This window comes from Megalobrama amblycephala, linkage group LG10 (assembly GCF_018812025.1).
Source record: "Megalobrama amblycephala isolate DHTTF-2021 linkage group LG10, ASM1881202v1, whole genome shotgun sequence".
In the NCBI taxonomy this organism is placed as follows: domain Eukaryota; kingdom Metazoa; phylum Chordata; class Actinopteri; order Cypriniformes; family Xenocyprididae; genus Megalobrama; species Megalobrama amblycephala.
In genome coordinates this window covers 20,464,458-20,608,636 of record NC_063053.1, presented here as the reverse complement: position 1 = coordinate 20,608,636, position 144,179 = coordinate 20,464,458, and the positions used below count along the sequence as shown (strand labels likewise).

Below are 144,179 nucleotides of genomic sequence, written 5' to 3'. Positions count from 1 at the left end.
TTTACAAAAGTTGGCAGAAAAAAAATGAACTAACTGAACAAATTTGCTCTCAAACATAAGTTACTCAGTGTTAACTGTTGTAAGTAATACTTGAGGCAGAATCACATCTACTAATACTCAATACAACAGAACTGTTGCAATGAATGTCAGAGAAGATGCTTCGAATTCATTTAGTGATTTATGACTTGCTTTATGAAACCTCAAAAGGCTGAGAAACTAAAGTCTAGTCTGTATAACTGCTGAAAGCAGCTGTTTCCTCTTCGTCATTGTTTGGTAACCAAGGTAACAGCATGTGCAGATGCCCTCATTGTTTTTGTCTGGCAGAGCTTCAAGTGCTCAAAAGTAGAATGAATATGATCCTCTCTCCTTCCTGTAAACAATTCAACTTTCTTGAAGTTGACTGAAGTTTGAATACTAGTTTCATTCGTCACGTGCAAAAAAAGAACTGTGTGAGTGCTGGAACTAATGTAGCAATGTGTTTACTGGTCAAACGTGTGTCCTCTGGCATAATTCAGCACAAATCAACCAGTCAATTGGTAATGCTTCAAGATAAGCTCAACCACCACTTATTATTTCTTTGATTTATGCAGTGTTTTATTATGGTTACAGTATATGCCATAGTTGGCTGCTGCCGCTCCTTTCGTTTTGTTGTTTGTTTATTTTACGATTAAAGTTAGGCTTAACGTCAGACACCTTCCCTGAACTTGAACTTTGTTTCAGTTATGTTTGATCACTTAAATTCATATTTATATTTTAATTTGAATGAAATGGCTGCAAGTGCTGAATTACTAGCCTACTCATACAGGTCATACATGACAAATTAAAATTTTGGGATAACGCAGCTCTGTTTTACTTGGTCAGAAAAATCATACTAAAAACACATTTGAGTGTGTTGAAAGTTATAACGTTACTCTGTGCGTTCGCTCGGTGGCTGGTATGAGACACTTTGTTGCACACTGCAGTATGCTAGAACGATATTAGAATATCATATTAAAGGGCACCTATTATGCAAAATTCACTTTTACATGGTGTTTGACCATAAATGTGTGTTGGCAGTGTGTGAGCAAAACCACCCTAGAATGAGAAAAATCCACCCAGTGGTTTTTTTACAATCTCAATAATTCATAAGCACTGTCTCAGAACGCCCTGTTCTAAGATTGCTCTCACTGTGACGTAGAATTGCGCTAAGCCCCACCCACGTGGTTTGATTGACAATCTGGTTTTGGCATAGACCCCGCCCTCGGTGATCGGTCAACCATCCTCCATTGTTTCAACGACAGCCGGTAATGTCTCCTAAGAAACATAAGTGTTCTGTTGTGGGATGTAATAATGAACATAGTAGTTTTCACTTACTTCCGACATCAGAGCCACTGAAAACGCAGTGGATGGATTTTATTTACGAAGGAAAGGCGCCACTCAAAATTCCAAAATACGTTTATGTTTGCGCGAATCATTTTTTGATAGACTGTTTTGAGAACGAGGGTCAATTCAAAGCAGGTCTTTCTTCAAAGTTAATCCTCAAGTGTGGATCGTTGCCTTCTGTTCGCGATCCAACGTCACCTCCAGAAGAAGTAAGTGTATTTAATGTTTTTTGAGCAAATAGTCATTTCAGTCGATGTCAGCCAGTTCAATAACAAATGCGTCTAAAGTTGTTGTTGTCGTCGTAGAATGTCTGTGTATATAATTTAAACCTTGTTTGTATAGTGTGTATCCACACGTATATATATATTTTTTTACAGATATTGTATTAAAAACTGTGTATGTTTTCCAGGATGGTCTACCATACATGATGGAGTGACTTGAAGTTGTTTCATCCATCTTGTAACCTTTGATACAACAAATAGCGTCAGACAGTTTTATGTCACGTATTATTTTTTGCAACAATTACAAATGTAAATAAATTAATACCTGTTCTATCTCCCTGCAGCATATATTTTCTGGTTCTGTAGCCATCTTCTCACATTTGCCACATAAGCACCTGTACGACAAGTAATGTCAACATGACGCAACCGTTCCCTCGCATAAATATAATTTTGTTTGTACTTAGCAAACGTTATCACAGTATTTGTGTTTGTAGTTTCAAAAAATTGCGCGAACGTTATCACAGTGTGTGTGTGTGTGTGTGTGTGTGTATGTTGCACATCCATAATTGCAAAGGGGATGCGATTAAAACTCTATAAGTACATAAATGTATCAAATAACCATACAAAACAGCGGGTCTCTCACTCTCAGCCATTCTGCTTCCACCAACTGTTTATTGCCATAGGTATGCAAGTTACGCCCTCATCCAAAGGCAGGGCGGGGATATGCAGCTCATTTATATTTAAGGTGGTACACACCAAAACAGCTCTTTTTAAAACAGGCCCCAAAAATGACATTTTCAAATGGTTATAATAAATTAACTGTGGGGTATTTTGTGCTGAAACTTCACATATACATTCTGGGGACACCCAAGACCAATATTACATCTTGTAAAAAGGGGCATAATAGGTGCCCTTTAATAAAAGCTGGATGACTTGTTTTGCTAAATGGCATAAACATTTAAAACATTGTATGGTGGAAAAAATGCTACTGTATAACGCTCTTTTTGATTATACTATGTTTGCCACTTGACAAAATTGTTTTGTCTGAATTACTTTTTGGATACAAACATGTTACTCGTGGTAAATCATAAAAAAAAATGGATTCAATCAATAAGACTAACCATGTTGAGCTATATAACAATGATTAATTTTCTGTCAATAAAGCTATCCAAGCAGTTGACACAACAAGTGTCTTTGATGTTTCCATGGTTTCTATGGACGTAAAGCCGGAAATCGAGGGTAACGTGGATATGATGTCGCTGACAGGCGACGCAATGACATGGGCCTTCACACTGATTAAAATTGCTGATTTTATTGAAAACATTTTGGATAATGTTACATGAACAAAAAGCCACAAATTTACAATTCTTTCAGATCAGGAAAACTTCTTCTACAGTTTAATTCTGCTTTAGTCAAAGTTTTGTCTTTGTTCTGTCCTCTTCCTTCCCTTTTCCCTTTCCTTTATTCACTTCCTTTCAAAAAGCAAATTCATGTATATTCTCTGTATGAGCTATCAACTGTGACTTAATCGATTTTTCATGCACATCAAAGGACAGTTGGGTCGAGCTGCTAATGTACTCTATGGACACAGTGCGACATTCACAAACCCAACTGGTATTCTGGCAAGTGTTGGAGTACAAAGCTTATCAATCAATTTAGGTTCCTATTCTCAGGTGTCAAATATACGGATCCACCTGTCACCTAAAAGCAGATCCAGATTAAAGCTTGTCAGATGTAAAAAAAAAAAAAAAACTATAAATCTGTAGATATTTAATCTGTATCAAAAATAACACACACAAAAAAAAGGTCTACTTAGAGAAAGCTATCTTTTAGAATTCTCATTCATATCTTTCCTGAAAGCAAAGTTATGTGTAAAAACAAAGACTATAGAATAACACAAGACATGTCACTCGTATTGTTTTGAATGGGAGAAAGTGTAACGCGCAATATGGCGGAATAAGTCCCGCCTTCAAAATAAGAGCCAATCGCCGACTGGTAAAGTCATCGCGTCACTGCAGCGGCCGTTAGAAGCACCGGTTTCTATAGAAACAGTCAGACGCGCGCCTCCGAAATGAGGCACAAGAGACACGCATTTAGGTCTGCGCATGCGCATTAGCTTGATCCAGCCCAAAAAGTACACTTTTTTTTGTCATGATTCGAGCGTTTGGAAAAAAAAATTATGAGACAGTTGTCAGAATTCATTGGTAATTTCAAATATGAAATTTAATCGAAAGCTTGGCAAACAGCTTTGGAGAATTTGATGTTTCCCCATTCAAAGAGATAGGAGCTGCATGGGTGCCCAGGATGCCCGAGAGGCGTTTCAAAGATGGCCGCCGAGTGAAATGACTTGTCTTAAAGGGACTTTGGTAAAAATGTAAGTGCACCATGCAACTAAACAGAGTTTTATCCTTGCTTCCACAGTTTATCAATATTTGCATGGAAAGGCAAATAATAGTGTCCTCACAATTTCTTCCATGGTAGAAAATCTCAGAAGTTGGGGTAACATAAGGGTGAGTAAATGACAGAATTGTCATGTTTTGGTGAACTACTTTACTACTGAGTAATTTATCTGCTTGTTTGGAAATGAGCATTACTCTGTTGTAAAATAATATATGGCATTTTATAATGTTATGCGTGTATGCTTTAACTGAGCATTTAATGTAATTTCCCTGGGGGATGAGATGACATGTAGTTATTTAAGACACATTTATGGCCTGTCTTTGAAGGTCATTTTCATGGTTGGGGGACATATTGGGGGAATGGTGAAGTGACAACACTACTTCACCTGTTAATGGTGTAATTTATTATGCTTTTGGCAAAATTAAGACATTTAAGCTGTAATAGGCTAAGGGCGAGGGGCGGGTTAGGACACTATGTTCCTGAGTTAGATAAATCGATAGATGGATCAAGAGTAGTGCTGGAATTTTTAGCAAAAGGGCACAGCAATCCTCATCTGTCTTTTATAATCACTGTCATCTCACAGCAAAAATGTCTATTCCATCCGTATCCAGGATGCCTCAGGCTTAAGTTGTATGTCATAGTACCAGGGTCCAGTGGCACAACCATAGCCACTATGTTAAATCTGTGTCTTAGGAACTAATTTTACCAACTAGCAGTTAGCCAAGACTTGAAGAGAAAAAAGAGATGACTAACTTTTAAGACTAGTCTAAGCATTTTATGCAACTGGCCACAGCACTCTAAACGTACATGTTAAAATGGTTTATTATTTTCTTTCATACAAAAGATTCAGAAGTTGTTCAGGGGAGATTGAGTTATTCATTAGATAGCTGAGTGGTTTAGACAGCTGCCGGGTTCCTCTCCCTTCTCAAGTATACCTTTAGTATATACAGAGCTCTTCTGCCCTTACTGATGCCTCATGGGGCTTCAAGCATCCTCAAAAGAACAGTGGGCTGTTTGAGGGATGTCTTATCTTTGCTTATCTTTCCGGTGCTTTGGATTCACTCAAATGGCCATTAATTGGCCATTAAAGGGGAAAATGCTGCATCTCATCAGTCAGCTTTGGCTTTACTAGCAGACATCAACAAATTATGATGCACTTTTAATGTACCAATTTCTCCTCTCTAAGTGTATTGTGAGGAAACTATTTCCATGTTTGTACTGCATAATTGTTTTACAACCATGTTGATTTTTGGAAAGGAGTGAATTATACCACCAGTCATCTTTTTCCCCCCTTCAATCAGCATTGAAAATAATGTAGAGCAAGGTGCTGATAAATGAAGCATTGACCTCTATAGGGTTCCTGTTAGAGAACTGATGAGTCATGCATGTGATGTTGAACTTTTAATGACTGCTCATCAGAGGGCTAGTGGACAATTGCAGGATTTGCATTACATTTACATTTAGTCATTTAGGAGAACCTTGTTGGGTGACTTACAAATGAAGAACATCATGAGCAATTCATCATACAAGAGCAAACAATATTTGCAGTATATTTAAAGGGTTAGTTCACTCAAAAATGAAAATAATGTCATTTATTACTTACCTTCATGTCTTAAGACCTTCGTTCATCTTCAGAACACAAATTAAGATGTTTTTGATGAAATCCGATGGCTCAGTGAGGCCTCTATTAATTGCCGGCAATGTCACTGACCCTCTCAAGATCCAGAAAGGTACTAAAGACATATTTAAAACAGTTCATGTGAGTACAGTGGTTCTACCTTAATATTATCAAGCGACGAGAATACTTTTTGTGCGCCAAAAAGTAAGGACTTTTCAACATTATCTAGTGAAGGGTGATTTCAAAACACTGCTTCGAAGCTTTACGAATCTTTTATTTCGAATCAATGGTTCAGAGCCCCAAAGTCACATGATTTCAGTAAACGAGGCTTCGTTTATGCAATCCGAACCACTGATACGAAACAAAAGATTCGTAAAGCTTCGAAGCAGTGTTTTGAAATCGGCTGTAGGGCTGTCAAAATGTCTGAAAAGCTAAATTCGAAATTCTTTCTGAAATATTTGCAAAATTCGAATTATATTCGAATTCGAAAGGCAATACTAAATGTTAGAAGAAAAAAGTACTTTATTGTCTGCTATGCCCACAAGAGAGTGCAAGCAAGCTCAATAAGCAAATATACACCAAATCAAGCATCGCATCTTTTATTGTAATGAAATGACATTCACTTTTTTTTCAAACAACTGTTTTTAAACAAAAGATGTCATTAAAGGGATAGTTCACCCAAAAATGAAAATTTGATGTTTATCTGCTTACCCCCAGCGCATCCAAGATGTAGGTGTCTTTGTTTCTTCAGTAGAACACAAGTAATGATTTTTAACTGCAACCGCTGACGTCTGTCAGTGGTATAATGCAAGTCAGCGGGAACTTGGACTATAAGAGTAAATAAAACACGACAGACGAATCCAAATTAAACCCTGCGGCTCGTGACGACACATTGATGTCTTAAGACACGAAACGATCGGTTTGTGTGAGAAACCGAACAGTATTTATATCATTTTTTACCTCTAATACACCACTATGTCCAACGGCATTCATCACTCGATTCGTTTGGTCTGATCGCGCTCTGACAGCGGCAGTGATGTCTCGCGCATATACTTCAATGAGAGCGAGACATCATTGCCGTTGTCAGAGCGCGATCAGACCTCACGAATCGAGTGATGAATGCCGTTGGACATAGTGGTGTATTAGAGGTAAAAAATGATATAAATACTGTTCGGTTTCTCACACAAACCGATCGTTTCGTGTCTTAGGACATCAATGTGTCATCACGAGCCGCAGGGTTTAATTTGGACTTGTCTATGCAAGTTTTATTTACTCTTATTGTAGAAGTTCCCATCCACTAGCATTGTTTGACTGACAGACAGCAATAGTTGCAGTTAAAAATCATCATTTGTGTTCTACTGAAGAAACAAAGTGACCTATATCTTGGATGCCCTGGGGGTAAGCAGATAAACATCAAATTTTCATTTTTGGGTGAACTATCCCTTTAATGTGCATGAAAGGTAAAAAAAAAATGTGCATAAATGTAAGTACATCACTAACCTGAGAAAACAAGCTTCAACAGACAGCGTAATGTTTGTACTACATGAACACAAAATAGCGACCTGCCATTCAGAAACAATCCGCTCACTACACATAATGCTCGTCAAAACACGAGTAAGTGTTTTGTTTTTTGACAATGTTTCCAGCTGATGAAAACACCCGCTCAGCTCTGGGGTGTGTTTCCCGAAAGCATCGTTAGTCAACTATGGCACTCTCTTGGTAACGACGGAACTTGCGACCATAGTTCGCTTTGGGAAACGCACCCCTGAATGATGTGGCAGGCATGGTCAAGTATGTCTTTGCCAGCTGCGCAATATGTGGAAACAAACATACCGCACGGTTTTTGCCACCAACTGAGAGGGTTTTCGTCAGCGGGTAGCGTAGCTTCTCTTTCATACATATCCATCTGCTCCAAAGGCCTGATGCCTTCTTCAGCACTGCTTAGGGTCTGACTGCATACACCGTCGAACTAGTTGGCCATAGCAGACAGCGCAGTCTTTTTTTTTCATGCGTCAATATCAGCGCGCTCACTTTTTGACTCCATTATATTTATCACATTAATGCACCCTGCACTGTGCTACTGGATAACATAACAAACAAGCCACGTCAGTTACGTCATCATGGCTTGCGCTCCTCTTGACACTGCAAAAATTCGAATGTACGGGTTTTACATTCGAATGTGCCTTTTTTTTTTTTTTTTTTTTTTTTTAATTCGACGAACATTCGAAATTCGAATTTTTATTTGACAGCCTTAATCGGCTGTCACTAGATATTGTTGAAAAGTGTTTTTTTTTTTTTTTTTTTTTGGTGCACAAAAAGTATTCTTTCTCGTCGCTTTACAATATCAAGGTAGAACCACTGTACTCACATGAACTGTTTTAAATATGGCTGTTTCTCAATTCCAAGAATGCAGAGAACAGACTTGCGTTCTCGTGGAGTCCGGTCTTGCCAGGCGACCTTGAAAGAACAAACTCGGAAGGACGCGAGGACACAGAACGCATCCTTGTGAGAATTGAGATGTGCTACGATTTTGACCGTTACAGCATAGCGGCTAACGCACAACAAATGCAACAAAACATCACAAACAAATATAATATCTTATTAAAAGACTTACATCATATTATTATAGACATTGTTTTCATAAAATGTTATATATTTTTATTTTACCATGTGTATTTATGAAAGTGAGTAGCCTTTGTGCTACACCTGCTTTGTCAATGTTAAGATTATTTTTAATGCCACAAAATGCCAATAAAAATATTGCAGGCTTTCTTCAGATTATTACTTTATTAAAATTAAGCAAAACAAACAGAGAAATGTTTACATTCATGAGCCGTCACGTATTTGCGAGCTTGTAGCGGGAATCTCATACGTTTTTTGAAGAATGCGGAAAGCGGAAGCACGTGCAAGGCGATAATTTGTGTTTATAAAGCATATACAGTTGTATTTTTTTTTGAAAATGACTGATTGTTTCACTAGATAAGACACTTATTCCTCGTCTGGTATCATTTAAAGCCCTTTGAAGCTGCAATGAAACTGTAATTTTGACCTTCAACCGTATGGAGGCCATTGAAGTCCACTATATGGAGAATAATCCTGGAATGTTTTCATCAAAAACCTTAATTTCTTTTCAACTGATCAAAGAAAGACATGAACATCTTGGATGACATGGGGGTTAGTAAATTATCAGGAAAATTTGATTTGAAAGTGGACTAATCCTTTAAAGCTTGCAGGCTTCTGTACGTCAACCGCCCGCAGTGTCTTCTGGGATTTTTAACGGTTTGATTCTCTCAAGTCTGCATTCGATGCATCCTCGATATCAAGAACACATCTGGGTACTTTCATGTGTCCTCTGTTCTTGAGTATTGGAATTGAACTTTGATGGTTGATGATGACGTAGAGCGAGAACACAAGGACGCAAGATCGCTTAAGAACGCATATTGAGAAACAGCCTATGTCTTTAGTACCTTTCTGGATCTTGAGAGGTTCAGTGGCTTTGCTGGCAATGGAGGCCTCTCTGAGCCATCGGATTTCATCAAAAATATCTTAATTTGTGTTCCGAAGATGAATGAAGATCTTATGGGTGTAGAACGACATGAGGGTGAGTAATAAATGACATAAGTTTCATTTTTGGGTCAACTAACCCTTTAAAAAGTAAACTAGACTGATTTTAATGCAGGAGGCAACAGCTGACTGAAACTAAATTTTTACAAAACAGGTGCAAAAATATGCAGTCAAACAGAAAATACATGAACACTTAAAAATACATGCCTATATATATATATATATATATATATATATATATATATATATATATATATATATATATAAAACAACAACAAAAACGTTTAATAGGCTATGTCACAATATAGATATTTGTTATGATAACGATATTTCAGGTATGGTAATGACCTAGACTAGAGAAAGAGAGAGAGAGAGAGGAAAGGAGGGAGATGCCCGTGAAAGAGTGATGAGTTGATACATCCTTGCAGATCTCAGCAAAAAGTCACTGAGGTGGTCGATCTCTAAAAATAATGGCAGTGCATTATTCATGTGGAAACCTGCACGATCATCAAAACGCACGCACTGTGTTGACTGTATCCTATATAAATATAACAGTAAGGGTCCCCTGCTCTCTTATCTCCTCTCCCATCTCCTCTCCTATCCCTATATGAGACGATGTAAAGATGATCGACTGCTGTTAATTTCCTCGCGCAGATCACGCGCAACGGCTCGCAGTAAATCTACACACATGCGGCGGGAAAATAACAGCTCGTGTGCCATATCCGCTGTTAGTTCCGACTCAAACTCAATCAGCAAACGACGGTCACTGTCACGACTCCATCGACCTCCCCGCTGAAACGAGTCCCCGCTTGTCGCATCCGTTTAGCGCACTTAGACAGCACTTACAATGCAGTTTGTCTGAAGTGTCGCGGCGTATTTCATCATATTAATGACATAAAGGACCTCTTCCCCCTGCTCGCGCTATAAACTCTTATTTATGTCTCAAGAAAAGCTAATGCAGCGCTGCTCACTGGCAGGCGGTTCGGATCCAATCATTCCCGTCACGTTCAAGATCTGGATTGAAAGGTGATGCTAAAACTCTCAAATTTACATCCAAACGATGTTTCATGCAAAGATAGTTTCATGGTGTTGTAATTATGTTGAGTTATAGAGGGGTTGTTTATTTTATAGAACTGCAATTCTCTAGTTAAGTTACAGTGGGCAGTGAACTTTGAGACATTTATTTTAGATGGCAACATTTGAAAATAATCAGGTTATCACTAGATCAGAATGTTTTTTTTAAGTTGTTTAGGCTACTACTTCAGATTTATTTTTATTTATTGAATTATATTTTTACTATATTTTTATAGAAATAAAAAAAGTAAATCCTCATTCTGAAGGCCTGTTATAGGCCTATATAAGATGTTACATAGCCTACATGTAAATGTGTGTGTGACTTCTCAATTTCTTCACCACAGAAAGAATTAACACAGCATCTGATGAATGAAAGAGCAGATCTATCACTCAACCAGACTTATCTCAACCTCCTCCCACAGTACAAACCTCTCACTCGCAACTGACTTTTTAAAAAGACAGTTGCAACCCAAAGTCATATTTCTCTCTGTTTGCTTGTGTGTGTTGAAGTGTAAAAGGATAAATGCAGTATAGCTGAACTGACTAATGGTACGCCTACTCTTGATATACCGGCAAGGTAAGCAACATATTTCTCTCTCACATTCTCTCTCTTCATGTGCTTGCAAGGCACAAGTAGTACATACACATATATTTATTATATAGTATATCATGTGTATTTCAGAAATGACTGCCACCTTTATAAGAAGATTACTAATATTAGGAGTCTCATTCTTTTCCAAGCACACCTCAAAGCTGAGAAACTAACATCAAAATAACTTGTAGGCGATAGTTCTTACTTAATCATTGAAATTATTGTGTCTCTGTGACAGCTCAAAAAGAGCAGCCCACAATTTCATCATAAACACCCTCTACCTGTCAGTCATTTTGCCTTTTAAGGCTTGCTGACAATGGATTGTCTGACTTGTTAAAGGGTTAGTTCACTCAAAAATGACATTGGAAAAAGAAATTGTTGAATAAGTAGTTATTTATTTTTATTTTTTTGTGCACAAAAGTATTCTCGTCGCTTCATAACATTACGTTTTAACCACTGTAGTCACTTGGACTATTTTAACCATGTCTTTACTACCTGGGCTACTAGTGGTCATTGTGTTGCACAGATTTCATCAAAAATATCTTAATTTGTGTTCCAAAGATGAGTGAAGGTCTTACTGGTTTGGAGCAACATGAGGGTGAGTAATTAATAACAGAATTTTAGGAAACCACAAGCAAAAAGGCCATGTGAACTACTAGTGACCCTTTGTGTCACGAAATGAAATTATGCTATAAAATCACTCTCAAAGACTATCTTCATAATAGTGATGCTGAACAGTCATTTTTCTGTGTTAATGTTGAAGAATATATGAATGTCCAACCTACTCTAGGGCAATAGATTGCTAATTAAGATAAAAGAGGATTCCCCTGAGTGTATGTGTGTGATTATGCCATGATGGTATATTAAAATGGAAATTTAATTTTACACCAGAGGGCATCTTGGACAGTGACACAGAGAATGAGGATATGGTCATATTAAAGGTGTGTTGGATGGGTTAATGCATTTTTGCCTTTATTGATCAGAGTGTCCTTGACCTTCACAGCCCACAGAGTAATTGCTTAAGAGACTATGGTATATGAGTTTGCAGGAGACAGGTTAATGCACAGTACTACAGCACCCTAAAGATGACTATTGCCCCTCTACTGCACTCTATGATCACCTGTCAAGTAAGAGTGTTTCGATTTGAGGGTGATTTGAGTACTGCCTTCATGGCCAATATAATGGCTGTCATTATAGTGTTCTTGGAAGATATCTTTCAATAAGGACTGGACTGTGTGAGTGCAGAAGTGTAAACAAATCACTCTTTAATTAGTAAATGTAGTTATTGTAATTCCCATAAAGGGTTAACGCATTGACAAAAAAGAACTTCCAATAGTGGTGTGCATATGCATATGCTAATCAGATATGTTAAAAGAAACCCAATTCCAGTTGTTGCTGAAAGCACAATAGTCCTACACTAGGTTTTAAGAACTGAGAAATGATTCTTATTCAGAACTGATTCCATTTAAAATACAAAAACCAGACTGAATGATGATTGTTTCATAAATGTCCTCAGATGTGCATTTTTCAACTGATGCATACTAAAATTCAAAATTTCCTGCAATATATAATGACAGTGCAACACTGATATTAAATCTATAGATTCCTGTTTGATTCATAAACAAATGATTTGCGGAAGCTGATTTTTTTCAGCAATTTAAATACATGAAACCAGTACAGTCTGATTCCTGAACTAATGATTTTTATTAATCGATTCTTTCACCAAATCAAAAACATGCAGTGCAACCAGTGCAGTGAAATTCCTGAGATAATTACTTTTATGAACCGGTTCTTTCAGCGAATCAAAACATGCAGCACAACCAGTGCAGTCTGAGATTCTGAACAAATGACTTTTTTTTTTTTTTTCAGCGAATCAGAAACATGCTCCGCAACCATTGCAGTCTTATTCCTGAGCGAATAAACTTTATGAGCCAGTTCTGTTCACTGAATCGAAAACATTCAAACACGTAAAAACATCCTATTCTAACAATGTTATTGGTAATGTCAATCACAGTGCTGATACTTTAATATATGTTATGTTTTTTTAGTATTGTTTACTGTTTACTATGGCCAATTATTGCATTTATGAAACAATTTATGAAAGAATGTAATCGGAACGGGAACTAGAATCATTAAATTCTTTCAATCCCCATTAATGTCCACCTTTTCTCTTTTTTTGTCTTCTTCTTCAGGCTAAACTTAATCTCATTCAGTAAATGTGAACCATCATAGGTAACCTGAAAGCTTTGCATTATGGGTGACTTTACTTTCAGAGCAGAGCCCTCAGGATCTCAGCTGAAGGAAGGGACAGTGGTGAATGGTGCTGTAGGAGATGAATGAAAAGAGAGAAATCGAGAAAGATGGTGCTAAAAAGAAGTAGGAGGAGGTGTGTGTAGTAGAACTGTATGAAGATGTATAAGTGAACACATCTGCAGACTAGAGCACATGCACAGCATGGATTAAAGGGGTGGAAAGAGTAGTATCTTTCTCTTTCTCCATCAATTTCTCTTATGCTGAAAAACAAATAGCAGCTCACAAGATGAACACACACACTGAATATCTGGAAAAGGCTGCTGTGTCTCAGTGTATCTATAATGTAATCATTAAATTGCATTTAATTATGCTAAACAGCATTGTTGGTCTCCTATAGATGCATATTTGCCTCCAAGTTTAACATATTCATGCTGTATGAGCCCTGGAGTTACTTTAAAGGGATGAGTTGATCTCTGGTGTGTGTTCTCATTCAGAAAAGATTTATAGACATGCTGAGTCTACACTTCATGCTGTAGTGCAGGTGACTGACTCCGAATGCCTTTAGAGAGCTGTTAAACATACTAACCCCCAGAAAAAAAGGTTACAGCAGTGGAGAGAGGAGAGGAAGAGAAAGGAAAGTAGATTGAAAACTGATATTAGTGACTGATTCAATCCCAGAGAGAAAGTGAAGAAGAGAAGAAAACTGGCGAGAAGAGTAGAAAGGAGGCAAGAGGGGAAAAAAGCACTTTCAAGTGTAAGAAAATTATAGAATCCTAAAGTGCGTGTATGTGTTTACTTGGCTATATAATATATATATAATTTATTAATCTGTGCCTTGCCACAATTCTGTCTCTGAGCTCTTCAGGCAGTTCCTTTGACCTCATGATTCTCATTTGCTCTGACATGCACTGTGAGCTGTAAGGTCTTATATAGACAGGTGTGTGGCTTTCCTAATCAAGTCCAATCAGTATAATCAAACACAGATGGACTCAAATGAAGGTGTAGAACCATCTCAAGGATGATCAGAAGAAATGGACAGCACCTGAGTTAAATATATGAGTGTCACAGCAAAGGGTCTGAATACTTAGGACCATGTGATATTTCAGTTTTTCTTTTTTAATAAATCTGCAAAAATGTCAACAATTCTGTGTTTTTCTGTCAATATGGGGTGCTGTGTGTACATTAATGAGGAAAAAAAATGAACTTAAATGATTTTAGCAAATGGCTGCAATATAACAAAGAGTGAAAAATTTAAGGGGGTCTGAATACTTTTTTTACTGAATACTTTATATATACATATATATATATCATATATTAATTATCTACAGTATATATTGGGTAGTCTTAATATATAAAATTTATTTAAAATTGCATGTATGTGTTTAATATATGTAGATTAAATATTACATTAGATTAAATATTAAATAATTTACATATAATAAATGAGTTATAATGACAGGAAAAAAAAAACTCAGCCCTATATATAGTCCTCAGTGCACACGCACACACCTTTTCCTAGCAAAATGTGGACGTAGTACCATAGACTTATATTGGTTTCATATAGTGTATGTGTGTGTGTGTGTGTGTGTGTGTGTGTGTGTCCGTGTGTCCACTGAGGGCTGTGTTTTGTGTTTTTGCTGACAGTGTGATAAATCATTCAGAGAACTTCACACTCTGTTCTGGATGAATACTGCATTGTGCGATTGAGTCCAGATTTATGCTTAAAATTGTTCATCAGTTAATTTTCCGGCTTCATTAACATTGAATCTCATGTGGCTGCAGGTCTGAATTCTCATAAGCAGTAAATGTCACAGATGGTAATAGTTTATTATAACTTAACTGAATCATCAATCTCGAGGGTGTTCCCTCTGTCCTTCTGTCTTGCTCTGTAGAGGTTATGTTATGATAAATAGTATAAAAACATTTCAAATCAATTGCATTCTTAAAACTAAAATCTTTGATATGATTTATTAATGTCTATATGATCTATTTATGTCAAGAACAGTGAGGCCCTTGTCCAATTTTTTTTATTATTATTATTTTTTTTATATATATAATGACAATGACAATTTTTTATATAATGACAAATAATGACACTGCTTTATCAGAAGCTTTATCTTTCAGTGCCCTGCACAGTGGCAAGGAGTACTGCATGAACTCAAGCCCCCCAAATGCAGAATTAATTGAAAATGTTTCATTCATCCTGCATTAGGAATCACTGTTTCTAGACCAAAAATGGGTGGGCATTATGCCACATTGAGATTAATAATGCTGAGTGCTTGTCATGGCAGGGGAAGGCATTGTCTCTGCTCCTATAAGTGGTGGTGAGTGGTGTGCTTACTCAGGAAAGGCAGAAGACTTTGCTAGTAGCAAAACAAGCAATACTGAGGTACATGATCATCAAAACAATTAAACTATTTAAATGGAAGCATTTGTGTAATGCACTGAGCAAAAATGTCACCTTTCCATCTTTTCTGTATTTCAGAGCAAAAGTGGAATTACGTCATGTAACCAGAGCCGGAAAGATGTTCCTCCCACAAAGAGATGAAAACTCCTTAGATGAAACCTGAGCAATATGCTAAAGGTAAGATAATATTTGGTCAGTCTGTCAAACGCATCAACAACATCCTCTTGTCCAGGAACACCTCACATTCTGTTACTTCTGTCATGAGCGTCCACTAGATGTCAGTACAGTGCTGTGAAACACAGACAGACTGCAGGAGTGCTGTCAAATAAAGAACAGAGACACGCCAAAAGCTTCCTAGACCTCCATCTATTAGAAATTAATGTACTGCTGCAAACTCTTAATTTCTCATTGTCTCTTTCTTTTTGCCTTTCCTGATTTTGTTGTTACCTACAAGATCTTTCTGCCCTGCAGGAATTGAGAGAGGAAGTAAATGTGCAGAATTATTACCATTTATAAAAGCCACCACTTCATTTGAGGCTTTCATGGCACAATAACATTGTGTAAAGGTTTAAAACAAACTGAAGTCAGCGTGAACTGTAGCAGTAACCTACAGATAGTACGTTTAATTTAAATTTAATTGGCTATGATTATCTGTCAGTAGAATAAGTTTGATAAAAATGAAAAAAGAGGACGTAATCAATTGACTTACCTTGTAATACTGCAGACTATGCAATATATTTGAATAATAAATCATAAATATTCAATACATTTTATTTACTAAATATTTTAGAATTTTTTTAGATCCAATGCAATCACTTTTCATCAGCGCAATAATAAATACTGGCTTATTGTGAAATCATATACAGAAAATCACAAATCCTGCCTCATGAAGAGCAGGAAATATCTTTATTTATTTATTTATTTATTGTTTTATGCTTTTTCTGAGACTATGTGTGTGTATACGTTCATATTTAAGTATTTGTGTGAGTGCTTATATGTCCAGGACTACGTGTTAGTGCAGAGATGCACATGTGTGTGTACTTGTGTCCATAGTTGAATATTTATGTGCAGGCTTGAATTAGACTGTGTTATACAGTAAAGGGAAGAGCTATTTATCTGCATATGTTTGGAGTTTAAATGTTTGGCAGTAGAAGAGTGTAACAACTGATGGTCCAGATTTTATGCTTATGAAAACAGAAAATAAATCAGACACGGAAAGGGAGAGAGAACGATGCTGATAGACGGCCAGTTGTGGTGTGAAGCCATTTTTCAGAGCAATAAAATTGTACAACACACACTGCATTTTACTGACAGGACACTGCTCAAAAACCAATAAATGTGTCACTGACATTGGCATGAATGGTAGTGCTGTTGCAACATTGCAAGAAGAACAACACATGCTTCGCTAGTACGAGCCTCAGACTAATAGACCATGTCTCAAAGGGTGTTTGCAGGTTTATTGTGTTTAATTATATGTAAGTGTGGTTGTCTGTGTTTTATGCTCAGATTTGCAGGTGCACTGGTCCAAATCCAGGTCATTAGACTAACATGTTCTTTTACAGCCACTTTAATGCTAATACTATTGGCCTGGAGCCCATCCCAACCTGTTAGAAGAGACAGAAACCATGTTTACCCTGGTCTAGGACCAGTTCCTCTTGCTGAAATCTGAGTATTTACCCTGACATCAAACTGTTGTCAGACCAGCAGACATGCCACTGCAGCTCAACTAACATTCAAGAGTCATTCTGTTCTTTATTAGACCACATATTTACTCAACAAGATGCCAAAGCCCTTTTTGGGGTCTTGTTCTTGTTCATGTCATAAACAAATAATCAGAATTCTCTGGCACGTCCATGAGTGATGATTTCATGGAAAAAATGAGGTGTTTCTTTCCATCTGCACGATCTGATTTTCATTCCTTAGGCAGAACAGAGGTTGTTCGTATAATCCCTCAAGGTCTGGTTAAAAGGTAAGATGTGCTCTGTTGTGTGTGTGAACAGGATTAACTGCGTTAATAAGTCTATTCTCAGTCTTTATTTTTTTTTGACATAAGTAGACCCAGATGGAATCGGACTTTTTTTTCCCCTCTGTGATGATTTTATAGGGAAATTCTGTGTAATAAATTTCAACATAGTAAATTGTGTTAAATGGACCTAGTATAAATGGTTGTGATTAGACCCATTTTTATATATATATAATATATATAATATATATATACTGTAGACAAGCTCATGTTTAAATGTGGGATTCTACACATCTCTTAATTGTTGAATTGCTTTTAGCCTCTTTTATTCAGTTTTTTGATGAAAGAAAAAATTCTAGATTTTTAAAAATCTAGCTTCATTTGAAGGAATTATAAAACACGTTTTAAAATTTTTCTATCCAAATATACTGTAATGTAAATCTAAAGTATATTTCTTATGAAATATTTCTTTCATATTACTCATAAATGAATGGATCTATATGTAGTAAACATGATTCATTTACACCCATGCTAAATCATTAATCTTTTATTTTGAATTCTTGTTTGTTTTTTGTCACTTGCAACTCTGCGTTTTCCTTTTATTTTACCTGAAGGGGGAGCCACAAGCCCAGATTTGTGCAGAAGAGCTGTGTGTGTGTGTGTGTATGTACAGTAAATGTCCTCAAAAATCCAATCGACTTCAGCTGCTTCTTCCAGCTTCTACTGCAATCATGATGTCACGCTGCTCGCAAAGAGGTCGGGTCATCAGGTGTTCTGGTTCGAGGAGGGCAAAGGTCAGAGCCGCAGGTGGGAGGTCAGCCTGCTGCCCGGCACTGTGCCCACCCTCTGCTCCGTAAACTGAAAACATCTGCAGGAATCAACAGAGAAGTGTTACAGGGAGGAGAGGGGGAAAAAACGATATAAATCTTTAAAGATAAGCAAAACGAGAAGAGAGGCTCCAGTCATCACCATGCTTCTCCACTCGTTTTGTAAGTGGATGGTTAGTGACCTCATTTACTTTGGCTGCAACCGGATCCAGTGTGTTTTTAGAGGAAAGGTGCTTGTCTTGAACTGAGGTATCTGTGATTTAGGATACACAGCTGTCAATAAGAGTGATTTGGAGGATTAAATGTGGTGATTGCGGGTTAAAAATTGCTGTAAATTTTGATTACCAGTTATTTATCCATTCTGATCTTGACAAACTATGCCAATAAATTAACCTTGTTCTGTAGGTAGATTCTGCACTGAAAACTGAATCATATTCTCAAGATAATCAAGGTTTGATGCAGTTGAGATTTAGTCAGCCTTTAATTGGTGTGGATTTCTGTTTCTGGTCATGTTTTTTTTTTTATCACTTTGTTTGTGTAAAAATATTCAGTGAATCATGGATTTTGCAAGCTAGGAGTGTTTAAGAGTAAAGTTAGCCTTTTACACCCTGTAGCCGAGGGTTTATTAGCCATTCGTTTATGTTTCCACAGCGAAACCACAATGCGCGACTCTCAGACTTAGCCATATATCGTTGTATATGGACCGTGAGTAACAAACACATTTCAGCTCAGTTTGGCGAGACTGAAATCGTTGAGGTTTGAAGGTCTCCTGAAAAGCTCTGTGAAAACCTTTTTCAAACCCCAGTAAGTGCAGCAACAGTCCAGCAGACACAACCTGACATTTTTTATTAATTTTTTATGATTTTTTATTAAATTATTATTTTTTTCTGTAATTTATAATAAATCGTGCCACATTCTCAGAACATTCTGTTTGGGTAAAATTCTCACAAGGTTCCCTTAAAGTTATGAACAAACTTTTTTCCAGTAAAATTGATATCTGGTCTTTAAAAACATTCTCAAACTTTTCTCAAAATTTTTCTAAAAAACGTTTTAGTGACCAACTTTTAGTGACTACTTGATTCCGAACATTCAGGGAACATTCAAACTTTCGTTTGTCTTCGGAACACAAATGAAGATATTTTTGATGAAATCTGAGAGCTTTCTGCCCCTCCTTAGACAGCTACACTTCAAAAAGTTCATAAAGAGATTGTAAAACTAATCCATATGATTTGAGTGGTTTAGTCCAGATTTTCTGAAGAGACTTGATTGCTTTGATGAACAGATTTGATTTAGGCTTGTATTCACATAAACATTGATCAGCGAATATAAACAGAAGCTCAACTGAACATGATTGATCCGCGAGAACAAACCTCTTCCGAATAAATTTGGAATAAACTGCTCAATTAATATGGATTAGTTTTACGATCTCTTTATAAACTTTTTGAAGTGTCAAAGTGTCAGTTGTGTAGCTGTCAATGGAGGGACAGAAAGCTTTCAGATTTCATCAAAAAGATCTTAATTTGTGTTCCGAAGATGAACGAAAGTCTTACAGGTGTGGAACGACATGAGAGTGAGTAATTAATGACAGAATTTTCATTTTTGGGTGAACTATCCCTTTAAAGGATTAGTCCACTTTTAAATAAACTTTTGCTGATAATTTACTCACCCCCATGTCATCCAAGATGTTCATGTCTTTCTTTCTTCAGTCAAAAAGAAATTAAGGTTTTTGGTGAAAACATTCCAGCATTATTCTCCTTATAGTGGACTTCAATGGGCACCAAACGGTTCAAGGTCCAAATGACAGTTTCAGTGCAGCTTCAAAGGGCTTTAAACGATACCAGACGAGGAATAAGGGTCTTATCTAGCGAAACGATCGGTCATTTAAAAAAAAAAAAGTTTAAGTTTTATAAGCACAAATGCTCCCCTTGCTCTGTTCGTACCTCAAGCATACATCAAGCGTGATCTTTTCAACGTAATTGCGTATTACGTGACATCACGAAAGTTCTAAATGCATTTGTAGCCTATTGTTGTAAGTATCAGATGTGGAGCACGTCAGAAACAGAACGGGCATCAATTTACTGTCGTTTTTTTTTTTTGCACGCCACATTATCTTGTCGCGCAATACACGTTGTAATGCTCTCAGTCAAAATTTTGAGCTTTTTTTAATAGTGTAGGGCAGTGGTTCCCGAACCTGTCCTGGAGTTCCCTCACTGCACATTTTGTATGTCTCCTTTACCGGACACACCCATTTCAGGTCTTGTGGCAGCGATTGTCTTATTATAGGGAGATGAGAGGGTCTGTATCTCTTACCATTGGAGAAAGCATAACAGCTAACTTGGATCACATGCGGTACCGCTCAGCCTATCGTGTAATGTCAGTGACAACAGTGCCTGCCGTTCAAAGTTTTATGACATTCAGTTATAGTTTACGTTAATCAGTTTCTTGCGGATTAGCGCGCTGGTCTTGAGAATAAATGTTCTATATTTGGTGTTATATATTAGTAAACACAGTAGGACTGCATTGTTTGTGGAATGTGCGAAAAAAGAGCGCGAATACTTCTATTCTCTGCAAAGTTCACTGCAGGGCGCATTAAACCACACTTACAACTTAACTGTAAATTAATACATATTTAAGTAATTAATTATAGTTTTACACAGCAGAGTCATAAATGATTACAACACACGACTAACCTGACAGTGATAGAAAGAAATTATTTTATTTTGCCTTCTCTTATAAAATAACATGTTTTCATAGTAAAAATTTATATATTGTTCCCAACAAACATATTTTTTTAGCGTAAAACATGTTGAAGATCGGCAGACAGGCAGTCGATTCATTAAATAAGCTATTTCCTCGCAAAAGGGGTTTATTATATTAAAAATACAGCCTCTGGTGTCCTTTCCTGCATACTGGCCACAGCGTTATCATTAGCCGTTACGCTTTTTTGGCTAATGGTTGCAGACTTGTCATCTAGTGGCTTTGCTTGTGGTCTCTACTAATGAACTAATGAGTTGAATCAGGTGTGTTTGATGAGGAAGAAATACAGAATGTGCAGTTTTGGGGGTCCTCCAGGACACGTATGGGAAACATTGGTGTAGGGTCTTCAACATGCGGCCTAATCTAATGTAGCCTATAGTGACATTCAGACATTTTAAAGTCTAGTCAGCTTCATTTTGTTACAACCCTGCATGGCTTCATTTTTCTGCTAAACACAAAATAAGATATTCTAAAGATTGTTGGTAACCAAAAAGTTTTAAATTTGGACATGGACAAATGGACAAAAAAAAAAAAAAAAAAGAAAAGAGAGAGAGAGAAAAAAACATTTCTCAAAATATCATCTTTTATGTTTCACAGAAGAAAGAAATTCATATAGGTTTGAATGGCATGATTACAAGATGAGATGGGTAAATGATGACAGAATTTTCATTTTTGGATGAACTATGCTTTTAAGTGTGACTTAAGTGTCCAAATACATTTGGGGCTACAATGCTGCGTATTTAGAAATCTGGGCGTTTAAAAGTCAAATGTAAACCAAAACTACGGAGAAAGCACCAACAGATGTTAGTTAAACATTTAAAGAGAGCACTCCTCCCTCCTCGCTCATCTGTCTTCTGTGATGTATGGAGCTCTGGCTCTTCTGTGCATTGTTCTGGGGACAGAGATACTAAACAGGCTGCTGTGGTTGAGTGAAGTCAGCCCCCCTGACAGACTGAATCTAACTGTGACTAATAATAAATACAGTTCAGTGATGCTCAGTGTGACAGAGAGGATGAAGTTTGAGTGTTATTAATAAATAAGCAGTGAGTGCGGCTCAGTTTGATACAGTGAGACCTGCAGCTAACAGCTGTGTCCTGCTCCCTAAGGGGCAAAACAACCAGTTTATCCTGTGGATTTAGTGTACAAAGACACTGACAGACTCATACTGCAGTGTTCCACTGCTTGAAGCTGCTGATGTCAGGGATCAAAGACTCCCTCGTCCCTCGTCAAACACACACACATTCTCCCATACGGCTGTTCTCAGATCCCATCATAAGTGACTCTGATGGCATCTGGTCTGTTGTTCTGTTCCCAGAGGCTCTCTGCGTTTTCTGCTTTCTGTTTCCTCGTGCTGATTAATTCCAGTGATCTGCGAATGAGACTTGGTCTTTCCTCTGTTCTTCTTTTGAACATTAGCCCTGCTTCAGTGTATCAGGATGGTGAGGAGACCTTTCAGCAGACAGACGAAGATTAATGTGTGTGTGTTTCTGGAGAGTGCAAAAGAGAGAGCATAATAAATGTGTAAGTGTGTTTCAGGATAAATGCAAGGAGTGACAGAAAAAAGGTGAGATGGAATAGAAAATGGAATAGATAAGGAAAAACGATTTTCATATTCTGTATTATTATTATTATTTTTTAAATTAGAAAATAAAGCACTTCTGTTAATGTTAAGTGATTTTTGGCATCACATTCACAACATACAGTATGAAAAATGTTATTAAATTATTAGTGTTTTTAAAGATTAACTTTAAAGGGGACATCGTGAAAATCTGACTTTTTCCATATTTAAAGGTGCAATATGTAAGAATTTTGCTGTAAAATTTCCAAAAACCACTAGACCAGTGTTATATGTTTTGTTCACTTGAGTACTTACAATTGCCCAAATGTTTACATCTATTTGTAAATCATGAGAAAATTGCAATTTTAACCAAGGCTCGGTTTCCGGTTTTATTTTGTAGAAACCATGGAAACACCAAAGATGCTTTAATATAATACACATTTTAATAGGAAAGGGAAACAACTGTTTTTATTTGTAGACAGAAAACGAATTATTGTTATATAGCTCAACATGTTTATTGTTTAAATCCATGCTTTACCATGCCTCAGAGAAAAACACTGTTTTGTCAAGTAGCTAACATAGCATAATCAGATGCAGCTTTATTTTTAGTAACAGTAATACAGAATTTTCTCCATCATACAATATGTTTTAAAATTAATTGCATGCCATTTATCAACACAAGCCATCCAGCATTTAATATGATATTTTATATGTGCAACATATGGAAGAGGATTAGGGCCAAGCAATAATAAAAAAATAAAACCATCTCGAGATTAAAGTTGTTAAATTTCGAGAAAAAACTCGTTAAATTTCGAGAAAAAAGTCTAAATAAAATGTTGAGAATAAACTCATTAAATTACGAGAAAAAAATCGTTAAATTTCGAGAAAAAAGACGAGATAAAATGTTGAGAATAAAGTCATTAAATTACGAGAAAAAAGTCGTTAAATTATGAGAACAAATTTGTAATTTAACGAATTTGTTCTCGTAATTTAACGACTTTTTTCTCATAATTTAATGACTTTATTCTCAACATTATCTCGACTTTTTTCTTGAAATTTAACAAGTTTTTCTCGTAATTTAATGAGTTTATTCTCAACATTTTATCTCGACTTTTTTTTTCGAAATTTAACAAGTTTTTCTCGTAATTTAATGAGTTTATTCTCAACATTTTATTTAGACTTTTTTCTCGAAATTTAATACGTTTTTTCTCAAAATTTAACAACTTTAATCTCGAGATGGTTTTATTTTTTATTATTGCTTGGCCCTAATCCTCTTCCGTAGCAACAAGTGTCTCACAGCAGCCACCGAGCGAATGCACAGAGTAACGTTATAACATAATTTTTAACACACTCAAATGTATCTAATATGATAAACAGAGCTGTGTTACCTCATACGCTTAACTGGAAAAAATGGAAGCAGCGCCGGCGACTGTGTCATAATGAAAGTTACGCTGCTCGCGGCGTGTGTTGCTCAATCGCTCCAGCGGCCTCGTTCAGCTCCAACAACACTCGGCCCTGCTCTGTTTCATACTACAGTAACGTTAATAATTGCATCCATGAACATGATTTCTGCCCGAGTCCTATCCCAATTGTTTTCCACCGCCTGTGAGGAGAAGACCACATGTCCCAAGATTCCGCGCTCAAACTTGGCGTCATCAAGCTACACCTTTGTTTCGAATAGGCCTCTAGTGACATCTAGCAGACAGAAAATATACATATTGCACCTTTAAGTGCTATAATCGGGTCCTTGGTGCATCTACCAACCCAGAAAATGCGAAAAAGGATAACCCAGTAACTTTGTGTTAGCAAGCCTTTCTCTGCAAGCATGTTAAAACTCTGCCCTCTTTTGGAAAGAGGGCAGGGAGCAGCAGCTCATTTGCATTTAAAGGGACACACAAAAATGGAATGTTTTTCTCACACCCATATAGGAGCAAATTTGACAAGCTATAATAAATGATCTGTGGGGTATTTTTTTTTGCTGAAACTTCACAGAGACATTCTGGGGACACCAGAGATTTATATTATATCTTGTAAAATGGGCATTATAGGTCCCCTTTAACAGAGTTGGGAATAGGATGACAGAAAAGGTTGTCGAAAGAGAGAAAATGAGCATGAACAAATTAATAATTTATATATATTTGTCAATAATCAATATATAATGCTGATATATTCTGCATAGCTAATTTTAATATGTGATTGTTTTGCATCTTATAATGTCCTGTCGCAAATGGAACCCTAAGCCCTCACAATCTTCCTCTGAGCCCACATTTTCATAGACGTATTGCCGCTTTGACTGACAGGTAGAAGTCTGCTATGGGTTTGCGGGCTCGGCAGAAGTGTGCATCGAGGGCGCATATTGGCTACAAAGTTGGCGCTTTCGAGCACCCTTCTGAAACCTAAAATGACAAATGGGTCACCCTATGGTTTTGTGGACTTAACGGACACGTGCACGCAGCGGCTATTTCTGCATGCTGTGCCATTTGGAACAGGGCCTAATTACCTCCCCAGTCAGCCAGAACTTAAACCCATATTGAATTCTGGTCAAGAACCGCACACAGAAAACGACTGTTTGACTGACATGTAAAGTGACCAATCACAGTTTGTTTTTGTTTCCAAATACAGTAAAATTCTAATAATGTTAGAAACTAGTCAATGGGGGATGAGATCTGTTTGGTTACTGACATTCTTCCAAAAATCTTCCTTTGTGTTCAGCAGAACAAAGACATTTATATAGGTTTGTAACAACCTGAGGGTGAATAAACGATGACAGAATTTTCATTTTTGGGTGAACTATCCCTTTAAGCCTTGTCTCTGAAACTGGAAGATAACAATTCAGTAAAAACAAGCAAAAATAAATGAACAAAAACACACCTAATGCGCATTCTTATTTCAACATTTTGTAGAAGTGTGTTTTTTGTTGAAAGAGTTGAACTAAGTGAGTTGATCATCTTAATTAGGACTTCCCAGATCATAAATATGAACTTTTAAAGTAAAAAAAGTAAGACTGTAAGACTTCTTTCAAAGCTTTCAATCATTTAATCATTCGGTTCAGTCAAGTGTGTCAAATATAGTTGACTGAAAAATAAAGCACTTTAACACGCAGTTCACTTTTCTGTGGCATGCGTTTGATTTCTCTGGGATGTTTGTGGTTGTGTGCATCTTATCTGTGTGAATGAGAATTGGGGAGTTTGTGTGCGTTTATGCTTGTGTCCGCGTTCATCTGTAGGATGTGGAGTACTCCTCAGAGCTGATCTGAGCTTTAGCACTCCTATCACTCAGCGAGAGGCCCACTTTAACCCTCTCCTTTATTAATGGCCACCCAACACCGAGCTGCAGTAAGGACATGAGAAACGGCAGAGAGGGGTAATTTGTCGTGAACACGGCCAAAGGTCGAGAAGTTCAGACAAGAGAATCTTCTGGGCGCTCCAGAGAGAGATGGTGGACAAGAGGACGACATGGGGCCAAACTAAACATACTCGGCTGTCTGTCTTTCTTTTGCGCTTCTCGAGGTGGATCTGGCTTAAGGCCAGGACACATTAAGAGAGATGATGACAGACAGAGATAAATAACCAGAACATTAATCATAGAAAGAGAGAGAGGCCAAATGAGTCAGTAGAGAAATGAAAGTAAGAAAAGGTGTGAATGAGGCAGATGACAGATTCTTCCACAGAATAATGGAGATCTGCTCCAACCAAGACAACAGAAGCCGGAAACAACAACAAAATAGTTTTTTTAAAGGCAATCTCTGACAGATTTGAACAATAAACAGTTCACAATGCAATGCAAGGAATTTGAGGTAGAGCAGTGAAACTCAACAGAGAAACATAAGACCACCCACAGCTGGTGTTTGGGAGCATTTCCTTAAACCTGCTACCAATTTTGCTTCTAATCTGCAGCCCTGACCACCTCTGGCTTTTCTGCTGATGGTGTAATTCATGATTTCAGTGGAACGTGGATTCTGTCTGGCAGAACGCAGTGGCTCACAGTGTGATAACCGCACGGCACGCATTGAGCTGCTTTCAGATATTGCTTCTTTTTAGAGACACTGTGGTTTTCAGAGGAGCCTGTTGGTCTATGAGTCTATTTCATGAGTTATTTTGAGATACTGAACTGCTATATTGTGGTTCTAAACTCTTGTTCCACAAAAGGGGGAATCCTGGCCACAGTGGTGACTGTGAATCCACAAATCCTGCACAATAAGAAATAATTTGTAATTCAATTGCTGGGTTGGCTGCACCTTCTGCATTGTGTTGATGCAATTTAGAAGTAAAATACTAGGTACTTTATGTACCGCCACCACATCGGAAATGATGTATATGTTTTGGTGGAAATTCAATTTTTTACATTTTACTTTTTTTTTCTGTGTAGGGTACGTGGGACTCCTCTCAGGCCTGCTTTCATGTGGCGTGCTTTAAATCTTGCAATAAGCAGCATTCTTTTCATCACCATCTGTAATTATCCCATGTCAGACCTCATTCCCACAGCAGCTGCGGCCATGTCCAGGATCCCGCTTGGGTTTGAAGTGTCTCTGTTTTGTGTCCTATTGATAGACAGTTTGCATCGGCATGTTCAGGATGAGTAAAGTTCACTGCAGTCAGACCACATGCCTGCAGACGCATGTCATCTGCCACTTTGACCCAAAATGTCGCAGCCACTCGAACAGTGATGAGGTAGGGGCCTTCTTTTGTTTCAGTACCCTAAGGGATGATGGGAGAACTACAGGCAATTCATGTGAGCCAGTTATAATCATGGTGGGCCTTACAGCCAATCACATCTGTGATATTTAAAAAACCGCAGGCTTGTTGGAGTGATACTGCATTTATGAAACAATTCAGTAAACAATACTAAGTATCGTACATTTTAGACACAATATTGCCAGTATTTTTGCTGTGCCAATGGAAATAGTAGGCTACCATTGTTTATAAGCTACACACAGCGGTGTTTTGTTCCTGAATTAATCGGCATTTCCAAATTAATTAGTCGAGTGATTCACTCATAAATAGGCTTACAGTAATCACGCATTTTCTTACTGAATGAATCAGCGTTTTCAAACAAATCAGTTGAATTAACGATTCAATGACTCACTTTTTCATTCCTCAATCAGTGATTTTTAATTAATCAATTGGATCAATGATTAAATGACTCACTCATCTAGTTCCTGAATGAATCTGGGATTTTTGATCAAATTGGCTGAACAAATGAATCACTGACTATTTTTGCCACCTACTGGCGTAGCGATGTAACCTGCACAAAGAGTCATTGAAAAATACCCACCGCTGCTTATACAGATTTGAGAACTGAAACTATTTACAAAGTAAACATGCAACAAAAAGTTTAAATATTTAATTTTCAATGCACTAAATTGTAAGGTGACTTTAATTGCATTCATTTTATGATTTTACTGACTTGATTAACTTGACCTGTATGAATCCTGTATGGGCCACTCTATAGTGAATGTTGCCTTTGTTGTTGTCTCTTTCAAGACTCACCACTGCACAACCTTTTTCTCCCTTTAAATTTTTTGTATATTTACATTACATAAATTTGGTTTCGGCAGCCTTCCAATATGATGACCGGGCCACCCTGAAAAGTCTTGGGGCTCCCTACAATATGACTCTTCTCTTATCTGTACTATCATCATCCTGGTCATTCAATCAACCAAAACCACACAGAGAACCCGAAATTCATTCTTTCATTCTCATGGACTGCTTGAGCCATTCTCAGACTGAGATTTAAAACTTAAAGCGTGCTTGTTTTGGAGGCTTCGTATGTTTTTACTCTCACAAGCACTTGGACAGAAAACACCCCTCCTGCCTTCCACATTTCTATCTGCAGCAATATTCAGAATTTGTAAATCATGACAGAATGGAGCCCTAGAGTTCCCATTAATGGCTCGGGTCTGACTTTAGAGCACTTGATTGAGTGATATTAAGAGTTTCCTGTGAAATGATGTTTGGATCCTTGACTGTTTTTACCCACACGCTCGCAGCTCAGAGGTCTGCATCCATGATAGTTTATCTCTACTATACTGGATTATAATGATCTCCCATCTGTTCTGATGAGAGGTTTGGATGACGATAATCATTCATTTAGAATGTAAGAAAGGTGACAGGTCTCTCAGAGGTCATATATAATCTATGATTATCCATGATTTGCTACATTTTTTATTAGGTTGAGTTCAGACATCATGGACTCACATCACGTACACTGTCAGTGGTGACTTCCTTTTTATTTAATCTAGGATGTAGCAATTCTAAGGTTGGGTTTTATCAATCATATGCATGAAGAAGCAAAGTCGGAATCAGAACCCATAATTTAGCTCCTGATTTTCATTGTGACCTGTCAAGACAACAAATAATATATTAGCATGAATGACATCTCAATATATTATGCTGATGTCAAATGGATGACATTATTCAGGAGCTGCATTTTTATATAATAATTTCAGCTGCCCCCCTAAGGGAGCTTTTGAACATTGCATTGCTCTTTTGTCAAGAATCTTTTGGATTTACCAATCTGGTCAGCATGTAGATAAATCCACACTCAGGCCCCAGGAAACCATCCAAAATGCACTGCTAGTGCAATCTGTGAAATGTCTTGAGTTATCAGTTTAAGTTTGGCTTCAGGAAATCTACACATTTCCCATGAAAAGATTTACACCTCAGGAATCATTTCCATGTGTGAATAATGTGATCGAATAATGCTGAAAAATGCTGAAATGTTTTCCTTATCCTGCTACATACCAAAATATTTCTTCAAACCCAGGGAAAAACTCTTTTTGTTTTGAAGAGTGTGTCAAAACACAGGGCTCCACCTCAGGGGAAAGACTTTACCATACGTCTGTACACACAGAACCCATGGCCAGGTCACTGCTCCAGAAGACCAAGCAATCAATCAAATTACCTGGTAAAATAAAGAATAATAAATAATTTGAAAAGATGTTTTCGTTCACTGCTCACTCGGCTTCTGTGCCAGCAGATCTGTATTTGTTCCGTTGAAAGTGTTTTCTCTCAAACTTTGAAAGCTCAAGTGCAGTCAGCCGGAGGAACGGTTCAGGCTGGGCTGAAAACACAAAGGTCGCAGGTTTGATCTGAGGTAGGGGTGACCGAGAAAGTGGGGAATTACCAGAATCACAGGCTCTCAGGCAGGCAGGTTGTCATTTTGCTATTGTGTATCATTTAGCAAGGCACTTATTCTCATGTTCTGTTGTACTTGTGTCCACATTTTTTAGGACACCCATTTACTGTAATGCATGGAACTTTTAGGAGCCAAATGAGTTTACTTGACAAAAAGTTAATTTTTTTATTTAATATATATTATATATATATATATATATATATATATATATATTTTATAATGTGTTAATTATAGCTCCAGCATGTCACCTAAACATAGTTTCGCTTACAGTCGATTGTCTTACAGTGGGCCTTAAATGTTATGGATCTTACCAGTTATATTGTTGTTGTTGTTGTTGTTATTTATTTATTTTATTACAGTTTATTACAGTATTAATTTATACAACTCTGTTGTAAATATGTATATTTAATTATGCCTACAAGGTGACAAAAAGTTTTAAAAAGATCTTTTTAGGATGGTCTGTCTGTCTGCTGCAGTGGTCTAACAGAGCTTGTAAAAACGACTGGCCAATCAAATCAAAGAAGGCGTGGCCTGTAGCGTAACCGTCGCCAAAGTCCCTTTAAGACAAGTCATCACTCGGCGGCCATCTTTGAAACGCCTCTCGGGCATCCTGGGCATCATGCAATCTCTTTGAATGGGGAAACATCAAATTCTCCAAAACTGTTCGCCAACCTTATGATTAAATTTCATATTTGAAATCACCAATGAAATCTAACAACAACTGGCTCATAAATTTAGTTTCTAAATGCTCAAATCATGACAAAAAACTGTATTTTTCAGGCTGGATCAAGCTAATGCGCATGCGCAGACCTAAATGCACGTCTCTTCGGAGGCGCGCGTCTGATTCTAACGGCCGCTGAAGTGACGCGAAGACTTTACCAGTCGGCGATTGGCTCTTATTTAGAAGGCGGGACTTATTCCGCCATATTGCGCGTTACACTTTCTCCCATTCAAAACAATACGAGTGACACGTCTTGTGTTATTCTATAGTCTTTGCCGTCGCATAGTGCTAGATCTTTTGTGAACACTGAACATTGATAGGTAAGATCTAAACATTTCATATTTTAGAAATGTTTTACGATAAATATGTAATATCTGACAGTAATATCGAGTGATGCAAACTGCTAGACTTTCTTTGTCAAATTTCCCTGTTTTGAATTGAAAAGGCCTTTTAGTGGTTTGTGTAATTCATAACTGAATGTGACGAGACAAGAAACATAGACGCAGCCTTTTTCGACATATTAGCCATATAATGTGGGCATATTTTAAAATAAAATTATTTTCAAATTAATTATTTTACAATAAAGGTTTGTTCTTTTGCTGTTTCCCTTTCTTTTTCATTATTGCCTTAAATCCCTTTAAAAAAAACCCCTTTAATTATGTATTTCCTTTAAGGTTCCCTCGTCAGTAACGGCTCTGAGTGAGTCTTCAAACTGATAACTTTTTCGTGGTGGCTAACGTTAATTCGTATGAATTCGTACGAATGACCTAACCCTAACCCCGTCCCTAAACTTTAAACATTTGTAAACATTGCAACGTTTCCTGGTGGGCGGGGCTTAGCTGGAGGCAAAAAGAGACGCTGGACTCAATGTTGACAAGTGTAAGCTATCATGTTTTAGGAGGGATTTATTAAACATAGATGCAGAAGAAGGTTCAGAACTGTCCGAATATGTACAGTCACTGACTCTGCGGGACCGTGACAGCTAATTTTGTAAATTAACTTAAGTTTTGGATATTTCCTAGACAACATATAAATTACTTTCGGGTGGTTCGAGGAATTTTGTCAAGGCTTACTGTCTAATGTAACCTAACGTTGGGTTAACTATGATTATGGCTAGCAATGTGGATTATTTTAAGAGACCATTCAAAGGATGGCACACACATCTATCGCTGTATGTTTGTTTAACATTTAAGCTAGCTAGTGCGCTGAAGGTTGGCGACTTTTCACCTATAAAACAGAAACTTGCTGATTTGTACTAGATAAAACCAACACACCATTACATATGCATCGATTATTTACCTGATATGAAGTGTGCACTGCAAACACGAGTATTATTTATGATCGTCTCCGTCCAGTCTGTATGCCGTATTGCATTCAACCACAATTATCTTTTTGATTTCTGTGAAGGAATGTCTGCCGGGATCTGGTAAAACTTTAGTTTTGAACCAAAGTCCTGTTCCTTCTATTCTGGCAGCCAAAAACACAACAAGACGACATTTTAAAGTCAAAACCTCAAACTTTTAGCGCGCCTGCTATGAGTTTTTATTTATGTTTTGCCTCCAGCTAGAGCGGTGACGTCACAGTGACGTAGGCGATTAAGGGGTCTATAGGAAGAGATGATCGGTTCACGAGTCGCTTGAACTAAGGCGCTACAATGATCTGTCACGACACATTAAAGAGCCACAAAAAGTTTTTTATTGTTCGAATTTCTTAAAAAAATACTTTGTTTAATATCATAAGTAACCTGCTCTGTCTCGTCTTCGACGTGTTGTCAGTGTCCTCTTTGCTCCGCGATGTATATTTCACTCTGTGTGGTGCGAGAGCGCCACGGCTTGTAGGACAGAGCAACAGTAACTAAGGGGGGCGGGTCTTTGCGAAGGGTCAATTGTTAACCAAAACCAGACAACAAAAACCAAATGTTTTAATGAACATTCTTACTTGTAAATCTTTTTTTAACCCTAACTTTTTATAAAACAGACAAGCCAGTAAGCTACATCTTTATCATCTGAAATGGGTTACATTTTATTAAATAGTATACTTTATATTATAGATTAAGGCCAGTTTTCAATTCAGAAGTGCTTTGTGAAAAAGTGGAAGGTTGAAGAAATCAAATTACATGACTGTTTTGAATGTTTTAGACATTCTGGTGCCATCAACCTGGCAAAGCTTTCAGTTTCTCAACAATCACAAGGCTGGAAAGTCTCTTTACTGTGAAAAATAACGTGCATTCGTATCTCCCTTCCTTCCCCCATCACAGAAAACAAACACGCAGGATAATAAACGAGAGAGGAGTTTTGTGTTTAAGTTGGATGGGATGTCTAGCACAAATGGTGGGAAAGGATGCTGGCTGCAGGTTTGTACTCCGAGCAGAGCTGAGGTGAGCAGAGCAGCACAACCGGAGAAACGCTTTACCTAAAGCCAAACCACGAGATAAGATACAAGGGCTTTTCCATGAATTTCTATATACCTTTGGGTGCTTGTTGAGTGATATTTTGTCTTCTGGAGGAGGAAAAACAGGACGAAATAGAAAAAAATATGGAGGTGAAACAACTTAATGTGATTGTAATCAAAGCATCACTTTGTTTACCAGCTTGGCATTCTGTCGCTGATGTGGCACCGTTTCGAAACGCATCATTAAAGCCATTAACTTTAGTAATTTCCCCAATTTTCTTTATTTCAAATACAAACAGTCTCCAGGTTCTATGGCCAAGCACTCCGAGACCTCCTGTTTCACAGGGAGCTATCAGATGAATGCTGGGATATCTTAAGGGCTTTCTGGCTGATCGGAACATATTCTAAATGATCCTGAAAAAGCCCTAATGGCAAACACAGGTGGGAAAAGCATTACGAGCCCATCAGGGCTGCTACCATTCTCACAGAGACAGCTAACGCTAAGAGAAAACATTCAAGGCAATCATGATGAAGAGGGAGAGAGATGCAGTGTGAGAGGAGTGTGTACTTTCTTTGTGAAGGAAAGTAGTTGAATTGTACTGTAACAGCTCCTAGAACGGTTAATTAGACGGTAAGTGAACTCTGAAAGCAAAGCGGGCTATTGCTCTAATTCCAAAATTGTTCTGCTAATGAGCCTCGCAAAAACAACCATCAGACTACTTTTCAATTACATAAACCCGATTGAGCTGTAGTTAAAATCTGAGCTGTCATTTGTTCAGTGCAATATTTATTTATTAGACCAAGAAGGCTCCCCAAAGCATTTCCTTTTTTAAAGATAAAAAAAAAAACCATACTGAAAAAATTCCATGAAAAAACACCCAGAAGAATGTTTAACAGGAAAACAGTTTATAATTGGCAGTACCACACACAAACACACACACACACACACACACACACATATATATATTTACAGATTTATATATATATATATATATATTATATTTACAGAATTACAGTGTTTATTATAAAATATTTATCCATGCACCTCCCAACTTTTTTTAATTCAAATGCCCTTGTAATCTTTAATCAAAAACGTTAACCTCCCCTGCCCCTCGAAGCGATATCTGTTCTCTTCATGACATATGTGACTGTGGACCACAAAACCAGTCATATGGGTCACATTTTTGAAATTTTATTTATACATCATCTGAAAGCCGAATGAATATGCTTTTTTTTTTTTTTTTTTTTTTTACATATTTGCAGTGGGAAATTTACAAAATATCTTCATGGAACATGATCTTAATATCCTAATGATTTTTGGCATTAAAGAAAAATCGATAATTTTGTCCCATACAATGTATTGTTGGCTATTGCTACAAATATACCTGTGCGACTTATGACTGGTTTTATGGTCCAGGGTCACATATGTCTTAGCGGAGGGTGGGACTAAGTATCCTCCACAACTGACTGCAAACTGAAATTCAGATCTGTGTCCATTTAGTTTGCAACGCCCAAATTCCTATTATCCAATCAATAGCAGGTATGACTCATTGTTGTAGGCAAAAACCCGTAAAGGAGTTAGCATTTTAGCACTTCCGGTTCCATCGTTTTGGATAAATTACTTAAATAAGGTCTGTGGTTAACACAAGCTCAACATTCGTGATTTTTTTTTTAAGGCAGTTGCTAACAAGTGGCTTAATGGGACAACGGAGGCTGTTGGGCACATTAAACGTCATCATGGTGAAAAGGTAAGTTCTGTCTGCCTTTATAATTGTGCTCTTATGAACTATTCTAACTCAGACTTTCTAGGAAAACATTTTTCTTTTTAGATAAAAACTGAAATAGTTGTCAGAAGCTTAGTGGTGGTGACATGTGCCTTTAGCTTTTTACTTCTGGCAACTGCATTTAGGCTGCAAAATGTAGAAAAGTTATGTACATCTGTAAAAATGATCTTGATGGACAAAACATGTAAGTATCATAAACCTTTGTTGGTCACAGTGCTTATTTTTTGTGATAATCCAAAAGCCTATGTCAAGGGAAACCAGTGTGATGTTAACTGCCTGTTGGCCTACAAAGTGACGTCAGGATGAAATCACGTCCCGCCCAACATTTTTTCTTGTTTTTTGTTCCACTTCACTCAGATATACATCACAATAGGGAAGAAAAGACTGTTGGAACTTCTGTTTCATGGAGACTTTAAACTGTGAAAACATTAACTTGTAAGCTTTTTCTTTGTGATGATGCTCTAAGACAGATCACAGATCACAGATCATCGTGCCACAAAACAAAACATTTGTAATATTTTGAACACATATGAACACAGTGCATATTCAGAAGCCTTGCCTTGTTTAATGCATCTTTATTGAATACTGTAACTGAGAATGCCTGCCCAATGATCTTCTGTAAGAGATGTGCAAATGTTAATTATTTCACTTCTAACAGCAGAAAGATGTAACAATAGAGCAGGATTTAGGCACCATACTGAGATTAGAAATTTTCAGAACTATGTGCACAAAAACGAAGAAGGTTGCATCTAGTCTTAACCAACATGTGAGCATGTGTAGTTTTGAAATCTCTGAAACTGACTACCAGGATTTATTACTAATTCATCAAAGCATGAGAAATGGAACGTGGAACAGGATAACTGAAGATGAGATTAATTTAAAATATAAATATATAGTTAATTTAAAATATTTAAACACATTGTTAGTGTTGCAGCAGAACTAAAAATCTGTCAGTTGCAACTGTACAGTTAGCATTTCAAATGGACAAGTGAATATGAATGGCAAAAATAGCTCCCTCCTGTGGATGATAGCATGAGTACATTTTTTTTCCCCCGAGACAGTCTTTCCAAAATACTTGACTTGTAAGATTTATTTTCTGCCAGATTTGAAATAATAATGGACATGTGATTCAAATTCTCAAGTCTGTAAGATTCAGGTTGTGATGCCCACCATCACTTCACTGATGTCCCACAGTTTCTTGGCCACCTCCTCATCTGTGGCCTTAGCTAACAGCTGTTCCTCAAGACAGTTAGCAAAGCACTTCCCTTGAACGCCCTCCACATCTCCAGAGCAGGCCAGATAGATAGAAGTCTGCGCACCCTCCTCGGGGGACTTGAAGAAGGCCCGTGAAGCCAGGTTAAACAGAGGCTTCAAAAGCAGTGGGATGTGGACGTGCCTGCCCAGGTTAGTCCTCACAATCCCTGGGGTGAGAGCATTTACCGTCACTCCTGTCTCCTCGAGTCTGTGCGAGAGCTCCAGTGTGAAGAGTAGATTGGCTAGTTTACTCCGTGCATAAGCGAAAGCTTTATCGTAGCTCTGCTCGCTGTTCAGGTCATCAAAGTTTATTTCGCCATACTTGTAGAGTTTGGAGGACACCACAATGATGCGGCTAGGAGCGGAGCGTTTGAGGAGGTCCAACAGGAGGTTAGTGAGCAGGAAGTGACCTAGATGATTGACAGCAAACTGCATCTCGAACCCATCTTCTGATTTGGTGTAAGGACACTGGTAGATTCCAGCATTGTTGATCAGGATGTCAATCCTTGACTCTTCCTGTTGGAGATACAACAGATATGCCAAATTGTAAATGTATGCAGTATTCAGAGCACAAGAATAAGACGAAATAATCAGAACTGTAGGAATTCACGAAAACTTTATTATACACTAATTTAGATACCCTGCTCTCCTTTTATTGTCACATGATTTTCAAAAATGGACCACAGATAAAACAGAAGGAAAAGAAATAAACTGAAATAATTTGAACATAAACTCTGACATGGGTCATTAATCAGAGAAAGAACATTATTCTGATTTGGTTAAGTGGCAGTGGATGAATTTAGGCCCTGTGGATTGTGTACATGCTATAACAAATATATAGAGGAGATGGTCTAGTTAAAATGTGAGTTGTAACAAATGTGTTTTCTCTGGTAGTGATTTTGTACATTAGTTTCATACCCTATTGTCAAGCTGTCTTAAAGGGATAGTTCACCCAAAAATTTAAATTATCCCACAATTTACTCACCCTCAAGCCATCTTAGGTGTATATCGTAAACTTAAAAATATAAGGTTCTGATTTTTTATTTTTTTTTGTCAAAATTGAGTTATTCACATTACTGTGACAACTTATCTACATTGTATTTTTTTATGTTGTGTACATTTTGGGACTTTTTTTTTTTTTTTTTAGAAAAAAAGTTTCTATCTACAAAGGAGTATGGGATGCAAAAACTTCAAAGCTCAATATCTCAAAACTGTTCAGAATGCAGATAGAACCTTATAATTCCAAGGTGGCTTCTTTTTTTAGATAAACACAATAATAAAAAAGTTATAATAAAAAAATATCCTGGCTCTTCCAAGCTTTATAATGGTAGTGAATGGAGCTTGAGATTTTGAAGCCCAAAAAAGTGCATCCATACATCACATGGGTTGTATGATGGGTTTATGTAAGAAAAATATCCATATTTAAAACTTTATAAAAACTGGCTTCCGGCAACGGCTGTATGTGAGTCTAGATCTGGCGGAAGAGTGACCTCTGACCCGATGCATGATGTTTTGATGAAAGTTTTAAATATGGATATTTTTCTTACAAAAACCCATTGTTTTGCTTTTATTCATTTATTTATTTATTTATTTTTTATGATGGATGGCCGCACCTTTTTGGGCTTCAAAATCTCGAGCCGTATTCACCACCATTATAAAGCTTGGAAGAGCCAGGATATTATTTAATATAACTCTGATTGTGCTCATCTGAACAAAGATATATACACCTAGGATGGCTTGAGGGTGAGTAAATCATGGGATAATTTTCATTTTTGGGTGCACTATCCCTTTAAATTGAATTTAGTGAATTTTGTCTTTTAGGCTATATAAACCTATACTATATAAATATTACTATATTTTAAATTAAAAGTGTATTGTTTACAATATTCAATATTTGTTGGCCAAAGCAATTCATTGATAGTTTTGTGCAATACGTTTTTGCAGTTTCATAATTGTTTTACTGTTTAAATTTACTGAAAAGAGGATGTTCAGTTGTAGGTTCTAATGCTTCTGGGACACGCGGTCACAAAAATGTGTTCAGTGAACTGTCAAGAACAATACATATAAAGAAAATGACTTTTAAAAAATAACCCTACCGTAAGAAATTATTCACTATGCCAGGTCTCCACTATATAATTATGTTGATACACAATGTTGCAAAGGATTTTTTTTTAATCTTGACAATGGCATTAGCAATGCGTTTCATGCGCGCGCAGTCACGTGCACTTCCCAAACTTCTGGAGCGTGCTATCGTTCACATAAAAGCGCGTGGCTCTCGCTTACCTTTTGTCAACAAACAATTAAATCATACCACGTTATGCGTTTCCTATATGTATATTTACTACACACGAGTAACAAACACTGTGCTTGGTTTGGTACAGTAGCCTACCTTGATTATCTCTTCGCAAAATATACGGACAGATTTAAGCGACGCCAGGTCCAAGAGTTTGATTACTAGCTCCCCTTGCTCTGGTCCGGCCTCCTGCTGGATCTCCTGGGCTGCTTTCTCCGCCCGTTCTCGGTTTCTACATGCCATGATCACCCGGCCCTGACGCCGCAGAAGCTCCGCCGCCGTGGCTTTTCCAATGCCGCTGTTTGCCCCGGTCACGATAATAGTTTTGCCCCGCAGCATATCGACGCATTTATCAAAGTGTTTGTAATGGGGAAAATCTGCTTCTCTGCTGATCCTTCTGGGGCCATCAACAACGTCCAGTTCATGGACAGGTTTGTAGGCGTAAACAATCACGCATGTGGGAAGTAACTGGAATGTTATTGAACTACATTACCCAGAAGTCATAGCGGGTAAAAACGCATTTAATTTATTTATTTAAAAAAATAATAAAACTTGCCTTCGTACACAGATGAACATGACTTAAAGCTACGACAGATTATAATTAAAAAATAAAATAAAAATAAAAATGACTTTCCATTCAGCTCTATCAAACAACAAAACAAATAAATAATAAAAAAAATCTTAAAATAATTATTTCCAACATGTTTTCCTATGATTTTTCTGTAATCCTTAAAAAGAATTTGTACAATTATGTCAAGTTGAAATGTTTTTTATAATAATTTGAACTTTTATGGACTGTGATAGTGACCTTGTGTTTGCCATGTAAAGTAGCCCTGATGCTAAAGTGGCATTAAAAACTTAACCAAACAACCAACCAACCAACCAAAAAAAAAACACTTCGTACTACTAACATCTAAACCGTTTATATAAAACAGAGGTTCAGATTTTAAAACCATGGAATTATTACTTTTCATTAACTTTAATAGACCTGAAGGTACAGTATAGCCTTTATTATATACGTGTTATGTTCAAAGAGAGAATGACCACTAGTGGATATTTAAAAAAAAAAAAACCTTTGTTCAATTTGTCAAGTATGTAAACTCATATCTTTATTGGTAGTTTCTACACAGACTGTACTGTATATGTGTGTGTGTGTGTGTGTGTATATATATATATATATATATATATATATATAGGCCTACCTAGAAAGCCATGTTTCTAGTCAAATCCATGTTTTAGAACTACAAACTGAACAGCTCTATTTAGGCACAAAAATAAACCACAAACCAAATAAAATCACTCATTTAATTTATCCAGCATAAACCCAGCATTTATAACAGTGATCAACACATTTTTTGTTTGTTTTGTGGACAAATAAAATTAAATATACTTACATATACTTAAATATACAGACATTTACACCTTATGGTTAACACAGAGGGGTAATACATTCTAAATACAATATGTCAATTGTTTCTCCACATGCTTGTGTTCATTTCATCATTTACTTCATGTATTATTGTGTCAAGGTCTGTCAGGAACACTGGTGGTGGGCCACACACTGTTACTGAGGGAAACTGCCTGAGGATTGAGTTCAAGTATCGAAGTACAGCAGTAAAGCAGTGAAGTTAAAACAAAACATCTAAATGTAGATAAAAATCTGCTAAATTTACGATGAAGAATAAAATCTCACACTATAAATCAAATACAGACAGTTGCAATGTATGTTCCCTGAGGTAGAATAAAATATTCTAAATAAAAATCTTGATTAAACATCATATAAAATTGTAATGATCAAGGCATAATGGCTGGTAAACACATATAATTACACATTATTCTCTTTAAAAATAAAAAATAAAAAGAAAGGGCTGAAGTTTATCCTCAGAGTTTTGACAGATTAGTACAGTACATAATATACTATGTAGGTCATTTTGAGAACAGTAGCTTCTTTGTATTTATATTTCCAGCAATCCATTTAACTTAAACCATCTGTACAGATCAAGATTAAAAATTTTCTCAGAAGCAACCAAAAATAAATAAATAAAATTTATTTGAGGTACCTAAAGTATGGGACTCTGACATTTGCATTTGATAATGATCAAATCATTTCATTTTTTCCTCTGCATCATTCGTTTCTATCCGTTTCCCCTTATGATACTTCTGTCCAATTCCATAGGGCACATGAGCAGCGATTGTCCCGAGCTCCTGGGCACCCTCGATGTGAAACATTTGATCATCAAAGAAGATGTGAGGCCTGATCTTATGAAGGAGAGGCCCCTTAGGAGCCCCAGCCAAAAAGAGGGCCTCATCTACCTCCAAGCCCCAGCTCCGTAGGGTCTTCAGGACGCGGGCCCCAGCGCTGGCGGCACTTCGAGCTGTGACCAAGTAAGTGCGAATAGGGCAGTTGATTCGTTGGTTTTTTGCATAGAACTTGCGTTGGAGTTTCCCCAATGCTTCCAAGAAACATTTCAGGGGGCCCTAGGAGACAAATCAAGGAAGAAGAGGACTTTGCATTCACCAAATATGACAATATGGAGAAAATGTTAGTATCAGAATTAATAATGAACATTAGTATTTTTTTATGGCACCCTGTCTTAGTTTACCTGAGCAAGAGGCTTGTTCTCAAACTCTTTCTCATGCTTAAAAAAGGTGTCCAATCCGTGTTCCTTCACAATAATCTCAGACTCGTCGGAAAACAACACAGCATCTCCGTCGAAGGCTACACGTAGCTGCGTGTCACTGAGCTCGTTCTCACTGTCACAGGTGAACATTGTGGCAGCGGCTATTCCTGTGGAAATGGCCATTTAAAACAAATTTAGCTTCATGTTCCACTCATTTAAAGGTGCCCTCGAATGAAAAATTGAATTTATCTTGGCACAGTTAAATAACAAGAGTTCAGTACATGGAAATGACATACAGTGAGTCTCAAACTCCATTGTTTCCTCCTTCTTATAGAAATCTCATTTGTTTAAAAGACCTCCGAAGAACAGACGAATCTCAACATAACACCGACTGTTACATAACAGTCGGGGTGTACGCCCCCAATATTTGCATATGCCAGCCCATGTTTCCAACATTATAAAAGGCATTAGACAAGGGCAGCCAGTATTAACATCTGGATGTGCACAACCAAATCATCAGACTAGGTAAGCAAGCAAGAACAATAGCGAAAAATGGCAGATGGAGCAATAATAACTGACATGATCCATGATAACATGATATTTTTAGTGATATTTGTAAACTGTCTTTCTAAATGTTTCGTTAGCATGTTGCTAATGTACTGTTAAATGTGGTTAAAGTTACCATCAGTTATTACTGTATTCACGGAGACAAGAGCCGTCGCTATTTTCATTTTTAAACACTTGCAGTCTGTATAATGCATAAACACAACTTCATTCTTTATAAATCTCTCCAACAGTGTAGCATTACCCGTTAGCCACGGAGCACTATCAAACTCATTCAAAATCAGAAGTAAACAATATAACAGTATACAATACCCACATTATCCGACGAATGCATGCCGCATGCATGACGAACACTTTGTAAAGATCCATTTTGAGGGTTATATTAGCTGTGTAAACTTTAAGGCACTGTTTAAGGCAAACGTGAGCTCTGTAGGCGGAGAGCACGGGATTTAAAGGGGCCGCAGCATAAAATCGGCGCATAAAATGATGCCCCAAAATAGGCAGTTAAAAAAATTAATTAAAAAAAATCTATGGGGTATTTTGAGCTGAAACTTCACAGACACATTCAGGGGACACCTTAGACTTACATTTCATCTTTTAAAAACATAATCTAGGGCACCTTTAAAGCAATATAGTTTTTATTCTGTATTGAAATGAAAATGCTCTTTAGATCACAATGCATGCATTAAAAAATAAATAAAAATACCTTCTTCGATAGCTTCTTGAACCTTCGTTGAATCTTTGGACAGGTAAAGGTTGGTCATGTAGGCCTTTAGGTAACCAATCGGACTCTCTCCACCCGTCATGCAAAATCTTTCTATAGTTAGATCTGGAGAGAGCACAGGAGAGAGAATTCATGTAATTGTTGTTTGTATAGTATGCAGTAAATATGCTTTTATTTTTATCTGTCAGGTGTGCTGCAAACCTTAAAAAACATTATGTAAATCACTGAACAGTTTGTCCAGACAGATCTTTAGTCAAATTCTGGTCTGTGTGACATTTTTTATTTTTGTTCCTGTTGATTTAGTTTTGTGTAGAATAAATGTATTTTAAAGAATACTGATCATGATCAAAGGCTAAATTGTAGGCTAATAAATGTTGTTTGGCTGAATGGTAGCTTTAGGCAATCCTGTATAGGAATTCTGAGTTCTCCCAAGTCTCTATGTCACAGAATTCCATGTTTTCTTTCCATACCGTAGTAATTGATGCTGTTGATGAGACGAACTCCGACCTGGGCATGGTTATTAGTCATCAGCACAATATCAAACAGCTCCTCACTGTCTGGGTATAGTTCCCTCAAACGAGCATTTACATTCATTAGAGCCTGTTGATTAGAAAAACATAGTAACTATTAAAAGGCTTTGGATGCCTTAGGATATCCACGTTAATCAACACTACTGTGATTTAGGGTTGTTTAGTGTAATATTATGTGCTCTGTGTTTGAGACCTGCCCTGCAATAAAAAGGACTAAAGTCCCTCCATGAACAGAAGTGATGGCACACATGTGTTTTCCAGCATGCTGCTCTACAAATTTTCCATGTGATTTGCATCAGTGCTATTTTAATCTGTCCTGGAGATATAGTCATGTCTCATAAAAGTTGCAAAATGACCTGCGTCAGGTGTGTACTAGAGTACCTGTGCTAGGAGTTGTCACTTGTCAGTGTTGGCTAGGCCACATGTAATCTGGATTGCAATGGCAATTAAATATTGCTTTGCTGATTGTGCCATAATTTTTGCTGCCAGGGTCATTGCTAATAAAAATGTATAGACATATATAATGTGTATTCTGGTCAGTGATGTTTACTAGTTTACTAGGTTGCTAGTCTAATGCCGGGTTCAGACTACACAATATTTTTGTTGGTTACGATAGTCACTGTGTCAGATTATCCGATTTTGACTCCTAAAATGTCTGGTCGTGGACAAGAAACATGTCAGACTACACGTTGCTCCCCGACCATTCATTGCTTGCCGTCTTTAACGACATGCATGCTTTCATCGAGAAGGTGGAAATATTGACTGACAGAAGTGCAAAACAAACAACAACCGGCTACCGAACAGGGTGTTTTCTTGCTGTCTTGTCAGAAAAGCCAAAAAACAAGAAAGAAAACCTGACAATGGACATGTTCCTGGATTTTGCATGAAGAGGATAGTATGGACTGTCAATCCATCAAAGAGAACTTGAGGTAAAATATTTTTTATTTTACCTTTTTTCACTGTCACTGTAATCCCTCAAGGAAACATCATAAATGCACATCATAAATGCATCATAAATGTTCATTTCCTCCATTGTAAAATTCCACCTAGCACGACCAATGCCATTGTCTTTCTTTAGTTTCGGCATGTTTGAAAGCTGTGTATGGAAGAGCTTCTGTTCTCCTATTGGTCAGTGTCACAAATGTGATGGAACTCGACATGGAGGACTGAGAAAAAAATTAAACATGCTAGTCTTTCTGTCGTAAAGCACCGCAGACATGACATCGGTTGTTGTCTACTATGAAACGCTACATGGGATGAAACAATGGATTCTTGTGTCCCGACATCCATTGTCATTTATGAATCCCCACGACACCCTTCGTCAAACAGATCGTGCCGAAATTGTGCTAAAATCGTGTAATCTGAACCAGGCATAACTACTTTACTAATGTTTAAAGCTGCAGTACGTAAGTTTTGCCTCTTTGTTGCCATCTCTGTTTGAAACCTGCAATCACAGTTATTTGCGTAATTATCATCTTTACGTGGGTTGTGCATCGGCATGTCTCCTCCGTGAGGATGAATCTAAAGTTTTGAATGTGTGGCTGTCAGTCACTGCACCGGTGGATACTGTACAGGTACTTCGGAATCACAAATTGTAGTCTTGGAAGTATGACCAAAATAAGGATTTTCACCAGAAAATGTAATCTGAACAAGTAACAAATCTGCCAGATTTGTTCAGACCAACTGAGGAAAAAAAAGCATTCCAATAAATCGCGCTACCAATGGTGATTAAATCTAACGATTGCTTAGCTCTTATCACATCAAATTATTATTGTTATACTTTGTTCTTAAATTGTTAAATTTAACAACATCAGCATTGCGTGACTGCGTATTTAGTGTGTATTAGTACCACTCGAATTATAAAACATTATTCCAAGCTTACCGTTGTCAAGTCAAGTCAAGTCACCTTTATTTATATAGCGCTTTTTACAATGCAGATTGTGTCAAAGCAGCTTTACAGTGATAACTGGTATATAATTTTGGCTGCACAGCAGCTCTTAAAGAAAATGGTGTCAATGCAGGCAGATGCAAAGCACTGTTGAATATCAAATGTCAAGTGTCCCCAACTAAGCAAGCCAAAGGCGACAGCGGCAAGGAACCCAAACTCCAACAGGTGACATCAGGTGGCAAACATGTGGCAAATAGGTGTTAAAATGGAGAAAAAAAACCTTGGGAGAAACCAGGCTTAGTCGGGGGGCCAGTTCTCCTCTGGCGAACAGTGCTTTGTTACGATTCAGGTAGCTATCATAAGTCCGATAGGATCGCAACATTCAAAGTATTTATTCCAGTTCAATCCAGTTGAGGATCGTATTTATCACGTTGGTATGGACGGTTTGTTGAGGAACTATGAGGCCTTCACAATGGATGATCTAGTTGACTCAATCTCTGCTGATCTCCGGTTGTGAATCTGGCTAAGGTAAGGAGATAGCTTTGAACACTGGCTGGTTATGTACCTATTCAAAAATTAATTTTGGATCCTTTTTTTTTTTTTTTTTTTACCAAATAAAGTTATGGACTGCAGCTTTAATGCATGGAATGTTGAAAAGAAGCACATTGTGTGAAGCTCTTTGAGTTGTTTAGTAAAGTCCTTTAAGGTATATGGTCCTGTTTACTAATTTTTTATTTTTTGTTGTTGTTGAAATAAAGATGTTAGTTAAAAGGTAATCAGATTAGATTTAAATTACTTAAAAGGTGTTATCTACAGTTTTAGTAATGTCATTTGTAATCAGTACCAAATTACATTTCTGTAGTAATAGGTGTTGTGAACTGAGGTGTGTTGAGGTGTGTGCTGTTATAAAGTGCAGTTCAATTATTAATGGCACGGTGAGTGTTATGAATATGACAGTTTTGAAATCTAGTAGTGTCATGAGTATGCATTGTGTTCTGTTGTTACCTTAACGAAAGGAAACGAGGCACCTGGGTTAAAAGGCTGATCTTCGAGTTCCAGCTGGTGCGCGACGTACCTCTCCAGTCCCTCCTCTTCAAACACCTTCCTTTCCTTCACCATGTTAAACAGCGTGCGCGAGGACACCGCAATGGTTACTGCGTTGCTGGGTTTGGGCTGCAAATCAAAGGCAGACAATGGTTTACAACAGCTGTGGACGACAAACAACCTGCTCAATGTGGTCAGATGCGCAGCGCTGCTGTCACTGGCGTATTGACGCACCATCTACACTGCAAGCGAACTACGCGACGCACTAGAACGCGCTTGCTTTCAGTGTAGACAGCTTTCTTTGATTATAGTATACGTGTTTTCCAGTTTGTCGCGTCTCTATCATTGTATATTGGGTATCGGATGCGGGAGACGCTGCTGTCATACGCAGCTTGTATACACAAACAGTCGCTTACCGGACGGGGTTTCTTCGCTGTTTTCGCGTTGTCAAATAATGCTTTGACAGCTGCCCAGTCTTTTTCTTCACTGTTGTCGGAGTTGGCTTGTGCTCCTCTCTCAGCGCCTTCATGTTTGCTCATATTGTTGTTGTGTCAGGGGGACTGAATTGTTGCGTCCGGCGTCCTTTAGCTGCGGTAGTTGAGTTCCTCTCAGCATCAGCATGACGCAGTGACGTCACCAGTCCAGGGCAAGTGTCTCGCGCATAACGGTTTACATTTAATGTTTTTCAGTCAATTTCAGTCATAAAAACAAAATAAATAGTACAAATAAGAGTCTTTGTAAGTGCACTGCATACTAATTTATTTTTGTTACTATTTAAGCTTAGCACTTGTTTTGTTTCAGTTGTACTGGCATATAAAAAATATCAGTTACACTTTTTAGGTTCCTTTGTTACACTGTAATTATACATTTAACTACTGAGTAATATAAAGTAACTATATGTACTTACTATAGATTTAGGATTAGGGTTTGGTTTGGTTTAGTTTAGGGTTAGTTATGCATTATTTTTTAGTAATTACAATAGTAACAACATGTAACATATGTAACAATGACACTAAAATAAAGTGTTACCAAAATATCCTATATATAAAATAAGTTGTAGATTAGATGCTCATCCATCTGTAGCTATAATAGCATAGAAATTATATATATATATATATATATATATATATATATATATATATATATATATATATATATATATATATTGTTGTGAACAAATGTGATGCAAAAATGTGATGCAATTAAGATCTTATTTTCATCCATTATATTTGCCCCAATAAAACGAAACTTCTAGATAAAAGAATACCAGCGAACATTATCCTGAGAACAACGTTCAGTTTAGGTTACATGCTTAGGATAAAATATACCTTCATTACATAGCTAACACATATCTGAATTCATTCCAGTGTGGTTTTATTGTGTTTGTTAAATTGCTATTATCAAATGGCATGGTAGGGGTGTAACAATACCCTCATCATTTAGACAAATATGCTTGCACTCTGTCACTGACTAGATATATTTAAAATAATGTAGCCCACTTTTTACTGGTAACAAGACATTTGGCATTATCAGGACCCACAAATATTCCCAAATGCATTATTATACACTATATTCAACATTATATAATATAGTACTGACACTAAAACACTGTAAACTGAATTTTTTCTCACAGAGTAATTTTCATTTTGGGTGAACTATACACAATACATATTGTCACTATCCATGATACATATGTTGCATTTTTGTATTGCCATATATTGTGATACAATATATTGTTGCCATATATTGTGATCGATATATTATTGATATAGTTGTCACATCCCCAGCATATGGTTTCAGATTGGAGGACCATAATGGTAATGAAGAAGATGTTTTAAACCTTTTAAAAAACACTAATAAAATAGTAAGCATAATTGTATTTTTTTTACTTATTTACTGAGAAATTCTTGTGACAATAGCCTGCAGTCTCACCTTGAACACAGGCAGGTGTTATCTGGTTAAATCTGGAGGTATTAATATTATTTTTATTATGAATAGTAATTTTTTGTAAATAGTCTGGAAGTATTAGTAAGCATTTTATTTCCCCACATCATTGTACTTGAGGGCATCTACACATCTAATATACACTGTAAAAAAAAAACAAAAAAAAAACATAGTTTTTACAAAATAATTTTGGCAGCTGTGGTTGCCAGAATAATTTTGTAAAAAAAATACAGAAAAACTGTAAACACATTTACAGAACAAACTGTACATTTTACAGTATAATACTGTAATTTACAAACAAGAAAATTTTAATGTAAACCAATAAATTTAACAATGCACACTACTACTAAAATCGGTTTTGTACCTTTAAAATATACCGATGACAACCACCATAATGATGCAGGTGGTAAAAGAGAAAGCCACATGAAGAATCAGAGTTCATCACAAGTAGCTTTTCCACAAGCTGAAGTATACTAATATAAAGAAGGTGCAAAGAGTCATTCACGCAAACACAAAACACCATCATGGTAACCACAACACTTACATAATGCAATAAACATTCATTAAACAGAAGATGTAACATAAAACACTAATGTACATAACTGATAACAAAAACAAAATACTTTCAAATGTGGAGTGTCACACAGGGAATTGTGGGAATATCAGTTTACAGTTTTTGACTGTAAATTATACATTTATTTTGTCTTTTACTTATACAAATTGTAAAATTTACAGCATTTTTCTGTGAAAATTACATCAAATGTCTGGTAAGAGCTTTTACAGTTTTTCCCTGTATATAATACGGGAACTTAATGTTAACCTATTTACAATTTTTTTCTGTGGCTTTTTTTACAATATTTTACTGTAAAAATCACATTCATTTTTTACAGTGTAGCGATAAGTTTTATTGGTGGCATTCATCGATAGGTGGCATTGGTTTGACTCTGATGTGTTATTTGGTAAAATTTGGGATTTGGTTAAAAAGAGACATGCAGATAAAATTTGGTGTGTCTTCATGTTCTCTGTTTAATAATATCAAGACCTGACATTGTATTTATAAAACTTCTCAACAATGCTCTTAATAATGACTTAAGTGTCAAAAAAATTCTTAGTAATGAGAAGAACTTGTAAGAACTATTTAACTAAAAGCAACTTTCATCAAAGTCTAAGACTGACTCTTAAGTGTTGTGAACTGAGGACTACAATGATGTCAACCCAAAAATGGAAGGGTAGTTTCAGCAGCATGACAACAATTATTTAATGTAACTATAATACATTTTTTAGTTGGGACATTTATTTTAATATTTAAATTTGTTTAAAAATGTGCTATGCATTGTGCAAAATTATCACAAATGATCACAAATAACCCTATTGTAATTGCTCATTGCTCAGTCAATTCTTCTCTGAAATGAATCGCATGTTTGAGGGCCTGAATGTGCTCAAACTCATGAAAGTTTGCACATGCATCAGAAATGGAGAAAATTGATATCTGATATGGGTTTTCAAATTATGTGTGGCAGAATGGCTCGATAGCGCCACCTACAAAATTTCAATTAAGCGTCCTTCATGCTACATTTCACATACAAGTATGAAATTGGGTAGACAGATGTAACAGCCCAATACCTACAAAATCTGAAAACACAAAAGGAAGTCAGATATTTTGAATTTTCTCTGCAAAATTTTTGCAGTTTTTGCCATTTCCAGACGTTGTAATTTAACACACTCCTCCTAGAGCTTTAATCAGATCAACATCATATTTGGTCTGTCTAATCTTAAAGGTGGACTCAATATCATTTCAAATACACTGTTTGGAAATTAGTTGGGCCGATACCAACAACAAACATGTAACCAATCAGCATTAGGGGGCGTATGACGGTCAAGGAGAGAGAACAAGCAAGAGGGAGATTTGAAAATAATAATAAAAAAATAAAAAAAATTGAAGAACGAGATATGGGACAAAATACAAAAGAGCTCAAAAGAATATCACTGCAATGAAGGTTTATGATTGGGTAAACGCTTTAGGACCCGTGTTTATATTAGAAAAGTTTTCAGCGCTGGAGAGAGCTAAGCAGGAAGGCTTGAAAACAGATGCGGAGGCTGCTTTGATTCCTTATCATGTGAGTAACACTGGGTTTTGATCGTCTGGAGCTGCTGTTCTGTTGGCGATTAACAACAAACTCTTGTTTGTATTTACTCTTGTGTACTGTACGTTTATGTTTTTTGTGCTTCCTTGTTGTTCGTTCATCATCTGAGCTTTTATTTTTTCATGAAGCATTTTGTTGCATGTCAGCTGTGATAAACAGACATCCACTCGCGTTGCGTGTGTAATGGTGATAGTGAAAGTTTTGCAGTTAAACTACTGCACACTGACGACCGCTAGAGAATGCGGTGTTTAACGTCATTGATAGTGCACTTGCCTCGCATGCCAGCAGTGATTGGGCTGGGGTTCGAGACCGACTCGGAGCAGTGAAGAGAGGGATGGGTTTGTTTGGGTTAATTTCAAATATCAAGTGTTCAACGACGAATTTGTGAAATTGCATACAGCACCTTTAAGGCCTTAGTGATGTTAAATTTCGACGATTTTGAGTTTTCGTTGAAGGCCATGTCCATGGCGGTCTGACAAACTCTGATGTTTAGCCATGAAAGAGGAAGCTTTTGTAAGTCAGGTATACAGTGTCCGATCTGCCCCAAACTTCACATGTGTGATAAGAGTCCTGGCCTAAAGACATCTATATTCCAATATTCAGGAAATGGCATGCTTTATCCTGTAATTCACTCCCAGAAACACATTTCAATATGTCCCGAAGTACCAAACATGCTAGAAACACGTTAAATCATGCAACACTTGGCTAAGTGCTAATGTATGTGATTAACGGCATGAAACAGGAAGTTGTTGTAACCCAGCAAAGTCCGATCTACTCCAAACTTCACATGTTTGATAATAGTCCTAGCCTCATTCCACAGATTTCACCCCAAAATCAGCTTAGATGCAGAAAAAGCCAGCCTTATACATGGTCACAATCAGTGTTGGGGGTAACGCATTACAAGTAATGCTAGTTACATAATCAGATTACTTTTTATGCATTGCTTTTAAATTTACAACAAAATGTCTGAAATACATTTTCAAATAAGTAACGCAAATTACTCGGTCACTTTTCAGCCCTGCACAGACAGCATCACAACATTGTATTTAGTAGAATAACATGACATCTTATTTTATTTATACTGAAATTAGGTGCTTTAGAGTCTGCAGTAAGAGATAGTTCACAAAAAAGAACATTCTGTCATCATTTACTCAACTTCCAAATCCATACAACATCATTCCCATGTCACAATGTCATTCCAAATCCATACAACTTTTTTTTTTTTTCATCTATATTGGAGTGAGGCTGGTGATGTCCTCGATGGTGAATGCAGATCCACAGGATACCAGAACCCACTCCACAAAAGGTCCCTCCCCGGATAACTGTGCTTGTGTGGCGGTGTTAAGGCCGGCAAGCATCCGGGAAGGTGATCTGAGGTACAAGATCCAAAAAATCTGTTAAATATTCCTTGAGGGAGCGATCTCCCTGCTTAAGGCAGAGTAGCTTGACAGCAGGGAAGTCCATGATGATGGAAAAAACAAACAAAAGAGACTGAAAAGGGGTAAAAAGAAACACTAACAATAGTCTGCTTACTTTACTTTTGGTCGGGTCTTCTGTAAAGTGGTTGTGTGGAAATAACAATGAATAAGATGAAGCTTAACCGTCTTTAATAATCTAAAGAGTAATCCAAAAGCGGTAGCAACACAACTCACATGGGAACATACTGTACACCTGATGCCAACATATACAAGACCTGACAATGAACAGAGGAAAGACAGGAACTTAAATACCCAAATAATTAACTGAAATGACAAACAGCTGTGATGATTGAGATTAGTGTCCATGGTGACAGTTTGTGGCAGAAAACTAGAACAAAGGAAACATGTTATTAAGGAAAACAACTGAAAGTCCATGACAACTACAGCAAACTTGAATGTGATTGTGACAATAAGGGATTCGTATAGATTTTTATATCCTGTAACTGAAAGATATACCAGAACCTTTGCATATGGCAAATAAATTGTAAATTTACAAATTGCAGTTTGTACATAATTTATAAACAAGATCTGCAAATGATATGTAACACATTTACAAGTGATGAGTAGTTTAGATTAGGGGATGCAGAAAGTGTTATGAGTTGTATAGGCCTACATATACAAATAATTTGTAACAGGTAAGAAAGGCCTACAAATAATATGTAACACATTTACAAGTGATGAGTAGTTTACACTTTAGATTAGGGGATGCAGAAAGCTTTGTAAATGATTTTTTTTCATGTGTTTACACATCATCTATAACAGGTGTTGAACATTTTGTAGTGTGTACTGCAGTGCAAGTGCTGACTGGTGAGGGTATAGACAGTTGTCTTCTCTGACACAATTGGAGTCTTTAACTCTGTGCACCTGATGTGAGCTTCAGTGGAAGGTAAAACCGATTCAGAGGTTGACTTTGTCCCTAGATACCACACACTCCACACAGAACACAAGTCTGATGAGTGAAAGGATTTAACATAACCCACTGGAAGCCCCTGACTGTAAGGCATTTATAAATGTTTATCAATGTAAAATCAACGTAATATATTACATTGATTCAATGTAATATCAATGTAATATATTTTTGTTCAATATTTTTTATTTATTTTGTATTTTGAGAAAATGTTATTTTGCTAATTAATATTTATGCAATAATTATGTTTTTCCCATTGAAAATAATACAAACTTTTTTTCTACTTTTCTAAAAAAAAAAAAAAAAAATCAGTTAAAGCTGTATTTCATGTTAAAATAGAGACAAGGCCTTTAAAATCCATTTTTTTGAAGGCAGATTAGTATCATCTTGTCGAAGTAAAAAAAAGAACAGAAAAAAAACATCTGTAATGCCATTGTGTAACCACTAGATTCCTATATAGCTCTATATAAAGAGGTTTGTAAATATAAAGAGAATTGTTTTTATACATAAAAACACTTTTATTATGTTGTGGTTTTGGATATATATTTAGACATTCTCAAAGACTTTTTTTTGTCAATGTTTAATTTTTTTTTTTTTTTTTTATGTTGATTTGAAATATCAGTTTTTCTATTCATTTTACTATAGTCACACCTGAACATTGAGAAAGACATTTTGTAAAATTCTTTATCAGAGCTTAAACAATTTGGGTCTAATCTGTTTTCAACCTCTTATTTGAATCTTCTGGCTCAGTTTTGCCGTATTGCTACAGCCACACCAGTTCATCTGTGTATAATAGTGTGTTGTGTGTGTCTGTGAGTGTGCCTGTTTTGTACTCTTGATGACTGTAACCCCTTCCTTGCTGTGTTTTTTTTTTTTTTTTTTTTTTTTACTGCATTGTGGCTAAATTAATGATTTTATTTCACACATTTGCAAAAACGTGTTACAGTCACACCAATATATGTTTGGGGGTGTGGTTTGTGGGTGGAGCGTATCTATGTTTTATATTTAATTTACAGTGACATCGTGGCTGATTTGTAGATTGCACCCCCCTAAAATTGCTTTCTTTTTCATATTTACCATTAATTGCCTATGGGGATCATTTTTGACAACGATCAACACAATTGTATGTTTTTTAGATTTTTCAAATCAAGCCCGCATTTTATTTTTATTTTTTATTTTTATTTTTTTTGTGGACACATATCGACTGCCACAAAAGGCATTTTGTACCATTCCAATGAAGTAGTGATTTTTAAAAATTCTATTTTTTTTTTCTGTCTAAAATGACCGAACAACACCAGAGGGTTAACACGGAACCTTTATTAATTACACTTATTCTTAGGACTAGGAATACGATTAAAATGACATCATTCTTTGAATTTTGACACACTCAAGACTAAAATTTTGTTCTGAGTGGCTTAATATATTTGGCCCCAGAACAAAGAAATAGCCATTTAGTAATAATTTGTAATTATTTATTAAAATCAGCTTTTGCCTTAATTTCATTTACACTTTAAACCTTAAAAAACAAAATCATAAATAATCACCAAATTTAGCTGTCCTGACATTATAAATCACATTATAGAAGAAATTATTGTGCTACACCACCTGCAGGGCAGTGCATGTCACACCTTTAATCAAATCAGGTTTAATTCTCACTCATTGCTCACACCATAAGGTACATGAGCACCAATAACCCCATTTTGAAGGGCTCCATCAACGTGTGGGATCTGGTCGTCAAAGAAAATGTGAGGTCTGATTGCTTTCAGCACTGGCCCTTTATGGGCACCACTCAGAAAGAATGCCTCATTTATCTCCAGCTTTTCCTTCTGAAGAGTCTTCAGGGCTCTTATTCCAGGACTTGATGTGCCACGTGATGTTACCAAGTAGGTACGAATTGGACAATTTTTATTGAACTTCTGCTGGAAATGTACCAATGCTTGAAAAAAACTTACTTAGTGGGCCCTGCAAAATAATTCCACACAAACACATTATTAGCACTTTTTTAGAAAGACTTAATTAATTATTACATTAAATTGTAGTGTGTTGAATGAAAGAAATAAATGTTTCAACCTAATATCCATACATAGCATTTGTGGCTTGAACTCTCAACTGACATTATGTACATTGGAATTGCTTTCAATGTCAACAAACTTTCAGTAGAAAGTTCCTTTAAATATCATTTTAAATAACAAGGCTGTGTGATGTGTACCTTATGAATGTGAAGTATAACAAGGGTTAACTGAGCAATCTGAGATTCAGCAGCGCTAACATGTTTCGGACCAACATTCTTACCTGTTCCAAAGGTTCGTCCTCCTTATCACGTTCATTATCATAGAAACTTTGTAGTCCTTTCTCTTTGTAGACTCTCTCAGACTCATCTGAAAACAGGACTCCATCGCCATCAAAGGCCACACGTAACACTTCATCACTGGGCTCGTGGTAATCTCTCTGGAACATTGTGGCTGCTCCATATCCTGATAAACAATGCCACCGTCATTTAAAAGTTATAGAAGTAACACTTGTGTTGTGTTTTATACTAAGTACTACATGCATGCAAAAGCCTTCTTTCTCACTGTCGCACTGGATTTATGTAATAGTATTTCTCTCTTTTGCATCGTTCCACAGTTTTTCCCCCAAAATGAGCTTAGATGGGGTTAGCGCTTTACAAGTAATGCTAGTTATGTTATCAGATTACTTTTTATGCATTGCTTTTAAATTCACAAAAAAATATCTTCCTTTTTTTAAAAATAGTAACTTTCCCATTTATTAACTGACATATTGTAACTCATTACTTTTAACTTAACTTTAACTTTTAACTTTCCCCAACACTGGTTACAAGTTCTTGGAAAAAATGGCCAAGAAAAGTGAAGACAGTGGCCCTCATTTATAAAACAATCGTACGCCAGAAAACTGTGCAAAATTTGGCGTTGATCAATATGAGCGTGAGCAGTGGCTATGATCAAATCTCACGTCAGGTCTCAGCTCGTGTACGCACGTTTTTTAGTCAGCGAGTAGTTGTGCAGCACTAGTGGAGATGAGAATATTTCGATTCTTTTCCTGACCGACAATCACTCACTAACCGATCATTAACCGACACGATTAAAATTCAATTAGAATAGATGCTTGTCTTAAAATACCACAAATGTTTTTTTTTTCTTTTCATGGATTTCGCTTTGTATGTGCAAATGGCTGCATCAACAGAACATTAGGATTCACACATCATACACCTGCAACACAGAGAAAAACTGAATATATAGCCTACATGGAATAAAAAAAAATGACTACACGAAATATTTCACTGAAATAATTAATAGATTAACAAAACAAAAGAGAAAAACTGTGCATCAAGTAGGGCTAGTCCAGGCTACGCTACGTATTTGTTTTCTTTATTTTATTAAAATATTTATCTTTATTTTATTAAATCCAATTGATCGCACGGGCGCTTCACTCACACACGCAGACGCTATCAGTTCTAGCATTGCTAACTTTACTTTTCAGCCATTTATCAGCAAACTAAATGCAGAGAAAGTTAACACTGTTCATTTTAATGGTCCGCTAGGAGTAGGCCTACATCTGTACCAGTCGGCGTGCACAACACCCATCCAAACACATGTGAAGGATGATGATTTACATGAATATTGAAACAAGAGTAAAATAGAAAGCCTTGTTTACATAATGAACAGTAGTTCAGCAACCAATAAATGTTACATTGCGAATATGGAACGTTTGGATTCTTCCCGAATGAGAGAGGTAGGCTGAGCCCAATTCAGTTTTGCTTTAAATAAATTCATTTCTGCTTTATAATGAATGCCACTAGGCTATAGCCTAATTTGTGTTTCAATATATAGCTACTTATTTTTCGCTCTTGTTCTGTTCTGAATAAAATAAATTAAAAGGATTTTCAGTGAGGTAGCCTATAGGCTACTAAAATAACCAAGTTTATATATTAATAATGTTTTTAATGATTTTTTTAATGATTGTTTATATGCCTATGACGTGTTTTTAATATGCTTTAAGACAAACCATGTTGCAAATTCATAAGTCAGCACCATTGCTATTTAGTTTTATTTACCGGTATTTTTATTTAAATTAACTTTATTGTTTGAAATTAGGAGGTTGATAGGTGATTTTAGAGTAAGATACATTTCTTTTTCATGTGATTACTTCCTCTTCATGGCCGAGTTACGTTTCTCTGTGTTATAAACTATAGGGCGAGGCTTCTAAAATTTGGGGCGTGATATTTAAATGACGACAGTTACGTTGTAGTTACGTTGTTTTCTATGTTCGTTTGATAAATGAGGGCCATTGTTTTGAGGAAATTCTTTAATATTGCAGCGATGTGACATAAATGGAGAGAAAAAAAAAACTGATGCATCACCTGCACTGATGGCCTCTCTCACATTCTGTGGGTTTGTGGACAGGTAGAGAACAGGCTTGATCTCATTAAGATGATCAAGGAGGGGTTTTTCACCAGTAATCTCACAGACTGGGTCAATATTCAGCCCTGTACAGACAGCATCACAACATTGTGTTTAGTAGAATAACATGACATCTTATTTTATTTATGTTTATATTGAAATTAGGGTCTGCAGTAAGGGATAGTTCACAAAAAAGAACATTCTGTCATCATTTATGCAACTTCCAAATCCATACAATATCATTCCCATGTCACAATGTTATTCCAAATCCATACAACTTTTTTTTTTTTTTTTTTTTTTTGACCACATCAAAAACATTTTGCTGAAGGTTAACTCTGTTTCATGTAATGAAAGCAGGCCGGTAGTCAATACACCTGGTGCTTCACTATACAGCAATTGTTATAAGTAGCTATGTGATATGTGATATTTTAATGCGAGGCTGAAATGTTGTTTCTATAGTTGAGTCACTGCATGCATTTACTATGGGAAAGAACATTCTTTAGAATTATAATAATACAAAATAGAAAATCACTCCTACTCTTACCGTATTTTTCAATGTTTTTTTTCAGGTGATCAGTGTCCTGACCGTCAGAAGGTATCAGCACAATTTTAAACCGCTCTTGGCCATCAGTCAAACGTTGATTCACCATTGTAAGAGCCTAGAGCAGAGTGATCAAAATACACTAAATACTAACACCTATATCAAATTAAACAAATTAGTTGACTTAATCTTTGCGGATTCTTGCTAGTTATAACCATGTAACAGTACTGAATTCTCAGTGAAAATAGATGACACGAAAAACTTCCTCTCTGCTAAATGTTTAATATTAGTACTAATGAATTACAAATGACCTTTTCATTTTTAAAAAGGGATTTACAGGTAAAAGTAAATGCGTTCATGATTAACACAGAGAAAAAGCTGCATGTTAATAAAAATTAATACAGGAAAATATATTTTCACTGAAATTCTGTTACCTTGACAAATGGAAAAGCAGCTCCTTTAAAATAGATATCCCCTGTCTCTTGTCTGAATAATGCACATGATGACACTGCAATGGTGGATGATGTCACTGAAAACAAATGTACAGAGTATTTAAAGAAGAAAAATATTTAATTAAAGCATAAGTGTGAAATAATAGATTTTAGATAATGAGAGAAAACCATATATTTTTCTTAGATGTTAGGAAACTTGAACATACTTGTGGTTGTTGTTTTTGCAATTTTGTGTTTTCTGCTTTCAGTGCCTGACAAAGGTTTTCTCTGTGTGGGCAACAAAACAATTATTCCATGTTCTAAATGAGTGGTTATTTCATAAAGGTTTTTACTTTTAATAGGTCAGAACTATTCATATAAGCCTTGATTAGTTTAAGGATATGTTACTGATTTTTCTCAAACTAAAGCGCAAACATTGATCTTGTACAAGAAATAGACATGAACACTGAAAGCACACAAATAAATAAGACACAAATGTGACATTTGAGTGACAGACATTAGAAAAGCTTACCTTTAAATTGCTCATAATATCTGGTGTTTAACTGACACATCTACTGTATTTATAGACAATGGAACAATGCTGTCTTCAAACAGTAGGCGTTTCATTAAAAGAATTTAGTCATTGGTTGGTTTAGTTAACCTTGTTTTACAGGATTTCATTACTTGCATCCTTCAATTGTTACTGCTTGCAGTTTTTATTAACTCATCATTTCTTTTGCATTTTACTCTTTTTAGTAAAAAGACATTGGTAACACTTTACAATTTCATTAGTTAACAGACAACTGCTTTAGTTAACATGAACTATAATGAACAATACTTCTACAACATTTATTCATCTTGGTTAATGTTCATTTCAACATTAACTAAAAGTTGTGTTTGTTAACATTAGTTAATGCACTGTGAACATGAACAATGAATGACTGTATTTTTTTATTTTTTTATTAACTAACATTAAGAAAGATTAATAAGTACTGTAACAAATGTATTGCTAGTTCATGTTAGTTAATACATTAAAGTGTTAGTTCACCCAAAAATGAAATTTCTGTCATTAAGTACTCGTGTCGCGCCAAACCCATAAGACCTTCGTTCGTCTTCTGAACACAAATTAAGATATTTTTGATGAAATCCAGGTTTTTTTTAATCCCCCATAGAAAGCAATGTAATTTCCGTCATTCAAAGTCCAGAAAAGTAGTAAAGACATAGTCAACTTGGCCAATACTGAGCAATTCTAATGTAGAAGTCAATATTTTTTTGTTTTTGCGCACAAAAAGTATCCTCGTCGCTATATCTTAATTTGTGTTCCAAAGATGAACAAAGGTCTTACGGGTTTGGAACGTGTGGTAGATTTTTCCCTACGCACCTGACTTAGTTAAACCGGGTGTCCCAAACACCCATAAATCTATAAATTTATACTCTACTAAGCATACTTCAATATCTGTTCGAGTCGGCCGACGTTTTGGGGCACTATCACCTGATACTAAGCTCTTTAGTGCTCCTCAACTCCAGTAAATACTATCACTATAGTATAGAAGTAAGATCTCTAGTGCTTAGTTTGCTGCAGCCTATAAACCAAACAGACTCCAGACTATGCCTCAGAATATGCTTTAATCACGGCCGGGAGAGTTCTCATCAATTCCAGATCTCTCTCCGAACAAAGGAATACAACAGGTTTTACAGGATTTCAGGTACACTTCACAGTCAGTATAGCATGATCTATTACTCATTATCATCAGTCTTAATACGACTGGTTTAGATTTAAGAAAAACATCTCAGTTCCTCTGTCCCGCATAAATTTAGATTTAGAACAACTGAATCACAAGATCATCAAAAAAATGTCTCAGGGTTAATAGTTCAGATTACTCAATAGGTTAAAACAATTCCTCAAAGACTATTTTTTATCCTCAAGCCAGCACAGCAGAATGTTTCTGAATCACAACACTCAGTCCTAGTGACTATTTCTCTATTTCAGTAGTTAGATTATTATTATTAGGCCTGTAGAAGAAAAGAAATGTTAGTTCATTATTAATTAGTTCAAAAATTCCATCACAAATGACATGAGGGTGACTTAATGGCAGAAATTTTTGGGTGAACTAACCCTTTAACTAATGTTAACAAATGAGACCTTATTGTAAAGTGTTACCAAAACACATTGAACTCATGTGAGCCTGAAGCCATCCAGCCTAGCACTTCAACACAACATCACAGTTCAGCTATATATGCATGACTTCATGAAGTAATGTTAAAAATGTATAACTTGATTTTGCTTTAAGCTGCTTTAGAATATATAGCCTAAATGTAAATCATATTCTTTTTTTCTGAGCATGCTGTGAATGTCCAAAATTTTTCTGGTCAGAAGTTTTATTTTGAAAAATTATTTGATGATTGTTTTGCCACAACAGAAGTTGATGCTTTAAATTCACACCTGTGCTTGAGGGCTGTAGAATGGTATGCAGAAAACTGTAAATGCACACCAAGGTGTAAATGATGGATTTTTCTCCTTATTGTTTGAAAGGTATCTATGGGTGTGTATGAAAGTAGTAGTAGTGCGTCAGATTGCATGTTTGTGTGATTGCTTTGTTAGATCTTTATTAGATCTCTAATTTGATAATGAGATCTAGTTTTAAAACTTGTTAATCTGGCATGTTGTATAACACTGAATGTTTGCATGCTTAGTAGGGTTGGGTAAAAATATTGATTTCTCAATTTTAATCGATTCTCATTTTTACGAACCCAAGAATCAATTAGTCTAGTCTGTTTTCAGTTGATGAATGAACAGAACATGTAGCGCGCCTCCCATCCAATAAATCGCAATAATCATTGTGCTTTGTTACTTTTGATATGAAGCAAAGTCTCAGATTTCAAATGACTCCCATCTTATTATGAGATTCAAAAAATAAATACCGTTTTGGCGCTGTTTAATGTGGCATGACAGATCGCTGTAGCGCCTCAGTTAAAGAGAAGCAGCAGCATGGAGCGCATGTTAACATCCTCTCCTCCGCTTTAATAGTTACAGCGTGAAATAAACATGAATGAACATCTGAAGGTATGTTAAAAGACACAGCACAACTTACCTAAATCCATATCATGTTTTGTGTAATAGCTCAATCAGTGTTTCAACCGCAGAAAGACGTCAATAAAACAGCTTGTAAACAATGTCACATAACATCACATTTACCTCAGAAAAACCATATTCAGTGCGCACTCATAAACTCGTTAATCATTTAGAAAAGTTAACTCTGGAGAGCAGCATTCTGATGTTTGAATAAATTCATGTTTGAATAAATATGTTATGACAGCCACGATTTAAATGTTTATATTTCAAAAAAACGAATTGAAGTGGAAATATGATTATGTAATTCTAAACTTTTATTTATTATAAAAAAACATCACTGAGTGTAATTTAAGTGTTTGAATATAAATAAGTTAATGTAGTAGCCTACCAACTGACTCCCATGTGTAGTTTACAGCATTAGTTGAGAGATTTTTTTCCTCTAGAAAATTTGCCACGTACTTTATCTGATATACTACATCCAAAATAATCGATATCGAATCGAATCTAATCGAAATCGGAATCTAATCGAATTGCAAGCATGTAAATAGAAATTTAATCAAATCATGAAAATTGTGTCAATACCCAGCCATAATGCTTAGTAATGAAGTAATCACTTTTATTTTGTATAACTAAAGGGGAGACAAGGGATGGTTTTTGCTTATGTCTGGGCCTCAGTTTAAAAAAAAAAAAAAAGAAGAAGAAAAGGGGAAAAAAAGAAAGAAATTTGTATCCATAAACTGAAACAGAAACTCTTTTTTTTTATTTTTTTTAAGTTTTTCAAATCTTCTATTAACAGCATATGTGACATGCTACAGTATATCATATTTTATATCTGGAAAATTGTACAAATGTTTAATGTAATGTAATTTGTGATTCAAACAATGCCAGTGTAATGTATAATAAAGGAGGTGTGACTAATTTTCCATGTTGAGTGTGGAAATCCTTGTTTAATGTGGTGATAAGGCACATTTTATAGATTTCATTAGATAAGTTGCCAGCTGATACTGAGAAAATTTTGTAAGACTAGTCTGTTTAAACTGGTTTGTACATGTATATTGTGTACTACACATATTTTACATTGTTCTTAGTGGTAAAGCAAGCATTATTCATTTGTCAGATAAAAAATGCCTGATGGTCATTATGATTATTTTTACCATGATCATTGGGGGAACTCAATTGGGTGAATTTATAGCATTAGCTGGGAAATATTCCTGAAGAAAAATGTATCATTGAAAATTAATTGACTAATTTCAATAAAAACATCAATAGAAAAAAAAATCATTTGTAGCAGCCCTAAATATGAGCCTTTTTCTACTTAAGCAGACTAGAAGGGGTTAGTCTGATCGAGCCCGATCACACGAAAATGCGTATCAATAGTACGAGTTTGTGCATATGATACGCACTTTATGGCGTATTATCAAAACTCATTTTGGCGTATATATTCTACGAGATTACAAACTCGTACTATTGATACGCATTCTCATGTGATCGTGTTGGTCTGATCATATTAAAGATAGATAAAGCACTTTATTGGCTCTTGATGGCCAACCAAAACATTTAGCAGTCACACTGGACCCCAGTGCTGGTGCCTTTCTTGTCGAAAAAAATTACCAGTTTCTGTGTGTATGTATGTGCACATTTGGAGAGTTATTATATGTTGTTAATGAACTTAAAGTTCCAGTAAACTCACATTTGGGTAATATCGTCAGAACATGTAAGACTGAATTGCATCTTTGGCTTTTGATATTGAGTGTGTACATACTGTAAGTGCTTTTCCACACAAAACCATACTCTTTCTTAGAGGGGATTTAAGCTGTACTTTCTGTTAAAAATGAGAGCTCTCATCTCACTGCTTTCTCAGACTCCGAACAATGATGTAATTACCCATAATCCTGTGGGGTGTCTCTCACTTCACACACACTAGCACTCACTTACACATTGAGGCACACCTGGGAATCTCTTACACATAAATGGGGGGCGATTTCTGTCATCAGTCCTGATTCTGTTTCCCGCTACATAGCACCCTCTGTGGTGCAGCCAGCAGCTGCCGTTTATTTAACTTGTGACTAAGGCCACAGAAATGAAGTTTCATAGTGTATGCAGAGAGAAAAGGCCTGTTCTACAAGTTGACTTAGGAATGAGGCTGAGAATGACTTTTGTTTTTATTAACTGAGGATAATTAAGATGTAACACGATTGTCACACAGTATGGCATTTGGAGGGAGTGTTTTAACATTTTCTTAGTATGATCTTGTGACAAAAAAACTTTTTGTATGTTTAGACTTTTCGAAAGACTAGTACAGTATTCAAGTGTTTAGAGCGGGGGTTTTAATAATGGAGTCCGGGGACCCCGGGGGGTCGGGGGGTATTCTAGGGAGTCTGTGAAAATTTTGAGAGAAGGCTGTTAAAGTTCGCTGGAAAATTGCTGTGGAGCAATATTCATTGTGAAGCCTATTGTACTATACAAGAAAATTTGAATTGAAATGATTTCTTTTTAGTCGTACGAGACATTATTGTAACTTGTTACCAAAACATTTTGAACTCATGTGAGCTTAAAGCCATTCAGCCTGGCACTTCAACACAACATCAGTTCAGCTATATATGCTTGACATTACTTCATGAAGTAAGGTTAAAAATGTATAACTTTTTGATTTAAGCTGCTTTAGATACATGTATACATGTAAATCAAATTCTTTTTTTCTGAACATTTTTTTTCTGGTCATTAAGTTTTAATTTGAAAAATTATTTGATGATAATTGTTTTGCCACAACAGCAGTTGATGTTTTAAATTCACACCTGTGCTTGAGGGCTGTGGAATCTATGGAAATGTTTGAAAATACTAGTAGTGCGTCAGATTGCATGTTTGTGTGAGTGCTTTGTTTGATCTGCTGGCAGCTGACAATGAGATGTTTTAAAACTCATGTTGTAACACTGTTTGTTTGCATGCTTATTAAATGAATCACTTTCATTTTGCATACCTAGGGATGGTTGAAACATCTTTTTGCTTTAATGTCTGGGCCTTAGTTTCTTTTAAAAAAAAAAAAAAAAACTGTATTGTATCTGTAAACTGAAAATTTATCCCTAAACTGGTTAAAAAAATCTCTAAACTTTTAAAGGTCTTTCAAATTTTTATTAACAGCATAAGTGACATGCTATATTATACAGTATTTTACATATGGAAAATTGTACAGTATATTAGTGTGTTGTTTGGTAAACCATGCAACAGTTTAATGTTATTAATGTAATTTGTGATTTAAACAATGCCACTGTAATGTATAATAAATGAGGTGTGCCTTATTTTTCCACATTGAAGTTGGAAATCTAATGTAGTGACAACGAGGCACTTTCTTCACCACGTCTTTTGTATAGTTTATATAAAACTACTATATAAAAGACATGGTGAAGAGATTATTTTTTACCATGATCAATGGCTTTTTTTTCTTCTTTTTTTTTTTTTGTGGGCAGGCTCTACCGATGGTGGCTTTTTTGATGGATATTCAAATTCCGTTTTTGAACGGAACATACTACTTTTCTCAGAGTCTTAGCATCAGTTCAGGTGGCAGATGCCCACAGAAATGAAGGTTTGTAGTGGATGCAGAGAGAAAAGGACTGTTCTACAAGTTGTGTTATGAATGAGGCTGAGAATGAATTTTGTTTTTTATTAACTGATGGAACATGATTGTCACAGAGGATGGCATTTGGAGGAAATGTTTTAATATTTACTTAGTATGATCATGAGACAAAGAGTCTTTGTGTGCTTAAACACATGAAGCAAGGGTACTGTACAAGTCTATCGAAAAGTCTAAAGACAGGTTTTTTAAAAATGGAGTCCCCGCAAGAGTGTTTCTAGGGGTCTGTAAAAAATGACAGAAGGCAAAAATTAAGTTCACTGGAAATTGCTGTGGAACTATATTTATTGTGAAACCTACTGTACTATACAAGAAAATGTTAATTTAAATTATTTCTTTTTAGTTGTATACATCTACAGTAACCAGTTTCGTTACTAAAACTAATAACAATAATTTGTTATTTGAAATAAAGCTGATATGAAATTTAAATATTAGATTAAAATTTTTTATTAGAAATTAGAAAAATTTGAAATTTTGCCTTGGCAAATACATAGTTCTGTCATGAAACTCTGATGGCGCAGGCTGATGGGTCTTAATGCAAGCTGATGATAATTAAACCGTTAACTACTGACACAAGCTGATTGGTCCATGTTACATCTGCAGCCAATAAGCTTGTTGCTCACACATTTAAATGTCTGGTTACATTCACTATAGCAGATTGCAGTGTGCTTCAGAGTTCCTCTAAAACCCCCACCTTCCCCAGCTCCGTTATTGATATATGCTATTTGTGCAGCAGCTCTATGTCTTACTTGCAGCAGCGTATCAGTGTATTTATTGGCAATAGCAAGTTCCTGTACTTGCTCTGCAGCAGCAGAAATAATCTACAACAACAGAAATAATCTACAGCAGCAGCACTTCAGCAGCAGCGTAGCAAATCTATTCCACCAAGAGAAAATACATTAACATTGTCATATCTATTACCATGCTAACAATCTTCCAAGAGTTGTCATGATAGATTTAACTGAATTACAGTACTGTAAATTGAGGTAGCTAAATAATAAAACTGAAATACAAATACATTTCAACTTAATAGAAAAAACAAAAATAACAAAATAATACAGTAACATTATATAGGCCGTTAATTCATTTTGTAAACGTTGTCTTTATCACATTTTATTTTTCTCTCACAGTATAAATAGAATAATATATATAATGTATATAATATAGAGTTGTCTTGAAGGGTAATAATTTTTGATATTTGGCATCAAAAATGCTAAAAACCACTGGTAGAGAGTAAATAAGATGATTAGGATAGTAGGCCAGCTTTTGAGTCATTTTTGGGAAGGTCAAAGGACACATTAAATCTAAACTCTCATCTTCTTAGAATAAGTGGAGTTGGCAACTTACTGCATTAACCGGCCAATAGAAGTTGATATATCAGCCAAAATCACTAATGTCTTTATTCTTTTACAGTGTGTAAGATTTCAAAATCCCATCCAAGTCACAAGCGGCTGCCTTTGAAATCATATTCAGAGCATGTAGCTGGTCTTCATCAGAATTTGTGGAAAACCTTTGTAGTGTTTTCACCCTTCATCATCTTAGAACTCATTTGTGATAAGTTTGATCAAGTGAACTGAAAATTCATAACATTTAAAGAACCACCTTGAAATCTGCATGATTCTCACGATCCGCCCAATGTTCTCTCATGAGGATGAAGAACCCAAATACGTAAAACAGTTAGAAGTCGGTTTGTCATGTAGCTAATAAAAACCAGCTTTAGCTGAGTTAACAAATGGGCTGGTTGACTGAAGTGGTCATGGACTGTCAGTGACTCTGGCCGGAGCTGAGCTGTGATTAATGATGGTGTTTGGTGGTTTTCTAACCCTCTCCTCACTTCTTGTTCTCCTATTTAACTTCTCAGGGTGAAGAGTGCTGGTCTGGCATCTGAGTTTTCAGTTTGTGTCCTGACAAACATAATCATATAGACAACTGGGAGCTGATTCTAGATCCAGAGTGGATGCTCGACACATATGAGCCCAGTACCGATGAGGATCAACAGTGACCCTGTTAGCACTCCGTCCTCTGTTGTCTTTAATGTCCACTGGAGACTGTAGGCCTAATGTTGATTGTTGAATGGTTTATAGTACTGGTGAAATGCCGCCTTACAAAATCAACCTTTTTGAAGCCTTGGAGTTGGTAAGCTAGTTTTGGAGTGTATGTATGGACAGAATAAGAACATTTTTTTAACATTGTGCAATTATTACAATATATGCATAATGTTCCCTTATATATTTACTTTTTATAAAATGGTAAGTTCCTTTCCTTGATTCTGACTGGTCAATAGCTGTGTTTTATTCGCGATAAAACACGGTTATGACCGCTTCACCCAACGGTTCTGTGTATCACTACACAACACCCTTAGCAACCACCCTAAGCAACCACTGTTAAGGCAGGAACACACCAAGCCGACGGTTGGCTGGTGGGCAGTTTTTGTTCGTCGGCCGACTAAGTGTTCTCAGTGTGTTCTGCACCATCGGCTGAAGTTGGTCCTCGTCTGCTTTTTTTCGGCCGATTCGACTTGTTGAATCGGCGTCGGAGCTCGTCGGTTCGTCGGGCCATCTGATCATTCTGATTGGTTGTTCAGCTACTGCCACCTGCTGGTTCGGAAAGGCATTTCTTCTTACGCAGGCGCAGAACGGATGTGCCGTCGGCTGTCGAGCGTTCACTCAAAAAAATGATTTTTTGATGCTGTTCACTTTATGTAAACAACTTATTTTGATTCAGCACCATTGTATTAGGTTTCTGGTTCAAATTTAATTGCTTCATGTTAATTTGACTTAAAACAATTACTTTTTGACTTAACTTGATGTTTTCATATTAAAATAACATGTTTCAATCAAGTAAACTCAACCAGGACTCAATCAAACAAGACTTTCACAACCCATCATGCTTTGCAAAGGGGCTGATCTAGGAGTGTAAATGTTGAAATAAACTGTTATTTTAAGCAGTTTTTAGCAACATGAGAAAATGGAGAGACTTTTTAATGTTTACTGTTCTATTATGTTGGTATTTAAAAGTTTCTGTTATGTTAATAGTTTTGGGGTTACCATCGTGGTGAAGTGTAGAACATGTGCTTGGGTTGAGGACCTGCTAACAACAATTAAAGTTGTTTTAATAATAAAAACAACTGTTTTGGGCATGCCATAAAGGGAATATACCCATCTTCTGGCTAACGCCTAACAAAAGGAGACTTTGCAGAGTGAAGATTTTGTAAAAGTTGTGGAAATGGTTCTTGAATGTGTCCAATGTGTCTTGAATGCTAAAATTAAGTTAACTTTATGTGCAAATTTTATTTCAACAAACAGAAAAATTAAGTAGTTTGTACAAAGACTAGTCTTGCAAAAGAATTCATTATATTTTTTAAGTAAATCAAGCATATCATTTTTATCAGTGTTGGTTTGGTGTGTCAGGCCAACTTTGGACCCAGACCCTGCTGACGTGAGCCAACCCCGCAGTCTGCTTTCGTCGCCACTAGTTCATCGGTGTCGGCTTGGTGTGTTCCTGCCTTTAGCAACGTAAACTGTATGTTCTCAATTGATATTGTTCATTGAGCTTACTGTATTATGTAGAAGAGTATTGTGAGAAAGAGATCGAGTGAGCAAGTTTACTACCTGCATTCAGATTTTCTTTCAGGTCAGTCCTATGTTCATGATAAAAAAGAAATTGTTTAAATGTCCGATGCATTATCTTGTCCTTTTAACAGTTAAGGGGTTTTCCCATGACTGACAGCTAGTCAAAGCATTTGTCAGTTGTGTCTTGTTCCTTGTTCACAACAATTCAGTCTTTTCAATGTAAAAGTCTTCGCTACTGACTGACACACTCATAAAGACAGTCTTTGCCGCCATCTAATGGCGTAATAATGTAACTTCTGTTGCTGTTCATGGTTAGGGACTATTTTTTTACAGCACATAGTGCCTAACAACACCCTTCAGCTGTGACTTATTCATGATACAGTACAGCCTCTCCTACCTTATTGCTTACGTATATAGTTGACAGTGTATCTTTTTTCTATCCACCTTAAACATTTTCAATTCAAATTTTTACAGAAAATTCTACCTAAGATAAAAACATTTTTATCACTGTGTACAGTATATGCAGAAAAATGCAGTTGTTTTTATTTCTTACAGTTTAGAACCAAAGCTGTCGATAGAATAATTGCTTTTACATGGTTTCGAAAGCACAATGTGCACAAAGAGTAAAAATATTGAATATGCTAAATGTTTAGTTGTTGCATTACACATTTAAATAATTGTTTAAATAAACAACTTACCTTCGAGACTCTGATACCAGCCATTTAATGAGCTCATGAGCCTGTGGCGCATGTGTCAGTGAGTGCTTGTGGGGGGCCTTGGGGAATCTCCGCTCAGTGTTTCATGGTCTGTTCTGCTGATTGCCCCTTGGCTTCTGTACTGAGAAGATGCTGCCAGGAGCTCATCAGCTTCCATGGGACTCAGAGGCCATAGCAACAACCTATTTCAGTGTGTGTGTGTTTACATCATGGGAAGATGATCATATCTGCAGATGGAATATGTACAGGTGACCATGCAGAACTGCACTGCTTTTCCTGAAAGCAGGGAGGTCTGGAGGAAAGAAGTGGAAAAAAATGTTCATCCATTCAGAAGTGAACCTATGTTTTAAGATAGCAGTGTTCCTGCTCTAAATCGTCTCATGATTGAACTCTTATTTGAAGGAAAGATTTCACACCATAGTGATTCTAGAGGTGATTCTATAGGACACTATATCTATATACCAGCTATGTTGTGTTTTGTATATTGGTGTCCCCATCAGGCTTTTTAACTAGCATATCTGGTCACATCTGGTCTAAAGGATTTTTTTCCAGCAAGGAAAACCCAGTGTAGGGAATGATCAAAAACAGGGTTTAGAGTCAAAAACTCAAATAACATCATGTGCAAGACATTGAAAAGAACTGATGCATGATGTGAATACCCAACTGTAATTGAAGTCCTATAAAAAGCCCTCTAAATGTTTGGAAATGCTTCTACAATATCTGTATAAATCCTTATCGTTTTGGAATAACTTTGCATTGATGTGGGATAACACAAACAATTAATTTTTAGAAGAGGAAATTGACATTCTTTAAAGGTGTGCTGTACCAATAATCAATAAAAAAAAAGAAAAGAAAAGAAAGAAAGATCAGGCATCACGGCTGCCAAATGGGCTTGTCTGACTGTGATATCTGTATATTGCTATTATTATGAACATTATTATGAAAATCATTATTGCTTGTCTTCAATGGCGATTTCAAGTTATATTAATGCATTTATGCCAAGAAATTATAAAGATTTATGCTGACATTGTCCATAACCTCAATTTGAAACCTAGCATATTTCCAAGTGTTTGGAGGGTAGTTACATTTCTTTCTTGAAACCAACAGTGGAAGGATCACATTTGACAGTAAAAAATTGAGGGATTCCGGTGTGTGTAAGCCAAATATGGAAAAGGAGTGTGTGTGTTTGACTGTGCGAATGTGTGAATGAGTAATTGTGGGAAAAAGAATCTCATCTCAATCACATGCTTCTGCTTCTCTCATTTTTCTGTATTTCTGACATAATGCTACACCTGCACACTCTGCTCTCTTCCTCGCTCTCCAACATCAACATCCCTCTATTTTTCCAGCTTTAGTGGGTTTAATAGATGATCCAAGCGGAGCAGCGCTGGGGAACTTGACGTAGCAGTACTGAATCTGATTCTCGCTCATCTTATTTCACTCCACGCAGTCCAGATTTCGTCTGTTTATTTCCCCTCTCTGGCAACAGGGCTTGAGGTAACGAGTTTGGTGTTCCTTACTCTAACTGTTTGTGTTGAAGAATGAGGGAGAGAACAAGAGAAAGAGAGATGGATTTAAGCAGGCATGATGTAGCCACATTCTCACCATCCCATGATCCCCCACTGTGCAAGCTACAGCCAAAACAGTGATGTAAGCAATCTGAGTAGCTACGTAAGTTAGAGAGGAAACATTTATGCCCCTACAACCCTACATCCAAAAAGCTTTCTGGCAAAACTAGTTGGGTATCTATTGTCTTTATCCTCAGACTTTGCTGGAAAATGTTGTATTTATACTCGCTGCGTTATTCTATTAAGCATATCTAGCAGATCTCTTCTTATCAAAGACATTAGGGAGGAAAAAAGTTCCCGTTAGGTGTACATGAACCTTCTGGTAGCTGGTAATTCTTAAATTTGGCCACAGAGGGGCGACAAACTCTACATTTGTGTTAGTATTCACAAAGTAGCAGGAAAATGGGGGGAAATTTCTTTAGACAGAGTAACAGCTTTACTAAGGAGACCATTTTAGACCAGCATGAATTTCCATGATGGTTCTGTTAGGTTTATGCTGGTTTGATGCTGGTCTTTCTGTTGGACTGATATACCAGTAAAACTGAACTGTCGAAGCTTGTCAACCAACATAATTTTTTCAATGTAGACGTAAGACATCACAGTGGGGTGTGTTTACACAAATCTCGTGTCATAAAAGCATTCTGAGCTGAAGTGTAAGTATATTTAACCACTTGCATGACTCGGCCGAACGCACAATCGCTGCCCAGCACTCTTCTTCGTGAGCATTTGAGTGTGCGGTTAAAATCTAGCCTACATCTGCTGTTAAAACTAAGCTCAGAATCAATTTGAGAGAGAAACGATCAGGATCGATCCAGATTCATTGTATCGCAAATCGATGTATTGTCCCAGCCCTACAAAACACAGTAAATCTGATCTGAACAGCAGGAAAACAAAATCATGGGTAACATGATTTAATATAAAAACGAAGGTTTAATTAATGTCTGGCTCTGCTGTAGGAAATCTGTTAGTTGTTAGAAGGTCCATCAACTTTAGAGCGTCATTTCCTCTGTAAGCACTTGCTCAGTGGCTTGTTGATCAAGATTAACCTGTACGTCATCACTGTGCTATTTGGTTATGGAGTGAGATGAAGTATAGTTTTTATTATTGTGCTAGCATGTGTAAAGGTACATGTGCATGATGAAAGATCACAGATCTGCTGAGGTCAAAAGCTCAATTGAGTACAGGAGCGTTATAATAAGAGTTTCACGTCAGTAGGGTACAGCGGAGGCTTAGAGGTCAGAGGTCAGAAATAAGACATTGCTTTACACCATCTGTCTCTCGACAGACACTTCACAGATTGTTTGCTTCTTTCTTTCTGCTCTTTTTTTTTTTTTTTCTCCAGATTGGTCTCTCACACACATATATACAGTGGGCTTCAAAATCTGAGACCACATTGAACATCTGGGATTAAAAAATATAATTTAAACCTGACAATAAACAAGATTTTGAAACGTTTCACATTTTGAGTTTGAATTGATTTTGAAATTCAGCTTTGAAAATTTGTAAACAAAGTGACCATGACCATGTGAACTCCACATTCTCAAACCATGCTGTGAAACATGATAATCAGGTTTTACATAAACATCAGCTTGATGCTGTTGTGAAAGCAAACAAATTTAAATATTAAAAACAACTTTTAATATAAATGTTTCAATAAAGAACTTTAAATAATTTAAAAACAGAAGTATTTACATGTAATCAAATTGAAATGCTGAACTTGTTAAATAAATTTTTTTTAAGAGTATTTTCCCTAGAGCACTCATACTTTTGGACCCTACTGTATATTTATCTTCACCTTTGCTCATTCACTATATATTTTAATACTGCAAACTGAGCGTTTTCTCTTTTGTTGTCAATCCTCACATCTTTTATCTTGCCCTCTCGTCTTTTCCCTCTCTCCCGCTCTCCATCTCTCTTCTCATAATAAACACTAAATGTTTTATCTTTAGCCTTCTCCCCCTGCCCCATCTGCAGCTGCGTGTGTGTCTTCGAGGAGCATGGGAGGTGGTAATGTTGGTGAATGAGTGCAGGATTGTTGTGCTCTCCTGGTATGGCACAGCACCTGGATTATATTTGAGACGGGAAACACTGAAGTAGATGTTTCGAGGATGTGTACGAACCAAACTAAACATTCAGTCATACAGGAGACACGTGGAGGCCTGTCAGCCAGCGAACCCAAACCACTGCACACCCACAACAGAAATGACATGCATACCTTACATGTTTAAAAAGACATGACTCTTTCATTCACCAGTGAAGACAGACAAACACAAACATCATAGATGAATAATAGATAAGATACGTTCAGTAGATGATGTGGACAGAAAGATCTTTTTAGGGAACCAGTTTTTAGGGAATAAAGTTTGCTTCATTTTCTTTTTAAATTTAAAATATTATAACTCAATCTTCCAGTAAAATGACTTTTCTCTGGTGATGTATGCTGGACTTCTCCGATCACTTATTTTGCTTAAAACGGCCCCTTTCTTAAAGGTCCCGTTTTTCGTGTATTTTTAAAGCTTTGATTGTGTTTATAGTGTGCAATATAACATGTGTTCATGTTTCGCGTGTAAAAAAAACACAGTATTTTTCACATAATTTACTTATCTGTATACCGCTGTTTCCACTGTCATAAAAACGGGCTGATGACTTCCTTGTTCTATGAAGTCCCTCCTTCAGAAATATGTAACGAGTTCTGATTGTGCCAGCGGTTCCTGTGTTGTGATTCGACAGCAGTTTAGCGCATCTTGCCCGGAAAGGTCACGCCTCTTACCATAACGTGGAGATGCACGCGCTCAGTGTTATTGTAATCATGTCTTTAATTTTACCCTATCAATCTGAGCCGGAATCAGACCCGGTGATTGGACTGCGGGATGAAAATAACAGCGTTTCGACGACATGGCGACAAACACACACTACAAACGCAACTCTTGTGTATTCCTGTGGGCGGAGGTTAGTCAAAAAACTGTTTTAGTGACGTCATTAAAGAAGGAAGTAGAGGGATGTAGTCCAAACTGGCCGTTCGATGTAGGCGACTTCTGTTAAATAAAATATCTCGCTTGGCATTGAACTTTGAGCTTTAAAATTTTACAGATTTTATTTATACTCTGACAACAACATTACACACTAACTAAAGTTTGAAACATGGGATCACGAAGAACGGGACCTTTAAAACTGACTGCAAGCTTGCATTCAGATCTGCCTCTATCCAAACATATCAATGGGTAGATGGTACCCGTCCTATTTTTTTTCTTTTTCAATTATTCATTTCACTTGGATCACTCACATTGTTTTCTCATTTGCCAACTATAGAAAAAATGACTTTGGAGCACTTCAGACCTAAGGCATCCGCCAGTCTCGGCAGACTATGGATAACTTCGGATGAGGGTCACTGGGGCGGCGTCAGTTGAGACTCGAAATTCTCTGCTGCTGAACTCTGAGGCAGGTTGGATAGTTTGGCTTCTGGCCTTCCTCTGTAGCTGCTTTGCCTCAGACTGCTGATTAAAAGTCTCCTTGAAGTTGGAGAGGCCTTTCAGCACGGTCTGTCTGAGGCGGTACAGTAGCTTCCCAAGAATCTGGGTCAATTCCGAAGGCCTTGAGATCTCTTTTGCAAACGTCTTTGTACCTCAGGTGGGGTCTGCCTGTTTGTCACGTTCCTCGTTACAGCTTGCCATACAGGAGATTGTTCGGAATGTGCCCTTCATTCATTCGGGACATCATGAACCGGCCGTTGCATGCATCTCTGGTTGAGAAGGGTGAACATGAAAGAGATCCCTGCTCTCTTAAGGACAGTTCAGTTGAGAATCTTGTCCTGCTATGTAATGCACAGGATGCAACAGAGGCCAAGCTAGTGGAAAGCCTTTAGCCTACTTTCTTGTTGAGCGTACAGGGTCCATGACAGTGTTAATTTCATTGACAAATAATTTGTGTCATAATTTTCGTTAACGAAAACGAGACGACATATGTTGTCATACACTTTCTGCATGTCACATAAAACGTTCAAAAATGTAAACGTCTGGGGAAAAAGAGTGTGATGATGCGAAAGAGAGCTCAATTAAGTCCAGAAAGCTGCCTCTCAGACGTCTCTTTTGCATCTTTTTGCGCTCGAACGGACAAATACACACTAAATTATTTTCAAAATGTCCATTTTGGTGAGTATTCACACAAACACAGTCGGTTATGTCTTAAATGAATGTAAACAGTTGGGAGAATATCAGATGTGTATCAGTGTATTGGATCTGTGCATTCAGCCTTAAAGTAACAGCAGTCTAATAACCTGGTGCTGTCCATCATTAATGTTAAAGGTGCCCTCGAATGAAAAATTTAATTTATCTTGGCATAGTTAAATAACAAGAGTTCAGTACATGGAAATGACATACAGTGAGTCTCAAACTCCATTGTTTCCTCCTTTTTATATAAATCTCATTTGTTTAAAAGACCTCCGAAGAACAGGCGAATCTCAACATAACACCGACTGTTACGTAACCGTTTCCAACATTATAAAAGGCATTAGACAAGGGCAGCCAGTATTAAAGTCTGGATGTGCACAACTAAATCATCAGACTAGGTAAGCAAGCAAGAACAATAGCGAAAAATGGCCGATGGAACAAGAATAACTGACATGATCCATGATAACATGATATTTTTAGTGATATTTGTAAACTGTCTTTCTAAATGTTTCGTTAGCATGTTGCTAATGTACTGTTAAATGTGGTTAAAGTTACCATCGGTTATTACTGTATTCACGGAGACGAGAGCCGTCGCTATTTTCATTTTTAAACACTTGCAGTCTGTATAATGCATAAACACAACTTCATTCTTTATAAATCTCTCCAACAGAGTAGCATTAGCTGTTAGCCACGGAGCACTATCAAACTCATTCAAAATCAGAAGTAAACAATATAACAGTATACAATACTCACATAATCCGACGCATGCATGCCGCATGCATGACGAACACTTTGTAAAGATCCATTTTGAGGGTTATATTAACTGTGTAAACTTTGTTAAGGCACTGTTCAAGGCAAGCGCAAGCTCTGTGGGCGGAGAGCACGGGATTTAAAGGGGCCGCAGCATAAAATCGTCGCGTTTATAATGATGCTCCAAAATAGGCAGTTAAAAAAATTAATACAAAAAAAATCTATGGGGTATTTTGATCTGAAACTTCACAGACACATTCAGGGGACACCTTAGACTTATATTACATCTTTTAAAAACATAATCTAGGGCACCTTTAATCAAATAACAAAAGAAAAAGAGAAAATCACTCAACGATCTTGACTAAATTACTTTTAACAGCTTTAATATGGATTTCTTCATTTAATTTATACAAATAAATATGTCTGCTTGAAAGAATAAAGAATGTTATAAAGAGTGCATATATCATTAATTAAAAAGAAGATCATGTTCTTCTTTTTTATGAAAAGAGGCTTTATTTAATTTTAAGATAAATAAAGACGTTACATGTTACATGTTACAGGAGTTAGACTAAATCTGTGTCTGTATTGCATGTTCAAACCTTAATATCATTCATATTAACAGGTTAATAGATGTTTTCTCTAAAAGTTTGAAAATTTTAGAAAATGCTTAATTGATGCATTACAATTTAACTAAACCCATTAGAGTTTAGTCGACAAAATCTACTGTAGATTTAGTCAACTAAAATCATATATTTATTCAACAAAAACTAAAACAATTCAGAATGACTAAAATGACTAAAACTAAATCAAAATTTGCTTTCAAAATTAACACTAGTCCATGACTCTCACCACACAAGCCTTGTAGACCTGGATTGGTGTTCTCTGTCACCTTGTCACTGGTCCACACTCTCCATCAATCTGGACATGACTGTGATAGCCTGATCTTAGCTCAATATTTTTTCTTAGCAGAAGCCTACTATATGTAAAGACGCTCTATGTTAATAATTGTAACTTGAACGTCATGTGGACATCAAATCCCATTGAATAAAGCAAAATACTCTCTGTAATACTGTCTTACAAAGACATTTTTTAAAATAATGTTTTCTGTTAGGTATACATGAAGTCAACCTGCATATACAAATATCATACCAGCAATAAAATCTTTCATAACAACGAGTATGGCTGGACAAACAGAAATAACCCTTTTTCCTCTACACAGTTCTGTGATTCATCCATGTCAAATACAGCTGCCATACACTAGTATTTCCTGTTTAAGACCGACCGACCCCCTCCTCACAGAGCACTCTCCCTGTCAGCTTCAAAAAACTGCATCTGAAACATTACAAATACGCAGAAAATGGCTAAAACTGAGCAGTACATGTTTATCCGTCTAGCGTATACAGTATGCTCTTTTACTAGGCATTCCAGTGATTGAAAGTGTGGCACAAACTACATATGCCACGGCTTCGTGAGGCGGGGGAAAAGTACTGGCGGTCAGGCCCGGTGATCTTGGTAGTAATGTGTCAGATTAGCAAATGGAAATTCCAACGGAAAGTGTGAGATCAAGTAGGAGAGAGAATTGACAAGGTTAGTTGATGAAATAGGAAAGACGAGCCAAAGAGTAACCAAACCTTCCATAATCCTGTCCTGCTGCTGGCAGGCCGTGAGACTTGGGGTTTTCCTGTTGGGTTTTGCTTCTCTTAACCCCATGGCCTTCAACAGGCCCCAAGCACCTATCACTGCCTTTTATGAGATCTAATTGATTACATGTGACCACACCATTTATTTTTATGTCTGACTTCTGACCGGCGAGTTGCTTTTTTTAAAGAAAACAGTATTTGTTAAACGGCTTGTGGATGAAGCAAATACAATGTTGGTGGTGGTTTCTGTGGTTAAATTATGTAATTGACAGTGTGATGTAGTGCAGTACAGCTTACCTCAGAATTTCATTAAAGGATTTCCTTTGGAAAGACCGGATCAGATCCATGCCATTGGGCTCCGTTGGGTTATATCGTATTTGCATATAAGAGCTCAGTTACAGTATTCCGGAAAACCATTTATAAATTGATATTAGTCTTCATATTTAATATTTGGTCAAGAATGAATACACAATAACTCTAAATGGTTGTATTAAGTAACAGATTTAAGCCCCTGTGATGGACAGGTGGTCAAGTAGGTGCCCAACCTGTATACAGAGTTAGTTTGTGCAATGTCTTCATGAGATTTTTGGGTAGACGCCCAGGCTCAGAGGATTTCTGAGGTGAAATATGCAGGCATGGATATTTCCCCTCCTCTATATTGCTGTGAGTAGATTCACCTTGCTGTGCATTTGTTTTCTTTGGAGCGGGACCCGTGCATTTAACCCTGACAGATGCTCATTCACGTTCCATGTCATTCTGCTTGCCAAACTTTTAGAGGAATTAAGTACATGGTTTAATGGCGCAAAGTCTAAAACAACCATTTTGGGATTGTTTATTCAGTCCGAGTCGTTGTACAGGTGTTACACTGATGTGTTTGGTCAACTGAAGACATACAGAGAGTGTAGAAGTAGAGTATAAAACCACAGGGCGTGTTCAGAAGCACATAGCTTGGTAGCTTTTGGGCAGAATTTAAGTTTTATGCAGGATGGTGGTGAATTCTATTTGCCTGGGTATGCTGTAAGCCAGTAGTTTTCAAATTTTGTCACCCTCTTAATCGGTATTATTGTCGAATATTAAATGAAGGATACATCATTTTTATTTATTATTCGCAAATGTCTTTGCTTGCATTTTTTTTCGTTTTACATTGCTTTAGACAATTTAACAATTTAAGTAATGTTAAATCTTTTTATTTATAAAGCTGTGATTTTTTTTTTTTTTTTTTTTTTTTTCTCTTTTTTTTTAAAATTCCATTCGGCTTTGTTTTTCCCTGAATAAAGGTGTTTTATAGTGACAATGAAAACTGCGTATGTTCCATTAGTTTTCTTGAGGAGAGTGAGAGTGGTTAACTCCCACAGCTCTTACTAGCTGGCCTCCGTTATACTCGCCCTCCTAAACCTCACTCCCGTCTGGGTCACGGCACCAACGTAACCCCTCCAATTCTACTGACACTGCTCCTAGCTTGATTCGAACCATCGTTTCACGCATTGACGGTAGGCGCAATAACAAAGACGCTAAAGACAGCACCTCTTGATGCCAGGGGAGTGAGGTTTACTCGCACAGTTCTTACTAGCTGGTCTTTGCTACAAATGCATAAATAAAATTTATTGTCATTTGAATATGAGAATGTGAACAAGACTTAAAAGCTAGGTCATCCCACACTTTAAGAACCTCTGCCTTTGACTCATTACAACTAGAATCTCAGGTGAAGCTGACAGGGACCTGGCAGTGGTCTTTTCCAATTATTTATTGTTCTGTTGTGATTGCAGATAGAAATGACCATATGTAGAAACAGTATCATGAATCCAGGAGCTTAATTTTTTGCTTTCCTCTTATCATTGAATATGAAAGGATTGAGCTGCAGCATCAAATTTGTGCTCATCTGGTCTTTATTTAAAAGACTCAAGAGAAACCTACTGCAAAGTAAGTAAAAAAGGATTTTACATTACTGCCCCCTAGAGGGGACAATGTCATAGACACACAGAATAAAGTATTCTGAGAGTGTGTAAATTCTGTGGGGTCTTCCTGTAGCCATTAACTAAAACTCATTAACAAAAAACATTGCACAATCATTTCAGCAGTGGGTGGTTGGTGAACCGTACCTTTAATCTAAACTTGATAAAAATGTACCATGAACTGCTCTGGCGTCCGCCGTTTCCTCATAACCAGCTTTCACATTATTACTGCTGCAGTTTACAGAAATTTTATGATTAGTCATGGATTCATGCTTGCTTCTTCTCAATGAAAAGAAATCCCACCCGGCAGTCTGTGAAATGTACTCTGAGAAGCAGTGGACAGATCTTTATCTGTTCACCCTTGTGGTTACCACCCTGAAATTATCAGAGCTGATCTTATTTTCCATAGTTTTTCTTAGCCTTGTGTGGTGGAAAGTTAATTAAACCGAAAACTTCACTGTTATGAGTAAAAAAAAAAAAAAAGTTCTGTACAAACTTTATTTAGTTTCTGCTTCTGCATCACCTAGACATTTTTGTGTATGTGTGGCAGAGAGTTACTAAAAAGAGCTATTAAACTTGACTACATTTTTCAGTAGCGTGACAGTAGGTTACACTTTTGCCAAATGAGGAGCAGTGTATCACAAAATGCTACATCAGCTGTCATTAGTTACTTATTTTTCAGTTGTTTTGTTTTTTTATTACATCAGTCATAATGCTTCATAGTATTGTAGTTCATCTGACACCTCTTGGTCTTTACGTATACGTTTTTGCTTAAAATCATAGTTTGTAATGTGATTCAGAGTTGTCTGGTATGGTTCATGATTTTAAATATTCTCAATAAAGAGTTCTTTGAAGATGTTTAAAAATTCTTAGAAAATGAATGGGGAAAAATACTTACAGAATGTATACATGTAGCATTAGGAAGTCTGATTAATTTTAGTGAACTGGTGTGTTTGGATAGTTCTTGTAAATGAACTTGTTCAAAAAATGATTCACAGATAACCCTGAGGCAACAGAGTCCCTGAAGCATTTACATCATCATTTTAAAGGTGGAGCCGAAATGCTACCATTCATAATGTTTTCAATTCAGAAATTGGAGTGTTTGTAGTAGTATTTGTATTCTGTCATCCTAATGGAGGTCATCATTGCTTTTGTACCAAATAACTGTCTTAAATCACTTTAATCCCTTAGAATTCCTGTAAACTTTGCCTAAAAAAGGCATTCCCAAAGTACATTGCATGCTGTTCTTGAACCATTTGGATTATATACATGGTTTTGGTCTCTTTTGAAAGGTATGTGTACTGTGGGCAATACAGTTGAACGCTAACAGCTTAATGTCTGCAATTACAGCAGGTAGTTTTAGTTAACTGTCAACTGGTACTTTTTAACCACTCCTTTTTTAAAAGAGTAGTATTTTTTTTTAGTTATAAGGGTGGCTAGTGATTGCTCTGCAAACTGATAGAGATGTCCAAATACATTATAGCAAGGAAGCTCTTTGTTTGATAAAGCCGGACATGACGCAGCTCTGGTCGGCGGAGCGTGCAGCCCATCTTAATCAAAACCCGTCTCGCTCGTGAAAGTGTGCTGTAAACGGTAGAAACACAGACCATCCATCCGCTAGTTGAAGCACACACCTGCTTACAGAGTCTCTCTCATAAACCTCCGACCGCAGGCATAGTTTACGCTCCAGTCCTCTTTTGCTTTATCCTCTTTTCCGGTGTCCCTACAAACACGCATCTCTGTTATCCGATCCCCACTGCATGCATGCAGCGAGGGTTCAAAAAACGCCCGTGTCCGTCTGGTGGTTGATGTGGATGTGTATGTGTGTGCCAGGTTTAGGGAAACAGTGGAGAAGAACACACAGGATCTGGCTTTGATCTGACGCAGATGGTCCTTCTGGCCCACTGCAGAGGAGTTTTACTGCTCAGACATCTCACACACACTCAATGTTTCCTTCCTGCATTTCCGGAGCTATTGCTTTTCTTGAAGTGATGAGCAAAGATGTGACATGTCATCACCGCCGTCACCAAGGCGACCGAGGCATCCACAAGGGCAACCTGCTCAGAAAATGGAAACATTTAAAATGATAAATCACACTTGTTTAAGGAACAACGGGATCAATTTGGACTGTTTGCTTTTGGTGGGGGCCGAGGTTCTGGAAAGTCCTCCTGAAGTACTCAGATTTTTTGTGAACTGGGTAATACAACTCAACAAAATGGCATTTGAACAAACCCGACTGAAGCATATAATGTGTTTTCCTTTTTCCCCACCTAAATAGCTTGAGAACCTGTAAAGATGTTTGTTCTGAAAACACAGAGGTGGAATGCATCGTTAAAACAACAGCATTCGCGAGCCTCTGCGTCACTTTTCGTATTTGGTTTTCAGTGTAACATGACAGAGGGTTGTTATCGAGTCTGTAAATCCCTTTGAAATATGTTTGGGAGTCGTAAGGTCTTGCAGGGGGGCTAAACACCATACACACAGACAGCGGGAGTCACTGCCAAATAAGCATTGCTACCTCACACTGATATATGGCCCTCCATTTCAAATCTATCCCAAAATAGACTTAAAAAGAGATTATTGCGTATTAAGGCATGCACGACCGCAAGAGTCGGAGGCAAAATTGAGCAAACGATGAAAATACACCACATTCCATTCTTTCACAAACCCATCGGTCTGTTTGAACGGTTTCACACAATTACAGACATATTAGAGATATTTCGGAGCCGAGAGTCGTGTAATGGTTTTCCCTGCGGTTGTGATTAAAGGTAAAGAGGCCAGGCAGAGGTCGGCCATTTTGAGACATAATGTGGGGTTGAAAGTTGACCTTTGACAGCGATGGCGTAGTTTATGTTTGGTTCAGCCGCTCTCTGATTGAGACCCAGTTCATAGAGAGTGCACCAGTTTTTATTGTCGTAGCTCGTTTGATGAACGATAACAAAAAAAAAAAAAAGAGAACAAAAAGAGAAGTGAATATTATAAGTTGAAAAAAGCAAAAGGCCACATAAAGGGGAAAGTGCATAAGATTTTACCTACAACCTGTTCATTTATAAAGCATTTTATGTTCATTAATTTACTTGCAGTGTCATGATATGTAAAGTATGGAAGCTTGTTTCCACCTCAAAATGAACAAATATACAGGTGCTGGTCATATAATTAGAATATCGTGAAAAAGTTCATTTTTTTTATTGTAAATTATTTTTAAAAATGAAACTTTCATATATTCTAGATTCCCTACATGTAAAGTAAAACATTTCAAAAGTTTTTTTTTTTTTTTTTTTTTTAATTTTGATGATTAGAGCGTACAGCTCATGAAAGTCCAAAATCCAGTATCTCAAAATATTAGAATATTTCCTAAGATCAATCAAAAAATGGATTTTCAAAACAGAAAAGTTCAAGTTCTTTAAAGTATGTTCATTTGTACACTCAATACTTGGTCGGCAGCACATATTACAGCAAATGACTTGCTCCTAGCACAAATTAAAGCATCAGTGAAGTGTGGCATGGAAGTGATCAGCCTGTGGCACTGCTGAGGCACTATTCAGCCTTCAGATCATCTGTATATTGTTGGATCGACTGTTTCTCATCTTTCTCTTGAAAATATCCCATAGATTCAGGGGTCAGGCATGTTGGCTGGCCAATAAAACACAGTAATATCATGGTCAGCAAACCACTTGGAAGTGGTTTTTGCACTGCGGGCAGGTGCTAAAGTCCTGCTGGAAAAGGAAATCAGCATCTCCATAAAGCTTGTCAGCAGATGGAAGCATAAAGTGCTCCAAAATCTCCTGGAAGATGGCTGCATTGACTTTGCACTTGATAAAACACAATGGACCAACACCAGTAGATGTCACAGCCCCCCAAATCATTACTAACTTCAGAAACTTCCCACTAGACTTCAAGCAGCTTGGATTCTGTGCCTCTCCAGTCTTCCTTCAGACTCTGGGACCATGATTTCAACATGAAATGCAAAATTTACTTTTATCTGAAAAGAGGACTTTCGACCACTGTTCACTGTCCAGTTCTTTTTCTCCTTAGCCCAGGTAAGATGCTTCTGACGTTGTTTCTGTTTCAGAAGTGGCTTGGTAGTCCTTTTCCTGAAGGTGTCTGAGTGTGGTGACTCTTGATGCACTGACTCCGGCTTCATTCTACTCATTGTGAAGCTCTCCCAAGTGTTTGAATCGGCTTTACTTGACAGTATTCTCAATCTTGTTGGTCATCCCTGTTGCTTGTGCACCTTTGCCTACCCAATTTCTTCCTTCTAGTCAACTTTGCATTTAATATGCTTTGATACATCACTCTGTAAACAGCCACCACATTCAGTAATGACCATCTGTGACTTACTCTCTTTGTGGAGGGTGTCAATCATTGTCTCCTGGACCATTGCCAAGTCAGCAGTCTTCCCCATTAGTGTGGTTTCAAAGAACAAGAGATACCCGGAATTTATACTGTAGGGATGGTCATTTAATGAAACTCAAATGTAAATATTCTAATATTTTGAGATACTGGATTTTGGACTTTCATTAGCTGTACACTCTAATCAACAAATTAAAAAAAAAAAAAAAAAACTTTTTAAATGTTTTACTTTACATGTAAGGAATCTAGTATAAATGAAACTTTCATTTTTTAAAATAATTTACAATAAAAAAATAAACTTTTTCACGATATTCTAATTATATGACCAGCACCTGTAAAGTAACTGAATTTATATCTCACACTAGCTATGTTCCATCCAAAGTTGCGAATTTAACTTAAACCGCGCACACACTTAACGATTGTAAGGCGATTATGAATGTAAATTGAAACTTATGACTGATCGCGTCCAGTCAGAGCCAGTTGCGTTCAGTCTGCGATTACAGTCGGTGTTCAAATTCCGTGTGTAAGTATATAAATCTGCTTCAGTCGCAGGAAACAATCGCTGTATGTTGAGCTCAGCCTTAGAATGTTTTAGCTAGTCGTTAAATGTGTGCCCGGCTTTATGCGCAAAATTGGAATATCACATAAAACGTTTGCGAATAAAGCAGTGTTTCCATTCCATGTGTTTAAGAGAGCAAAATTGTCACTTCCTGGGAAACTGGTGCAAAATATCTGTAATAAAAATGAAAGTTGCTGAAATCAGGGAAGCACCTGTGTCTCAGAGCATGCAAACGAAACACAATAAATGCTGTCATGTTATCTTGCGGATGCCTGATGTTTTGAATATGATCATGTGAGACACCTCTGGGAGGTCATTATACCAAATCATTTTGATGACAGACTTTGGCTCAGGCATTTCAGAATAAATAAAACAACATTTGAGATGTTACAATTATCCACCTCAATTGAGCACATAAGTTTTTTTTTAATGCACTTTTTTTTTTAGAATTTATGTGCATCTTGGCATTTCCCTGCAGTGTTTTTCATGTGATATCCTAAAATTAGCATAAAAATTGGTGAATGGAAACATAGCTACTGTGAGTATTTCTTATTTTAAACGTTTAAACAATTACGTATGTCAATTATTTGTTATTTTATACTGTTGTTACTTATACATCACAGTGTGACTTTATATTTCACATTTGAATAACTTTGAAATTTGTCTCACATTTACCTTATTTTTACATTTATGTATAATAATTGTGACTTTATATCTTCAAATGTGAAGTTATTTTAAACTATCTCACTATTACTCGTTTTGTTAATTTGAGTTTTTTTTTTTTTTTTTAATCCTTGAGCAAGACATTTTTAAATAATGTATTGCACACTATGGGTCTGTAAGATATTTTTATTTTTAGAAATTTGAACTCATATTCAGCAAGAATGAATTAAACTGATCAAATGTGATGGTTAAGACATTTAAAATTTTACAAAAACTTTTTATTTCAAATAAATGCTGTTATTTTGAACTTTTGAATAAAAATATATATCACTATTTCTACAAAAATATATTAGACATATTAGAATTTCTGAAGGATCATGTGACATTTGAGTAATGGCTGCATCACAGGAATAACTTACATTTTAAAATATTTTAAAATACTAAAGTTATTTTAAATTGTATTACTGTTTTTACTTTACTCTCGCTCAAATAAATGTAGCCTTGGTGGACAAAAGAGACTTCTTTCAAAAACACACAATCTTACTGACCCCAAACATTTGAATGGTAGTGTTCAAAACAAAACGTCTGCAAAATGAAATAAGGTCATTTTCTTTCACACCCCCTTCATGTTTAATAATGTTCATCTTTTAATCTAAGCAGTTTTCACGTATTACTCCATAGTTTTCAAATTCTCGTTTTTAGTTTTGCTTGGATCTCCTTTCTATTTCAGATTCTGAATTCCATTCCGTACTACGCAGCAGATGTTATGATTCTGATGAAGAATAAAGTAATAAAGAAATGGAAAAACGCTTTCTCTCTTCCACACACACATACACAGATGCTTACCCAGGCAGCTGTGTTGCGCCTGATGCTGTGTTGTTTGATTTCTTCCGCCTCCCTGATGCGGAGACTGGGAGGTCACCAGCTGCAGACCACACCAAGGTGCATTCACACTGACTCCATTTGCCTTTGAGTTACTACCTCAAACAAGTGTCACTAGCAAAAACTAAACAGTAAGACTGGTCGTAGCCTCCAAGGGTCAGAACTCTAATGAACGTGTCCGTTTCCTCCTATTAACACGCAGACAAAGGCAGGACCTAACAAATCACATCTGTATCAAATACACATGCTCTCTTTCCCTCTATATTAGTTCTGTCTTTTCTTCCTCTGCCAGTTGGACAGTCCTCAGCATACAGAAAGCTTTTACTTATTTGAGTTGCTTGTGAGGGTTTTCCAACTCTTAAAGCTGGAGCTGCATACACATAGCATCTGCTAGAATGTCCTCAACTTCTACCCATCTGTCCCATGAGCAGTTTATCATCTGGAGTGCCTCGTACAAGTTGTATCTCACTTTCTTTTATTAAATCAGTGATTATTTTCTTCTCTTAGGAGGCTCTTGAGCAGTTAGGCCCTCAGAAAATGAACTCCTACCATGGAAAGCTTGTTCTGTTCTTCAAATCAGGCCTTATTTTTTTCTCATTTTAAACTTAAAGGTCCCGTTCTTTGTGATCCCATGTTTCAAACTTTAGTTAGTGTGTAATTTTGTTGTTAGAGTATAAATAAAATCTGTAAAATTTTAAAGCTCAAAGTTCAATGCCAAGCGAGATATTTTATTTAACAGAAGTTGCCTACATCGAATGGCCAGTTTGGACTACATCCCTCTACTTCCTTCTTTAATGACGTCACTAAAACAGTTTTTTGACTAACCTCCGCCCACAGGAATACACAAGAGTTGCGTTTGTAGAGTGTGTTTGTCGCCATGTCGTCGAAATGCTGTTATTTTCATCCCGCAGTCCAATCACCGGGTCTGATTCCGGCTCAAATTGATAGGGTAAAATTAAAGACATGTTTACAATAACACTGAGCGCGTGCATCTCCACGTTATGGTAAGAGGCGTGACCTTTCCGGGCAAGGTTCGCTAAACTGCTGTCGAATCACAACACAGGAACCGCTGGCACAATCAGAACTCGTTACGTATTTCTGAAGGAGGGACTTCATAGAACAAGGAAGTCATCAGCCCGTTTTTATGACAGTGGAAACAGCGGTATACAGATAAGTAAATTATGTGAAAAATACTGTTTTTTTACACGCGAAACATGAACACATGTTATATTGCACACTATAAACACAATCAAAGCTTCAAAAAACCACGAAAAACGGGACCTTTAATATGTGTGTCTTTTTTGTACTTTGATTTAGACGTCTGTACATCTATGAAATTATTTTTCTAGTAGCAAACTTTCTGAACATTGCCCATATAGTTGTGCCATATATATATATATATATATATATATATATATATATATATATATATATATATATATATATATATATATATATATATATATATATATATATGTGAAGACATTAATAATGTTACAAAAGATTTCTATTTTTCAAATAAATGCATTTGAACTTTCTAATTATTATTTTCCCCCCAAACAACATTATTTTTATTATTTTTTGAGTTTGTTGCCATATCTTCAAGGACACTGCAGAATACAAAAGGCATTGTATGTGTATCACACTATCTGCCATTTTGTTTTTGCCTGGTAGGAACAGAAAAGAGAAGCTGAAGCAAACGATCCTGCCGTGGCACTCTGGGTGAACTCATCACGACCGTTCTTGAACGGGATCTGACAGGCTGTGGCTCGGCTCTCAGATTCTTCTTTTCCATCTCCCCATCATGACAGCCAAGCAGGGAGGCCCTCCGTTCGCCTCCTTCACACGATGACTCATTCTAACCTTGATACTCTGGGCCAATTCCCCAGACTCTGGGCTTTCCCCTGACGGGACAAGCCAGCGGTGTGATCCGTAGATTCTGTGGGTTCTGCCAGAATGGCGAAGATCCTTTTGGGTTTTGGAACCGAAACGATGAATCTGGTTATGTAAGAGTGCTAGAAGTGATATAGTTGTTTTGGGCCCTTTGAGTAGCTCACCGATGTAGCCTGAACAAGAATGTCATCTAAACATAAATAAAGCGCTCTGACCCTGAACTTTGAACCTGAAGGCGACTCCTTTTTCTCTCCACTAAAAATATACAGAGCGTTTGAAGTGCCTGGCGGGAAACTTGATAAGAAATTGGCTTAAGGAGCCGGGAGTGTGTGGGAGTGTGTGAAAGCACGTTGAGGCTGAATGCATCCACTTCAGACCAAACAACTACCACTAGCCATTAGACCTGAGATGTCTGAAGTGTTAGAGAAAATCTCGACTGCTGGTCATCCATCCAGAGGTGTAGGACAGACGGAGGCCATCTGGTTCATAACCGGGGCTACTCGTCCCTATAATAATGTCCTGTGTGTTTAGATGAATGAATGTGAGATGGAGTGCTCAGTATACATTAACTGTTGACATGAACTATCTGTTCTTAGGAAAAGTAAGCAGGGAGTTTGCATAGACAGTCGAAGCAGTTCTATGGCATATATATATATATATATATATAATAGCTATGGAAAAAATTAAGATTGATTTCTGAACTTGGAGTGGTCTCTTAATTTTTTCCATAGCTGTGTATATATATATATAATATAATTTTCCAGATGGGCTTTTCTGAGTATTTCTGAAACTGCTGATCTACTGGGATTTTCATGCACACATAGGATTTGCATGAAATGCTCCGAAAAAGAAAAAAATGAAACTGAAAGAAAGGCAACAATAACTCAAATATCCACTCATTTCAACTGAGTTATGCAGAAGAGTATCTCTGAATGCACAACATGTCAAACCTTGAAGCAGATGGGCTACAGCAGCAGAAGACCACACTGGATGCCACTCCTGTCAGCTCAGAATAGAAAGCTGAGGCTATAATTCACATGGGCTTACCAAAACTTTGACAATAGAAGACTGGAAAAACATAACCTGGTCTCGAGTCTTGATTTCTGCTGCGACATTCAGATGGTAATGTCACAATTTTGTGTAAACAACATGAAAACATTGATCCATCCTGCCTTGTATCATCTGTTCAGTCTGGTGGTGTAATGGTGTGTGGGATATTTTCTTGGCACACTTTGGGCCCGTTAGTACCAATTGAGCATCGTTTAAATGCCACAGGCTATCTGTGTATTGATGCTGACCAGGTTGAGAAGACCGTATATGAACTGCAAAAGACTTTAAGAATTAAAGTGAAGAATTAGGTGTGAAACCATCAGGAACCCTTTAGTCTCCAGCACCACCATTTTCCAGAACCGCAACCTACTGGGAGTCTTCAGAAGTGTGAGGTGTCAGGACTGCTAAGGTAAAGAATCCTGAAACATGACCCCCACTTAATAAGAATCACAAGCTGAAGTGTTGTGAAATACATGAAGACTGATTTTTTTTAAAATTCATCTTATACCCTGAAAAGCCCGTCTTGCACATTATTAGTAATAGCTCACACCATGACTCCCTCACAACTTTGCTGTTGTGACTTGAACTGGTGCTGGTACTTTGCCTCAAGAGTCACTCTCTACCTATATGTTCATAAAACTTTTTTAAAAAATCATTCACATTTCACAACACTTCAGCTTGTGATTCTTATTAAGTGGGGGTCATGTTTCAGGATTCGTTGCCTTAGCGAAGTCTCTGAGAACCTGACCCCTTGCATTTCTGGTGGCACTGGAGGCTAAGAATTAAGGTGAAGAATTAAGTGTAAAACCACCTAAACCTCTTTTGCATGAAGTCTTTTGCAGTTAACATGCCGCTTTTCTTCTTGACCTTTTGTCAAGCAGGCTCGGGTAACCCCACTGCTTAAAAAACCCACATTAAACGCATCACTTGTAGACAGCTAAAGACCTGTCTCTCTCCTACCATTCATAGCAAAAACACTTGAACTAGTTGTTTTCAACCAGGTGTCATCATTCCTCTCACAGAACAATAAATTGAACGTCAATCATTCTGGTTTCAAGAATGGCCACTCAACCGAGACTGCACTGCTGTCGGTCACTGAATCCTTGCGGATTGCAAAGGCTGATTCCAAATCATCGGTTCTCATTCTGCTTGTTCTGTCTGCTGCCTTTGACACGGTGAATCATCAGATCCTTCTGTCCACCCTCTCATCACTGGGCATCACAGGAACTCCACTTCTCTGGTTTGAATCCTATCTCACAGGAAGGTCTTTCAGGGTTGCCTGGAGAGGGGAGGTATCCAAAGCTCATCAACTGACCACAGGGGTTCCTCAGGGTTCAGTTCTTGGACCCCTCCTCTTCTCCATTTACACTACATCACTTGGTTCCATCATACAGGCACATGGTTTCTCCTACCATTGCTATCCTGATGACACACAACTCTTCCTTTCATTCCAACCAGATGATCCCACAGTAGCTGCACGAATCTCAAGCTGTCTGGCGGACATCTCGGCATGGATGAAAGAACATCATCTGCAGCTCAACCTGGCAAAGACTGAGCTTCTCGTCTTCCCTGCCAATCTGACTCTAAAGCATGATTTTAGATACATCCTCAATTACCCCATCAAATTCGGCCAGAAATCTTGGAGTAATCCTTGATGACCAACTGACCTTCAAAGACCACATTGCAAAGACCGCTCGGTCATGCAGATTTGCACTATACAACATCAGGAAAATCAGGCCCTTTCTAACAGAACATGCAACACAACTTCTTGTCCAGGCCCTGGTCATTTCTAGACTTGATTACTGCAATGCTCTTCTGGCTGGACTGCCATCATGCACAATCAAGCCTCTACAACTGATTCAGAACACTGCAGCACGTCTTGTCTTTAATGAGCCCAAAAGAGCAGACGTCACGCCTCTCTTCATCTCTCTGCACTGGCTACCGCTTTCTGCTCGCATCAAATTCAAGGCGTTGACGCTTGCTTACAGATCTACCACAGGCTCAGCACCCTCCTACTTCCACTCACTCTTACGAGTCTACACTCCTACCAGAAGCCTACGCTCATTAAATGAGCGAAGGCTCGTGGTACCATCACAGAGAGGCACGAAATCACTCTCCAGGACATTCTCGTTCACTGGTGGAATGATCTTCCTGCCTTCATCTGGAATGCAGAATCCCTGGCAATATTCAAAAGACAGCTGAAAACTCATCTCTTTCGTGTGCACTTATCCTCATCCTAAAATAAATAAATAAATAAATAAAAGTTCCTATACCTATACTTTCACTTCCTTTTATCCCTCTCTATTGTAGCTTATTATACTCTGAGCACTGCCTAAAACTTGTATTGTGAGCACTTCTTGTGTCTATTTGCTTCGTCATGACTTGTTGTATTCCTCACTTGTAAGTCGCTTTGGATAAAAGCATCTGCCATATGAATAAATGTAAATGTAAATGTGTGTGTGTGTGTGTGTGACCCTGCTGACCTAATGTGCATTTCTTATCCAATGGTCACACCTTAATTTTGCAATTTCTATAGTATTGCATCCTTCTCAAGGGCATTTGATAATTGTTAACTTTTCAGTGTGAGTTAAATCTCTTTTTTTGGTCCTTTTTACATGTAAAAGAAAATCTGCTTAATAATTATGGACATCTGAATAAAAGGTGTTTTTCACTTCCAGCCCTATTTAAGTTATATATTGCTTAAAAATGATTAAATACAAAATTAATATTGGTAAAATTGGTAAAATGTGATGTATAAAAATATGATCAGTATATATGTCTACATGATTATTTTCTCACTAAATTAAATTAATATGTTTTTTATTAATTCATAAATGTATTTATTTACTTGTATATTTTTATACAAATCATAATTATTTAGTTGTATTTTAAATTATATTTATTATAGCAATTATATATAAAAAAAACTTTATTTATAAAAACTCCCATTGAGAAAATGCATTAGTGCCATTCCTTTGTAGTTCACAGTTACCATATAGCAACAAACCAGTTTTACCATTGATGCACAGTGTTATCATATGGCAATGTTCGCATTCTCTCATAAAGTTGATCAAGTGACCACAATGTTTAATTGACTTATCAAAGGTGCGGAATAAAAATCATGATAGAAGAAACATTCAAAAATGTGTTTACTAAAGCAATTTGTGGAGCATTTCAGCAGAGGTCTGATAAAGAATGTATATATTGTAATAAATCAGGTTCACGTTACTTTTCTTTCAGTCTTTCAGCCTTTTGCAAGTATATGATCCGGAATGTAACAAATGTATTTTATTAGTCTGTATACAGTAGCGTGGTCCATCCTTCTGCATCAGAATAAGATTTGGTTGAAATAAAAAGAATGTCTTGAAGATAACAAGATCTTGCCCAGATGTGAGTACACAGTTAGACGATTGTAAATGCTTTAAATCACAGACTTAGTCACCTTGGACCTGAAAAGACATAAATCATATGTAACCAAGGAGCAAGTTTAGCAAGCACACCAAAGACAAGGTTTACCAAGCTCCAAGTGGAAAGAACATTAGAAAGAGTGATGTTGTTTATGTACACTGTGAGCCGGTGTGTGTAAATGAATTGAGATTCTGTCGCCGGCGAGTTTCTCATCTGACCAGAGGGGTGATTGTTGCTGTTTTCGTTTCCATAAAGCACTAGTGTGAAGGGGAACGTATGCGTGTAAATGAATCTGTTAAGATGGATATTCCGCTTGGCTTTACCACTCGGACTTCTATAGCATTATGTTTCTGTCCACAAATGTTCCTCATTTTCTTGGCAGTGAGCGAGGAAACAATGTGCTTGACTGCTTCAGAGGAGGTGGGGGAGAGGAAAAAAGAAAGTACATAACTCTGCTGCGACCGTTGCGGTGTTGTTGTAGGTAATTGCAATTTCGCGGCTTTAGAAAAATACAATCACTGTAATTGCAAAATTAAAAAATAGCCATATTTTAATTGCTTGCAGGCCGTTAGAGATGGAGTGATATTTCAGCTGCCTCTGTCTCGGCACACAAAGTGCTCGACGTGTTTTGAGGTGTTGTAATTCTGCCACCTAGCTTGACTTGAGTTGAACCCTAATTCAACCAATCCATATAGGTGCGTTCATGGAAACCGCCACTTTGCATGCTCAATCGCGTCTTTGCTGCGTTTCTGTGTTTGAGACAAATTTGCTGATAACTCTTATCTGATTCTTCAGTGGAGGCCTGAAAATGTAAAAAGGCATTTTTGTGTTGCACGAGCAGCAGTTTGAAATGAGGCAGTCGATCTGTAAGAAATATATGCCAGGGGTGCCCAATCCTGGTCCTGGATCTCTACCTTCCTGTACAATTCAGCTACAAAGCTAATAAAACACTGAACCAGCTAATTAAGATCTTCAGGAACACTTGATGATTTTGTGTTGGAACTGAACTCTCCAGGAACTGAATTGGGCACCACGGCTATAGGAATCTGGAGGTAACATTCCTGCTGGGGGGAAAAAAACAAACACCTAAGCTGGTTAAAGATGATCTTATATGGTTTAAGATGGTCTCCCAGACTTGCCAAGCTGGCCTTTAGCTGTTTGGCATATGGCATATAGATTGATTTGATATTTGCTAATTTCATTTGGGAATACTGATATATGAACCTTGTTACAAAAAAGGCCAGTCTTGACGTCAACAAGTTTTTATTATACTGAAAAATTCAAGTATAAACATGCATTTCTTTTCGAACAAAACTATCAGATGGAGGAAACGAGAAGAAAAGTGAGATATTGAAGTATAACGTTGCCTGGCTACTGTTCAGAAGACGTCCGCTGCAACAGCTTGGACATGTAATAACATGCGTCAACGATATTTAAAACAACGGCACTGCTACCGCTGCTGATGAGCTCTCTTGTCCTCAGCATGTTTATATCAGCCAGACTGTTCCCGCTCATTTCGGCTTCACGATTCATGAGTGGAACCGACACATTTTTCACTGTGTCCTCTGAGTTCATATAAACGCTGTGGATGTTTGGAGAGCTCTGGTGGAAGAGGTCTTCCTAAGATCCTTTAAATCCAGGGAATTAGGAATACTTGCAGCTGACACTGTGGAATCTTACACTTTATATGTTATACTCAGCGATTACTTTGGACTCCGAAGGCAGAATTTTTATTAACAGGCTTCTAAATATGCAATTTACTAACATTCTCGACTGTTGTTGAAATTGTGTATTAGCTTGTTAATACAATACTGACTATAAGAGTTATTTAGTAAGTGGTTTTACTTATTTTACATATCAATAACTTGATTACATTTCAGTCTTGGACCTGTTAATGAGTGTTTTTGAGTGCAACATATTTTCTCTCACATTTTTGTTATGTATAGTCATAGATGACAGTTATAGTTGAACTGTTGTTCTATCCAACCATGCAATAAAGCTAGACAACCTAATGCAGAGAAAGCCCTTGGCTTTCCTAGCAGATCTAATGGGGATTTATATCTCTGCTAAACTGCAGACGGGAAGTGTAGAGCCAAGTTAGACAGTTGTATGTACTGTAGTTATAAGACACAACTGACATAACCCATCAAAATGTCTCCAAAAAGTGAACATAATACCAGGGGTCTAAGACTGTCGGAACAAAATCAGCATTCCTCTGTAAACTGGAGAGAGAGTGACAGTGACGGACTCTGATCAAGACTGACTCACATCTGAAAAATATTTGGCACATCTGATATCCTATAAAACTGTAAAAGTTCAGCTAGTAAGCCATCACTCCTCAGCGATGCTCTGTGGAGCCATATCTTCTCTTCTAGGTGAAGCAGTAAAAAAAACACCTCACCATTATAGCTCCTGTTTAGCTGCAGGTTTGCAATTGATTACTGTTAAAATGGCAAAGTGGGAAATGCACACCCACAAATACAGAAAAATGATGTCAGTGAAATGTCACTTAATATAAATGAAATGTCAGTTAATATACACCGATCTGGCATAACATTATGACCACCTTCCTAATATTGTGTTGGTTCTCCTTTTGCTGCCAAAACAGCCCTGACCCGTCGAGGCATGGACACCACTAGACCCCTGAAGGTGTGCTGTAGTATCTGGCTCCAAGATGTTAGCAACAGATCCTTTAAGTCCTGTAAGTTGCGAAGTGGGGCCACCATGGATCGGACTTGTTTGTTCAGCACATCCCACAGATGCTCGATTGGATTGAGGAATTTGGGGACCAAGTCAACAACTCAGACTCGTTGTTGTGCTCCTCAAACTGTTCCTGAACCATTTTTGCTTTGTGGCAGGATGCATTATCCTTCTGAAAGAGGCCACGGCCACCAGGGAATACTGTTTCCATGAAAGGGTGTACAAAGATGGTACTTGTCGAAGTAACATTCATATGGATGGTAGGACCCAAGGTTTCCCAGCAGAACATTGCTCAAAGCAGCATACTGCGCCTTCTCCGCTTGCCCTCTTCCCATAGTGCATCCTGGTGCCATGTGTTCCCCAGGTAAGCGACGTACATGCACCCAGCCATTTGAGTGATGTAAAAGAAAATGTGATTCATCAGACCAGGGCACCTTCTTCCATTGCTCTGTGGTCCAGTTCTGATGCTCACGTGCCCATGTTGGCGCTTTCGGTGGGTGACAGGGGTCAGCATGGGCACCCTGACTGGTCAGCATCTATGTAGTCTCGCCCACAAACCGTTGACTGAACGTCTGATGCATATGGCACACTTAACTGGAAACACTTCAGGATTTTTGAAGTCATCATCTGGTTGGTTGAATTCTACAGGATGTCCGGGTCCGGGAGACGTTTGTGTCGCATTCTTTAATGGTCCGCCTAGGAACAAATGCCGTGATGCCAAACCCTATTGTGGAAGAAGAACTCTGTTGTGTTTACAACTGTGACAATGAATGCTTTCCAGGATCAACTAAACACTGGATTTTCAAAAGTATGTGACATTTGTGGCTCTATTGTTGCAGTAAACTTGCACAACGTTCTTGAATGAATTTATTAGATGCACACCAGTCTGTTATTGTAGGGACATCGACTTTACATTTTCACTCCCCTAAACATGACGTGAAAAAAAATGAACTGTGATTGGTTGTCACATGTCAGTCAAATGTCCTCTTGGGCGGTCTTTGGCCAATGAAAACTACGATAGAGTCCAGACCTTCTGCCGTCAGTCTGAAGGTCTGGCTACGCAAGACTATGCAGTCCTATACGCAACAAACTGTGATGCACTGTGTATTCTGACACCTTTCTATCAGAACCAGCATTAACTTCTTGAGAGATTTGAGCTACAGTAGCTCGTCTGTTGGATAGGACCACATGGGCCAGAAAATGTTAGAAGAGATAATCAGTGTTATTCACTTCACCTGTCAGTGGTCATAATGTTATGCCTGTTCGGTATATAGTCTTTGATTCAAACTCTTTAAAAACTCTACTCCGAGTTATCATAGTTTGTTTATTCCCCACCCCCACCCCCCTCCCCAATTTGTCTCTACAGTTTAAATCACTCATCATTAGTTTTGACTTTTTTTTTTTTTTTTTAGTTTAAAAGTTTTAGTTTTTATATTAGTTTTAGTATTTTAGAGTTGCCAAAGTCAATGTTAGCTTGTTTCTGGTACTGAACAAAATACAAAGGTAATTGCGACTTTTTATCTCTCAATTCTGTTTTTTTCTCTCACAATTGCGAGTTTACATCTCACAGTTCTTTTTTTTCCCTCAGAATTGCATGATATAAAGTCGCAATTGCAAGTTATAAAGTCAGAATTGTGAGATATAAACTCTCAATTCTGAGAAAAAACTTAAATTTTTTCCTAAAAATTGGACTTTATCTTTTTGAACGCATTGGACCTCTTTAGCAACCTTTCACTCAATGATCCAGTCAATTCCCGATGGATAAAATAAAGTCCCACCCTATATTTTATTTATTGTTTGAAAAGCTTTTTTACATAGATGTGTCACAATAAGGAAGATGCAATCGCTGCTTCTGTTTGATGCCAGCTTCAGTTTCATTTGAGATTTTGTTAACAATAATAACAGTGATTCAGCCAAACAACTGCAGTCAAGTTCAAAGAAATTGACCATTCTTCAGGTCAAGCACAGCTGCTCTGTGGTTTGAAAGGCATGTATTAGTTTGTAATGTGAATGTTAATGTTTGATGTGCCACTGTCTCATGGTTTGGTGCCCATGTCAAACACATTCTTATGATCTTGGGTGCATGTGTCTTGACTGGTTTACTCCAGATTCTGGTCTGTCCTTTTCACTTTCCATGTGGGAACATGATCCTTAATTAGAAGCAGCAGGCGTCAAACTGATGCTCAGACGCTAGTGAAAACAATGCTAATCTTAGCTGGAACATTACATGTTAAGTACTCTGGGCTTGGAATGTAATGGTGGTTTTTTATCTTTCATTGGCCACTCTTCTCACATCATGTTGGTGTAAACTGTTCTCAAGAGTGAGGTAAATCTTTCAGCCAACCACACAGTCATACACAAGCATCTGTTCAAGGTCATCATATCTGAACAATTCTATTGAAAATAAACGGCTAAATAAATAAGTAAAAGTAATGATTGCTTGTCGCTTGAAGGAATTGATTCTGGAAAATCCCTTCGTTTAGCTTACTGCTTTTCTAATATGCATGGACCCTTTTTTTTTTTTGGAAATAATAATAAATGGTAGAAGATGACTTGAAGATGTATATACATGGGGACATATATATATATATATATATATATATATATATGTCCCCAATGCATATAAACCTGTAAAAATGGTTATCAATTTATTTGAAGTTCAATGTATTTACTTTTATTCACAGTTGTGCATTGTGGAGTACTTCAATTCAAATTCAGGAGGTTTTTTTTTTTTTTTCAGAATTAAGGCATTCTCGATTGGATGGATGGATGGATGGATGGATGGATGGATGATAGACAGATAGACTGACAGATAAAAGAAACCGATTTGGGGAAAAAAGGAGAGAGAGAGTACGTTTAGGAGTGCACTCTGATGTGTTTTGGCAAGGGCTCTTAGGGACCCTGACAGTCTCAAACCATCTTTTTTGCCATAAGTCAAACTAAAATGAACTGGAGCTGGTGTTTATGTAAAGCATTTATTCCACCTGTTCACCATTTCACAACTGAGAACAATTAAAACTACAGAGGAAGCAAACTCTGCAAACAGATGCAGACATCAGCAAAAGGCGCATGAATAAGAGGCTTCCAAAAACAAAATGGTCTTCTTTACAAGAAGTTATATTTACTTTGAAAACAAAAAGCCAACAAATATTTTGGTGGAGGGTGAACTTGCAGGGCCTTAGTCAAAACGCTGAACAAATTATGATCAACTGGAAACAGCTGGTTGCCACGACATCTACGCAAAACCAGCCACATCCAGATATTTCCGTTCATTTCCCTACGCACAACACACTGCAGGCAATTAAAACGGCTGATCTGAGCGAGGAAAATACGAACACACTGCGAAAACAACACATCCATCATCTCTAATAGAGGTCATTACACATACCGAAACCACAACCTTCACAAAAGCAAAAGGACTTGTCATATATTTCACATTCATATAGGGAAACTATAACGCATATTCCAGTTGAACTGGGCTCCTTGTGGCAGTTGAGATCAGTTGAGATGGACAGGTCTAAGTGGGGTGATAATGAGTATTTTTTGAGCATGTTCAAATTCTTGATTTAACACTATTTAACTTGATTTGATCATTTTTTCACTACTTCAAGAAAGTTTACCCAAAAATGAAAATTCTCATTTACTCACCCTCATGTCTTTCCAAATATGACTTTGTTCTAGAACACAAAAGGAGAAACATTGTTATTGTGCATACTATAAAAGTCAGTGGGGTCTGGTTTTGTTTTAGACCCCAGTGACTTTCATTGAATGTACAAACACAGTTGAAACATTCTACAAAATATCTTCTTTTGTGTTTTGTAAAAGAAAGAATGTCATATGTAATCAGAAATCACTTTTGAGTGCTTTCTTTAATTCAGCATTTATTTGCTGTATATGTAAGAGAATGGTGTCCATATTTTGTTATTTAGTCAAAATGTAAAATGTCTCTGTTGTGAATTTTCTAAAATGTGATGACGGCTCCTGATTCAGTTGGGTTGATTAAAGCGAATAGCGGAGTTTTTGAATTTGACTTCAGTGTGTCTGGGGGCCACATGCTGCAAGCACGTAACTTTTTAGACTCGTCACTGTCTTTTGTGTTTTTCTTCTGTTCCACACTGAGCTCCCCAAAATTTCCCTCTCTTTTCATATAGCTGCCCATCGGCAAGTACTCGCCCTACTTCAAAGATCCTCTGTGTATGTTTTCTTAATCCTTGCTCTCCATGGAACCGTTGTTTTCTCTGCCGTTCCAGCCGGGGGTGTTTCGGGGGGTTGGTATGGGCTCTGGCAGCTGTGGGCCTCTTAGAGTGCCACTCTGCCTCAGGCACCATGTGGCCCACTGCCACGCCAGCTTCATGTGGGCCGACTCCCGACGAAGGGAAGCTGAATAAACACAAACTCTGTGTTTTAAGAGTTGGCTTTGCTGTTTCAATGGAAAAAAATGGCCGTTGCGTAGCAGAAGCAGAAGCAGGTGAGTAAATGAACTAGGACAAAATGACTTCCTGCTCCCAAAGGGAAGTTACATGGGGCACAGAGGTCAACAGGGTCAGCGCCGTGTTTGTGGATATTATCTGCCGGGAGGCTTGTGCTCCTGCATGGACCTCAGTGTGTGCTGATGTCTTGCAGCCATTTGTGAACATGAACTTGAACTAGTATGTAGTTTAACTGAAGTGCTTCTTTTTCTTATGAAATCCCTGATTGATAGTCTACGACTTGCGCCTGGTGAGAATGGCTAATAGCCTGACTTCAGCGTTGAAGCTCTGGGGATGCATTTTTCATGGGCGATTTTTGAGGCTGACAGCCAGTTAGCTAAGATCATCAAGGAACGTGGATCATAATTAATGAGTTAGCACAGGTGTGTTTTAAAGGGTACTTTGCCATGTTCCCAGAACAATATGCTCTCTGAACCATACCCTGCTTATTTCAGCCATTCATTCGTTAAGTACTGTATGTTGCAGTGTGTGTGTGTTTTATAAAGTGGGTATTCAGCATTAAAATTAAAGGATTAGTTCACTCTCAAATTAAAATTTCCTGATAATTTACTCACCCCCATGTCATCCAAGATGTTCATGTCTTTCTTTCTTCAGTCGAAAAGAAATTAAGGTTTTTGATGAAAATGTTCCAGGATTTTTCTCCATATAGTGGACTTCAATGGAGCCCAAACTGTTAAAGGTCAAAATTACAGTTTCAGTGCAGCTTCAAAACGTTCTACACGATCCCAGAAGGGTCTTATCTAGAGAAACCATTGCTCATTTTCTAAAACAAACAAACAAACAAAAAACCCCAAATTATATAAGTTTTAACAACAAATGCTCATCTTGAACTAGCTCTCTTCTTCTTCTCTATTTGAGTTCCGGCAGTGTAGATACTGCTAAGTGTATTACTGCCCTCCACAGGTTAAAGTTTGAACTAATTGTTATATACTTGCACTATTGTAGATGACAATTTAATTCTAACTTTGACCTGTGGAGGGCAGTAATACACTTAGCAGTGTCTACACTGCCGGAACTCAAATAGAGAAGAAGAGAGCTAGTTCAAGATGAGCATTTATGGTTAAAATGTATACAATTTTTAAACTTTTTTTAGAAAATGAGCAATGGTTAGATAAGAGATAAGAGCCTTTTTCCTCGCCTGGGATCGCTGTAAACTGTAATTTTGACCTTCAACCAGTTTGGGCTCCATTGAATTCCACTATATGGAGAAAAATCCTGGAATGTTTTCATCAATACCTTAATTTCTTTTCGACTAAAGAAAGAAATACATGAACATCTTGAATGACATGGGGGTGAGTAAATTATCAGGAAATTTTAATTTGAAAGTGAACTAATCCTTTAAAGTGTTTGTTGTTGTTGTTGTTGATAAAAATAAATGTGTAAATGTGTAAAATTAAACTCAGTATTCAAACATAATTATTAGATATTTAAACTAATCAACATTTAGCAAAAACAGCATATGAAAACTCATGTGTAAACAAGCTCTCAAAATAATAACATTTTAATCAATTCATTATTGTAGTACAATAATATGAATTTCTTATGATATTGCTATCTGTTGTGCATTAAGGAAGAGCATATTCACAGTATGATTCTGATTAACACAACTTAGTTTAAGTTTACTTGAGCATTTGTGTAATTTTGAGCAAACTGTAAAACTCAATAAGTTTTAAGTAAACATCAAAACATTTAAGTAAACTAACATTTTTTTAGTTAGTAGAACTTAAAATGTATGCGATAAGTGGGGCGGGGCCGAGAGCCATGGAAGCGGAGCAAGGCCAGTCACGTCACTGGCATCCCTTCGCTCCCACACTTCTCAACCTCGCCCCACTCATCACAATGTTAATTACATACAGTTCATTTATATAAACATGACATTCAGATCTTGGTTAAATGTTAGATAGCAAATAACATGCCATTATACCTATCAAAGAGACTGCCATTATATACTTGCATGTATATAATTAAATAACATACAGCATATATGGTCTTAAAAGTTTTGCAGCCCATCCTCAACCTAACCACAGCCTCTACTCTTCACCACAAAACTAACATAACAGAACTGCCTGTAAATCCCAACATAAAACAACATTACAAATGTATGTCTCCCTATGTTAATATTGTGCGAAAACACACAAAATAACACTTAATTTCAACATTTATTTTTACAGTCTGACGCAAAGCATGCTGGGAATTAGAAATTGCTGCAACTCAAGTCAACTCAATCATATTAAGTTCAGCTTACTAAAATTACATTTTGAGTTCACGCAACTTTTTTCTATTAAATACAATAAACATTCATTATTATTTGAGTGAAACATAATTAATTTCACTGTTCCGTTTTACAGTGCAGATGCAAGTTGTAATGTGAAGTGAAGTGACGTGAAGTGACATGAAGGTTAAGTATGGTAATCCATACTCCTTTGTCCATTGTCCTCTGCATTTAACCAATTCATGTTAGTGCACACACATTAGGAGCAGTGACTAGATATGTAATATGTGTGTTGTGTATGTATCTGATTTTTCTCAGATTTTTAAATAATTAAAACCACTAGCAAAGCACTTCATTTAAAAAAAAGTGTATTAATATTTAGTTGTGATCATTTTCATCTCATGTTTATTGTTGATGAAATTTAAAGCATTATAAAAATATTTTTGTCAGTGATTTCGTTGACGAGATTAACACTGTTGAATATCATGCCATCAGAGTATTTTCCGGTGATTCTAGTCATGTGACACTCGCTTAGAACCCCCCACTATGCCACCCTTTGAATGGATAAAAATAAGTAAGCAAATAAAGAAATGCTTCTCACATCTGCTGATCCGGAGAAGCAAACGAGTCGGCTGCAACCTCTGAAGTCTCAGTAGGTGGAATCCTTGTGATCGGCAAGCAAACAGCACAAACAGCGTAGCAGTCTGGGGCTGTGTGTGGCAGCTGAACCCCATCTCCTGGGACTCTGAGTCACACACACACATACCCACGCCACATGTGTCTGTCCTCTTAGGCAGCTGTGTTTTCAAAAGCTGTGGCCCCTGATGGGCATATGAAGTGTCCCCCGGTTCAACAGGGGCTTCGGCACAGTGTTTCACACGTCGTTCAAAAAGTCAAGTGGAAGATGAGAAGCCCTCAGTGAAATTCACAATCACTCTGGCTGAGTTGTGTGCTGTTCAGAATTGAATTGAGAATCCCTTTTTAATTTTTTAATTTAATTCCAGAATTTGAATTGAGTTAAGGATGCAGGAAGCATAATTGTAGCTCAAATTTGAATGTAAGGAAGAAGAAATAAAATAGACACTTGTAACTTGAATATATCCTTGTCTAATCAGTTTGATGGATAGATGGATCGATACTGTAGATGGATCAATAGATCTATACGTAGATGGATGGATAGTTTTTTTCATATTTAATAAATTAACTTTTGTGGATAAGGGTTAAGAACTTAAAAGGTAGAGAATGCATTGTCTGGTTTCAGTTCAGCAATTTCCTCTGTCATTCCAAATTAAAATGTCAATTTAACTGCCTGTAGGATGTGACAAATTCAATTCAAATTCACACTGTTAAATTTGAAGGCAGTTCACTGTTTAATTCTGAATTTAGCTTGGCTCTGATTGGCTGAGAATTTTCTGCTTTATCCATACTAAGATTTAATTTGTGGTACTTTTAAAAATAGCCCTCATTTTGGCCTTTTAGCACTGAAGACATGCTTACTGAAGTGAACTAAGCCAGCCATTTACACCAAACCAGCTCATCTGAGTGCCAAATGCAGGGCGAATCACCACCCCTTACCTAAACAATTACACCATTCTAATAAATCTGCTGTTTGGATGAGCTCCAGTGCCTGGTATCCACAAAACATAAGCGTGCAGCACATGCCGTCCTAGACATTTCCTTCTCTTTCAATCTCACTCTTTCTCTCAATTTTTCTTTTTCGTTTTTCCCCCTTTCTCCCTCTCGATGGTATTTCAGGCTTCTGGTTGTGGGGTAATGCTTCTTTAATGAGTATCTCTTTTTAATGCGTTCCTCTGCATCAGTGGCTCAGTGGAGGCTTGTGGCTGGTGCCGTGTGAATGAGCACGTTAATGTAGCATGTAATGGATCCCGAGAGAGCCTGGCATCAACCGGAGGAATGTTGGGATGGGAAGCGCTCCCAGTGTCGTGGACGAAAGCTATAGAGGAGCATGTCCTACAGGTGGTACATGACCAATGGAAGTTGGCCCGGAGTGCCATGCTCCACGCTGACCGCACTCGCTCCGAACACGCTGTATGTCTTGGCACGGTAGGTTCGGTGTTCTCACCGTTTTCACATGACGAGATCAAAGTTTCCACAGAAGTTCTTTTCACATGAAGCTGAGTGGGATTTCGGCACATACTTCACCTTCAAACTTTTGGAATTCCCAAATATCTATAGAGGAAATCAGGCTGCCAACAGTTATTTATGCATAGAAAAAGCTGGATGTGTCGAGTCCCCTGCACCCTGTTAGTCAAGCTCAACTACGTAGTGGTGCATTTACAATGGTATAACATCTAACAGTGCTATAAATCTACTCCCTGCCATTTCATGTCATTATCATCAATCAAATGTCTACACAAAATGTATAGTTGAGCTATTCACCCCAGCTTTGCCTCTTTTTTTTTTTGGTTTTGTGGAAAGCCGTAAAACCAAACTGATGATGTTGATGTAAGAGCACCGTGGGCCGCAGTGCTCCAGGGAAAAGCACTTGTCCTTTCCAACCACCAGCTGAGGGCATCCTTTCCCATAGTTTGAGAAACCGTCAATTACTGAGAATTACTGTATCCTCAGGGAATAACCTTCTCATGGTGCAATGAAAGCAGTTTAGAAAAACTATCAGAGTATCAACAATAATGGAAGTAATCTTGTTCATTCATGTTGCATTCCGTGGATGTTTTGATTTTTCAAAACATGAATTCTGTGAAAGCTTTATTGCTGTGTTTGTGGTGTTTATGGAACAGACATGAGCACTGGAGGATAATTTTTTTTTGTTATAAGAAAAATAGAATTGTGGCAAGTGCTGTATGTGGAAAAAGCCTTAAGTGTCAGTCAGATAATGTTTTCCTTTTTTGACAGGCAGATGCTTTCAGTGGCAGAGCTTGTCTTTTCAGTATGTGAGTGCTGGTTTAGGTGCCCTTTCTGCTGTAGAAACAGTACATCCTTGGCTGCAAGTTGGTAACTGATAGAAAGTGACTAAAAAGTTTAAAGTGTAAGCAAATTTATATTTTTTTGTTTTTATTTCTTTGATTCATTTCCTTAGTTGGTCATGGTGATCTGTTGAAGTTCTGGATCTCATTCATTGTCACTGTTATTAAGAGAACTTGGTGTCATTTCTCACTTTCTAATTCTCCTTTTGCATTTCTCACTTATTGCCCTTCTCTATATCTTTTTTTAACATTTCTTTTTATGAAATTAAAATTGGGTTACACTTTATTTTACAGTGCCGTAGTTACATTGTAATTACTTAAGTACTGAGTATGATTAATTAACAACATGTACTATAGGGTTAAGGTTTGGTTTAGGGTTAGTTACTTGTAATTATGCATAATTTACTCTTATTACTATAGTAAGTACATGCAGTAACGTGTAACTACGGAACTATAAAATAAAGTATTAGCTAAAATTGCATTGTTTATGGACAAAATAAGCATATTTGTAAAAATGATGTAAAATGACTATAGTGTGTGTGTATAAAGTGAAAGTGAAAGTGACATGTGAAGGAATAATATAGCAAAATTTAAAAATAAAATAAAAAGGATCCAAATGATTTCTGGCCCCCATTGACTTTCATAGTATTTTTTTTTTTCATACTATGAAAGTCAGTAGGGCCCATCAACTGTTTGGTTACCCATATTCTTCAAAATATCTTTTGTGGTTAGCAGAAGAAAAACTCATACAAGTTTTGAAACAACTTGAGGGTGAGTAAATGATGACAGAATTTTCATTTTTGGGTGAACTATCTTTTTAAACTAAAAAAAAAAAAAAAAAATCTTGTAGCTGTACATTAACACATTATTTTTGACAGTCCTTTTGACAATCAAAACTGCAGTAAAAACAGCAATTTTATTAAACATTATTGCAATTTAAAATAACTGTTTTCTACTTTAATTTAATAAAAATTTGATAGAATTTGAAATAGAAATTATAAATGTCTTTACTGTCACTTTTGATCAGTTTAATGCCTCCTTGTTGAATAAACATTGATTTCTTTAAAAAATAAAAAATAAAAATCTTACTGACACCAGTAGTGTATTTGAAAAAAAGGTCAATAATGCAAAATAGTTAACATTACAGTGTAAACTAAGAAAGCAGCATTTAACACATTTGAATACAAAAAAGAAAAACGTAACCAGTAAAGATAAACTAGAGGTGGTTTTATAATGCGCATACGTTTAGTATTTGAAACAGACAAAGTCTCTTGAACTCTGGCAGACAGACACATACTGTTCCACTAATAGGACGGATACTTTTTCATTTGGTAAATGATCAAATGTGTTGTTTATCGGTGTCATTTTGTGGTAAAACTTCTCCCGGATTGTATATTTATTTTGTGCATTCTGTCAGAAAGAGCAGCTTTCTCGATTTTTGCTTTGATCACAGTAGTGTGACTGAACACAACCTTTCTTCCTGAGACAGCCATGTTGTTCTGTGTCTGACCGCTTCTATAGCACTCAGTCTTATATAGTTATTTATCTATGTACACATTCCATTATTTAGTGTCTTTTTTATGGCCGGATATAGCTTTGTGTTTGAATAGCTGATTTGGTTTAATTGAATTAATCTGGCAGTATTGTTCTGGTCCAGAGCGTCAGTATGATGAGGGTAAAGAAATTTCTCCCTCTTGTTTCTCTCATTCTCATCTCTTCTCTCTCTATATGACTGTCCTCACTGTAAATGTCCACAGTGTTGAAAGGGAGCATTAAGAAAACAGCCTGGCTTTCTGAGGCCTCCAGAATGAATAAGAAGAGAAAAAACATATACCTTCATCTTTTCCTCCTCATCTCCCCCCTGCTCTGGAGAGATGAGCAGGGCAGCGTGCGATCAGCTTACCTGAGAGAGATGGATGAGGTGACGAGAGAGTGGAGGGAGGCAGCCGAGAAAGAGGAGTAGAGACGACCTCCCAAGAGAGAGACGGATGGAGAGCTTTGGACTGAAGGATGGTGGCGGAGGAGGGGCCCACTTACACCTCTCTAAGTGTGGTGATTACGTTAAAACACCATCGGCCTGTCTAAAGTTTCACATCAACAGCTTGACAAGATCAGAGAAATGTGCATCGCGCCATGCTCATCTGTCAGTGGCTGGATGTTTTCAGGAGAGCGCGCACTCCCCCTTCACCGCAAAGACGCACCTTTATTTTCCTCCGTCGTAAATGATAAATGAACAAAATATTTCCCGTTAACCCATGATTAAATGCTCGAGGAGTTGGATCTCTCATCGCTTGCTCCGCAATTTCAGTTTTCCTCATGAAAACACAAGCTACGATTGTACTCACTTGTTCCATTTGTTTCTGCGTAGGATTTCAGAATTGTGCGAATATGTTTTATAATGTTTATGTAGTCATTTGTCTTAATATCTTCCTGTCAGCAAACTGCTGTTCGTCTTGCCTTCCAGGGAAGGTCGTCAGAGCTCTGAAGATCTCTGCCATATCCTCATCTGTTCATTATGTTTAGATTTGATGAAGAACAAACTCCTTTTGCTTTCTTGGATTCACAATATTTTTAAAAATCTGTTTTAAAAAAGTTTTAATGATTAAATGGCTGCCAAATCCTCAGATTCCCTACATCTGCATATGCATGCAAAGTTGAGAGTTGAGATCAGTGAACAGGAAATGATCTACCCACTGTAAAAAAATAAATAAATAAATAAAATATGATTTATCACAACATTTTTTCTTTTGACAAATCAACTTTAGATAATGAATGGGGTTCAAATAATATTTAGAGTTTCTGTTCATTAAACCAATCGCCTTCATTGTATTAACTCAAATTTTGAGTTTCAATGAACTCAAAATTTTAAGGCAACCAGGTAACTTACTTTTTTTAAGTTAAACCAACCATTCTTTTTTACAGTGTACCAATTTTTTTAAAAAAAAAGAATAAATTTGAAAATACTAAAAAATCATGAGAGCAGATATAGGGGAGAGAATTTTTTTTTACTAAAACCTTTTTCTTAAATGATCGCCAACTGTCAAGTTTCACTTTATGAAACTTTATGAAAACATACAGAGTGTTAGGGAGTTAAAAATATATGTAGATCAGTCACCATCAGGAAAGAAAAACAAATGTACACTTCCATTAAAAAGTTTCAGGTCAGGGTTTTCAGGTTTTTTTTAAATTTTTTTTTTTTTTTTTAAGAAATCTCATGCTCACCAAGGCTGCATTAATTTGGTCTAAAATACAGTAACAACAGTAAATATGTGTTGTTGTTTTTTTTTTTTTCCTGTAATGACAAAGCTTAATTTTCAGCATCATTACTCCAGTCTTCAGAGTCACATGATTCTTCAGAAATCATTCCAAAATGCTGATTTGGTGCTCAAGTAACATTTCTTATTATCAGTATTGACCAGTTGTGCTGCTTAATATTTTTGTAGAAACCGTAATACATTTTTTTTTTTTTTTTTTCTTTCAGGATTCTTTGATGATTAGAAAGTTCAAAAGAACAGCATTTATTGGAAATTGAATGTATTTTTTTGTAAATTAAATGTCTTTACTGTTACTTTTGATCAATTTAATGCATCCTTGCATTACATTTCTTTAAAAAACTTAGTGACCTAAAACTTGTGAATGGGACGTTTCCAGCCAAAATTATATATATATATATATATATAAAAAGACCATCCTAGTTCACACTGACCACAGCCAAACTGAAAATGAGTAAATGCTGTCACTTTTGCAAATAAGCCTATAAAGTTTTGTGACAGCATCAACTGATACTGCTTTTCAACCAGAGAACGGAAACCTCAGCGGCTGATGTTAGTGGCCTACCGCGACCCTTCACAACAGCATCCTAGGAAACCCAAGCTTGGAAACATAGAATTCAATCATTTTACTTCAGTGACAGGCAAGATTGCAGGTTGGTCATGGTTTTTTGCAGACCACGAGATGAAAGACTGCAGGTGCCCCTGTGCCTGAGTCCCGCAGCCCAGCTTTAATATTTATTTTAAAGCAAGACGCATTTAAATCCTCAACATTTGCTCTCCAACATTACACAAAAGCTCTGTCATTTATCATCGTTTATGGATTTTGTAATTGTTTATCAATAAAATGGACCTTTTGGCAGAGCAGTTTGTGGCTTTGCCTGCTATGCATGTGTATGCTCTTTTTCTCTTTCTCTCTGACGTCTGGCCTGCATGTTGATGGATGCTCTGAGGAGAACAGTTCCTACAGGTCCAGACAACAGAACCAATCACCCTGGACTGTAAACATGGAACTGCAGGCCAAACACAGACCACTAACTCAGCACTTGACAAAGTCTTTCAGCAGCATCATACACTGGAATAGCAAACATCTGTCCAGCCCACTTAACCAAGGCCAAGTAAGTCTTGACATATTCCCAACCAATACTGTAGGTTGAGGCTTAGTTTTCTACATAAAGGGGCTTAATGTGGACCAGTATTTGTGGCCATTGTCTGCCAGGAGCCAACTTAAGTGGTGTATATTTATCTGAACACTCTGTTTAGTCTGTTTTTCTTCCATTAGAGCTTTTTTGTTACCTTATAATGATGTTCTTGTTTATGTATGATGGTCATTTGCTCTTTTGGCAGGCAAAGGATTCATATCAAAGACTACTGTACTATTCAATTTGGGTGGAAATAAGAGGATTTCTGAACAGGAGTGGACATATTTTATAGAGTGGCAGCAGATGGCTCCTGTAGGCCTGCTAAGATGTTGATGCTAAGTTCACGAGTAGTTTTCATGAGCAGTGCAATGAGAGGGCTACCTGACTCACTGTACTGGTATGCAGTTTAGATAGGGTGACCATATTGTTTAAGTTTCAAACCGGGGCACGAAAACTGGGTGGAGTGTATTGCTGTGATTTTTATTTTATTTATTCATTCATTTTTGTGTGTGTGTGTGTGTGTGTGTGTGTGTGTGTGTGTGTGTTTGTAATACTTCCATTTGTGTTATTTCCTAGGTTTAGTGACTTTACTGTTGTTCTAAAATGTGATGAATGAGTAGGTGTGTCAACTTTTTTACTGGCAGCGCATGTAAGTGCTTGTACTGTATATAAAGATAGAGAACAGCAGCAAGTGTTTGAAGTTATGGCAACATAAGCTTATTTGCTTAAAAATGGAATGCACATAACAAATCAAATGTTAAATTTTTTGTTTTGTTTTGTTGAATTTATTAATTTTTACAACAAAACTTTCTCGCGGACATAACTGAAAAATGTCTTGCGGCTCAGTGAGAGAGTCGACTGTAAAGGGCCTTTCACATTAAGGACAAAAATAATAGGGAAGTCCACACCACAGCTTTAATAATACATAAGAACAATAACAGTGGAATCACTTTTGGAATAATTTTTTTTTTTCAGCTGATAATATCTGACTTTAACAAGCTTGAGCATTTAAACAGGCAGATGACATACGTGTGCTTATAATAAACAGAATTTTATTGACTTTTGGTGTGGATGCTAAAATAGCTATTGTTATAGTTATATTTATCTAGTTATTGCTCTTGGTGTGATTGGGTCTTAGCTCAGTAACGGCTCTGAATAGTTCAAACTGTTAACTCTCATGAGTGAGTTTGAGACTCTCATGAGTGAGTTTTGTGAATGTTCATGGCAATCTACATTTTTAAATTAATTTATAATGTTTCCTAAGGTGCACTTATGATTAAAATAAAAGGTCATAATACAATAAAAGGCCATTTTCTACCCTGATTTTAGTCCTCTGATTTGAACGTTCTGTTGGAAGGGGCGTGTCTGCTGTGAGACTTCAATGTAAACGCCCACTGCTATGATTGGCATCTTTGCATATGAACTAAGTATTACATGTGGAACTCTCTGTCTTTTTCTATGTTTTTACTATTAGAGCTGTTGAGATTAACTAATCATGAAAAGTGTTGATTATAACATTATATTTAAAACTACTCCCATCTCATGTAAGGTTGTAGCGATGCAGCATTGTAGCCAATGACAAACATGTCTGCCGGGCGCTTGAATGCTGTGATCTCGTCACTGCAACTCAATTTCTGCACTCTCATAAATGCTTTCATCATAACTAACAGTGCAAACACAATGTAAAAAAATTCATTTTGCAGTGTAGACAGCGTCATTGATTATAATGGGAGTTTTTGTCACTGATAAACTCGCGATGCGTGATTGACAGCTCCAGTGATTATAAAGGTAGAATTCTTTGATCGCTGTATGATATGATTTAATCTCAATTTTAATAGCAGATTATTTTCATGCTGTTAAGAGAAACAATGTAAAATTGACCGTTTAGTCAATGGCTTTATTTATTGATGCATAAACAGCAATAAATCAAATCACTGATCACAGATTAGGCATTAGAATTGATATGGTTACTTACATGCTTTGGCATTACTGTCAGGTCCATATCTTGAATTAAAAGTCTGTTTGCAAAGCCTGCGCCGAAATTGTGACTGATTTACCAAAGAATCCACAATGAAATTACAAACAAATGGTCTACTGAGACATTCACATTAAAAATAAATAACCATTTTCCTAGCATTAGGTTCCTTTGGAAGGTAACGTTATTTTAAGGCCAGTGATCCTGTTTCTCTCTTCTCTCCTCATCTAACTAACGTGCCAGTGGGTGAGGCCAAAGATGAGATGATGTAGAAGTAGGCGTTGATCTGATTCTGCAGAGGAGGTCTTTCATCACACTATTATGTCACAATGTGACAAAATCCGAAACGAGTCGTCTTCGGAGCTTGGTTCCGATAAAAGCTGTTTTTATAGTATAATGACCTGTCATGTCAAAAGATCAGGGAAAATTTGATTTCTCAATTCATGACCCCTTTAGAAAGAACTTGTTTGCATTTGTTTGCATCAAGGCTTATTCATGTCTGTAAATGCAGCAACATTGGTGCATACTTTTAAAAATGCATAAAGATGATATCAAACAAAGTTTGTATGAATTTAATGATTTAGTTTGGTCGCAGTCTGGAGCCCTGAGAAGGTTAATTTAATCAGATCTCTTAAGATGTTTTGAAATGAGCTGCATGCTGGGAGCTCAAAGACCTTCTCTTTCACCTGACGACAAGCTGTCCTCTATAGTTTGTGTTGCCACTCTCTGAGAACACAGAGCAAAGAGGAATAGAGGATAGGTCATAACAGAAAACAGAGCTAAACTCTCTTTGTTCTTTGCTCTTTTTTTCATTCAAGAGGAGTGCGGGTGGGTTCTTGAGTGTTTACGAGTCTTTGTTGTCAGGGACAACGAGGCCAGTGGCCGACAGATCTCACTGACAGTAACCCAGGCAGAAATGCCAGCCATAAAGTCTCCAAACATAACAAACCAAGCAGAAACAGCTGTACCGCACTCTTACTGCCTCTTTGCCTCCGTCCAGAAACATCACTAACGCACTTCTGACCATTACAGAGTCTGCGTAAACCAACCACAGCCCGAAGAACCTCCTAATGAACTGTGCAAGCCAAATGCAAGACAATCGATGCGCTTTTCGAGAAACTATTCCAAAAAGATCATCATATGATGAGAACAGTGGGTTCAAGGAAGTGTTTGAGTCTCAATTGAACTCTTTTGGTCATTTGTTTTTAATTAGGCATTTACTTGACATGACATTTTTTTCCCTCTTTGACTAGTTGCAAAGTCATTTTAAAAATCCTAGTGAGTGTAACAGTTGTCCATTTAACAGAATGCATGCTGAATTAGTCTAGTCATCCATCCATGGCCCGTTTCATCTAGCCTCATCTTCTGTACAACATTAGGTGTTTCAAAGGTGAAAGTTCTTGTGAGGCCAGATTTGTTCAGTTGGGTGAGATAGTAGATGAAGCAATGCTTGTCAACAGATTCGTCACTTTGTAGATTAAGCATCTGCTAAGCAACCATGCAACCAATACAAGACACTCTTCTTGTTGATCGGCACATCTTGACAGGGACCAGACCTTTCTGGCTTTCTTTGAACAATAGTAAATGGTTGTCCAATAAACTCATGAATGTTGCTGGTGTCTTGAAGTGGGGTGGAGTGCACGCAAGAGATGGAGACAGGCCACTCTTTAGAGCTCTTTACGACCCCCTGGAGACTCTTGATGATGGCGTGCCAGGGCAGAGGGCATCCAGAGAGCAAACCCAGGCCCTTTCCCAAACCTCAGAGGTTCAGCCCTACAGCAGTTACATGACTTGAATGAGCATGGCCATTATCTCAAATCCAGTTATGCATCCTGGTTTGTGTTTGTGTTTAGGACAAACAAACCAGATATACAATACTAACCTACAAACCACAACAGTGACAACCATCTTTTTCAGCTTTCATTTCCAATATTTTTCCCTATGTATTTTCTCTTTGAACCAAATCAAACAGGTCCAAGATGTTTGAATCAAGATTCCAAGATTTGAATCAAAAGCATTTGAAAATCAGAGAAAAGTACAAAGGTACTAAACTTACACTGTAAAAAAAAAAAAAAATCCCATAAAGTTTATGATAAAAAACGGCAGCTGCGGTTGCCAGAACTTTACCGTAAAAAATACGGTAGCAATGTTTTAGGTTTTATGGGACAGCACTGTCTATTTTACAGTTCAAAACTGTATAATTTAAAGGTTTATATTGTAATAATTGTAGTTCATAACTGTTTTTTTAACTGGATATAACGTCTTGGGTTACGCATGTAACCATGGTTCCCTGAGAGGGGAACGAGACGCTGCGTCACCATGGCAACGCTTTGAGGCGGATCCCAAAAGCATTGCCATGGCGACGCAGCGCGAGTTCCCTCGAAAGGGAATCTATTGAAGAACTAATATCTGTTTTGTACCTTTTGTAATACACTGACAGCCACCAAACAGAGTGGTGAGTCACATGATGAATCAAAGTTCATCACAAGCAGCTTTTCCACAAGCTGAGAAGGACAATACTAATATATAGAAGGTGAACACAGTGTCAAATACTAAACACCATCATGGTAACACACATGAAATTTTAAAAATGCAATAAACATTAATTTTACAACATTAGATGTAACATAAATCCCTAATGTACATAACTGATTAGAAAAAACTAAGAAGAAACAGTTATTTAAACGAAAATACATCAAATGTGAAGTGTCACGCAGGGAATTGTGGGACTTATTTTTCACTTCCAAAAACAGTAAATTTAACTTTATTTTACTGTAAAAATTAAATATACCATGAAATATACCATTAGATCTATTACAGTTATTCACTGTATATAGTACGGAAACTTTCTGTAAACCAATTAACTGTTTTTCACTGTAGCATTTTTACAGTCTTTTACCGTTAAAATCACGGTCATTTTTTACAGTGTAAAGGGTTAGTTCACCCAAAAATGTGTGCAAAAACAAAACAAAAATACTTTATTCAACAATATCTTCTCTTCTATGTCATTCTTGTATGCTGTTTACATTCAGCACTTCCAGGTTCTATGTCAGAAAATCTGAATTTATGGTTTTCAAATTATCTGAATCTATTGTTTTCACAAAGCCATATTGCAGTTTCAGAGCTCATGGTAGGTCTGACCTGAAAGTTTTATGTTAATTTAAAAAAAAAATTACTGTACACTCTAAAAACTAATTCAGGGGACCTTTAGTCATTACTTAAGTATACATATATATTGTTGTGAAATAAAAAATCAAGTTCTGAAATGCTGTTAGACTTTTTACTTGTAATTTTTATTTTATTGAGCTTGGATGACACACAAATTATGCCTATTGATTCAATATACTATCACGACTTGTCATAGTTTAACATTTTCAGTTAATCAAAAATGTATTTAATTTTAAGTTCTGTTAATGTAAAATACAATCTGACGTGTAAACGTGTTTCATTGTTTTGAGTTGTATGAACACTTCTTTTAATTTAGACGAATTTAAGTTAAGTGAAACTCGGCTTTGATTTATATTTCCCGTCATGCTTTGCTCATGGTACTTTAAAGGGAGAATAAATGCTAAAATTAAGTGTTATGTTTTTTGCACAAGATTAATGGTAAGGGAGATTTAGCAGTAATTAGTGTCTTGTTATGCTAATTTAGAAGAGTTTCTGTTAATGTGGGTTTTTGGAGATTTACCATCATGGTGACAAGCAGTGCTTGGTAAATTCATGTGAAATGCATTTTATTGTGTCCAAAAAGCGTCTTCACCTTACTTAAAACATTATGTTGGATCAACTTAAATAGTTGCATTCATGTTGACAATTATTAAGTTCATGTTACTTAGAAATGTGTTTTTATTGTGGCAAAAAAAAAAAAAAAAAACGTCTTCACCTTACTTAAAACATTATGTATATTGCTTTGAATTAATGTAATTCTCCCAATTGGCTTAAGTTAAAAATTCTAGTGGAAAACGTTAACATTTTTTATTTTTTTTTCAACCAATGTTTTATTTTTTAGAGTGTAGAAAAAGAGAGAAAATTACTTTTTTTTTTTTTTTTTTACTTGAATCTCTACATCTGTATATTGGTCTCAGTTTTAATGAGAAACCGAGTAATAAGTAACTGTAGCTGTGCTGCTTCATGCATCCTGATGCTATAAAATCTGTGAGAGAAGATTTCAAAGAGCTGAAGAGTGTGCTTGCTTTCTTCTGTGTTTATAAACAGACGTCAATGTCAGCTCTTACAGCTTGTGACAGTTTAGACAGCAGAGAACAGCCAAGAACTGAATGAGTGTTAATTGAAGGAGGACTGTGTTACAGTGTATCTAAAAGAAAGAGACCGTCTTGACCGACTAAAGTAAGTGATTACATTGAACATTTACTGGCAAACCCAGTCTGAGTCTTATGTGCTCTTTCCACGCACCACCTCAGTTGTTTCATAGAGCACTGAAACACTAATTACTTGACTGTTTAGTTAAAAAAAAAAGACATAACTATCCTGTTACAGGGAGCTAGAAAGGAATGGGAAGAAGGAAGGTATGATATGGAGAGAGGGAAAAAATAGTGTGTGTCAGGAAATGTATTCCACATGTAGCCATGCAGGACTGCTCAGTCACACGGAGTGCACCCCTGTTGAGTACCAGTGGTCAGGGAACCCTGCTATTAATCTGAAGAGGTGACGGGTCGGACCACTTCCGTATCCGGGGGGCGGGTGTGAGGTCCATAACAGAATCCGCGAAAGAGAGCATTCTGGATATGCTCATCGGCAACATGAGAAATGTCTTTTTGCTGGAAAGAGGATAGTCAGCAAGTACATAAAAAGATATATATTAATGTACTGATATAAAACAGGACACTTGAGGATATAAAGATGTATAGAAAAAGTTGTTATGGTGTTAATACTGTGCTTGTTTTACTGGATGGGTGATTTAAATTGGGATGCACAACTATTAATGAAAAGTCCAGTATTGCTGTGATATCATTTTATGATGGCATAAATTATACTACTGTATATAAACTGAAAAAAAGTATCAGTATTATTGTTATTTGTTATCAGTAAAATCAGTATTATTGGCAAGAATGTAGTACAAAATTGATTGAGGTTTATGCTTAACTAAAATTATTTTAAAAATTTGCTTAAATGTTTTTTTAAAGGGTCAGTTCACCCAAAAATGAAAATAATGTAATTTATTACTCACCCTCATGTTGTTCCACACCCATAAGTCCTTCGTTCATCTTCAGAACACAAATTAAGATATTTTTGATAAAATCTGATGGCTCAGTGAGGCCTGCATAGACAGCAAGACAATTAACACTTTCAGATGCCCAGAAAGACAGTTCATGTGACTACAGCAGTGTTAATTTCGTTGACGAATAATTTTCGTCATAATTTTCATCAATGACATTTTTTCACGGACAAAAACGAGACGATGACTAATAATTTTATTATTAATAACAATAATAATAAAAATGCATTTTGAATGACTAAAACTATGACTAAAATCTACTCTAATTTTCGTCAACGAATAAAAACGAGAAGAAAATGAAAAAGAGGGACGATTTGGGAAGATTTCCAGTCAGAACTACTGTCCTGTGTGGAAGATGCGCACATTTGAAGTGTAATGTGCTGATCTAACCGCGGGAAAAAGCGGCGCTGTTGCGCGCTCTACAGTCTCGCGCAGCTGCACTTCAGACTGCTTCGCAATTAATGAATAGTGCATATTTATGCCATGCGATTACTTATAAGCTAATGTTGATGAATTATGACAATGTTTACTACACGATGTTTATATGGTAGAATGTTTTAGATGGTTGTAAGAATGCATATTTTATCACCCTCATGAGCAGCCTGCTACAGTGCAGACTGCAGACATTTCAGAATAAGAGTCACGGTGTATTTCGGTATGATTTATAATTATTTTTTTTTTCTTCTGGTCATTATTGTTATTTTGTTTAAACAATGAACTGTATTTAATTTAATTTCTATTTAATTCATAGTAAACTACTGTATCTTCTGTCACAGGAAGGAAAGACTAAGAACATTATTTGACACATTATTCAATATATTTATTGTATAAGGGTTATTATTGTTAAAGGTGCCCTAGATTCAAAATTTGAACTTACCTTGGCATAGTTGAATAACAAGAGTTCAGTACATGGAAAAGACATACATTGAGTTTCAAACTCCATTGCTTTCTCTTTCTTATGTAAATCTCATTTGTTTAAAAGACTTCCGGAAAACAGGCGAATCTCAACATAACACCAACTGTTATGTAACAGTTGGGGTGTACGCCCCCAATATTTGCATATGCCAGCCCATGTTCCCAACATTATGAAAGGCATTAGACAAGGGCAGCCAGTAACATCTGGATCTGCACAGGTTAATCAACAGACTAGGTAAGCAAGAACAACAGCGAAAATGGCAGATGGAGCAATAATAACTGACATGATCCATGATAGCATGATATTTTTAGTGATATTTGTAAATTGTCTTTCTAAATGTTTCGTTGGCATGTTGCTAATGTACTGTTAAATTAGGTTAAAGTTACCATCGTTTCTTACTGAATTCACGGAGACAAGAGCCGTCGCTATTTTCATTTTTAAACACTTGCAGTCTGTATAATTCATAAACACAACTTCATTCTTTATAAATCTCTCCAACAGTGTAGCATTAGCCGTTAGCCACGGAGCACAGCCTCAAACTCATTCAGAATCAATGTGAACATCAAAATAAATACTTTACTCACATAATTCGAACATCTTGTAAAGATCCATTTGAGGGTTATATTAGCTGTGTGAACTTTGTAAATGTGCTGTAATATAATCGAGAGCTCGTGTGGCAGGGAGCACGCGAATTAAAGGGGCAGCGTGCTGAAAAAATCAGTGCATAGTTAATGATGCCCCAAAATAGGCAGTTAAAAAAATTAATTTAAAAAAATCTATGGGGTATTTTGAGCTGAAACTTCAGACACATTCAGGGGACACCTTAGACTTATATTACATCTTGTGAAAAAGCATTCTTGGGCACCTTTAACTAATCCTAAAACCAAAGAAATCTTCATTACTTTAAATAAACATTAACTGAAATAAAAATAAACATAAATTAAAAACTTATAGACATTTAAAAGCAAAAACTAAAAGACATAAACACAAAAAAATTACAAAAAATTAACTAAAATTACAATGAAAGCAGAAAAACTAAAAATCAAATCTAATATAATTTTTTAAACGACAACTATAATAGTACTTCAATGATAAGTGTGTCAATCCCTGACAAGTACTGAATTTTGCTCTTTCGTGTGTTTTTGTACTTTAACGGTCAAAAACCTTCCGCTTTGGCGAGCAAAGTACAGTTGGGTGAACATACAGTAAACAGTTTGGGGAATATCAGATGTACCTATATCAGTGTATAGGATTTGTGTATTGTTAGAGAAATGCTTAATGCATTACAAATTAACTAAATTAGATTTTAGTTGACTAAATCTATACTGTAGATTTAGTTGACTAAAATCTTATGATATTTAGTCGACTAAAACTAGACTAAAACTAAAACAATTTCCGATGACTAAAATATGACTAAAACTAAATGGCATTTTAGTCAAAAGACTGTGACTAAAACTAAATCAAAATTTGCTGTCAAAATTAACACTGGACTACAGTGGTTCTATCTTAATATTAAAAAGCGACAAGAATACACTTTGTTTGTTTTTCAAAAAAACAAAATAACGATTCAACAATATCTAGTGATGGCCGATTTCAAAACACTGCTTCAAATCATTTTTTTCGATTCAGCTGCATTTTTTTCGATGCCAAACTGCTGAAATCATGTGACTTTGGCGCTCCGAACCGCTGATTCGAAACAAAAGATTCAAAGCAGTGTTTTGAAATCGCCATTCACTAATTATTGTTGAAAATTTGTTATTTCCTTTTTTTGGTGCACAAATAGTATTCTCGTCGCTTTATAATATTCAGGTAGAACCACTGTACTCAATGAACTGTTTTAAATATGACAAATATTTATAATACAAAAAAAAAATCTTAATTTGTGTTCCGAAGATGAACGAAGGTCTTACGGGTGTGGAATGACATGAGGGTGAGTAATAAATGACAGAATTTTCATTTTTGGGTGAACTAACCCTTTAAGGATATTCGGACATTTTAGGCATTTTTTAAGCATGAGAAAGTACTTTTTAGGGGCCGCTTACATTACTCTGTTTTCAACTAAAAACGGCCGTTCATTTAGATGATGATGGCATTTTGGGGGCCTGAAAATGAAAACTTTTAAAAACCGGTTTCAAAGTGCAAGTTTTTGAAAACAATACCATTATTGTCTGTGTGTAAACAATAAAAACGCAAATTTGTTAAAAAAACGGTGATATCATGCGCATGCATATTATGTGTTCAGTCTATCAGCACATAGCTTTTCTTATAAAGTGACATCGCCAACTACTGGCCTGGCATGCAAAATATAGCATTTTAAGTTGTTTTCGTGGATCCATGTGAATAGGGATCGTATAGAGAACGTTGTTGTCTGTATGCAAAAAACTCAAAGGCAAAACTTTTCCATTTTTAGTACATCTCTGTTGTGTAAATGTTCCGTTAGACTTTAATAGACATCAGTGAAAGGAGCTTATGCTTTTGAAGAGAGTCTGTTTAATTGTGAACTTTAGTGAACTAAAAAAACAGGGCCTTGCAGCATCACAACACAATACAAGCAGACGAACATTTTAAGCCAGAGAGAAAAAGATAAAAGCAAGCACACACTTCTGACAGAATGCAGCGATAGTCGGGCGGAAATGCTTTACGACTGGGAGTCATTCGTTTGGTTAGTGTCTCTGGCATGCAAACCACAGAAGCAGGGCCTTTTGCAGGATGAGAAACATGTTCACTGCTACAGACACACACACACAGACATACTTGCAATCACAACCCCCATTACCGTGGGCCTCGCTTAAAAACACACTCAACTTAAAGCACATTTTACTGAGTTTTTAATGAGATATTTATCTTGATAATGATCTCGCATTTTAAGAATGGCACATATTTCAGGGGTCACTGTGATGTCATCCACACGTCCAGACAGAAGTGATGGTGGTGATTTGGGTGAACGAATCAGATCGCAGGTGCTCTGCTTATCCAATCAGGCGCTGCAAATCTGAATTGTGTGAAATTTTCTAATCAATCATAAAATCTTGAGTGTTTCTTTTAGGACACCAGTGGGGTCAGCAGCAGTTCGGTTTTTAGCCATTCAGAATTAAGCTGGAAAAGTACTTTTGCGTGAGTGAAGTCAGTGCGTAGAACCATATCATCAGATCTTAGAACATAGGTCATCTGGATTTGCTGAATGCGAGACATGCAAGTTTTGGATAATTTCAACAATTGATCAAATATTAATCAAAATGTATCAAAAAGCTGAGCAGATCTGTATTTAATTTAGAATTCCTTTGTGCTATAGACAACACAAGGGGGGAAAAAGGCTACAGGCAAACGTTTGAGTGAGCAACCATCTTGTTTCTTGAGCTTTTCTGCTATGCCATAAAACCCACTTTATCAAAACATAATGAAATGGGAGGGCTAAAAACAGTGGGAAAATGTACCCGGTGTCCTGTTCTTCTCATCTGATGGCCTCGTGTTTAATATGAGATCATCCAGCTGTAAACACACAGCACAGTATTTTCCCAGACAGCTGTGAGTGGAACTGCAGTCAGTTTATGTGTACGAGAGAAGGAATTGGTCACGGAGAAGGAATTAATTGAGATTAATTAGAGACTGATTAAATCACATATTAGCAGATTAATTCAGAGTTGTCTGATTATGATTATGTATGGCTTACTTGCTATTCACACTATTACTGACTGTTGTAGCTAATATTGTGAAATATTATTACAATTTTAAATAACTGTTTGCTATTTTTATGTTTTAAATGTAATTTATTCCTGTAATGGAAGTGATGTGATGAATTTTCAGCAGCCATTTTCTCTGGTCTTCAGAGTCACATGATCATTCATTCTAATATGCAGAGTGTTTGGTATGGTAATCGATTTGACAATGTTGATATGTTTAGTCTTTGAAGAATAGATCTGCTACAATGCTGCTGCTGTTGAGCTGTTGCTGTTGCTGCAAAGCAAGTATATGGGACTTGCTATTGCCAATACATAAACGACACACTGCTGTGAGCAAGTAATGGTGTGTTCACACCAAAAGCGAATTTAATTATTTGCAGCAGTAGATTACATATAAAGTCAATGCAAAGAAGTGAATGATGCAAATTGTGCGAAGTGATTGCTGTGTACGTGCAGTATTCCGCGCAAGTTGAAAAATTTCAAATCGAGTGGAAAAATTGCCATGGCATGTTGTTGCGCAAGCCAATCACACATCCGGTATAATGTCAAATAATGTCAGTGTATCTACAGCATTAAAATGCAAAACACACATTAATGATAATAATAATCCAATATATAATACACTGACAGGGAACATTTTAGTAGAATGTATACTTTTGATACTTTAAGTAAATGTTGCTGACAATTCACAGGTTTACACTAGCAGGTTATGTAGCACTGGAAGTGGCTGTCATTTTGAGTTGTCAGTTGTGTGTGCCTCTGGATGGTGCTGTGAACCCAGGCACATCAGCGTTTGGCTTTCTGGTGTATTTGGGACTTCCACAACAGGTACAGAGCAGCAATAGTATTTATCTCCAACATGGTTAATGAAGACACTCATTGTGTGGTATTTTTATTCTCGCGATTGACGCGAAAAACAAGTAGGAATCCCGTGAGTAAACTAGAGCGAATAGTACGATGCGAATATTCGCTTCACTTTTGGTGTGCACACACCATAAGACATGCTGCTGCTGTACAATATACATGAATATACAAATTACCCATAGCAGATCTATCCAGGTGGAGCTGGGGAAGGTGGAGGGTTTCTGAAAGTGCACTGCAACTGCTACAGCAAATGCTGACCAAATATTTGAAGGTTGAGCAGCAAGCTCATTGGCTACGAGTCTCAACTGTCACCTTTGATCAATTTAATGCATTCTTGCTGCATAAAAGTATTTATTTCAAATAAAATATAACTTACTGACTCAAAACTTTTGAATAGTATATATTTGTATGTGTCACTTTTTTTTAAATAATAAAGGAACAGTAGCGTGTATTTCAGGCTTAGAGTCTGGAGTTACCAGCTTCAGCGGAGCAAAATAAATAACACTCTTATTTTTAGGAAATCACTGGTGGCTGGTGACAGTTGACCACATTGTAAAAAAAAAAGAAAAAAAGAAAAAGAGAAATGGGACAGAACCACAGTGTATTTCTACAGCTATGTATGTGTACAAAAGATACATTTGAGATACAGTATTGTGGATTTTGCCATATGAAGTCAAATTAATTCAATTTGGCATATGAAGTAATGAATTTTAATCACATACCGTACACATATATCCATTTGTTCAACCTAGCATCGACCAATGGCTCACTCAAAAGGAAAATGTGTTTCACATCCATCTTTAGCGATCTGTTTCCCATTCTGTTCTTTAATGATTTAAATTCAATAGCCAAAATACTTAGACATTCTCAGCTGTCTGAGTGTAAATTACAACCCTTCTCATATTGATTTAACATGGAACACAATTTTGTTCCCTTTTTTGTTCCCAATTTTGTTCCCTTTCAGAAAATTCTGAAAATATACAATATACTAGGGTTGGCAACGCTAGGTCAAAGGTTACCCAGGACTCACACTCTAAGTCTGAGCTTTACAGATGTTGTGTTGTGCATCACTTTTTCTCTTTCACACCATCTTTAATGTTATCCAGGACAACTACATATATCAGAGTTTGATGCCTTCCAGACGCAACACTAATGACAGCACCAATGAAACCAGCAGCAGGCTGAAACTATCTTTGTAGGATATGTGGATATATTTCACATCTGGAATGAAACCCTACCCAAGAAGACATAGCCTATTGTCCATTTTAGTTATTGATATATGTCAAATTGATGGTTAACTTATTTTTAGGTGCTGCATGTTCTTTAGCTGTGCTGTAACATACAAAATCATGCTTTAATAGTGTTTGGTAAAGGTATAGTGCTGCACAATTAAAGGTGCTACAGAGGATGTTTTGTTTTATACATTTTTGCAATATTACTTGAAACTGTCTTTACTAACTGATAAAAGACTATTTATTAGGTGCACTGAAAGGAATAATATTAATATACATCATCTGTGCACGAGGTTGGGCCTTAAAAACATCAACATCAGCCACTGGCCCTCTGGCTTGTCAATCACTGCCATGACGTTCCTTGTGAGAGACGTGCGCGGCTGCGCGCTCCAGTAACTTTCCACACTCTACAGGCGCCGCATGCAATGTTTTTGTCAGGAGACAGGAGTAACAACTGCAGATTATGAGTTACCTGCGGTGAGTCTGACATAATGAATCCACTAACACGACACAGTGAATGCCGTTGGTAAACACTCGTGTTCCAATACTCTTGCACGAGCTTTGGGAGGCGTTCCCTCGAAATGAGCTGTGAAGGAGGGGGGTTGTTCTTACGCATGCGCTCATTTCAAAAACTCACTAACAGTCTTTGGTTTATCAGTCGACGAAAAGATCCTCTGCAACTTTAATTGAGTTTGGGATTATATATCTTATACAATTTTGTTTGAAAATTTCTTTCCATTTAGGTGTACTCCTGTTGAATTAAAATATTAACAATTCTTATAATGGTTGAGCTTTGTTACCACAAACATGTCAACTGAATGCATGAATGAAGTGACAAGTCATAAGATTTTATATTTTGTCAGTAAAACTTCTCTTTTGTTAAAAATAGTTATCTAACATGAACTAATAATGCTTTATCTAACATTGCTTGTGTCATGTAAACAGTCCTTACTCTGATTATTGGAAATAATCGCATTATTGCTGCACATGTAAACTTAGTCACTTAATAATAATGAGTAGTATATTTTCATAGCATTAATTAAACTTTGTTTATAAATTAAATAAGTAACAGATCATTGTTCATTGTTTTCATTTAAAGGTGCCCTAGAACTTTTTAAAGATGTAATATAAGTCTAAGGTGTCCCCTGAATGTGTCTGTGAAGTTTCAGCTCACAATACCCCATAGATTTTTTTTTTACTTCATTTTTTTTAACTGCCTATTTTGGGGCATACTTAGAAATGAGCCGATTCAGGGTGTGTGGCCCTTTAATTCTCGTGCTCCACTCCCCAAGAGCTCGCGCTTGCCTTAAACAACATAAACAAAGTTCACACAGCTAATATAACCCTCAAAATGGATCTTTACAAAGTGTTCGTCATGCAGCATGTCTAATCTCGTAAGTACAGTGTTTATTTTGATGTTTACATTGATTCTGAATGAGTTTGAGGCTATGCTCCGTGGCTAACGGCTAATGCTACACTGTTGGAGAGATTTATAAAGAATGAAGTTTTGTTTATGAATTATACAGACTGCAAGTGTTTAAAAATGAAAATAGCGACGGCTCTCTTGTCTCCGTGAATACAGTAAGAAACAATGGTAACTTTAACCACATTTAACAGTACATTAGCAACATGCTAACGAAACATTTAGAAAGACAATTTACAAATATCACTAAAAATATCATGTAATCATGAATCATGTCAATTATTATCGCACCATCTGCCATTTTTTGCTATTGTCCTTGCTTGCTTACCTTGTCTGTTGATTCAGCTCTGCACATCCAGATGTTAATACTGGCTGCCCTTGTCTAATGCCTTTCATAATGTTGGGAACATGGGCTGGCATATGCAAATATTGGGGGCGTACACCCCGACTGTTACGTAACAGTTGGTGTTATGTTGAGATTCGCCTGTTCTTTGGAGGTCTTTTAAACAAATGAGATGTATATAAGAAGGAGGAAACAATGGAGTTTGAGACTCATGTCATTTCCATGTACTGAACTCTTGTTATTTAACTATGCCGAGGTAAATTCAAATTTTGAATCTAGGGCACCTTTAAGTTCAGAGTGCATAAACTAATGTTAACAGATTTTAATAAAGTGTTAGTAAATGTTGAAATTAACATAAGATTAATACATGCTGTTGAAGTTTTGTTCATTGTTAGTTCATGTTATTTATGTATACTATACTGCTTTTCAAATATTTGGGGTTACCTAAGATTCTTTTTTTTTTTTTTTTAATAAATTACTTTTTTTAGTTGGCAAGGATGCATTAAGTTTATCAAAAGTGAAAGTAAATGTATTTATAAATTAAGAGATTTCCATTCCATATAAATGCTCTTCTTTTGAGCTTGAATCCTGAAAAAAATGCATCACTGTTCCACAAAAATATTAAGCAGCACGACGGTGTTCAACATTGATGATAATAAGAAATGTTCCTTGAGCACCAAATCAGCAAATCAGAATGATTCCTAAGGATCATGTGACACTGAAGACTGAAGTAACGGCTGCTGAATATTCAGCTTTTTCATCAGAGGAATAAATTAATTTTTAAAATATTTTAGAATCGAAAACAGTTAATTTAAGTTGTAATAATATTTTACAATATCACTGTTTTTACTGTATATTTCATCAAATAAATGCAGCCTTGGGCAACAACAACCAGTCCAAGTGAGTTTTAAGCAGTCTTTGTCTTATATGAGTGATGAAGTGCTGTAGAAATATCATTTGCTTTAAAATCAAAGCAAAAAGTATCAGTGATAATTTCTTCACAATGACTTGTGTTCAGTCAGTAGTGGAGGACGTCTGATTCACAAATAACACACAGTGGCCTCTGTGGCTGTCTTTTGCTCTGTCAGTAGCTGTGCTGTTCCAAAGAGGCCATGCTATTCTCCTCATTTCACTCAACTGCAGTTCCCTCGGCCCTGACCCATGCAAACAAGTCTCTGAATCACAGGGACCTAATTAAGATGTCTCTCTCTCTCTTTTTTTTCTCTCTTTTTTTTTTAATACTCCTTCCTCTGTTTTGCCGTAAAGAAAACAGTTGCATGCATTAGAGTTTTCCCTTTCATCAGTCCAAACACCCTGGAATGTGACCCCCATTAAATTCATTTCAATTACACTCAGCATCAGCAAGCGTTCAGAAGGAATATGTGTAATTTCACACAGTGAATGTGTGTCTGACGGGTTTCTCTGAGTGGAAAATAAGTGTCTGAGGCTAACAGACGGGGTTTAGTGACTGCCGCGCCGAGTTGTTTTAATCAGCATTCTTTTGGTATAATTGTGTCCTAAACTGTTGGTCTTATTTGATGGTCTTATTTAAAGGTGCCCTCGAATGAAAAATTTAATTTTTCTTGGCATTGTTAAATAACAAGAGTTCAGTACATGGAAATGACATACAGCGAGTCTCAAACTCCATTGTTTCCTCCTTTTTATATAAATCTCATTTGTTTAAAAGACCTCCAAAGAACAGGCGAATCTCAACATAACACCGACTGTTACGTAACAGTCGGGGTGTACGCCCCCAATATTTGCATATTCCAGCCCACGTTTCCAACATTATAAAAGGCATTAGACAAGGGCAGCCAGTATTAATGTCTGAATCTGCACAACCAAATCATCAGACTGGGTAAGCAAGCAAGAACAATAGCGAAAAATGGCAGATGGAGCAATAATAACTGACATGATCCATGATAACATGATATTTTTTAGTGATATTTGTAAACTTGTCTTTTTAAATGTTTCGTTAGCATGTTGCTAATGTACTGTTAAATGTGGTTAAAGTTACCATCGGTTATTACTGTATTCACGGAGACAATAAAGTCGTCGCTATTTTCATTTTTAAACACTTGCAGTCTGTATAATTCATAAACACAACTTCATTCTTTATAAATCTCTCCAACAGAGTAGCATTAGCCGTTAGCCACGGAGCACTATCAAACTCATTCAAAATCAGAAGTAAACAATATAACAGTATACAATACTCACATAATCCGACGCATGCATGACGAACACTTTGTAAAGATCTATTTTGAGGGTTATATTAGCCGTGTAAACTTTGTTAAGGCACTGTTCAAGGCAAGCGCGAGCTCTGTGGGCGTGGACCACGGGATTTAAAGGGGCCGCAGCATAAAATCGGCGCGTTTATAATGATGCCCCAAAATAGGCAGTTAAAAAAATTTATAAAAAAAAATCTATGGGGTATTTTGAGCTGAAACTTCACAGACACATTCAGGGGACACCTTAGACTTATATTACATCTTTTTAAAACATAATCTAGGGCACCTTTAACTAATATTTGTTTTGGTAACACTTTATTTTGATAATCGACTTTAGACATTCTGCTAACTATAAGTAACTCTGCAACTACAAGTCAACAACTAGAGTATTACTATCTGCTTAATATCTGCTAACACTGTATTTTTATGGTCCCCCAACAGACATTCAACTGACTAAGTAACTTTGCAAGTACATGTAAATTTATTCTACTAATCCTAACCCTAAAACCAAACAGTCTACTCCCAGTCTACTAATACTCTAATGAAAGTTAGTTAACATGTCACTTATAGTTAGTAGAATGTCTAAAGTGGACCATCATCAAAATAAGGTGTAACCAAGTTCCTAAATACATTTTTGACACTGACTATAGATTTACTGCAGTAATACAGATTAAGGTTTGCAGCGTCCTTTGGGCCGAAATGCAGCCAAACTCGGTGAAAGTTAGGTATGACTAGTTTCTTTCCCTGAAAATTTGTGTCTCCCTTAATCTACTGTGGTCTTAGCTCAAACTCAGGTAGCCTGTACATAAAACCCAACAGTCCATAACTATGCTAATCTGAACGCTTCACTGATTTTTAATGAAGCCCATTAAACATGTGTTCTGGGGGTCCTTCAGCACTGTGTTTTAGGGCCCAGCAGCAGGGGGTTTAGTGGCTGATGCGTCCCCAGGCTGCCACGCTGATCAACACAGCAGTTTTATGGGACTGGAATTTTAGAGAGTGTACTGGAGAAGGAAGTGTCGGCTGTAGAAACTGTGGCTTCTCATTTGTTCAGTGAGGGTGATCAAATACAGTGGCAAGGTAAGAAACAGCCAGACAGGCAGGAAATAGAGCAGAGACAGAAAACAAAAAAAAAACAAAAACAAAAACATAAATGAATAGTTAATATTTTTTCATCCACATGACTTTCTTTCAAAATTTAAGAATATGAAAATCAGGTGAATTAAAACTGATGCTTCAAGCTTCAAAATGACTAAAAATCACCATTATAAAGGTGGTCTGTGGTCTATGGAAGAAAATCATATGGGTTTGGAAGGACATGAGGGTGAGTAAATAATGACAGAATTTTTATTTTGGGCTGAATTAATCCGTTAAGCATTGCAATATGTCTTCTGAATCAGTGCATATGCACATGGGAGTCAGATCAGTGCTGCCAACTGCTGAATAGATTAATGACTTTCAACCCAAGGTGTGAGGTACTTGCTTTGTTTTGACAAGAGTTGTGAATAATTGTGATAAATTAAATTATGCGTTCAAAACTTGTATCAGCCTGTGTAAATGATCCATGCTTTCCACAGGAGGATCTTTTCCAGGGATTAAATGAACTTTTAATGGCTGGCCTCTAGATGGCTCTGCACTAAGCGTAACTGAGTTCTAATAGTATAAGATCAATGTAGAATAAAGGCCTGGAATAACTGTGGAATGATTTAGTGTTTGAGGATGTAATGAGAGCACCTGCGTTCCCTTTTCCTTTTTTTTAAAAACTCATGGTGATTTAGTAAAGAACAGAGATCTCTTCATTAAATGCAGAGAGAGGAAAAGATCTGAATGTTACTCGTTGTAAATTATGCTTAATTAAGGTCAATTAGACTCAGCATATGTTATACTAGATTCTAATTGTTGTAAATGCTCTACTCAAAATTCACCTGTAAATGTTTGGATGATAATGATCTGTGAAACAAGTAGGACGAAAGCAAACAGCCAAACACGACAAACCTATTACTGTATAGTTTACATGTCACTCACGACTCACGAGAACTGCAGAGGAGGAAACAAGCAAGAGAACGAGAGAATGAAGGGCAAAGTGAGGGTTTTCCAGGAGCATTTAGAGCCATTGGCCGTAATCATATAATTGTAGGATATCCTCTCTCGGAGCTCTACTAGTCCAGTGGATGGTGGGCCTCTTAATGACCCTTGACCTTTGTGATCCATTGACCTTGAGAACGGGAGTTGAGGGAAACAGATTGGAGAAGATGTCAAATCTGTAGCATTTATCCGTCAGTACTGCATTTAACCCTGGAGCGAGGTGGTTACGACCAGATGCATGCTGGAATACTTGTGTTGTAGTTTGTATTATAGTGTGTGTGAATCTGTTTCAGGGTTATCGGTCAAGTTTGGGTGAATCTGTCCCCTGATGATATTTTTTGTGAACTTTACTTTTTCACTTGACTCATATTAGTATGTACACTACCAGTCAAAGGTACTGAGTCACCCCAAACTTTTAGTAGTGTGCGGTTACATTGGCGTCTTACACAGAGTTCAGTTGTAGCCATAATACTTGTGTCCTTAGAAACCTGCTTAGGTAATTGTAATGTATTACTCAATACATGCACTTATCTTATAAGAGCTGCTTTGCTTAGACATTGACTGCCAAGAACATAAACATAAAGCTAAATAAATGTACACACTTTAGTAAGCCTGGCTCTTCGTCAAAGATCGCTGGATCTGGCAACCCTGCTCCTATCCTAATATGTGATGGACTGAGAGGAGGAAATATTGGGGAGATTCCGAGAACTTTCTAATGTTCGTTCACCCAATCCAGCAATGATCTGGGAATCCGAGCAAAATTGCAGGATGCTGTTTCACAGATGGGAATAAAGTGCAGAACTGTGAAGGGCAGATGCTTTAAGAGTCCAAAGCCACCCTGATTGTCGACCTCGGACACTTTTCCATGCTCATGATATGAAACAATTTGCAATACTGCATGTGATGGTGAAGTGTTTGTATTGAAATGAACATGTGCTGGTTTAGAGCTGCTGCTCATGGGAATATTCTGTATATTATTTTTACTGCTTTGTTAAAAGCCTTTGGTGTTTCTGAGTGAAGCAAACCAGCTCTTCCTGTTTTCAATTCTGCTTAATGCTCTCTCCAATCCCCTTTTTCTTTTTCTTTTGCTTAATCCCCTTTGTTATTAAACAAGCTTCCACAAAAAAACTTTGAAATTTGAAATGTCCAGAGTTCTAGAATTGTTCTAGAATGTTTTAAAAAGCAACTGTTTCTCACTGCAGAAATCTTGAATTTTATTTATTTAAAATCATGGCTTAAAATCATGAATTGGTGCTTCTACATCAGTGTTATTCATCTATCATTTCCCTCTGATTTTTGATATAACTTTTGGGTAGGGTTAGGTTTAGGGGTAGGAATAGATAAAATTTAAGATAAAATTTTAAGACTAGAATGTTGTTCCAGGATCAACAAAATATGTTGACCCAGGAACGCATCTAACTCAGCAATATCAGGACGTGCAGTACGGCTGCTGGAGTTCTTACTATATGTATGCAGAATTTTTTTATCTGATTTGAGCTGCGGGTGTGGGCAGTTTGAACATTTGTGGCTAGACTATACGCGACAACCCGACAGGATAGGATGCATAAATTTTTTATTGGGTAATGACGGCTTCACGACCAAATTGAAGTTCAGTGCAAATGCCACTAGGCATTTGCTAAGTAGACAAGGAGCTATCAAGAGCGTCACTGAAGTATGTTGCGTCTAAATGATCATCTATGCTCTCAGAGTTTGTACTAAATTCAATGAAGTACATCCTGGACATTCTAAATTTTTAAAGTCTAAAACCTCTTCGACTCCCATGGCCCATGGGATAGCGAAGTGTCCACTATTTGCACGTTTCTCAGAAAACTCATCAGATTCTTTATGATGTTTTGTTTTACCTGCTCTTTCATGAATACTGCTTATTCAGACATCCCAGTACTAATTTGACACTGTCTATTGCATACTATATTGTAGGGTAGCACGCATATTCACATATGTTGCTTGTTACGAACGTGGCTAGTTTGGACAAACTCATTTACATGGAAGATATAGCTTTTCGTGATATTGCGCCATACCTGGTTATGACACGTTGTAACAAATTGAGTTTGGAACATGATTTGAATTCTGTTTACATTGGTTCTGTTGTCTCTTTAGCACTAGGAATAGAGTTGTATTTACTGTAGGGGAATTTTATTACTCCTCATATGCCTTTTACCATTGTAGCAGTGTTTACAGTATGTAGCAGAGTTGAGCACTCTTCTGTCAACTCTCATCTCAAGTCTGTCTTGTTTATGAGTGTTGTGTTTGGATGTCACCTCTATGGCTGTCAGATGTAACGTAGAGTTTGTGTATGTGAACTCACTCCATCAAATGTTTCTTACAGAAGTAGATGGACTAAAACGGCAGTTCTCTCTCTCTGTAATGTGACTAATGCGACAGCGCTGACTAGCTCCAGAATCTTCTTCGGCCAAACACTCTGGATGACACACGGGCTCCATGATGACTGTTCGGGTAGATGCAGTTGTAAAACACAGATATATCTGTCTGAGATAGGCCAGGAGATGAATCCTCTTGTTAATTCATAAAATGTAGGGAATACACTGAGGTCTTTTTCTCACAGTCCATGTTTGGCTTCTTTCATTTATTATAACTTCTACTAAGGAAAACAGTGAGCGTGGAAAATAGAACTCATGTTCAGCGTATCTCTTATGTCTCTTTCTCTCTCTCTCTCCCTTCCTACCCATTTAACAGGATAAATAATTGTTATCATCATATTTTTCACATTTGAAATGTTGTGTTTGCATTGGCTCATGTTTCTGGAAGCCGTGTACAGTCAGGGTCATATTTTTCAAAGAAGCATTTTTCAATTTAGCGAGCCAAAACAGCGATCTGCAGTAGTTATGTTGACCAGCTTGGCCAGACCAGCAAAATATGGTTAACAAATTGAAATAATATGGCATACATTCAAAAAATAGTTCCACTTTGATAACTACAGGCCAGTTTTGTTTTTCCAGCTAATTATAATGAAATACCACGCATAAGCAAGACCATTCTGGCACAAAGCTGGACCGTTTAAGGCATTTCAGTGTGCTACAGACAAAAATATTTTCTTTTGACTATTAACAGAAGAAAATGGTGTTTAGGCAACCTAAAGAACTGTAATCAGCTTGTGTAATTTTCGGGCACTCAGGTTAAAGTGAAGTTCAGTACCTAAACTGGAGTGATTACTTCAGTCAGTAAAAATAGCTTTAAAGAGAGGAAAGAGAGGGATATGATGCAAATAGATGAAACATCGATCAAAATAGAATGAGAAACAGAGAGTTTGATTGATTCCTGTACTCTTAAACGATTTTCTAGATGAAAACATGTTCTGGTGTGCTTCTCTCTCTGATGAATAGCAGACGAAAGGAGGGTGATCAACAGTATTTTGCTGTGGGGAGTGAAGAGATGAGACGGGATTTGAACCGCACTAAAAACAACAAAGCTAGCCCTTGCTCTCTGCCGGTACATAGACAACACTATTTCATTCATGCTACTGTGTAAGACGCATTGCCTTCAGAAGTGGGAATACTGACCCTGCTCTTTTTTTTTTTTTTTACATGTGGAAAAGGTTAAAGCCACTCAGTGTTACTGTTGAGCTGTTTTCTTCATTTAAAAAACGGGCTAAGGGTGCCAGGTTTATGTCAGAGCCCAAATCCAATGACTGCGCAGGATGTTTTTGTTTTCTGTGTGTGTGATTGTCTGTTAATGCTGCACTCAGTATTTTTTTTTCCTTTAAATTGAATCCATTTTTTCACTAAAGATTTAAGCCTAAAGCAGTTCTATGCCTTACATGGAGTGGGTCACCTCATGGAGGACTCCATGTTGAGATCCAAAAAAAAAAAAAAAGGAAAAAAAAAAAAAAAAAAAAAAGTGCACCTTTAGTGGAGTAACTGAGTATGTGTATATTAGTTATCTTGGGGTAAGTAAGACCTTTTTTTTTTTTTTTTTTTGAAAGAAATATGCAGCAAGGATGCATTTTTTTTGTGTATTCATGTATTTTTTCAAATAAATGCAGCCTTGGTGAGCATAACAGACTTTCAAAAACATGAAAACAAAAAAATTAGACAACAAACCTTTGTATGCATATGTATATGAGATGTTTAGTGGTCTTCTTGGTGATTGTTTTGGTTTTCTGTGTGTGTGTGTGTGTGTGTGTATGTGTTCTCACACTTGATTGGTTGATTCTGGCTTATTATTGTCAGAGGTCAATTAGCAAAACCTCTTGCCGACCATCCCTCCCTCTGATTGATCCTACTGTGTAAACACACACACACACATGCTCACACACACTCACACACACACTTCTGACAGGGGGCTTAGTACGTGCCATTTTGCATTGACAAAGTGGATTCTTACCACTGTGTATCCTTAACCTTTGCATTCCGGTCAAGCACTCACTAGATCCCTAAGAGACATAATAAACACACGCAAAGATTTCACAACCTGCAGTAGTTGCTGGTCTCTGGTTGGAGGGTCTTCGAGTATAAAGCAGTGAACTTGGTTGGGAGTATTACTAGGTTCAAAGTGTGAACAGATATAGTGCAGGTATGTTAATCACTTCATACAAACATGACTTAATGACCAGTTTTTTTTTTTTTTTTTTTTTTTTTGTATTGTTATTATTTCAGCTGCTATTTCTAGGTTTGGGGGAAGTAGTTTTTTTTTTTTTTTTTTTAATGTATTTATTTATTTATTTATTTAAGAAATCACTACTTTTATTCAGCAAGGATGCATTAAATTGATCAAAGGAGGCAGTAAAGGCATTTATGATGTTACAAAAGATTTCTATTTCAAATAAATGCAGCAGACAGACTGTGGGCGGTCCATGGGCTTGTTGTTTAAGGCTTAGACGAGTTAGCACAAACTGTCTAAGGCCAATTCCAAAATTCATAGTACTTAATATAGAGGAGAAACTACTTTGTTGGAAAACTACTGTGTTTACACTTATGGAGAGTTGGTAAATTTCCACTCAGTGGTGACCTATGAATACTAAATATTATTTGTTTCTGCTCCATGACAATCCATCTTAGCAAGGTTCTTTAGCTACCTGTATAGACAAATAAACCCGAAAGAGCCGGTGCTTAAAAGTTTAAGGGTGACATATTTGACAGCCATTGTTCGAAAATTCAAAGGCTTCCTGTAAGCACCTACCACATTCCTTTTTTCATGTTGAATTTGACTCATTTTCTAATGGAGGAGGAAAAATGGCTTGCAAACATATTACCCAGGAACAAAGCATCAAACAAGTGTTCTGTTTGAAATATGACTGAGGAATATTTTCACATGCTCCAAAATGCAGGAGTGCCAGACTCCAATTCTTTGTGACATGTTTCATAAATCTATACTACATGTACCATTGAGTTGAATTGTAGCTGCGGGTTACACCAAGAAACAAGATCAACAAACATGCGTGAGTATTAAGAGTATCACTGAGTGTTCGTTTTACCCCACTATTCATTTTCCAAACATTGTTCGTTTTACGTAAATATATTCACAGTTTCCACATCTTAGTTTTACTCAGTATCGCTGGAAATAACAACAGACCGGATCACTGTGAGACATTGGCAGAAGGCCGTTGAATTGTTACGGCATGTTCTGTTCTGCATTTGGTTTAACATTTCAACTAGGATTGTCAAATGTCAGATCCAGTAATGATATATGCAATTTCTTACAGATAATTAACCAGAAAATCAATCTATTCAAATTTTGGAATTGTTTGATGTGCTGATTAATTAATCTCAACTATTTTTTTTAGTGTTTACTGAAAATCCTTTACAGAATTTACTTATGAGCTATTCATTAATTTCATTATTTATTATTTTTATTCATTAAATAAGTTGCATTTTTAATATAACAGCTCTAATTTTAACACTTTAACATTAACAGTTATTATTATTATTTTATTTTTAAAAAAAAAAGGCTTTGCAAAGAAACAAACTCCTTGTAAATAGTGAGATTTACTAAATCTTCACCTTCATTTCTTCTCTGTTTGTCCTGTCTCAAATTGTTGACACACTGATGGGCCGCATGTCCCTCTAGGTCAGACACGTTTCAGTGGGCTAATAATCTCTCCCAGATTAGCTCAGATTATAGTGTTTATTTTTCACAACTGCTGAGATATTAACTACCTAATCAGCCACAGCTGTGTCTGCCCCTCTTTCTGTTTACAAGAAAAATTAGCAGCACCTAATTACCTGAGGTGCTTAGATGCCAAGGCCTTAGTTTCACTTCTCACTTCTAAAGAAGTAAGGAATTCTAAAGATGGGTTGGTTTTCCTGAATAGTTAACCAATTGCCTTGGAATGTTTTTCCACTCTACTTTGCCAAATCCTCAGAATGAGCTCTTGTTGAGATAAGGTCACTATGCACAATATGCATAGCTCCATACTATCACATCAGTGTTTACTTGATATCACATGTGAAATGTGACTAAACTTGATGGTCTATTAATGGAATGTTATCTCACTCACCTTAAAATTTCTAGTTGTTTCCTGTATTGTGTGCACATCCAACCCAAATTGGGTGCATGTTCACCCAAAAATGACAGTAAGTAAATAATTGTCATGAATTTTCATGTTGTTCAAAACCTGTATGACTTTTTGTCTTCTGTGGGACACAAAAGATATTTTGAAAAAGTCTCTTTTTTTTTATCAATAAAACACACACAACATTTAATGCAATGAAAGTCAACTGGGTCAGTTGGACTCCCTAGACCTTCCCTAGAATGTGTGGACATAAATATTTTAAACATTTAAAGGGATAGTTCACCCAAAAATGAAAATTTGATGTTTATCTGCTTACCCCGAGCGCATCCAAGATGTAGGTGACTTTGTTTCTTCAGTAGAACACAAATGATGATTTTTAACTCCAACCGTTGTGGCCTGTCAGTCAAATAATGCTAGTGGATGGGAACTTCTACTATAAGAGTAAATAAAACTTGCATAGACAAGTCCAAATTAAACCCTGCGGCTCGTGACGACACACTGATGTCCTAAGACACGAAACGATCGGTTTGTGCGATAAACCGAACAGTATTTATATCTTTTTTTAAAACTCTAATACACCACTATGTCCAACTGCGTTCAGCATTCGCTTAGTGAGGTCTGATCGCGCTCTGACAGTGGCAGTGATGTCTCGCGCATATACTTCAATGAGAGTGAGACATCACTGCCGCTGTCAGATCGCGATCAGACCTTACTAATGAGTGCTGAACGCGGTTGGACATAGTGGTGCCGCAGGGTTTAATTTGGACTTGTCTAAGCAAGTTTTATTTACTCTTATAGTAGAAGTTCCCATTCACTCACATTATTTGACTGACAGACGGCAACGGTTGGAGTTAAAAATCATAATTTGTGTTCTACTGAAGAAACAAAGTCACCTACATCTTGGATGCGCTGGTAGGAAGCAGATAAACATCAAATTTTCATTTTTGGGTGAACTATCCCTTTAATGTTTACTTTTGTGTTTAAAAGGATATGAAGGTGAGTAAATGATGATCGAATTTTCATTTTTGCATCATCTAGACATTAAAGGCAAGGTAGGTGATTTTTTGTTATGCTGGTTAAAAGTCTTTTCACATCCCAATAGCAAACACATGTATTTATATATTCTGTGGAAGGCGTAGGACCATAAAATGTTTGTCCAATCATATCCCTCCATCCGAGGGATACGATAGGATGTCCTAGCTGCCTGTCAACGTATGTTTTTACATACCTTCGCGCACCCTGTTCACATGCTACCGAAAATTTGATAATTCCCACTTATAATGTCGTGATTATGAGCTCATTGCATTGAATATTCAAAATGAGAGGGTGTTCATGTGCAATTTTTATCTTGGAAACTGGTATTTATGATAATTCCGAGAGCACTTGAAGGCAGAAATAAGACAGACGCCAGTCACGAGCATCGCAACCAAAACAGCAGCCACGTTTTACAGTTTCTCCTGAACCAAAACAACAAGCTTACGCTGCATTCATGCTATAACTACCGTAATTTGGAAGAGCTGGAAACCTGTGATGTTATACTCAGCGGTTTGTGACTCTAATTTATGCATTTCAATGGCAACACTATCAATGCCGAAAAGAATCTGCAGCAGTCAGGTGGTACAGGTCAGAGCTCTTTCAGTTGTTTATGTTCATTATTATTGTAATGTTATGTGCTTTGAGATATGAGGTAGTTTAACGCCGTCTCTCGTGATGTTTTTGTTTGCTCCCTGCTGTACTCGTTCATGTGTTTTGGAGGAGGTGTGGATTTGGAGATGCTCTGAAGGGAGGGTGGGATCTTTTGCTTTCCTCTTCGAAAATGACCTGCCCTACCTTTAAATCAAAGAACTAAGAGTTCAAAATGCTGGACTTGTTAAATTAAATATCAGTGTTGTCTGTGTAAAACCAGGTAGTGCTTGGAGTAGATCACCTATCTCATTCATAATCTATCAGAAGTGGAATCAATACTTTAACAGCTTTTCCCAAAAATGCTTTTCTCCTTGCTTATTTATCACATGTGTACAGGTTATCTCAGGTGAGAAGGCAGAGATAGTAATAAAGACATAGTTTTCTACAGTGACCCCCATGTTTCCACATGTAGCAGGTCTGGTGTAGAAGCCAAGGGTAGATTTCAGTGGGTAGCAAGAGCTGGACAGATGATCATTATCTTTGAAGTTTAACTTTTGCCAAGCCTTGGCTCCATGAGCTGTCTGTCTACAGAGCCAAGACGCATATGTTTTTTTTTTTTTTTTTTTTGTTTTTTTGTCCGTTTTGGAGGCCAGTACTCAAGGACCACTGTTTTTGTGGCTGTGCCAACATCTTACACAATATATTTTTTTGTTGATGATGGATGGAAACCATACCACATTGTATATATGTTTTTTTTTAGAGCTCCGTAAGAAAGAAAGAGATCGGCCCTTGTTCAAAATGGAAAGAACACTGTTATCTAAATGAAACATGTCTGTGGTTTTCAAGGATGTACTTGGCCGTTTTTTCCCCTTAGAGGGAACTGCAAGGATGCAGTTTAATGAAGAACCCAGAGAGGAGCAGATAGGTGAGAGGAAGTTTGAAAAATGTCTAAGCGAAGACGTTTTGGTCCGTTCATGATGGTGAATCATCATTATGAGGCTGCTTGGAAACCTTAGGTCTGAGATATTTTAGTAATAGCCTACTCTGGTTGGCATAGGGTATTTTGTCAGTGATGGACAGTATAATTTCATTTCAATATAGGACGATTTGAAATGAGCACAAAATGAAATGTTAAAAGTTTATACAAGCAGCAGCTAGTATAGTGTTGGCGGTGTATCAGTGGCCATGTACACATTTCAGCCTCTTCTGAGTACTTAATCCTGTTCTGTACACACCGAGTTCAGTTATTTACAGAGCTACGTGTTATGACTCATTCGCTAATTTTGACACTAGTCTGTTTCCCTCCATCATAGTTGCTTCCAACAGCTCTGCGGTCAAGGACTAACCCATACATTACAGTTCACAGAGAGCACACTGTTTAAAACAGCAGCTTAAAGAACATAAACACAGCATCTCTGTTGACGCTGGCTTACTTAAAATTGTTAATGCGTCTCTTGTCAAAAACAACAAGTGAGTTTCGTTTTTGGCATACATGATTCTTTACAGGTACGAGATGCTAAAATGTTGCTGTGGATACCACTTGTGGTTTCAGGAGCCATTCTAGATTTAATTTAGGGGATTCACTACTGTAATTACAGTGAATGCGATTATCACTCCTAAAGCTTTGCAGTGTGTATGTGGTATGTCTTTTCTCATATGCTAACAGTTATCCTCAAAGTGTTGGTGCTCCTCAAGGGAAATTTAAATAGTGATGTTTGATATCATAATGATGTCGTAGTTTCTTTTCTTTGGCTGTGTGTAATGCCACTGCACTGACAAGCTAACTGGCATATGAATATGAGGATAAGCAGGTCATCCCAGTGCAGTACATATAGAGTAGATTTTAGGATGCTTTATATTTTACCGTTTCTCCTAGTTTTATATACAGTACATCTGTAGTAAGATGAGAAAATCCTGACCTATTGTTCAACTGCAAAATGTTTTGTACATTTAAAATTGAACGTCTTACAACTTCCAGAAGATACATTTTACAATGTGGTGCGATCAAGTGTAATATTTAAACTTTTGTGTTTCCAAAAAATTGGAGAAAGGGATTATTATGTGACTCACAGCTAAAGCAAAAGATTATATTACTGGATTCTGGCCAGAGCATAATCAAAATGACTCAGTATTAAGTGATGTTCTGGTAGAGAGCCACCGACAGTCTTCTCTGAGTAGATGCAGAATACCACGCACACTTATTTAATCCAGTGTTTAGATAACATCCTTGGGAACGGCTTTTCAACAGACTGTTTGGCATTCATTTAGCATAGTTAGAAGGTTTATAAATATGGAAGAAATTGTATTTATTGCTTAACATTAATTTGCAAAGCAATAGACCAGAAAGTTTTGTTTTAGAGCTGCGCTCGGTCATTAAAGACCTTTAGTCGAGGTTATAAGACGTAAGAATTCTGTCTGTTTTTTTCTTTTTTTTCTTTTTCTCAACTATGGGCACTTTTGGACTTTTAGAAAATAAACTCTCTTAAACACATTTTCACTCTCACTAGTTTATTTGGTTTGCCTGCAGAGTGGATATACATGCATTTTCCAGAAAATCATGAACATTTCTACCGCAACATCATTTCCTATGACATCTCAAATAGCGTTTTGTGTTTAGTAATATTTTGCGGTGGAAATGACTGTGATGAAAACAACATTTTTAAACTTTTTTTTTAATAAAAAAAAAAATAAAAAGTCTTCTTAAGGCTTTTTCATAGTTAGCTTTTTATGTATCCAAAATGCACACCATTAAATAGTATTTACATACATAATTTGACAATTAATTGATTGGAAATGCCATATTGATTTGTTTGTTTTCCTCACACATACACTAACTTCTGAAAAACTTGCCGAATTGTTGGTTGTGGAGGAAAATTTTATATATATACAGTACAGTCCAAAAGTTTGGAACCACTAAGATTTTTAATGTTTTTAAAAGAAGTTTCGTCTGCTCACCAAGGCTACATTTATTTAATTAAAAATACAGTAAAAAACAGTAATATTGTGAAATATTATTACAATTTAAAATAACTGTGTACTATTTAAATATATTTGACAAAGTAATTTATTCCTGTGATGCAAAGCTTAATTTTCAGCATCGTTACTCCAGTCTTCAGTGTCACATGATCCTTCAGAAATCATTCTAATATGATGATTTGCTGCTCAATAAACATTTATGATTATTTTCAATGTTGAAAACAGTTGTGTACTTTTTTTTTCAGGATTCCTTGATGAATAGAAAGTTCAAAAGAACAGCATTTATCTGAAATACAAAGCTTCTGTAGCATTATACACTACCGTTCAAAAGTTTGGGGTCAGTAAGAATTTTTCTTTTTATTTTTTTGAAAAGAAATTAAAGAAATGAATACTTTTATTCAGCAAGGACATTTATAATGTTACAAAAGATTAGATTTCAGATAAACACTGTTCTTTTGAACTTTCTATTCATCAAATAATCCTGAAAAAAAATATTGTACACAAATATTTTGTACAATTGTACACATTAAATGTTTCTTGAGCAGCAGATCAGCATATTAGAATGATTTCTGAAGGATCATGTGACACTGAAGACTGGAGTAATGATGCTGAAAATTCAGCTTTGCCATCACAGGAATAAATTACTTTGTGAAATATATTCAAATAGAAAACAGTTATTTTAAATTGTAATAATATTTCACAATATTACTGTTTTTTACTGTATTTTTAATTAAATAAATGTAGCCTTGGTGAGCAGACGAAACTTCTTTTAAAAACATTAAAAATCTTAGTGGTTCCAAACTTTTGGACTGTACTGTATATATATATATATATATATATATATATATATATATATATATATATATATATAAGTTTCTGTAATTTGGTACATTTGGGTAATTGGATAATTGAACTTCATATGCTGTTCAGTGTTTCATGTTGTAGTAACATTTTTTGCTAGTGAGACACCTCTCAATATTTCAGTCCGACAAATTTAACATATTGCTACTCATTTGGTCACGGTGAAGTGTGTGCAACTGCTTACATGTTTACCTGTTGTAGGTTATACACGTTGTGTGCATAAAATAGATGCTGAAGAAGTGAAAACGTCAATGATTTTAGCCCTCCAAGACTATTTCGACCAAAACTGAAACTTTTTGGTTGCTGTATTGGATTAATGTTTTTGATTGCTGAAATGTTGGTGCTTCATGCATAATCATACATAAATAGCATATGAAAGTATCAAAGATAAATGATGAAGCCAGAAAAAAAAGAAATCTTAAATATCAAACCCTGGGATATAAAAGTGGCCAAAGTTGGCGAAACACCCCTATGTTATTTTTATGTCATCCAAATTTATGAAGTCACCAATATATTCTGTGAAAGACCGGTAGATTGATGTATGTTTGGGGTGTGTGATAGAGAGAGAGAGAGAGAGAGAGAGAGAACATACTCCTCAGCTAAGATCTATGACCTAGTGAATCAGTGTTAGTAAAGGCTGAGCTGTTCTTGATCTGTTTACAGAAGGAGGAGTGTGGGAGATAAGAGAGACACAGATGAACGGCTATACAGCAGCTTCAGCTCTGAATCACAGAAGGGGGTGGACAAGAAATAACAGCCTCATTCAGATTGATAAGAAAAAGAAGAGCTTGAGTGCTGAGAGAACGGTAATGTTGACGACTCACTCACTTGCGTTGCTATAGCACCATTCGAAAGCTGCTTTCAGACTTATTTACAAATGTTGAATATTTGAGCCAACAAATTAAGCTAGTGAATCAGTCTACATATTCAGAGCTTGTTTTATATCCAATGTGGTTTCAGCATTGAAAATGATTTTTTTCCCCACCTCAGCAGTTCATTTGTTTATTTGCCCTTTCTTCTCGTGTGGGGGATCTGTAACGTGAGATGCGGTTTTGCCAGTCACTGATCAAACTCTAGAAGACATGACCTGAGGTGAAAAGCCAGTCCATATCATTTGCCTTCCATCTTTCTCTTGCCTTCAGTGTGTACAGATTTAGAAAGGGTTCCATATCTCCACATGCTGTCGGACGGCTGCCAGAAAGGGCAATCGTTTTGCTACCTTTTCAGCAGCAGACATAAGTGATTAGCAGGTGAAGAATCGGCCATGTGCTTGGGGTCATGCTGCACTGGGCTGGAAATTTCCAAAGCAAACAAATGCACTAATAGCAGCTATCTTGAGGGAGTGGGTTGTATTGTGTCTGCAATTTTCGATAAAGCAAATATACTCTTTGCCTTATTCAAATAGAGCTGTCTTGCAATCTTCTGTATGGTTTCATTATTGGTGTAATTTGTCATTTGAGAGAAAAGTTTAAAATAATGATTTGCTCATTGATTTTTTTTTTTTTTTTTTTTTTTTTTTTTTTATGCCAAAAGATTTTTTTAACATTAGTGTAAGCGTTGGGTATCATGAACTTTTTTTTTTTTGTAACAGCATTTATTAATCTAGGTTAATGTATAACTGTACTAGTTATAATACTATAATACTATACTGTCATTTATAATTTTATGTGTAATTGAAACAAATACAAAAATACAGTACTGTTCAAAAGTTTGGGATCAGTAAGATTTTATTAAAAAGTCTCTTATGCTCGCCAAGGCTGCATTTATTTGATCAACAATAAAAACTTTAATATTATTAAAATAAAACTTCTAAAGCTTATTTTTAAATGTCAAATGATATTTCTACAGCACTTTATCACTCATCCAAGGTAAAGACTGCTCAAAACTTGGACTAGTTGTTGGTTGTTGCCCACCAAGGCTGAATTTATTTGATGAAAAATACAGTAACAATAGTATTGTGAAATATTATTACTATTTAAAATAAATGTTTTCTATTTGAACATATTTTAAAATGTAATTTATTCCTGTTGATTGCAAAGCTGGTTTTCAGCAGCCATTACTCCAGTCTTCAGTGTCACATGATTTTTGAAGGATCATGTGACTGAAGACTTTCCCATAAGAGGAATTACACTTTAAAATACATTCAAATAGATTTATGTTCATGTTTATAATCTTATTTCTTATCAATTTCAAAATAATTTGTGCCGCTTAATATTTTTGTAGAAACTGCTTTTTGATGCTTTTTTTTTTCAGAATTCTTGATGAATAGAAAGTTCAAAAGATATATATATATATATGTTTTTTTTTTATATAATTTTATTTTATATAATCTGGACATTTTATTTATTTATGTTTATATATTTATAGAAATGAATGTTACCAAGATTAATGTATTGTTCTGTATATAAATAAACATATATATACTAAAGTGTTACTAATTTTCCTTGCAACACTGGAAGATTAATTCAGTAATACAATTCTGAATGGAACAGTAATGGACAGAAATAGCCACTGCTGTGTATAACATTTCATTATGTTGAGTTAGACATGGCCCTGCTTTGACCTCAAGCTCATGGCAGTTCCTACTGTACTGGCACCCGCAGCTGTGTGAGCCGTACACGCTTCTCTGGAGGTTCATAATGTGGTATGATGTCAGAAAGGACCTTAAGTTTGGCTGTGTGACATTCATCAGTCAAAATTCCCATCCTGAGTGCCAGCACTTGGAGATATGACCTCACAACGCTACGCCTGGCCTGACCAAACTCCCCCCGACCCGTCCAGAACCCTGGCCCAATCACTTGTTGCCAGGCAACTCCAATGAAAATATTGCCTCAGTGTCTGCTTTATAAATACTTTTAATTAGTTGTCATTTGAGTAAAAATCATGGTTATGAGTCAAAACGGGGTTGCAGTGGACCACAGGTCTTTGCCGTGTGGGACGCAAGTGGCTTAGCTGGGTCAACGCCATGTTGGAAGTACAGCCCAGTCTGTAGACATTTTCCCAGGTTCTCTGACATGCTTTAAACCCCATACACACACACACACACACATGCAACAAGTTGCTGTTCCAATGCCAGAACTAAGGTTAATACAACTCAGCATAGAATTAAATTTACTACAGAGACTAGAGTACACTGTAAAATAAAATCTGTGAAATTTAAGGTAAAAAACACAGTAGCTGTGTTTGCTAGAACATTATTGATTATATTATCATTATTTCAGTTAATTAAATATACAAATTACTAAAGTCTTTTTTTTTTTTGGCTTTATACTGACAACCACCTTAAAGACAGGTGTTAAAGAGAAAGTCACATGATAAAACAAAGTTTATAACAAGTAACTTTTCCACAAGCTGAGGTAAATACTAGTATATAGGTGATGCAAAACACCATCATGGTAACACATGACACTACAATAATGCAATAAACATTCATTTAACAACAGAAGATGTTAATAACACGAAACTATAATGTACATAACTGAGAAGAAAGAATCTAAAATTAAAAGCTTATTTTAATTTAAAAAAAAACATCAAATGTGAAGTGTCACAAAGAGAATTCTGGCAATGTCAATTCATGGTTTTCACTGTAAATTATAAGGCCTTGTTTACCCTAGTACATTTTCGTATTAAAACGCATAAGGTTTGCTAAGGTTACACTACGCTGGTGTTTTCGAACCTTGAAAATGGAGACTTTTGAAAACGCTGCAGACCTCGTTTTAGTTTGAAAACACCAGGGCTGCATTTCAGTATAAACGGACCAAAATGGAGACTTTTCAAAATGATGGCGTGGCTGCCCACGTTCACTCTACGTATCCTTGATGACCATGTAAACAATAACATGGAGACTGAACTGCAATCTTGGCTGGCTTTGTTGTCATTTTTAGCAGCCATTGTTCAGTTAAACTCTGCATTTTTTTTTTTTAATACTGCAGCTGCCTACATGCGCAAGAGGCACACTGCAAAAAATGCTGTTCTTACTTAGAGTTTTTGTCTTGTTTCTAGTCAAAATATCTTAAAGTTCTTTAATCAAGAAGCATTTTCACTTAAAACTCACTTAATTTTGACTTATTTTTCCTAAAAACAAGAAAATAATTTTTACTTTTAATTTTTTCTTCTTGATCTAAGAATTTTTAGATATTTGGACTTGAAACAAGACAAAAATTCTAAGTAAGAATAGCATTTTTTGCAGTGCATCCGTTTACA

At 36.7% G+C, this 144,179-nt stretch overlaps 3 protein-coding genes and 2 long non-coding RNA genes across 5 annotated transcripts; 2 read left to right on the top strand and 3 right to left on the bottom strand.

The window, feature by feature from the left end:
- The first annotated feature begins 9,587 nt into the window (after nucleotides 1-9,587).
- On the top strand, nucleotides 9,588-15,895 carry LOC125277635. The gene is made up of 4 exons (XR_007186954.1): nucleotides 9,588-10,191; nucleotides 10,584-10,816; nucleotides 15,376-15,473; nucleotides 15,570-15,895. It is a non-coding gene; the product is annotated as an uncharacterized LOC125277635 (long non-coding RNA).
- A 19,292-nt stretch (nucleotides 15,896-35,187) lies between these two features.
- On the bottom strand, nucleotides 35,188-38,673 carry rdh14a (retinol dehydrogenase 14a). Its single transcript, XM_048205325.1, has 2 exons — nucleotides 38,273-38,673; nucleotides 35,188-36,399 (listed from the first exon to the last, which is right to left on the bottom strand). The coding sequence occupies exons 1-2, from the start codon at nucleotides 38,513-38,515 to the stop codon at nucleotides 35,782-35,784; spliced, it is 861 nt and encodes a 286-aa protein (XP_048061282.1). The 5' UTR covers nucleotides 38,516-38,673; the 3' UTR covers nucleotides 35,188-35,781.
- Nucleotides 38,470-87,888, top strand: LOC125277092. The gene is made up of 3 exons (XR_007186811.1): nucleotides 38,470-38,607; nucleotides 40,353-40,561; nucleotides 86,607-87,888. It is a non-coding gene; the product is annotated as an uncharacterized LOC125277092 (long non-coding RNA).
- On the bottom strand, nucleotides 39,491-46,454 carry LOC125277088 (cytosolic 5'-nucleotidase 1A-like). Its single transcript, XM_048205324.1, has 6 exons — nucleotides 45,964-46,454; nucleotides 45,509-45,676; nucleotides 42,556-42,685; nucleotides 42,068-42,190; nucleotides 40,780-40,964; nucleotides 39,491-40,654 (listed from the first exon to the last, which is right to left on the bottom strand). The coding sequence occupies exons 1-6, from the start codon at nucleotides 46,084-46,086 to the stop codon at nucleotides 40,280-40,282; spliced, it is 1,104 nt and encodes a 367-aa protein (XP_048061281.1). The 5' UTR covers nucleotides 46,087-46,454; the 3' UTR covers nucleotides 39,491-40,279.
- On the bottom strand, nucleotides 53,495-58,021 carry LOC125277091 (cytosolic 5'-nucleotidase 1A-like). The gene is made up of 7 exons (XM_048205326.1): nucleotides 57,943-58,021; nucleotides 57,638-57,698; nucleotides 57,414-57,508; nucleotides 56,983-57,097; nucleotides 56,399-56,524; nucleotides 54,313-54,494; nucleotides 53,495-53,982 (listed from the first exon to the last, which is right to left on the bottom strand). Exons 1-7 carry the CDS (start codon nucleotides 57,955-57,957, stop codon nucleotides 53,926-53,928), a joined length of 651 nt encoding a protein of 216 aa, XP_048061283.1. The 5' UTR covers nucleotides 57,958-58,021; the 3' UTR covers nucleotides 53,495-53,925.
- Nucleotides 87,889-144,179: the final 56,291 nt, after the last annotated feature.

Excerpts from the sequence above, each read along its gene's own strand:
- rdh14a (XM_048205325.1), bottom strand. The coding sequence starts at position 38,515 with ATGCTGCGGGGCAAAACTATTATCGTGACCGGGGCAAACAGCGGCATT. Across the intron at positions 36,400-38,272 it reads TTTGCGAAGAGATAATCAAG|GAAGAGTCAAGGATTGACAT; the intron begins GTAGGCTACTGT and ends TATCTCCAACAG.
- LOC125277088 (XM_048205324.1), bottom strand. The coding sequence starts at position 46,086 with ATGAGCAAACATGAAGGCGCTGAGAGAGGAGCACAAGCCAACTCCGAC. Across the intron at positions 40,965-42,067 it reads TCAAGAAGCTATCGAAGAAG|GAATAGCCGCTGCCACAATG; the intron begins GTATTTTTATTT and ends CCATTTCCACAG. Across the intron at positions 40,655-40,779 it reads AGAACAAGCCTCTTGCTCAG|GGCCCCCTGAAATGTTTCTT; the intron begins GTAAACTAAGAC and ends TTTGTCTCCTAG.
- LOC125277091 (XM_048205326.1), bottom strand. Across the intron at positions 56,525-56,982 it reads AAAAAACATTGAAAAATACG|GGCTGAATATTGACCCAGTC; the intron begins GTAAGAGTAGGA and ends CTGTCTGTACAG. Across the intron at positions 54,495-56,398 it reads GAGAGAGGCCATCAGTGCAG|GATATGGAGCAGCCACAATG; the intron begins GTGATGCATCAG and ends ATTGTTTATCAG.